The sequence below is a fragment of the Loxodonta africana genome, chromosome 5, assembly GCF_030014295.1.
Source record: "Loxodonta africana isolate mLoxAfr1 chromosome 5, mLoxAfr1.hap2, whole genome shotgun sequence".
In the NCBI taxonomy this organism is placed as follows: Eukaryota; Metazoa; Chordata; class Mammalia; order Proboscidea; family Elephantidae; genus Loxodonta; species Loxodonta africana.
In genome coordinates, this window is record NC_087346.1 from 134,511,856 (window position 1) to 134,656,034 (window position 144,179).

Consider the following 144,179-nt stretch of genomic DNA (forward strand, 5'->3'; position numbering starts at 1 on the left):
AGTGGGATGCAGAATGTTTTGTTAATAGATTTTATTATGCCAATTGACTTAGATGTCCCCTGAAACATGGTCCTCAGACCCCTGCCCCTTCTATGCTGGCCTTCGAAGCATTCAGTTTATTCAGGAAACTTCTTTGCTTTTGGTTTAGTCCAGTTGTGCTGACCTCCCCTGTACTGTGTGCTGTCTTTCCCTTCACCTAAAGTAGTTCTCATCTACTGTATAATTAGTGAATACCCCTCTCCCACCCTCCCTCCCTTGTCCCTCTCGTAACCACAAAAGAATGTTTTCTTCTTAGTTTAAACTATTTCTCAAGTTCTTATAATAGTGGTCTTATACAATATTTGTCCTTTTGCAACTGACCAATTTCACTCATGTTAGTGAAATTTCACTCAGCATAATGCCTTCCAGGTTCCTCCATGTTCCTCCAAGTTATGAAATGTTTCACAGATTCCTCACTGTTCTTTATCGATATGTAGTATTCCATTGTGTGAATATACCATAATTTATTTATCCATTCATCCATTGATGGGCACCTTGGTTGCTTCCATGTTTTTGCTATTGTAAAGAGTGCTGCAATAAACATGGGTGTCCATATGTCTGTTCATGTAAAGGCTCTTATTTCTCTAGGATATATGCCAAGGAGTGGGATTGCTGGATCGTATGGTAGTTCTATTTCTAACTTTTTAAGGAAGTGCCAAATCGATTTCCAAAGTGGTTGCACCATTTGACATTCCCACCAGCAGTGAAGAAGTGTTTCAATCTCTCCACAGCCCCTCCAACATTTATTCTTTTGTGTTTTTTGGATTAATGCCAGCCTTGCTGGAGTGAGATGAAATCTCATTGTGGTTTTGATCTGCATTTCTCTAATGGCTAATGATCATGAACATTTCCTCATATATCTGTTAGCTACCTGAATGTCTTCTTTAGTGAAGTGTCTATTCATATCTTTTGCCCATTTTTTAATTGGGTTATTTGTCTTTTTGCAGTTGAGTTTTTGCAGTATTATGTAGATTTTAAAGATCAGGTGCTGATCAGAAATGTCATAGCTTAAAAATTTTTCCCAGTCTGTAGGTAATTTTTTTACCCTTTTGGTGAAGTCTTTGGATGAGCATAAGCGTTTGCTTTTTAGGAGCTCCCAGTTATCTAGTTTTTCTTCTACATTCTTTATAATGTTTTCTATACGATTTATGCCATGTATTAGGGCTCCCAACGTTGTCCCTATTTTTTCTTCCATGATCTTTATCGTTTTAGATTTTATATTTAGGTCTTTGATCCATTTTAAGTTAGTTTTTGTGCACGGAGTGAGGTATGGTTCTTGTTTCATTTTTTTCCAGATGAATATCCAGTTCTGCCAGCACCATTTGTTAAAAGGACTGTCTTTTCCCCATTTCACTGTTTTGGGGCCTTTGTCAAATATCAGCTGCACATATGTGGATGGATTTATGTCTGGATTCTCAATTCTGTTCCATTGGTCCGTGTATCTGTTGTTGTACCAGTACCAGGCTGTTTTGACTACTGTGGTGGTATAATAGGTTCTAAAATCAGGTAAAGTAAGGCCTCTTACTTTGTTCTTCTTTTTCAGTAATGCCTTATTTATCCAGGGCCTCCATATGAAATTGGTGATTTGTTTCTCCATCTCATTAAAGAATGTCGTTGGGATTTGGATCGAAATTGCATTAAATGTATAGATCACTTTTGGTAAAATAGACATTTTTATAATGTTAAGTCTTCTTATCCATGAGCAAGTATGTTCTTCCACTTATGTAAGTCTCTTTTGGTTTCTTGCAGAAGTGTACTGTAGTTTTCTTTGTGTAAGTCTTTTACATCTCTGGTAAGATTTATTCCTAAGTATTTTATCTTCTTGGGGGCTACTGTAAATGGCATTGATTTGGTGATTTCCTCTTCAATGTTCTTTTTGTTGGTGTAGAGAAATTCAACTGATTTTTGTATGTTTATCTTGTATCCCAATATTCTGCTGAACTCTTCTATTAGTTTTAGTAGTTTTCTGGAGGATTGCTTAGGGTTTTCTGTATATAAGATCATGTCATCTGCAAATAGAGATACTTTTACTTCTTCATTGCCATTCTGGATGCCCTTTATTTCTTTCTCTAGCCTAATTGCTCTGGCTAGGACTTCCAGCACAACGTTGAATGACAGTGGCGATAAAGGGCATCCTTGTCTGGTTCCCGATCTTAGTGGGAATGTTTTCAGGCTCTCTCCATTTAGGGTGATGTTGGCTGTTGACTTTGTATAAACACCCTTTATTATGTTGAGAAATTTTCCTTCTATTCCTATTTTGCTGAGAGTTTTTATCATGAATGTGTGCGAACTTTGTCAAATGCCTTTTCTGCCTCAATTGATAAAATCATGTGATTCTTGCCTTTTGTTTTATTTATGTGGTGGATTACATTCATTGTTTTTCTAATGTTGAACCATCCCTGCATACCTGGTATGAATCCTACTTGGTCATGGTGAATTATTTTTTTGATATGTTGTTGAATTCTACTGGCTAGAATTTTGTGAGGATTTTTGCATCTACATTCATGAGGGATATAGGTCTATAATTTTCTTTTTTTGGTGGTGTCTTTACCTGGTTTTGGTATCAGGGATATGGTGGACAAGCCATATTTTTAATCACTTCGTATGCATGGGAAAACCGGACAGCGTATAAGGAAGAACTAAGAATTGATGCCTATGAATTATGGTGTTGGCGAAGAATATTGAATATACTATGGACTTCCAAAAGGGCAAACAAGTCTGTCTTGGAAGAAATATACACCCAGTGTGCTCCTTGGAAGCGAGGATAGCAAGACATCGTCTCATATACTTTGGACATGTTATCAAGAGGGGCTAGTCCCTGGAGAAGGACATTGTTTCAGTTAGCTAGTGCTGCTATAACAGAAATAACACAGTGGATGGTTTTAACAAAGAGAAATTTATTCTCTCAGAGTCTAGGAGGCTAGAAGTCTGAATTCAGGGTACCGGCTCAAGGGGAAGGCTTTCTGTCTCTGTCAGCTGTGGGATAAGGTCCTTGTCATCAATCTTCCCCAGTAGAGGAGCTTCTCAGAGCAGGGAACCCAGGTCCAAAGGATGTGCGCTATTCCGGTTCTATTTCTTGGTGATATGAGGTTTCTCTGTCTCTCTGTGTGCTTCTCTTTTTTATATCTCAAAAGAGATTGACTTAAAACACAACCTAATCTTGTAGATTGAGTCTTGCTCCATTAACATAACTACCTTTAATCCTGCCTTATTAACATCATAAAGGTAGGATTTACAACACACAGGAAAATCAGGTCCGATGACAAAATGGTAGATGATCACACAATACTGGGAATCATGGCCTAGCCAAGCTGACAGATGTTTTGGGGGACACAATTCAATCCATGACAGATATCATGCTTGGTAAAAGTAGAGGGTCAGCAAAAAAGAGGAAGGCCCTCAACTAGATGAATTGCCACAGTGGCTCCAACAATGGGTTCAAATACAGCAACAATTGTGAGGGTGGTGCAGGATTGGGCAGTGTTTCATTCTGTTGTACACAGGGTGACTATGAGATGGAACTGACTCGATGGCACCTAATAACAACAGCCTCCTAAACTGTGTGAGAGTAAATTTCTGTTTGCTCAAACCATCTGGATTCAGAAGATGGTGTGGAACAAGGGATATCACTGCCGATGTCAGGATGAATCCTGGCTGAAAGGAGAGAATACCAGAAGGATGTTCACCTGTGTTTTATTGACTATGCAAAGGCATTCAACTTTGTGGATCATAACAAATTATGGATAACATTTCAAAGAATGGGAATTCTAAAACAATTGTGCTCATGAGGAACCTGTACTTAGACCAAGAGGCATGTCGTTCCAATAGAACAAGTGGATACTGCATGGTTTAAAATCTGGAAAGGTGTGCATCAGGGTTGTATACTTTCACATACTTATTCAATCTGTATGCTGAGCAAATAATCCAAGAGCCTGGACTATATGGAGAAGAACGTGGCACCAAGATCAGTGGAAGACTCCTTAACAGCCTTCGATATGCAGATGACACAACCTTGCTTGCTGAAAGTGAAGAGGACTTGAAGCACTTACAGATGAAGATCAAAGACCACAGCCTTCAGTATGGATTACACCTCAACATAAACAAACAAAAATTCTCACAACTGGAGCAATAAGCAACATCATGATAAATGGAGAAAAGATTGAAGTTGTCAAGGATTTCATTTTAATTGGACCCACAATCAATACCTGTGGAAGCAGAGTCAAGAAATCAAATGACACATTGCATTGGGCAAATCTGCTGAAAAAAATCTCTTTAAAGCATTAAAAAGCGAAGATGTCACTTAAAGGGCTAAGGTGTGCCTCACCCAAATCATGGTGTTTTCAATCAGCTCATATGTGTGTGAAAGCTGGATAATGAATATAGAAGACCAAAGAAGAATTGATGCCTTTGATTATGGTGCTGGCGAAGAATATTGACTATATCATGGACTTTCTGTCTTTGAAGAAGTACAGCCAGGATGGTCATTAGAATCGAGGACGGTGAGACTTTGTCTCACGTATGTTGGATATGTTATCAGGAGGGACCAGTCTCTGGAGAGGGACGTCATGCTTGGTAAAGTAGAGGATCAGTGAAAAAGAGGTAGACCTTCAATGAGATGGATTGACACAGTGGCTGCAACAATGGGCTCGAGCGTAGCAACGATTGTGAGAATGGCATAAGACAGGGCATTGTTTTGTTCTGTTGTACATAGGGCCGCTATGAGTTGGAACCAGCTCGATAGTACCTAACAACAACAACAATAAAACCATCAGCTTGTGGTATTTCTGTTATAGCAGTGCTAGATAACTAAGACAGTACCCTGTTCTTGGCCCTCAAAGGTAGGACCTGCCTTGTAAGGCTCTGAGGATTCAATAAAACAATAAAGAACCTAACCATAGAGGTGCTTCGTAAGGAATGAATGGTATACTGCCTGGGAGACATGCACTCTCCATCATGAACTATGGCGAGACCAAGAAACAAGGAAAAAAACAATGTTACTTACCACTGGGGCTTTACAAATTAAACTGGATTGTTGCCCTTCAAAGAATCTAGGATCGTGATTTAATGACTTATATCCTGCCTCTGACTTTCCTTTTAACTGCCACTGACAACAATCTAAATGAGAATCACCATCCACTGGATTGTATACCATCTAACACAGGTTGAATCTCACACCATTCTGTGCAATAACTGTGATAAAATAAGAGTAATTAACATTTTCTGACTGTTTGCTATATGCTACGCATTGAGGAGGTGCAAATGGTTTACACTCTACTACTAACCTAAAGGTTGGTTGTTGGAACTCACCCACCAGTACCGTAGAAGAAAGGCGGAGCAATCTTCTTCTTTTATGATTACAGAAAACCCTATGGAGCAATTCTACTCTGTAGTGCATGGGGCCTCCATGAGTAGGAATTGACTTGATGGCAACGGGTTTGTTTCTTTTGGGGCTCTGCTTTATAGATATTCATTTAATCCTCATAATAACACATTGAGAATATTTACTATTCTCCCCATTTTACAAATGAGGAAACTAAGACATAAAGAGGTTAAGAAACTTGCCCAAGTTCACACAACTTGAAAGTGGCAGAGCTGAGATTCAAACATAAGCAGAGAAGGCCCAGGGTCTCAAATCTTAATCTCCACTAGGCTGCCAAATAACCTCTAAATAAAGTATTAAGTATCTTTAAGGTGCACAAGCACACACATATAACAGCAGAAAATACAACAGACTATTTCTCCATTCCTTCAAAGGAAAGTACTCTAAAAAGTTGAGGTAGAAGAAAAGAAAAAAAAAAATGACTTTATAAAAATTTGAAGTCTCTGATCAATAGAAAAATAACAGATTAAAATAAAAGGGAAGATACTAGAGGAATATTTGTATGAAATGTAATAACCTAAGTTTTGTTGTCTACAAGGCAAATGTATTAAAAAAAAAAACTATGTTTTAAATTTAAAAAATGTATCAAAACTCCAATAGAAAAATGGACAAAGAACAAGAACAGAAAATTCACATTAAAGAAAATACAAAAAATAAAATGTCATAAACAAGTAAAAGAGTGTCCAGCTTTACTAGTAATCAAATAAATGCAATTTAAAACAGTAAGTATCAAGTTACAGTTATTCAATTGACAATATTAAATCATGAAAACACCCAGTGCTAAGAAGATTTCAGCCATCCTTCTATACTTATCCACTGTTGTTGAGTTATAATTTGGAAAAGCCTATAAAAAAGCAAATTAGTAGCGTGTTATTATGTAGCCATAAAACTCTTTAGACTGTTTGACCTTATAACAATGTCCCTCAGATTATAAGAGTATTCTTCAAATGAAGAACGAAGATGAAAATATAAAGATGTTCATGATAGCATTATCTATAATCTCAACAAAATAGAAGACAACTTCCAAGTCTTGCTCGATAGACTATAAGCCCCATGAAGGTAAGAATATTGTCCATCTTTTTATCTTATGTCCCCATCACTAGTCAGTGTCTAAAACGTGGTTGCTGTTGTTAGGTTCCAACTCATAGCATTCTTATGTACAACAGAATGAAACACTGCTTGGTTCTTCATCATCCTCACAATCATTTTTATGTTTGAGCCCATTGTTACAACCACTGTGGCAATCCATCTATCTTCTTGAGGGTTTTCTTTTTCACAGATCCTCTACTTTTTTCTTTTTTTCTACTTTACCAAGCATGATGTCCTTCTTCAGGGACTGGTCCCTCCTGATAACAGGTCCAAAGTATGAGAGACAAAGTCTTGCCATCTTCTGTTCTAAGGAGCTTTCTGGCTGTACTTCTTCCAAGACAGATTTGTTCATTCTTCTGGCAGTCCATGGTATATTCAATATTCTTCACCAACACCATAATTCAAAGGTGTTAATTCTTCTTTGGTCTTCTAATTCATTGTCCAGCTTTCACATGCCTTTGAGGTGATTGAAAATACCGTGGTTTGGGTCAGGCACACCTTAGTCCTTAAAGTGACATCTTTGCTTTTTAACACTTTAAAGAAGTCTTTTGCAGCAGATTTGGCCAACGCAATATGTCCTTTGATTTCTTTTTTGTTGTTGTTGAGAAAATATGTCAAATATAATGTAACAAAACAAAACTAGTAATTCATCAAATACTAGACAACATTTTAATGAGAAATTTTATGGACAACAATGTCAAAATATTACTGATAGGTCTCAAAATAAGCTTGAATGAATAAACACAACAGCATATTCTTTAATAGAAAGATTAAACACGTATTTGAAAGTGCCAGTTGTCAAGTCAATTAACAAATTCAGAATATTTTTCAGAACCCGACAAAATGATTTTAAAGTTAATTTAGACTTTTAATACAAGTGATACATCCCCCTTCAAAAATTCGAAAAAGGTGAGAAATTGTGAACAGGAATATAATAGACTACCAAATGTTAAAATGGGAAGAAAAAAGAAAGGAAAAGCTATACTAATGGAATTAGAAGATAAGGCTACAGCAAGAGATTTATGGAATAGAATAGCATGAGAAAATGTATAAAGTACTGTAAAGGAGTATGTTCAAATAAACTATTATGTCCCTTGATTTCTTGACTCCTGTTTCCAAGGGTGTTGATTGTGGGTCCTAGTATAATGAAATCTTTGACAACTTCAATATTTTCTCCATTTATCTTCATATTGCTTATTGGTCAATTTGTGAGGATTTTTTTTGTTTTCTTTGTATTGAGGTGTATTTCCTACTAAAGGCTGTAGTTTTTGATCTTTATCAGTAAGTGCATCTTCACTTTCAGCAAGGAAGATTGTGTCATCTGCACAACTCAGGTTGTTAGTGAGTCTTCCTCCAATCCTGATGCCACGTCCTTCTTTATTTAGTTCAGCTTCTCGGATTATTTGCTCAGCATACAGGTTGAATAAGTGTGGTGAAAGGATACAACCCTAACGCACACCTTTCCTGATTTTAAACCACACTAAAATAAAATACAGGTAAACATCTTTCTCGTTTTCTTGGCTTTCAACCAAGATCCATCTGACATAAAAAATGATGTCCCTTATTTCATGTCCTCTTCTGAATCTGGTTTGAATTTATGGCAGTCTGTTGATGTACTGCTGCAACTGTTTTTGAATTATATCTAACATAATTTCATTTCTGTGTGATATTAATTATATTGTTTGATAATTTCTGCTTTCCATAGAATCACCTTTCTTTGGAATGGCCATGAATATGGATCTCTTTCAGCTGGCTGGCCAGGTAGCTGTCTTCCAAATTTCTTGGCATAGACCTGTGTGCACTTTCCGTGTTGCATCCATTTGTTGAAACATCCCCTCAGTTGATATCCTGTCAATTCCTGGCATCTTGTTTTTCACCAGTGCCTTCAGTGCAACTTGGACTTCTTCCTCAGTACCATCAGCTCTTGATTATATATAACCTCCTGAAATGGTTTAACACTGACCAATTCTTTTTGGTACAGTACTCTGTATATTCCTTCCATGTTCTTTTGATGCTTCCTGTGTCTCAATTTTTTGCCCATGGAATCCTTCCATATTGCAACTCGAGGCTTGAATTTTTTCTTCAGTTCTTTCAGCTTGAGAAATGCTGAGTGTGTTCTTCTCTTTTGATTTTCTAACTCCAGGTCTTTGCCCATTTCGTTGTAATACTTGACTTTGTCTTCTGGAGCTGCCCTTTGAAATCTTCTCTTGAAATCAGTTCTTTTACATGATTATTTCTTCCATTTGCTTTAGCTACTCTACATTTAAGAGCAAATTTCAGAGTCTCGTCTAACATTCTTTTTGGTCTTTCCTGTCTTTTTAATGACCTTTTGCTTTCTTCATGTATGATGTCCTTGATGTTGTCTCATAACTTGTTTGGTCTTCGGTCATTAGTGTTTAATGAGTCAAACCTACTCTTAAGATGGTCTCCAAATTTTGGTGGGATATACTCAAAGTCTTACTTTGACTCTCGTGAACTTGTTTTGATTTTCTTCATCTTCAACTCGAACTTGCATATGAACAATTGAAGGTCTGTTTCAGAGTCGGCCACTGGCCTTGTTCTGACTGATGATATTTAGCCTTTCCATTGTCTCTTTCCACAGATGTAGTTGATTTGATTCCTGCGTATTCCATTCTTTGAGGTCTACGTGTGTAGTCGCTGTTTAAGTTGTTGAAAAAAGGTACTTACAATGAGTAAGTTGTTGGTCTTGCAGAGCTCTATCATGTGATCCCTGGCAACGTTTCTATCACCAAGGCCATATTTTCCAACTATTTGTCCTTCTTTGTTTCCAACTTTCACATTTCAGTCTCTACTAATTATCAGTGCATCTTGATTACATGTTTGATCAATTTCAGACTGCAGAAGTTGGTAAAAATCTTCAATTTCTTCATCTTTTGCATTAGTAGTTGGTGTGTAAGTTTGAATAATAGTCATATTAACTGGTCTTCCTTGTAGGTGTATGAAAATTATCCTGTCACTGACAGCACTGTACTTCAGGATAGATCTTGAAATGTTCTTTTTTGATGGTGAATGCGATGCCATTCTTCTTCAAGTTGTCATTCTCAGCAAAGTAGGTCATATGATTATCCAATTCAAAATGGCCAATACCAGTCCATTTCAGCTCACAAATACCTATTTAATTTTTGATGATTTCCTATTTTCCTAGATTCATACTTCATAAATTCCATGTTCCAATTATTAATGGATGTATGCAGCTGCTTCTTCTCGTTTTGATTCAAGCCACATCAGCAGATGACGGTCCCAAAAGCTTTACTCCATCCACGTTATTAAGGTTGACTCTACTTTGAGGAGGCAGCTTTTCCTCAGTCATACTTTGAGTGACTTCTGACCTGAAGGGCTCATCTTCCGACACTATATCAGACAGTGTTCCACTGCTATTTATAACGTTTTTACTGGTCAAATTTTTTAGAAATTGATTGTCAGGTCCTTCTTCCTAGCCTGTCTTAGTCTGGAAGTTCTGCTGAAATTTGTCCGCCATGGGTGCCCATGCTGGTATTTGAAATGCCACTGGCAACACGCAATCCACCACGTTACAACAAACTGACAGATTAAGTGTTGGAACTAGATAGTAGATACATGATTATATTGGTGAAGGGAAAGACAATACACTATACAGGGAAGTCATTACAATGGGACTGAGACGAAAGAAGACACTGAGAGCGACACAGGACACAGGAATAAAGGGCAACCAGGGTAAATACTATAACATATACAAGTCTGCAACAACAGTAAGAACAAACAATAATTTTCAAGAGGATACATGTATGTTAAATAGGTAAGGGAAGTCGTATGGGAATACACCCACATTGCTTATATAGGTATGGCTGTGGTAATTTCTACATACATGTTTGTAAGTTCAGTACGTATATTCATATATATAATAAAGTACAAAAGGATTGTCTTAGGCTGGGTTCTCTAGAGAAACAAAACCAGTCAGATACATACATAAATACATATATATATATGTATATATATATATTTGCTGTTGTTGTCAGGTGCTGTCGAGTCAGTCCTGACTCATAGAGACCCTATGTACTACAGAACAAAACACTGCCGTGCTGGCAATCGTTGTTATACTTGAGCCCATTGTTGAGCCCACTGTGTCAGTCCCTCTAGCTGAACATCTTCCACTTTTCTGCTGACCCTCCACTTTACCAAGCAGGATGTCCTTCTCCAGGGACTGATCCCTTCTGACAACATGTCCAAAGTATGTAAGATACAATCTCACCATCCTTGCTTCTAAGGAGCATTCTGGTTGTACTTCCTCCAAGACAGCTTTGTTCGTTCTTTTGGCAGTCCGTGGTATAGTTAATATTCTTTGCCAACACCACAATTCAAAGGCTTCATTTCTTCTTCAGTCTTCCTTATTCGTTGCATATGATGCAATTGAAAATACCATGGCTCGGTACACGCATACCTTAGTCTTCGAGGTGACATCTTTGCTCTTCAACACTTTAAAGAGGTCCCTTGCCGCTGATTTGCCCAATGCAATGCGTCTTTTGATTTCTTGACTGATGCTTCCATGGCTGTTGATTGTGGATCCAAGTAAAACGAAGTCCTTGACAACTTCAATCTTTTCTCCGTTTATCATGATGTTGCTTATTGCTCCAGTTGTGAGGATTTTTGTTTTCTTTATGTTGAGGCATAATCCATACTGAAGACTGTGGCCTTTGATCTTCATCAGCAAGTGCTTCAAGTCCTCTTCACTTTCAACACCCATACACACACACACACACACACACACACACGTATATGTAGAGAGAGAGAGGGAGAAAGAGAGAGAGAGGGAGAAAGAGAGAGAGAGGGAGAAAGAGAGAGAGAGAGAGAGATTAATCTCAAGGAAGTGGCTCAGGCAGTGAAAGAAGCTGGCACGCCTGAAATTCGTGGGCCAGACATCAGGCTGGAGGCTTCTCCTGACTGAAGTAGCTGCAGGGGCTGATGAACCCAAGATTGGCAGGTCAGATGGCAGGCCACTGGCTCACACACTGTAGAGGCTGATGCATCCCAAGACTGTAAGTAAGCTGCTAGCTGAAGTCCCAAGAACCAGAGGTCAGGTACCTGATGACGAGCTCAATGTGGGATGCGCAGCGAAAGCCTTGCTGGAACATCTATTTACATACTTAAGGCAGGCCACATGCCCAAGGAATGTCCCTTTCAATTGACTGGCTGCTCATGGCAGATCTCATCATGGAATTGATCACATCATTAGATAACTGCCAAACTACATCATAACTGCCAAACCACTGAGAATCATGGCACAGCCAAATTGACACACAACTCTAACCATCACAGGGGCACAGTTATGGAGATTTCTTGGACATAACCAAACACCTTGTGGGACTGAGCTATTGGGCTTGAAGGCTAAGGACCATAGTCTCGGAAGTCATCTAGGTCAATTGGCATAACACAGCTCATAAAGATAATGTTTTGCATCCTAGTCTGGTGGGTAGTATCCAGGGTCTTAAAACCTCATGAACAGCCATCTTCAATGCAACTATTGGCCTCTTCCTGTCTGGAACAAAGGAGAATGAAGAAATTCAAAGACTCAAGAAAGCAATTAGTCCAAGGGACTAATGGCCCACATGAACCACAGCCTCATCTAATCTGAGACCAGAAGAGCTAGATGGTTCCTGGCTACCACTACCGACCACTCTGACCTGGATTGCAATAGAAGGTCCCAATTTGAACGGGCAACAAATGTACAACAAAACTCAAATTCATAAAAAAAAAAGACTGGACTTACTGGTTTGATAGAGACTTGAGGAACCCACAAGACTATTGCCCTAAGAAAACCTTCTAACTGGAAGCTGAAGACACTCACAGAGACCACCTCTCAGTCAAAGAATAGTCTGACCTATACAATAAATAATAACACCTGTGAGGAATGCGTTCCTTAGAATAATCAACTGCACAGAGACCAAAAGGACATTCGCCCAAAAGCAAAGATGAGAAGGCAGGGAGGGGTAGGGAAATGTGACAAATGAAAATGGGGAGCCCGGGGAGGAAATGGGGAGAGTACCGACACATTGTGGGGTTTGCAACTAATGTCACAGAACAATTTCTGTATGAAATATTGATGGGAAAATTAATTTACTGTGTAAACTTTCACCTAAAGCACAATAAAATGTTTAAGACATTTTATGGGACAATTCTGCTTGGTCATGTGGAGTGGCTGTGACAGCAGCTAACAACGACAATCTTTAGGCAAGCAGTTCACCAGGACTCTCTTCTGAGTAGCCACTGAATGGGCTCAAACTGCCAACCTTTGGGTTAGTAGCCAGTTGCAAGTTGCTTGCACCGCCCAGCCTCCTTGATTTAGGTCTACAGGCCGCCAGTTTTCATCCTCCCACTGAATACCTTCTCAGGTGTTCAGATCCTGGCCTAGTACTCTTTCTACCAGCACACATGGTCTGTCCTCTGGGCTCTCTGGTGCATCTAATCACTCACGTACAAAGAAGTGGCAGAAAAAGGCTGCAGAGAAGGGTAAGATGACTCCCTTCCCCGGGGCACGATTGTGCTGAAACAAGAAGGGTACCCAGGACCCCAGGCTCTCTTTTGTCTTCTTCCGTTCAGTGCCACACCCTTTGGGTCACCGGGCCTGGGAAATTCAAGGGATTCATTCTGATGGGGAAAGTCCTGGCCTTGCCCTGCTCATTCCAAATTCCCCAGCAGAAAAAGCTGCCAGTCACTGAAGCAAGAAAGGAGCCAGGGTGGCAAAGGCTGCCTGCTTGGCTCCCAGCTGCTAAGGCCAGACCTGGAGGGCAGGCAGCTGCATTCTGGGTCTACTCGCTCAGGTACCCTCCCCTGAGGGTCAGCGGGCCTGGAGCCTGGTGCCAAAAAAAGGGGGTATCAGATGGATTGCATCATAAAAGCCTGCACAAGTGGCTCCAAAAATAATACCTGACCAAAACCATCATGAACTTTTACAGTCATTGGAGCTTCTTCAAGACTCTATGCTGTGTTGATGATTGTAAAATTGTTCACTCAAACAAGGGAAAGATTAGCCCAAAGGACAAATGGATCACGTCTACCATGGCCTCCACCAGACTGAGTCCACTGAAGCTAGATGATGCCTGGCTACCACCACTGACTGCTCTGACAGAGGTCACAATAGAGGGTCCCAAACAGAGCTGGGGAAAAACGTAGAACAAAATTCTAATTCAAAAACAAAGACCAGACTTGCTGGCCTGACAGAGACTGGAGAAACCCTGAGAGTATGGCCCCCAGACACCCTTTCAGCTCAGTAATGAGGTCACTTCTGAGGTTCACCCTTCAGCCAAAGATTGAACAGGCGCATGGAACAAAACAAGACTAAAGGGCTGCACCAGCCTTGGGGCAGGGACTGGAAGGCAGGAGGGAACAGGAAAGCTGGTAATAGGGAACCCAGGGTTGAGAAGGGAGAGTGTTGACATGTTGTGATGTTGTTAACCGGCATCATAGAACAATGTGTGCACTGTTTGATGAGAAACTAGCTTGTTTTGTAAACCTTCATCTAAAGTACAATAAAAAAAAAAAATTGTTCAGTCAAGCCCAATGATGGTGATCTACCCCCTGATATTCAGTCAGAATTTAAGAAATTCAAATGATGTGTTGCATAGTCGTAGGAAAGCACTAGAGGTTGACTCAAAGAACCAGGTTCAAATGGAGAAACGCTAAAGGAACAGAACACAGACTGACATAACCATAGGCTGCTTCAACCTTGCTTAGCAATGTATATAAATATGCAGAGAAAAACATAAAAATGTTCATAGTAGTTATCTGTAGGAATGGGAAATAGGTGACTTTAATTTCTGTGTGTTACTCCACAAAAGACTGAAGGTAGTTTACAAATAGACAAAATGAGATGGATTAAGAAAAATAAGTAAAAAAGAAGCATCAAAGAGGAAATTAACGTTGTGAAGCAAGCTTGAGGCAGGAGAGGGGCAAGTGCTAAGGCTGAACCATATGAAATTACCACTTTCGTAGATCAGGAACAACTGAATAACAGCAATTTCATACATTTCAGTTTAATACAAAAGCTCTATGAAGCAGTTCTACCCTGTAACACAAGGGGTCGCCATGAGTTGAAATCAACTTGATGGCAACGGGTTTGGTTTAAGAGATGTGAATGCTTTGCCTGGGTCGTAACTAACAGATCCTGATAAAACTCTGTCCAGTTTATAAGCAATTCAGTAAGTTGATTACTGTGTTTTTACTCAAATAACACGGGCGTTATACTTTTTTGCCAACCTCACAACCCCCACGTGTTATTTTCATAAGTGCGTTATACCAATATTTTTTACATGTTGCTGACTTCAATTTCAATTTTTTTTTTTTCTTGGCCAACAGATTTAATGTTATCCGGATAAATCTGATCTCATGGAAACTTCATTTAAGGTAGGTATTAATCCTAAACCAAGTGCAACCAATGGTGAACTAAACGGGCTCGGCGATGGAAATGGGACGCCATGTTGAAACCAGAGAGTATGAGTGCACAAAGAGGTAGAAATTAGTAAGTAAGAAATTATCCTAGGCCTAAAATTACAAGAACAAGATGTTGTTTATATATTCAATTGCTTTCATAAGTCTTAAACTGAAACAATTTTTGATAATCAATATATTTGAAATCAAGAAATAAAAGTCACCAGAAGAAACTGTTTTCATCTTAAAATAGGTCACTTTTGTTTAATCATTCATTATCATCATCAGTGGTTCTCATTGTTACAGAAAGACCATTCCTTTTCATGAATTTAGAAATCCAGGTGAAACCCACCTTGAAATCTGGGATTCTTTTATTTGCTGAAAGCTTTGCTTTGATCTGAATTGTGACAATATAGACAGCTCGATTTTGTTCCCCTCGAGAAATAATCCACTTTTTAAAGTCATTGTCTAACTCAGGCCATTTTGCTTTGGGCCCATGATATGCGTGTTTTCATGGATTCATTTTCTCCACCTCCTTTTTCTCCTTTCTCCATTCGGGAAATGATGACTCTTCAACTTTGAACTCTCTCCATGCTGTTTTGTTGCTTGTTTCTTCCACCCTCGAAAAGACTTTCAGCTTGAAGTTGGTGGTGTAGGACTTGCGTTTAAGTCTTGCCATGATCCTAAAGGGTTCTGAGGCTTAAATTCATAAACTAAAAAATGTGCACAATATAATTGATAACTGTTTGGTTCCCCCCCAAAAAAAACAAACCCGTTGCAGTCAAATCGATTCCTGACTCACAGCGACCCTGTAGGACAGAGTAGAACTGCCCCATAAGGCTTCTAAGGAGTGGTTGGTAGATTCAAACTGCTGACCTTTTGGTTAACATCTGAGCTCTTAACCACTAAAGAGATCACAAAATTCAAACGTGAGGCGTGCAAGAAGCAAAGGTCTTTTTATATGCTCGCAAGCATTTGACTAAGGGGACTTATGATCAGCGATGGAAGACATTAGCGCTAATAAGACATAATTAGACTATAAAATAAGCAGACCGAAAATGGAGCCCTGGTGACGAAATGGTTAAGAGCTCAGGCTGCTAACCAAAAGGTTGGCAGTTTGGATCCACCAGCTGCTCCTTTGAAATCCTATGGGGCAATTTTACTCTGTCCTATAGGGTTGCTATGAGTCAGAATGGACTGGACAGTGATTTTTTTTTTTTTTTTTTTAACCTAGCTTAATGGTTTCACTTAAGATGATCTAATAAGGTTTTCTCATTCAGCTCTTGAACCAGGGGAAATCCTGTGATAGTTCTGCTTTGTTTACTCCTCCATTTAAAAGTCAGAGTCAGAAGACTTGTGATAATTACGTCAATGCAGATTGAATGGAGATTCCTGTTGATAGCTACTCTATGTCATTTATACCAGTTCAGGTTTCGCTTTGTTTACACTTCCAATGTAGCACGTGATTTATGGACAGGCTTCAGTAGGTTCAAGGCTCTGAATGATGACTTAAAAGTGATGCGGATATAATTTAAATTAATGCACAATTTCAAATGTTTATTTTCTGATTACCAGCATACTACTGAACTCAATCCAAGATTTCTTGACCATGGCTTATGCATTTATTATACAAATATGATCAAAAGTAACATTTTTGATGAATGAGTAACATTTTATTGAATGAGGGTGAAAGAGGCCAAAATTCACTTCTGGAACTGTCCCAAGACGTGCTTAGTACATGCATGGGCACACTATGACAGAACTTTTTTACATAATTTCATCATTTCCACTTATTATATGTGTGTACCCATTATTTATACGGACATGCTATATTTGTTAAAAAATGATGCTTATACTAAAATGTATTTGTACTTTATCTGAATTCAGATTTTACTGGGCAGTCTATATTTTGTATGGCAAACCTAATCCTTTTCCCCAGTGACCAGGCTTTCCAAAACAAGGGTATTTGAGGCAATGGTGTTTGGGCCCAGTGTGAAACATCTAGCACTGCCAGGTGAGGCTGTCAAATGGGGTTTGTTTTCAGGTTCCTTTGTAAAAACTGCCCCCAAATGGAAAGAGACAACACCCTCCTTGTCTTCTTGGCTGTGGAATTGGCTTTCCATGAATACATTTCACAAGAATGACGAAGCCAGTTTCCCCTCTTTCTGGCATCAGACAACGTACGCTCATGATGCAGCCCATCTAGAAGCGAAGAGCCCAAAATTTGAACATGGTATCTTAGACTGACTTCTCTAGAGAAGGAAAACCAATAAAATGTATAAATATATATGTTGTTGTTGTTGTTGTTAGGCGCCATCGAATTGGTTCTGACTTATAGCAACCCTATAATATGTATAGCAGAACCAAACAGTGCCCGGTCCTGTGCCATCCTCACAATTGTTGTTATGCTTGAGTCCATTGTTGCAGCCACTGTGTCAATCCATCTTATTGAGGGTGTTCCTCTTTTTTGCTGACCCTCTACTTTACCATGCATGATGCCCTTCTCCAGGGACTGATCCTTCCTGATAACATGTCTAAAGTATGCTTCTTGTTTCTTGCTTCTTGCTTCTAAGGAGCATTCTGGTTGTACTTCTTCCAAGACAGATCTGTTCGTTCTTTTGGCAGTCTGTGGTATATTCAATACTCTTCACCAACACCACAATTCAAAGGCGTCAGTTCTTCTTTGGACTTCATTATTTATCACCCAGCTTTCGCATGCATATGAGGAAATTGAAAACACTGTGGCTAGGGTCAGGTGCACTTTAGCTTTCAAGGTGACGCCTTTGCTTTTCAACCCTTTAAAAAGGTACTTTGCAGCAGATTTGCACAATGCAATGCACCTTTTGATTTCCTGACTGCTGCTTCCATGGCTATTGGTTGTGGATCCAAGTAAAATGAAATCTTTGACAACGTCAGTCTTCTCTCCGTTTATCAAGATGTTGCATATTGGTCAAGTTGTGAGAATTTTTGTTTATATAAGTATATATATATAGAGAGAGAGAGAGAAATATATTAAGGAAATGGCTCACATGGTTGTAGAGGCTGGGATGTTCCAAGTCCGTGGGTCAGGCTGGAGTCTTCTCTTGATTCATATAGCCACAGGGGCTGGTGAACCCACGATCAGCAGGTCAGACAGCAGGGCTCTTACTCGGAGGCTGTGAAGATAGACAGATCCTAAGATCAGTAGGCAAGACGGGAGGTAAACCCCTAGCTCAAGTCCCAAGAACTGGAGGTCAGACAAACAGAAACCAGCTGAGATTCCAGAGAGAGCAAAAGCCCATGAGCATTGCCAGAATGTCCATTTATATTGGATGCAGGCCACACCCCCAAGGGAATTCCGTTTCAGCTAATTGGTTACTCACAACAGATCCTATCATGGAGTTGATCATTTTATATCAAGTCTCATGAAGTGATCACATCATCATATGACTGCCAAACTACATCATAACTGCCAAACCACTGAGAATCATGGCCTAACCAAGTTCACATACAGCCTTAATGATCACACATGGAAAGATTCCCCCCACTCCGGAACCAGGTAACATGAGCCAAAAACGTATATACAAAGTTTGGTAGGAATCTCTTAGATAGAATGTTCTGAGAAGGCTGGGCATAGCTGATCTTTACTGAGATACACAGGTGGCACTTACACTGCAGGCACGCAACTAATGCTGCTTAATAAAACAATAATTGCAAATTAAAGTCAGTATGATAGCAATCTAAAGGAAGGCCATAAATTAGAATAAGTTGCCTACTCATTCATTAATTCATTCCAAAATTATTTCTTGTCTACCTACTATGTGTCAGGCAGTGGGTATGCAAAGATGCAGCCCAGCCCTCAAGTTGTGCCTGCTCTGTTGAGGAGACAGATGAATGAAGGCAATTATGATGCAATGCTTTCATGATGGTAAGTATAAGGTGCTATGGGGACCACTGGAGGAGACTTTCCCAGAGGTGGGGTCAGGAAAGAGTCTCCAAGGGAAGAAGTGAAGCCCAAATGGGAATTAATGGAGTGAAAGGGGGGAGGAAAAGAAAGCACTCCAAAACTGGGACAAGGAAGAGAACATGGTACCCTCAGGGGACTACAAGTTGTGGGACAGGAATGGAGGGTACAAATGGGGGCCAATGTGGGCCTTGGTAAGCCTCGAGTGGTATCATTAGAACAAAGGAAAGTCATGGAAGGGTATTTAAGCAGGAAGAGCATGTAGTTGGATTTTTCCCCACTATAGCGTGGAGCCACCACCCATCTGTCAGCTTGCCATATTGTGGTGACTTATGTGTTGCTGTGATGCTGGAAGCTATGCCACTGGAACTTCGAATACCAGCAGAGTCACCTATGGTAGGTTTCAGCAGAACTTCCAGACTAAGACAGACTAGGAAGAAAGGCCTGGTGATCTACTTCTGAAAACTAGCTAATGAAAACCTTATGGGTAATAGCAGAACATTGTCTGACTTGCTTGCTTTGGTCACATCATCAGAAGGGATCAATCAGTTGAGGAGGACAATATATTTGGGTGAAGTAGAAGGTCTGCAAGGGGACCGTCAGTGAGATGGACTGGTTCAATAGCTGAAATGGTGGACTCAAACATGCCAGCAGTCATGACGATGTTGTAGGACCAGGCAACACTTCTTTCTGTTGTACACAAGGTCACCACGAGTCAGAGTTAACTCAGCAGCAGCTTTCTCTATCTCTCTCTCTCACTCATCTATCTATCAATCTTTCTATCAGCCTTTCGGTCAGTCTATCCATCCATCCATCCATCTATCCATCCACCCACCCACTTACCTACCTACCTATCTACCTACATAGAACCTGTACATAGATCAAAAGACAGTTGTTTGGCCAGAACAAGGGGATACTGTGTGGTTTAAAGTCAGGAAAGGTGTGAGCCAGGTTGTATCCTTTCACCATACCTATTCAATCTGTATGCTGAGAAAATAATCTGAGAAGCTGGACTATCTGAAGATGAACAGGGAATCAGGATTGATGGAAAACTCATTAACAACCTTCGTTATGCAGATTACACAACCTTGCTTGCTGAAAGTGGAGAGAACTTGAAGCACTTACTGATGAAGATCAAAGACCACAGCCTTCAGTACGGACTACACCTGAAGATAAAACAAAAATCCTCACAACTGGACCAATAAGCAACATCATGATAAACGGAGGAAAGATTGACGTTGTCAAGGGTTTCATTTTACTTGGATCCAAAATCAACACCCATGGAAGCAGCAGTCAAGAAATCAAAAGATGCATTGCATTGGGCAAATCTGCTGCAAAGTACCTCTTTAAAATATTGAAAAGCAAAGACATCACCTTGAAGACTAAGGTGTGCCTTACCCAAGCCATGGTATTTTCAATCACATCATATACAGTCAAAAGCTGGACAATGCATAAAGAAGACTGAAGAAGAATTGACACCTTTGAATTGTGTTGATGAATATTGAATGGACTGCCAAAAGAATGAACAAATCTGTCTTGGACGAAGTACAGCCAGAATGCTTCTTAGAAGCAAGGATGGCGAGACTGGATCTTACATACTTTGGACATGTTGTCAGGAGGGTTCAGTCCCTGGAGAAGGACATCATGCTTGGTAGATGGTCAGTAGAAAAGAGGAAGGCTCTTAATGAGATGGATTGACACAGTGACAGCAACAATGGGCTCAAGCATAACAATGACTGTGAGCATGGCACAAGACCAAGCAGTGTTTTGTTCTGTGGTACCTAGGGTCACTATGAAACAGAACCAACTTAATGGGATCTAACAACAACATCTACCTACAGTGTGAAGGATGGATTAGAAGCAGCAAGACTGGAGTCACTAAGACCAAGTCGAAGGCTGTTATAGTATCCATGGGGGGGATGATGGTGGCTCTGCTTAGAGTGGTGGCAAAGGGGTGGAGAGAAGTGGTCTTGCCACAGAGGCATGTGGAGGTAGGATCTGTAGGACTTGGAGGTTTGGTAGGATGTGAGGGATGAAGGACGGGCAGTGTCTGGGATGGCTCCAGGATTGCTGGCAGTGTAGACACCCAGGGTAGGATATGCCGTAAGCCTGTATCTCCAGGCCCAAACTTGCACCTGATTTCCAGGCTTGAAGACTGAACTGCCTTCTTGACCATCCTCATGAATTGCTAATAGGCTTTTCTGTCTGAACATGACCAATACTGAAGTCTTGATCTCATCCTCCTCCCTCCCTCTGGGTCTCTCTCCCCTTTCCCCTTTTCTTTTTTCCTCTCTTCCCTTTACTTCCAGTTCTTCATCTGTCTATTTGACCTCAGATGGATCTTAGTTTCTGCATAATGGAGGCATGGGTGAATTTCCTAAGTCACTTTCTGTTCAAGTTTGAAGAGTTGGGAATTTAAGGTAGCAGAATGCAGCAGTTACTAGGGCGGACATTCAGGTTTGACTACCCAGGTTTTAGCATGGCTCTCCCGTTGCCAGCTTTTTACTGTAGGGCAAGTCATGTAATAACCTCTTCAAGCCCTAATTCCTCATCTATAAAAATGGAAACAATAATAATATCTTCCTCTTATGGTTGTTGTGAAGAAATAATCCATTTAGCACAGTGCATAGCACATCACTCAATAAATGTTAGCTATTAAAAATAATAAATAATTATATTAATTAAAAAAAACCCACCAAACCCATTATTATTAGCAAATATGGTGAGCAGATAAGTGAGCCTAAAAAAAACCCAAACCCATTGCCGTCAAATACATTCTGACTCACAGCGACACTATGGGACAGAGTAGAACTGCCCCATAGGGTTTCCAAGGCTATAATCTTTACAGAAGCAGACTGCTACATCTTTCTCCCAGGAAGTAACTGGTGGGTTCGAACCACTGACTTTCTGCTAGTGGCCAAGCGCTTAACCACTGTACCACCAGGGGTCCTTATGTGCTACATGGACCTATTAGAATACACACACTCAACATCGCTCTCTCTGTCTACCTCTCTCTCTGCTTATTCTTTTGCAACACCTCAAGCATCGACTCATTCAGGTAAAAAGACTTGACATCCATTCAGTTTAGGTTATTTTATCCACCAAGAACTCCAAATAACCTGAATCTGTGTTACTCAAGCTGTGTTCTATGGTCTAGTACTTTTGTAGTAAAAACATATTAATACACTTTATGCCCCCAACGTGTCCCATGGCCAAATGAGTTTGGGAAAAACTGGGCTAAGCAAAGTTTACTTACCTTCTTTGCTTCAGGACTTCTCAGAGACTTTAAAGTGCTAATGTATACTGTGACTCTCTGGGTGGGAAATATAAAAAGCAGGGTTCCTTACTTACAATAGGAACAGAGAGGTTAAGGGTTACAAAGTTTTAGACTCACAATAAAAAAGATGTTTCTCAAATATCTTTAACTATGAACCCTCCAACACTTTTTTTTTTAATTTCACAGAGCACCTCACAGGACTCATGTTCTGTAGAGCACAACTTTGGAGAATACTGACCGAGGTGCTAATGCTGAGACAGAATTATAGAGAGCCTGGGAGATTGATGAGGAACTTGGGGTATAGTCATAAAAGTCAGAAGTTTGAATACCAGTTTGGAGAAGAGCCCTATCCAGCTTAAAGTCACTAACAAGGCCAAACTGGAACATGAATTTTATTTGGCCATCATTGTTTTTTGTTGTTGTTGTTTTTAAATGATAATTTACATAAATATCCAGTATCGGAGCATTCAATAATACTGGGCTTGCATCCTCACCTGACCGTGATTGGCTGCTCTGTTTTGACTGGGCACACATTTCCTGTTACATTTAATTGGCCCACTTCCATCGTTTATTTTACATGGAGGTGTCTCAGTTTATGACCCTGGTCTAAACTTCACAGGAGTCACGATAGTTGTCCGTACTCTGTAACTACCACTTAGCCATTTATTTTTACAACTTTTTTTTTCCCCCTCTGATTATACAATTATGTAGAAAACTCTGAAATATAAAAAGTATTAAAAAAACAAAATGTGTAAAAACCATAATTATTGCCACATACGTCTTATTATTGTCACCGTTGGCCTTCTGGTATATTTCTTCCCATCTTTTTATGTACGTCTGCATATATTGGAAACCCTGGTGGCATAGTGGTTAAGTGCTACAGCTGCTAACCAAAGGGTTGGCAGTTCGAATCCGCCAGGTGCTCCTTGGAAACTCTATGGGGCAGTTCTACTCTGTCCTGTAGGGTCGCTATGAGTCAGAATCGACTTGACGGCACTGGGTTTTGGGGTTTACGTATATATATATTTTTCATCATATTTGTGATCACACCGTGTCTGCAGTTCTGTGTCTCACCTTGCTCAAAGATCACTTGTTGTTGCTGAATATCGTTCAGTTGATCCTGACTCATAGTGACCCCATGTGAGAGTAGGGCTGCCCCATAGGGTTTACTAGACTGTAATGTTTATAGAAGCAGGTCACCTTGTCTTTCTCTGGCAGAGCTTCTGGGAGTGTTTGAAGCACCAATGTTTTGTTTAGCAGCGGAGTGCTTAACCATTGCACCACCAAGGCTCCTTAGAGACCATTCTGTCAGCCATTAAATATTCTTTGTTCTGCTGTATTTTAATGGTTGAGATTCAAAGAACCCTCGCTTTATAAAAAAACTCACTTACAATAGGAACAGAGGGCTTAAGGGTTAGAGAGTTTTAGACTCACAATAAAAAAGGCATCTTCCCTGCTGGAATGTTTTGGACTAATATTTTATAGTCATAAAGGTACATCTCTAAAACTTAAACATTATTGAGTAAACCCTACATTATATGGCTTCCCAGAAAAAACCCAGTGCTGTTGAGTCGATTCCGACTCATAGCGACCCTGTAGGACAGGGTAGAACTGCCCCATAGAGTTTCCAAGGAGTGCCTGGCAGATTTGAACTGCCGACCCTTTGGTTAGCAGCCGTAGTACTTAACCACTACACCACCAGGGTTTCCTTATATGGCTTAAAAGTTATTTTAATGATGAAGAAACTAATGTCAAAGCGCATGTAGAATTTGGATAATGTTCTTTCACAAAATGGGAGAATGGGTGGAAAAAGCAACTTTAAAAGAGTAATATATAATCATTTTATGTAACATGAGGATGTAGATATTCGTGTAACTGATATAATAAAGTCCATTCTCAACATGAAGTTCCCCTGTGATGAGTAACTCCCTACCTCAAGTGTTGTCTTAGTTTCTAGTACTCCCGTAATGTCCTAGTCATCCAGTGCTGCTATAACAGAAGTACCAAGAGTGGATGGCTTTAACAGAGAGAAATTTATTTCCTCCCAGTGAAGTAGGCTAAACATCCAAATTAAGGGTATCAGCTCCAGGGAAAGGCTTTCTCTCTCTGTTGGCTCTGGAGGAAGGTCATTCTCGTCAATCTTCTCCTGGACTAGAATTTTCTCCGCACAGGAACCCTGGGTCAAAAGGATGCTCTCTGCTCCTGGTGCTCTTTCTTGGTGGTATGAGGTCCCCACTCTCTGCTTGCTTCACTTTCCTTTTACGTCTTGTAAGATAAAAGGTGGCACAAGCCACACCCCAGGGAAACTCCCTTTGCGTTAGATCAGGGATGTGACCTTAGTAAGCGTGTTACAGTCCCACCCTAATCCTCTTTAACATAAAATTACAATCACGAAATGGAGGACAACCACACAATACTGGGAATCATGGCCCGGCCAAATTGATACACACATTTTTGGGGAGACATGATTCAATCCATGACACATAACAACAACAACAATAACAAAACCACAAGTGGGTGACTTTAAAGAGCAGAAATTAATTTTCTCACAGGTCAAGAGGTTAGAAATCTGAATTCAGGGTGTGGCTTTAGGGGGAGGTCCTTCCTCCTCTATTTCAGCTTCTAGAGCTGTCGGCAATCCTTGGAGTTCCTTGACCTGTACACGTATCTGCTGGTGTATGTCTTCAAATGGTGTCTTTCCCCGTGTGTGTCTCTGTGTCTGTTCTGCTCTTGTTATAACTCGGAATTGATCAGGTTTAGGACCCACCCTACTCTCTAATATGGTCTCATTAATATAACAGAAGAAAAATCCTATTTCCAAACAAAACCACATCCACAGATTCAGGGGCCAGGACTTCAATGCACTTTTCAGGGAACACAATTTAATCCATAACAAGGGTGCAATGCGGAGCTTAAATGTCTTCTGCTGACTTCCACTCAGTAGCTCATTTCGGCTTCCTGGGTCTGAGTCTAATTCTTTCCGTGTGACAACCTTTTTTAAGTACTTCAAGAGAGAAATTATGCTGCCAAGTAGTCTTTTCTAAGGTAACCACCTCTTAAGTTTTTCATGTTTCTTATGTAACATGATTTTCAGATGTTTCTAAAAACTCAGAATGATTTTAGGATTATATAAAATAAAAAAGAAATTAAATGAAGATAGCTTTGGATCAGAACAAGAAGAACAAGGAAGGAAAGAAAATCTGGCCCACAGCAGCCATGTTAGACTCCTTGGCAAACATAACAATGATTGTGATAATGGTGCCGGACCAGGCAGTGTTTTGTTTTGTTGTACATAGGGTCGCTGAGTCGGAATGGACTCAATGGCCCCGAATAATAACAACAACCAGGCTGTAGTGCTGGAAGTGCTCACTTGTCTATGCCAAGAAATATGGAAGACAGCTTCCTAACCAACTGACTGCAAGAGATCCATATTTAAGCCTATTCCCAAGAAAGGTCATCCAACCAAATGCAGAAATTATCGAATATCATTAACATCACACGCAAGCAAAATTTTGCTGAAGATCATTCAAAAGTGGCTGCAGCATTACATCGACAGAGAACTGCAGGAAATTGAGGCCTGATTCGGAAGAGGACTTGGAACCAGAGATATCATTGCTGAGCTCAGATGGATTCTGGCTGAAAGCAGAGAATACCAGAATGATGTTTACCTGTGTTTTATTGACTATGCAAAGGCATTCAACTGTGTAGGTCATAATAAATTATGGATAATATTGCAAAGAATGGGAATTCCAGAACACTTAATAGTGCTCATGAGGAATCTGTACTTATGTCAGGGGCAGTAGTTTGGACAGAACAAGGGGGTACTGGTTGGTTTAAAGTCAGGAAAAGTGTGTGTCAGGGTTGTATCCTTTCACCATACCTATTCAATCTGTATGCTGAGAAAATAATCTGAGAAGCTGGACTATATGAAGAAGAATGGGGCATCAGGATTGGAGGAAGACTCATTAACAACCTGTGTTATGGCAGATGATGCAACCTTGCTTGTTGAAAGTGAAGAGGACTTGAAGCACTTACAGATGAAGATGAAAGACCACAGCCTTCAGTATGGATTGCACCTCAACATAAAGAAAACAAAAATCCTCACCACTGGACCAATGAGCAACATCATGATACATGGAGAAGAGATTGAAGTTGTCAAGGACTTCATTTTACTTGGATCCACAATCAACAGCCATGGAAGCAGCAGTCAAGAAATCAAAAGACACATTGCATTGGGTAAATCTGCTACAAAGGACCTCTTTAAAGTGTTGAAAAGCAAAGATGTCACCTGAAGACTAAGGTGCGCCTGACCCAAGCCATGGTATTTTCAATCACATCATACGCATGTGAAAGCTGAACAATGAATAAGGAAGACTGAAGAGTTGATGCCTTTGAATTGTGGTGTTGGTGAAGAATATACCACGGAGTGCCAAAAGAATGAACATATCCGTCTTGCAAGAAGTGCATCCAGAATGCTCCTTAGAAGCAAGGATGGCGAGACTACGTCTCACATACTTTGGATGTATTATCAGGAGGGATCAGTTCCTGGAGAAGGACATCACACTTGGTAAAGTACAGGGTCAGAGGAAAAGACGAAGATCCTCAGAGATGGATTGACACAGTGGCTGCAACAATGGGCTCAAGCATAACAATGATCGTAAGGATGGCACAGCACCAGGCAGTGTTTCGTTCTGTTGTGTGTAGGGTCTCTATGAGTTGGAACTGAGTCGACAGCACCTAACAACAACAGCAGGCTTTCATCTAGAATTCCTGGCAAAGGTGTTGGAATTTCTCCATGATTGGTCAGTGAGCTCATCAGCATCTTCCCAGGACTTGGGCATGTGGGTGGTGGGGGGAAGAGGCTGCTGGGGCCATGGAAACCAGTCACCCACTTCACCTTGATGGAGCCCTGGTGGTGCGGTGGTTAAGAGCTCAGCTGCTAACCAAAAGGTCAGCAGTTCAGATCCACCCTGGGAACCGTATGGGGCAGTTCTACTCAGTCCTATAGGGTCGCTATGAGTCGGAATCTACATGACGGCAACGGGTTTGGTTTTTGCCTTTGGATTATGCTGTTAGTGAAGAATATTGAATATACCACGGACTGCCAAAAAAACAAACAAATCTGTCTTGGAAGGAAAAAAAAAAAAGAGTTACTACCAAAATGTTCTTTAAAAGCAAATTGCGAGACTACATATCACATTCTTTGGACATGTTATCGGAGGGATCAGTCCCTAGAAAAGGACATGATGCTTGGTAAAGCATATGGTTAGCAAATAAGAGGAAGACCCTCAATGAGATGGATTGTCACAGTGGTTGCAACAGTGGACTCAAGCATAACAACAATTGTGAGGATGGCACAGGGCCCAGCAGTGTTTTGTTCTGTTGTACATGGGGTGGCTATGAGTTGGAACCAACTCGATGGCACCTAACAACAACAACCAGGTAGTGGGTCTGGTATTGTCTGTGACGGTCATTTTCTCAGGCAGCCTCCACAGGGTATGTATAGTCCAGGGGAACCAGAGTGGAACCCTGCAACGATCCTGCAATTGTCCTGTTCCCTGAGATTTGCCTGACCAATGCACTGTTTTTAAAATGTGAATTTGATGCTGAAACCACTATTGGCACCAGTGCTTATTGTCTTTCTGTAGAGTGTTCCACACATTTTTCTTACCTGTCTGCTCTGAAAACATTTGAAATTGCCGCCCTGAAAGACCAGTCATTTAAGTGGTACCAGAGGAAGGCAGCAATGTTTAGCAGTTAAAGAGCTTGGCCGTGGACTCAGACCATTTTTGTTGGTGTCACTGCTTATCATAGGGTGACCTTGGGTAGATTTTTTAAGCTCTCTGAACCTCAGTTTTCTTATCTGCTACAGAGTGGTGATAATGACGATAATATAAACCTCCCTCACCTGGCTGTTGTGAGGATTAAAAGAGACAGAAACAACGATAAGAGCAAGCACAAATACAGTATTTTTATGCAAATAATGAGTGTATTCTACATTTTTTTGTCTTTTGTTGTTTTGACCTTACAGATGAGGAACCTGAGGTTCAAAGCCAACAGTCTGGCTTCAGGGTCTACACTTATGATTGCTACATGATAATCCTTTCAGGATACATAAAGAATTCAGGCACGCCGGGTATCTGGAGAGCAAGGAGGGTAGAGAACTGATACCAATATCACTTTTGGTCAAACAGCAAACATGTACTTCACGTGGGCCCTGGGCTAAGGGTGTAGCTGGGCTAAGGGTGTAGCTAGGCTAAGTGCCCCTGAGGCAGATGTGTTATCTATCACTGTGTGTCCCCACCTACAATGTAGAGGGCAGGAGCAAGTGAAAGGAAAAAGAAGGGCCTACTGGGATCAGTTCTGGTCAGTTGCCATCATGTTGACCCTGATTCGAATTGGATTCATGGTGACCTTGTGTGTGTCGGAGTAGAATTGTGCTCCATAGGGTTTTCAATGGCTGATTTTTCAGAAGTAGATCACCAGGCTCTGCTGGGCTGACTCGAACCTCTAACTTTTCCATTAGCAGTTGCATGCATTAACTGTTTCTATCACCCATGGGATGCCTCCCTGTTTCAAGTAGCAGCAACCCAACCAAGCTACCTCAAGTAAGAAGGGAATCTATTGGACGTCTGGTGGGTACCTAAGGGTAAAAAAAAAAGGGTGCAGGTTGCGAAAACAGGCAGGAGCTATGGGAGGCATACTGGAGACGAGGCCCTGGGACAGCATGGCTGGGACCCCTTTGCCACTCCTGTGAGAGCTGCTGTCATGGCAGTCCCATGAGAGCTTCTCATCACCCTGTCATTTCTGTGCTACTTCCTTGAGACTCAAAGTCCTGGGCAGGAGCGTCCAAGTGGCTGAACCTAGGTGTGCCTGAGCTCTTGGCTCCCAGGGGGTGGGAAGTACAAATGGGTCTTCAGTTCTGGCCAAATATTTCTGCTTGGGGGTGATTCTTAACCCGAAGCCCCCCTTCTAGTGTTTACAAAGGGAGCTTAGCAAAGTGTTGTTTTTGCTGTTGTTAGCTGCCTTTGAGTCAGCCCTCCTCCTGGCAACCACGTGCACAACAGGATTGGACCATTGTGATCCATAAGGCTTTCACTGGTAGATTTTTAGAAGTAGATTGCCAAGCCTTTCCTCCTGGTCCACTTTTGTCTGGGAGCTCTGCTGTTTAGCATCACAGCTACTTGCAAGCCTCCGCTGACAGACAGGCTTAGCAATGGTAGAAAAATGTTAAAGACATGTTATTGTTTGTACCATCAAATCGATTCAGACTCATAGGGTTTCCAAGGCTGTAACAGAAACAGACTGCACATCCCTCTCCTGTGGAGCAGCTGGTAGGTTTGAATTGCTGACTTCACGGTTAGCAGCCAAGCACTTAACCATTGCACCACCAGGACTCCTTATGAAGCCATGTAGGGAGACCTTATAAGTGTGGGCACAGGTTCCTTGTCCATGAAGCCAGCCTTGCCTCCAGGGACACTCCCGCAATAAGAAAGTCGTTTAGATGCTGGACAATGTCCATTCTACTGGAAACCCCTTTCTGTCTTTCTAAGAAGCTAGCTGAGTTGGATAATACACGTGGCGCTCTCACCATACATCACCCACAATGAGGTCTCCGTGGCCCCTCTCCCCACAAGCATTTATTGAGCATCTTAATGTGAGGGAGACTGGGCAAGACATGGTTTCAGTATTTACAATGCTTAGGCTCTAGTGAGAGAGGTAACTTTGCAAAGAAAATACAGTGTGATCCCTAGTATAAATAAAGTCTCTGAAAGGTGCATTTGGGGTAGGCCCCCCCAAGTTGGCATGGAGTGGGCGATATAGGATCATCAAGGGGTCAACCCAAAGAGCATGTTTATTTACTTATTTCTTCTAATACAGAGCTTTGGCATTAGCAATTTTATGAAAAAAATAAAATGTACTAAAAATAAAAGCTTGTGTGGCATGATTGCACCAAAACGATGCCCAAAAATAGATTCTTTTTTTCCTTCAAGGCTGTCATTCAGAAAGCAGTTTTTTTCTTCAAAACCATTCTACCTCATTAGCATTCAAGCTGGCTGTGGTTCTGATGATCATGTAGCAGAGTGTGAGAGTATTGAGGGCATTGAGGAGGTCAAAACTGGCAATAGAAAAGCATTCTTTTGTTACCGCAATGTTGACTTCTCCTGTTCTGGGAGTAAGTTCTCTATCCTGAGGAAGAGGCGATATCCTGAAAGTCCAAAGTGGCTCAAAGCCTAGGGAGTTGTCTTGGCAAGGTCCTAAAGAGTGTCTGTAGAACACAATGTCAGGCTTGCCCGGCCAGAGCATGGGGTCAATAAGGAGCCACAGTTCAGATTTGTTTTAAGTAGTCACGGAAGCAGGGTAGGGGCAGGATTTGTGTAACGTAAGAAAAAATCGAAGCTGCCGATTTCATTCTACTTGAATCAACAGTCACTGTCCATAGAAGCAGCAGTCAAGAAATCAACATATTGCATTGGGCAAATCTGAGGCAAAAAGACCTCTTTAAAGTGTTAAAAAAACAAAGATGTCACTGTATGACTGTGCGCCTGACTCAAGCCATGATATTTTCAATCACCTCACATGCATGCAAAAGCTGGACAATGACTAAGGAAGACCCCAGAAGAACTGACAGATTTGAATTGGGGTGTTGGTGAAGAATACTGAAATACCATGGGCTACCAGAAGAATGAATGAATCAGTCTTAAAAGAAATACAAGCAGTTTGCTCCTTAGAAATGAGCATGGGGAGACTTTGGCTCACTTAGTTTGGACACACCATCAAGAAAGACCAATTGCTAGAAAAAAGACATATTTGGTAAAGTAGAGGGTCAGTGAAAATGAGGGAAACCCTCAAAGAGATGGATTGACATAATATCACAACGGTGGACTCAAATACACCAAGAATCATGACGGCATAGGACTGACTGGGCAGTGATTCATTCTGTTATACATAAGGTCGCCAGGAATCAGAGCCTACTCAACGGCAACACCACCAATGACAGCAAGGTTGGTACCAGGAAGCTTAGTTATGGGACTGCTCAAAAAAAAAAATTTTTTTTTTTTCATTACCCTGAACCACAGCACTGGTACCTGGGATGGAGAAGAGGGGTGGATTTTAGAGTTAGTTCTGAGATGGAATCAACTCAGGTTGGTGGCTGATTGGATCTGGTGGGAATGGGTGGGTGATACAGTTTAATTGGCTCTGGGCAGAGGAAGGAAGCAAGTTGGGAGGGAACAATTATGCCTATTATTTAGTAACTTTGTAAATCATTAAAGATATTGGGAAAGCAACATATCACTATATATTTTCCCATCTCCCCCATTACACCTCTCATCCCTTTCATCCCCAGCCTACTCCCAAACTATAACGCACTAATATAAAACATTACAGAATCACCAGCATTGTTGGAAAACTAGGATGTGGTTAGAAGTAAATAAATTGAATAGTCCACCTCTGAAACAATCACAACAGCACAACTAGTAAAAGGAAATTAAGGGTTTACAATTGATTCTATTTTTGTAATCAAGGAAAACCATTCTAACAAATAGGGCACCTAACATCAACAACATATGTATAAATAGAAATAATTTCCCTACCTTTTATCACCAGACTGTTTAGTAACTTATTCACTCACTTCTTTAACAGACTGTGATAGATGGACTTAGGTACTTAAGTTAAAAGACGTGGGGGTGGGATAGGGAAGGAGGATCCTTCTAAAGTTCAACTAAGTCTTTAAAACACATGCTTAATGGTTTAACTGCTTAATAGTCACCTTGTGTACACATCATGAATCCTTGAAATGATTAACAAGAGGAAAAGAATGGTGATGGCCCATTATATCCCCCTTATTTAGAAAAATTGGGGGGCAGATTTTATAAGGCCATCTTAAAATAGTCGCCAATCAGATTTTGATTTTGGAAGTTATAAGAATAGATTGGATGCATTGAACGATAATGATCAAAGATGAGAGGAATTGTGGAATGACATCAGGACATTGTACGTGAAGAAAGCAAGAGGTCACTAAAAAGACAGGAAAGAAAGAAAAGACCAAAATGGATGTCAGAAGAAACTCTGAAACTTGCTCTTGAACATAAAGTAGCTAAAGCAAAAGAAATGATGAAGCAAAAGAGCTGAACAGATTATTTCAAAGATCAACTCGAGAAGACAAAGTATTATAATGAAATGTGCAAAGACCTGGAGATAGAAAACCAAAAGGAAAGAACATGCTCCACATTTTTCAAGCTGAAGGATCTGAAGAAAAAATTTAGCCTGGAGCTGCAATGCTGAAGGATTCTCCAGGTGAAATACTAAACGATGTAGGAAGCATCAAAAGAAGATGGAAGGAATACACAGAATCACTGTACCAAAAAAAATTGATCGACATTCATCCATTTCAGGAGGTAGCATATGATCAGGAATCAGGAATCAATGGTACTGAAGGAAGAGGTCCAAGCTGCACTGAAGGCATTGGTGAAAAACAAGACTCCAGGAACTGAGAGAATACTAATTGAAATGTTTTGACAAACTGATGCAGCCCTGGAAGTGCTCACTCATCTATCCCAAGAAATTTGGAAGACAGCTACTTGGCCCACTGACTGGAACAGATCCATATTTAAGCCTATTTCAAAGAAAGGTGATCCAACTGAATGTGGAAATTATCAAACAATATCATTAATATCACATGCAAGTAAAATTTTGCTCAAGATTATTCAAAAGCAGCTGCAGCAGTACATCAACAGGGAACTGGCGGAAATTCAAGCCAAATTCAGAAGATGGTATGGAACAAGCTATATCGTTGCTGATGTCAGAAGGATCCTGGATGAAAGTAGAGAGTACCAGAAAGAAGTTTACCTATATTTTATTGACTGTGCAAATGCGTTCGACCATGTGGATCACAACAAATTATGGATAACATTGGGAAGAATGGGAAATCCAGAATATTTAATTGCTTTCATGAGGAACCTGTAGTCAGTCCAAGAGGCAGTCGTTCCAACAGAACGACAGGATACTTCATGGCCTAAAGTCAGGAAAGGTGTGTGTCAGGGTTGTATCCTTTCATCATACTTAATTCAGTCTGTATGCCGAACCAACGATACAAGAAAGTGGACTATAGGAAGAACAAGTCACTAGGATTAGAGGAAGACTCATTAACAACCTTTGATATGCAGGACACAACCTTGATTGCTGAAAGTGAAGAATACTTAAAGCACTTACTGATGAAGATCAGAGACCACAGCCTTCAGTATGGATTATACCTCAACATATAGAAAACAAAAATCCTCACAACTGGACCAAAAAGTAACATCATAATAAACAAAGACTGGGGTTGTCAAGGGTTTCATTTTATTTGGATCCACGATCAATGCCCACGGAAGCAGCAGTCAAGAAATCAAACGATGCATTGCATTGGGCAAATCTGCTGCAAAAGATCTGTTTAAAGTGTTAAAAGCAAAGATGTTGCTTTAAGGACTTAGGTGCACCTGACCCAAGCCATGGTGTTTTCAATCACCTCATATGCATGAGAAAGCCGGACAATGAATAAGGAAGACCAAAGAAGAATTGATGCCTTTGAGTCATGGTGTTGGCGAAGAATACTGAATGTACCACGGACTGCCAGAAGAATGAACAAATCTGTCTTGGAAGACGTACAGCCAGAATGGTCATTAGAAGCAAGGATGGCTAGACTTCATCTCACATACTTTGGACTTTTTATTGGGAGGGACCAGTTCCTGGAGAAGGACATCATGCTTGATAGATTAGAGGTTCCAAAGTACGTGAGAAGAAGTCTTGTCATCCTCACTTCTAAGGAGCATTCTGCTGTACTTCTAAGACAGATTTGTTCATTCTTCTTCTGGTAGTCAGTGGTATATTCAATATTCTTCACCAACACCATAATTCAAGTTACCTAGGGTGGGCCTGGAAACCCTGGTGGCATAGTTGTTAAGTGGTATGGCTGCTAACCAAAAGGTGGGCAGTTCGAATCTGCCAGGTGCTCCTTGGAAACCCTGTGGGGCAGTTCTATCCCGTCCTATAGGGTAGCTATGAGTCAGAATTGACTCAGTGGCAATGGGTTAGTTTTGGTTAGTTTAGGTTGGGTCTTATAGCAAGTCATTTTCTTTTCTTCCATGTTGTGAGGAGGACTCCCTGGTCGTTACCTCAGAAATGCTGTGGTTTTCCTGGCCTGACTTTAGGAGATGCTTACAGGGAACAATGATGGAGACACCTCATTTTCAGAGCCAGCTCCTCAGCCTTCTTTGGTATCATTTATCATGTCAATAAGGTGCTGCTGCAGCAGGTGGTAGGGAGAAATGGCAACAGAGACAGAGTTTTTCTGCTGCCATGCTAAACGACTTGATAACACACTTACTATATAGGTAATTGTTCAGTGAATTTGGTCTTTGAGTACTTCCACCTGCAAGGTTAGGCAGCTGGTTGATTGCACAATAAGTCCTGATGATACCGTTGTCCACTTTCTCTCTGCCTCACAGATGTTGGCTTTTGTTAGAGACTAGGTATCCAGTGGATCATGCATTCCCTTAGTCCAAGAAGTCAAAGCCGGTCTGAGGGACTTTATGTGTGGGAAATTATTTTTTCTTACTTGAACTCATCTGTATGTGTATTAAAAAAAACAGTTTCTATTGACTCACTTCCAACTCATGGTGACTCCAGGTGTGGCAGAGTAGAACTGTGTTCCATAGACTTTTCAGTGGCTGATTTTTAAGAATTAGATTGCCAGAACTTTCTTCTGAGGTGCCCCTGGATGGCCTTGAACCTCAAGCTTTTGGTTAGCAGCGGAGCATTTAACCATTTGCACCACCCAGGGGCTTCCTGTATGTGTACAGAACCAGCCAAACCAGAGTCCTCTCTAGGGGAACATGTGATGGAGGAATGTTTCCGTCTCATGATGGACTCTCCTCTAGGGATTTGATTTGGGTTCTACAAACTTAATCAAGCATCTTCTTAAACGGGATTACTCACATTCCTGAGGCACGTCAAGCGAGACTGGAATCTGCTCCAACATTTTTTCGGAAGCAAGTGCAAGTTTCATAACCAGCCTTGGGGGGAAGATGCCAGTTGTCCAGATGGACAAAGATATAACCTTCTGGGAGGGCAGGCAGTCAGAGGGTGTGAGTGGAGTCACAGATTGTACTTTGGAGTTAAAAAAAAAAAAAAAAAAGGGTGAGACAATTCTGACCACTGAGGGGGCAGGGAGAGGCTGCTTTTTAGGCTGCTTTGTGGGAATCTATGTAAATTCTGGGCCATGAGGTGAATTCTAGATGATGGAGTCTACAGCACATCAGTATAAAACAGCTTCACACCTTCAGATGCATTGGTGGCAGTCATTGTTTGGTTATCCACTCTTGCGTGAGGGGGCAGTGCTCTTGACTGCTAAACCAAGGGGAGTAGAACCGCCTTCTCCACTGAGAGGCCTTGCCTCATCGCTGACAGGTTTTTTTCATGCAGCTTGGACAGTCTTCAGACTGGCTGCAGGATGTGTTAATCCAGTTACTACAAAAACATCTGCCCTGGATTGAACTGTGTCCCCCCGAAATATGAGTCAACTTGGTTAGGCCATGATTCCCCGTAGTATGTAATTGTCCTCCATTTTGTGATTGTGATTTTATGTTAAAGAGGATTAGGGTGGGATTATAAAACCCTTACTAAGGTCACATCCCTGATCCAATGTAAAGGAAGTTTCCCTGGGGTGTGGCCTGCACCAACTTTTATCTTACAAGAGATAAAAGGGAAGAAAGCAGAGTTGGGACATCATACCACCAAGAAAGAAGCACTGGGAGCAGAATGTATCCTTTGGACCTGGAATTCCTGCACGGAGAAGCTTCTAGTCCAGGGGAAGACTGATGAGAAGGACCTTCCTCCAGAGCTGACAGAGAGAAAGCCTTGCCCTGGAGCTAATGCCCTGAATTTGGACTTCTAGCCTGCTAGACTGTGAGCAAATAAATTTCTCTTTGTTAAAGCCATCCACTTGTGGTATTGCTGTTATAACAGCACTGGATAACTAAGACAATGTCCTTCTAGAATCTAGAACTCTAGAGTTTGCTCAAACGCCATGTCAGCGAAGGAATATGGTTGTTTTGCTTTCTTCTCTGTACCTCAGGGAAGCTGGTCAGTGGTCCTCTGAGACAAGGAATCTTCCAGCTGGGAAGGAAAACATCCGGGGGCCAGAAGGGTGGGATGCAAAGGCAGGAGGGGGAGGCGTATGAACTAAAACGTCCCCTCCTCAGTGAGGTCCTTCATGACCACTCAATATAATTTGTCCTCTACCCTAGGCACTGTCTACTGAATCATTCTGATATATTTCCATATATGTTATAGCACTCATAGTTACCTAAATTATCTTGTTCATTCAGGTATTGTGTATGATCTGTTCCCACTCTCGCATATAAATTCTAGGGGAACCGGGATCTTATTTGTCTTGTTCCTCTTCAGCATCTGGGACAGTGCCTGGCCTACGGTAGGTGCTCCATAACTATTTGTTGAATGAATGCATGGATGCACTGGGAGTGAACATTCTACAGAGCTCAAACTTTAGACATTTGGTTTAGAAATTTTACTAAAATGAATTATTTAGTATCATGTCTTCTATAAATAGAAATGCCAGAAAATTGAACCTACTCTGAATGACTCAGGGGCATCATCACCAATGTTGGCCATTATCCTTGGCTGTAATTCAGTCGTATTGATGTGCATGAGGTTTTTTTTTTGCCCCGACACAAACCATTATGATTGTTGGATGACTAGCTCAGCTTTTTATAGCTTTTCTCTCTTCCTTTGGCTGGGCCCTCAGTTCTTTCTATCATTGGCAAGCCTAAAACAGCCATTCTCCTACTGCTTATTTATGGCTTTGGTGGATTTGGGAACTGGATAATCAAGCTTGTGAGAGACAAATCTAAAATACAAACAGGTCGTGGCTGAGAAGTAAAGGAATCTCTTGGCAAAGTATATGAGTATTAAAACATGTCCTTGGTGGCATTTATTTATTTAACATATTCCTTTTTTTTTTCTTGCCTCATTCACGTAGGATAAGTTAGGGTATTTTCATTGCAAGCAACAGAAGCTGATTCTGGTCTTCTCAAGCAAAAAGGGGACTTTTTTGTGGCCTATGTTAGAGCTCATAGAATTGAAGGGATTCTGTGTCACCAAGGAGCTTCCATCTACATGAGGAAATTAGATAAAAGCACTTTGAGGCCATAAAGACGATGATATTTGGTGCCGTTGAGTTGACTTCAACTCACAATAACCCCATGTGACAGAGTAGAACCACTCCCATAGGAGTGTAATCTTCATGGGAGCAGATCGCCAGGTCTTCCTCCCCCAGAGTCACTGAGTGTGTTCCAACTGTCAACTTTCTGGTTAGCAGTTGAGTGCTTAACTGTTTGTGCTACTAGGGCTTCTTTTAATAGAGGACAGTAATGTTTTTTTCCTGTTGAAACTCCAGATTATTTATGTAGATTCTAACTGAGCTAGGAATTCTGAGAAAGGAGAGACCCTTGTAGATTGATGAGTTGGAATTAGACTTCAAGAAAGAAGTGAGACATGTGTTGGAGCCTAAGGGCAATTGTCATATATCTAAGTGCAGAGGAGCAGGAGGATAGTATGGGCTCAGGGACCAGCACGAGCAAAAACATGGGAGCAGGACCCTGTGTGACATTTGTTAAAAATAATCAAAACTCAACAATTTGAACATAAGGTTTATTCTGAGCAGGTATTTTATACACATACAGGGAGATGGTTCTGGTTCTAGAAAAAGCAAATGGCTCAAAGAAGGTAGGTACAACGAGGCTTATAAAGAGAAGAGGAGGCAAAAACATAGATCAACCACTGGCTGATCTTAAATTGATTCATTGAACCCTGCCCTCTCCTTTTTACTGAGATCAACTGATATCAGGTTTCAAGATGGCTTCTGTCTCCCCCTCCCACCCCAGCCATATCTTCTGAAATTCAAATTTGTTAAGCCTGGCTTCGAACAAGAAAGAAAGGATTTGCAATTTTGGGTGAAAGAAAAGCCACTGGTGGATTAATTTTGGTCAGAAATTTCTTTAAAGTGAAGATTTGTTTCATGGGTAGGAAAACCCCAGAATCAAAGCAAGATGTCTGCTATCAATTTCTCTCTCTGACACATTTTTAGGGGCAAATAAGAAACCAAGGATGTCTATCTGGAGCAGAAGTTTCCAGAGGGGGAGTAGTGGGGAGCGAGGCTGGAAAGGTAGGCCAGGCGATTAGAGGGCCTTGCATGCCCAGTTAAGGACGTGGGATGACTTCCATAGTGGAGCAATTGACCTGGTTGGACAGCAGAAACCAATCAGCAAACTTTAAGCAGTTCTTATTTATAGTCTCCCATGTTGTTGGAAACCCTGGTGGCGTAGTGGTTAAGTGCTATGGCTGCTAACCAAGTGGTCAGCAGTTTGAATCCACCAGGTGCTCCTTGGAAACTCTATGGGGCAGCTCTACTCTGCCTGTAGGGTCGCTATGAGTCAGAATTGACTCGATGGCAGTGGGTTTTTTGGTTTATGTTGTTGTTGTTAGCTACCGCTGGGTCAGCCCCAGACTCATGACAAGCCCACGCACCGTGGGATGAAATGCTGCCTGGCCCTGCGCCATCCCCACTATGGGTTGCAGAGTGGACCCTTGTGATCCACAGATTTTTTTGTTTTTAATTTTTACTTATTTTGCTGTTGTTATTGAGACTATACACACCAAAACATAGCAATTCAACAGTTTCTACATGTACAACTCTGTTGATTATGTTCTTCAGGTTGTGCAACCAGTCTTATCCTCCTTCCCTGAATTGTTTCTCCTCCATTAATCCATAAGGTTTTCATCGGCTGATTTTCAGAAATAGATCACTAGGACTTTCTTCCTACTAAAACTTGTTCAGAATCATAACAACGTGCATGCCTCCACTGACAAGTGGGCGGTGGCCACACATGAGGTGCATGGGCTGGGAATGGAACCCAGATCTCCTGCATGGAAGGTGTGAATTCTACCACTAAACCACCACTGCAGCCCAGCCTTCTATAGGTACTACTACTACCAGTTACTGTCAAGTCGATTCCAACTCATAGCGACCCTATAGGGCAGAGTAGAGCTGCCACATAGGATTTTCAAGGAGTGATTGATGGATTCAAACTGCCGACCTTTTGATTAGCAGCTGAGCTCTTAACCAGGGCTCCCTTCTATACTCTTACATCGAAGATGTGACTTATTTACCTTTTTTTTTTTAATCTCTCAAATGGAAACTGACCATGGGCAGATCTGTTGTTATTTTCTCCCCAGAATTCCACAAACTTGTTTTGAAATCTCTTGCCCAATTTAGAATGTGACTAAATTCTAAATTCCAGACAAAGTGAGCTAGTCCTTGAAGAGTGGGATTTTTGGTGCTTTAACACAGACCAGTCATTCCAGATAATAACAGGTAAAATTTGTTGAACCCTGACTATATGCCAGGCACTCATCTAATAGTTTGTATATATTTATTTAATCCTCTGTTATATTATTATATTTCCCAGTTTACAGGTGAGGAAACTGAGATACAAGAGGCTACATAACTAGTCATTGGTAGAGTTGGGCATCCAGCCTCAGATTGTATAACAAATCCCAAATTCTTAATTACCAGAGGGCCCCACAGTTGCTTAGGTAATCTGCACTAGGCATTTGACCAGTTACTGGCCAGTGCTAACCAAGTCTTCTCAAGAGAAAGATGTTGGTTTCCTGCTTTTTTCCCTTTCTTTATTAGATGGATGGATGGATGGATGGGAAGAAGGGCCCATTGTAGGTTACAGGTGAGCTCACTTAATGCCTCAGGAAAGCACCGTATCCTCATTGAATAACAATGGGCTACCCCAACAAACAAAAAAAAAATTTTTTTTAAAGATAATGTAGCCCAGGGAAGTAGGGAAGATTAATGACTCTTCCTCCATTCCTACTAATTCTTAGTGGCCAGCACTTTGGATTTGAAAATTCATCCTTTAAGGTATGAATCTTGACTCAAAAACTGTCATACATCGTTCAAGGGCAATACTTTGAGTGCTAGGTGCTGGGGATGCAGCAATGAATGGGACGGATGTGGTTCCTATCTTCTCATGTATGTCCACAATTAATAAGGTTTTTTATGAGAAGATGCTTAGCAAAATGGCCTGGGAGCTAGTATGTGCTCAGTGTCAGCTGAATGAATTAATGAATAGAATAAAAGTAACGCTTTCTACAATGGTTTAGTAGGGGAGCTCAGAAAGCAACCTAGTTCAGCCTAATTCAGTGTTTTACAGTCTTCTCTCAGTTACATACCACTATCATGGTTTTTGCCATATTCACAAACTACCTTGGTAGTGATATTTGTTATTCAAGTGTAAGCATTTGTTATTTCTGCTTAAAATTTTCTTTGAAATGAAATCTTCTGTTAGTACTACAAGTGGAAAATCATTATCCCTTGCTGCAACTAGAAAGTAACCCTGAAAATACATATAAGGGGGAAAAATGCAACAGTAATGTTGTTCAATTCTAGCCAGATATTTCTGCTTGGGAAATGTTCTGAGCCTGAAGCATTCTTCCTAGTGTTTACAAAAGGGAGCTTAGCAAGTGTTAGAGAAGTGTTAGACTTGCTAGCACCCAGCTGAGACTTTCTCTTGTACAAAATAAATGCTCCATATTTTTACTCAAATAACACGTACTTTCTATGTTTGTTTGCCAACGGTGCCCTCCCTCTGTGAGGTATTTTCATAATCACTACTACTACAATTTTTTTTTTTAATGTGCTGCTGTAAAAGAAAATTAGCATAGTGCGCTTATGAAAATACCTTGCTGATGGAGGGCTACAACTGGCAGACAAAAGTAGAAGGCTCACATTATTAGCATAAAAATACAGTAATGACAATATGCCACTTAGAATTAACAGACTCTTTTAAATGAAAAAAAAATTTTTTTAATTTATTTTAAATGAATGTATATTTTATTAAATTCAACGGTGACTACATGGCCTTGAAAAATAGCAATGGTACATACCCACAAATTATTTGTTCAGGCTTCGGGTAATGAATGCTTGGTGAATATATGCTGCAGAGACAGGGACTTTTTATTGTGCATAGCTGTATCCCTTCTAGCGCCTACAGCAATACTTTGCACATAGTAGGCACTCAGTAAATGTTTGTTGAATGAATGAATAGGGGTCTATGATTCTCCTGGTTTAATATTCTTTGAATCTTTTTAGGATTTTTTTTTTTCTCATCGTCGCCTGTCAGGTTTATAGTTTGCAAAGAAAGCTATTCTAGGCAACTTTAGAGAAATACAAGGGACCTGCTCTTGTCTGACTTCATTCCTTGGTTTCACCTCTGATTATGTCTTAAATGTCAATCTCCATCAAATACCAAGAGTTCCTGACAGATTATCTGCATATCTGTAGACCTAGATCTGGATGCCCCCAAAACACCAAACCCGTTGCCGTCAAGTCAATTCCGATAACTATAGGACAGAGTAGAACTGCCCCATAGAGTTTCCAAGAAACACCTGGTGGATTTGAACTGCCAACCTTCTGGTTAGCAGCCATAGCACTTAAGTACTATGGCACCAGGATTTCCTAGATCTGGACAAGACCTTTTAAATTCCAGGAGGCCCCAAACCTATTCTCAGCTCTGGCTGTGCAAAAGAATCACATGGGAAGATTTTCAAACTTTGCATTGCCCACACCTCAGCCCAGAAGATTGAACTGAAATCTCTTGAGGGAGGGGCCTGGCATCTGTATTTCGTCAAATTCCCTGGGGGGGCTCTAATGTTCAGCAAGTACTGAGAACCAAGGGGCCCCATGCTCCTCTGGAGAACAATCAGATGGTAAAATTGTAAATTCCAGGGGTCCCCACACATGTCTCAGCCTCCCAAGAAGCTGCCTTCATCTTTGAGCTTCCTTCCTCTCATTTTCCCACATGGAGACACATGTCCATCCAGTCAACTAAGGCTCACTGAAATCCCATGTGGTCATTATTGGGAGAAAATATGGTTCTTAAAAAGCTTCCAGTCTCTTGGGAAAATAAAATATGAATATTTGGGTATAATTCGTACATTAAATATGTAATGTCTATTATGCAGCAGGCTTGGTGCTTACTGCTGGGGACAGAGGTGAGCAAGAGAGCTGGTGCCTCTCCACATGGGGTTGACAGTCTGGCTGGAAAGAGAGACGCTAAGCAGTAGTGAGGTGAGATGTGTGTTACAGTAGAGAAGAACAGGGTACTCTCAGGACACAGACCAAGGGACTTAACCTGGTTTAGAGAAAAGGGAGCATTTCCTTGATATTTAAGCTGAGATCTTGAAGATGAAAAGGAGTCAGCCAGACCAGTGTAAGCCTCTTAGGAGCAGAAATCATGTTTATCTTCGTCATTGTACTCAGTGCCTGGCTCATGATAAACAAACATCAAACCAGTTGCCAGCAAGTCCATTCCTATTCATGGCAACTGCATGTGTTTCAGAGTAGAACTGTGCACCATAGGGGTTTCAGTGGCTGTGACCTTTCGGAAGGAGATCGTCAGGCCTTTCTTCTGAGATGCCTCCGAGTGGATTCGAACCACCAACGTTTTGGTTAGTAGCTGAGCATGGTTTGTGCCAACCAGGCACTCCTTGGCTTGTGGTAGAGGCTCAGTAAATTTTTGTTGAATGATGAATAAATAAATAAATGAGCAAATAAACAGGTAGGGTTGAGGAGCCTGGGCACTGGAAAAAACAAGGGAAAAGTGTCATGTCTGAAGCAGGGGGTGTCAGAGGGAAAATCCTGAGATTTGTTATTACAGGGATAAGCAGGGGTTAGATCAAGGAGTCTCATGAACTATGAAGAGGAGTCTGGACTTTCTCTTGGGGTCAAGGGGAAGCCACTGAAGGTTTAGCAGAGCAGCAACTGACACATTTGTATTTTGGAAGAATCACTTTGGCTGGGGTCTGGGATTGCATTAGTGGGACAACTGGGAGATTGGAGACCAGCAGTGCAGTGATGATACAAGAACAACGGTGATCTGCTCTAGGGGATGGAGAGATGAGGATTACACGGGCAGAATAGATTGGATTTGATGATTGATTGGATTTGGGGTGAGGGAGAGGGCAAAGGCATTGAGCTGACCCTTATACAGCTGGCTCAAGGAATCTTAGAGGATGGTGATGCCATTTGTTAAAACAGGAAACACTGGAGGTAGAGCAGGTTTGGGGTGAAGATGCAGTGTTTATCTTTGGTCATGCTGATTTTGGGTTGTCCGGGGACCATTCAAATGGATATGCCCCAAAGGCAGTTGAATGGCCATGCTGGGAGTTTAGGAGAGAAACCTGAGCTGGAGGCAGAGTTTTGGGAGGGCTCAAAAAAAAAAAAAAATTTTTTTTTTTTTTCTAGGCAGTTAAGGCCAAAGGGAGTGGTGAGACTCCTGGGAAGATGGTGTGAAGGGAGGAGGAAGACTGAGCTCTTCCACATTTTGCAACTGCCTGGACCACAGTTAGCTTATTGTTGTGGTGGAGGCCTGCACAGCCCCTCCCTCAAGCGGTTGTTTGGGAGGGGCACGCTAATAAAATGGCGCTGTGGACTGGGTGTTCAAGTAGTTGGTGGGATATCCAGATGACGATCTCAGCAGCCATTTGGACACCTGAGACTGGAGAAGAGACCTGCAAGTCACTCCCACCCCAGGGAGAAGTTCTTAAACCTCATCTTGTCAAGGACTCTTTGTGGATATAATAAAAGCATTGGACATGCTCCCCAGAAAAATGCATATACACACATACTCAGAATAAACTTGCATTAAAATTCGACCCAGTCATCAAATGGGTGTTTTATTGTGCCCTTGAAATTGGCTTTTGTGCCTAGAAAGGATTATACAGAAAAGATTTCAGTTTTTTAAATTTTCTTTTTTTAAACTAGGTTTAATTTTGTGGGCTTTTTCTTTTAGGAAATTTAAGTATCTTTTCTGTCTAACCCCAAAGACCTTGAACTTGATGGAATTTTTGCTTCTCTCATGTTGTTAGCATCTGGTCTGACCCCACAGCATACAGACCATACAGTAATGTTGGATTGTATCTCTCAAGGTTTTGTCCCAGTCTGTGGTCACGTAAATCTCAGGCCGTGCCAGTGACAGCAGCAAGTCTGTATGACACTTACGAGCCCCACATTATGACCTCCGAATTGTACTAACAAAGGCATTTAGAGAAAGCAGGGCAGCAGAGAGAACTTGTTCAAGGAGAATGAGGGTCTATAGGAGGAGGTCAAGCGGTCAGTGGCAGCCCAGATTGATCGAGAGCCAGGAAGGGAACCAGAACAATGCAGAGTTACAGAAGCCAGGGGTGGACAGAGTTTCAAAAAAAAGGCATTTATCAAAAATGTCAAAACTACAGAAAGATTGAAATGGAAAGATCAGAAAGAGCTTTGTGTCTGAATCTATTATTTATTTGCTAAGCTCCTCCAATATCAGGTGCAAAGACCAATATTGTTTAACAGAGCATTCTTTTTTCCTAAAATGTGTTAGAGTTTCTAGATCCCAAATCCTGTATTACAGTCAAAGAAAAAGCCAAACCAAACCCACTGCCGTCAAGTCCATTCTGATTCACAGCGACCCCATAGGACAGAGTAGAACTGCCCCATACGGTTTCCAAGGAGCGCCTGGTGGATTTGAACTGCCGACCTTTTATTTAGCAGCCAAAGCTCTTTACCACTACTCCACCAGGGTTTCTATAATCAAAGAGGCAGCTATGTCTTTTCACACGGGCTCCATTTTGTCTATTTTGAAATACCAGGTATTTCAAACTTCTGTCAAATGTCGTTGGTCTACTATTCTAGAGATTGAAAGAAGAAATGACCATTTGACTTTACTAAGGCGCCCTGGTGGAACAGTGGTTAGAGCTCGGCTGCTAATCAAAAGGTCAGCAGTTTGAATCCACCAGCTGCTCCTTGGAAACCCTATGGAGCAGTTCTACTGTGTCCTACAGGGTTGCTATGACTCAGAATCTACTCCACGGCAAAAGGTTTTTTTTTTGTTTTCTTTTAAAGTCACCTTCCTGTGTCTCTTGGCGAGAGGAATTGGAATTGCTCTTTATACTGTAAGCCTCCTAAGCAGGAGTGGAGAGCAGGGCCGCACAGTACCCCAAACACAGATTTAGGGCACAAGTTGCGAAGTGGCAGTTTCTACCAGTTAAGGTTGTTTGGAAGCAAACAGAAAGCACTCCAGCTCAGGGTTTCTCAACCTTGACCCTACTGGTATTTTGGGCTGAATAATTCTTCTTTTGGGGGGCTAATCTCTGGTTGTGCCCTGGTGGTGCAACAGTTAAGCACTTGGCCTTTAACTGAAAGATTGGCATTCCAACTCACCCAGCATCTCTGCAGCAGAAAAGACCTGGTGATCTATCCGCATAAAGATTACAGCCTAGAAAACTCTCTGAGGTGGTTTTACACAATAACATTCTCTGCATTGTAAGATATTTAGCAGCATCCCCGGCCTCTACCCACTACGTGCCAGTACGCCCTCCTCTCCCACTCTGACCACCAAAAATGCCTCCAGACATTCCCAAATGTCTCCGGGGGGGCAGAATTGTCCCTGGTAGAAAAATCACTGCTTTCTATAGGGTTTTCAATGGCTGATTTTTCCAAAGTAGATCGCCAGGCTTTTATTCCGAGTTGCCTGTGGGTGGACTTCCAACCTTTAGGGCAGCAGCCGAGCACCTTAACAGTTGCAAAATCCTGTGGAGGGAGCACAGTTCTACTCTAGCACACATGAGGTCTCCGTGAGTCGGAATTGACTGGATGGCAACTGGTTTTTTGTTTTTGTTTTTGGATAACTACCACTTAATCAGTTGTTGTTGTTAGTTGCTGTCGGGTGGAGCCAGCCTGGCCTTTTTCAGGCACTGCTGTCTTGGTCACATGCTGTCGGCTCTTTATCATTGCCTTGGCCTGTAAGGTGGGGCCCCCCTGTACACAGGCACATTTCTGTGGAGCCTCTGGAAGGCTTTGATTTTGTACCAGACCGTGTTAGACAGGTTCTGCCCCTTACTAGCTGGGTGCTCTTGGGCAAGTTATTTAATTTCTCTGAGCTCTGGTTTTCCCATATCTGAAATAATGATATGTAAATAATACCTCTTTGGAGCTATTAACTCTCTGTCTCCATTTTCTTATCTGTAAAATGGGATTACTAATGTACCTACTTCCTTGGGCTGTTGTAAAGATTAAATAATAAACACGGCTAAAGTGCTTGCAGCTCTTTTTCCCAGAATGGGCTCAAACAGTGCTATAATTTTTATTATTGTCCAAATTAAGTGATAGTTTGTGCAAAGGACTGAGTATGATGAGGCGTAAGCTTAGAATTTTCTCCACTGAAGATGAAGAAAGGGGTCATAAAAAATCTCAGTGTTTCCTGATTTTAGATTCAAATGGATATATTATTATGTCTAAAATTTAACAGCAATTGCCTCTTGTCCATTTTTTAAAATTTAGAGTGTTAACTTGTCTGTCAGCTTGTTGTACTTTGATGGCTTGCGTGTCGCTATGATGCTGTAAGCCATGCCTCTGGTATTTCAAATACCAGCAGGGTCACCCATGGTGGACAGGTTTCAGCAGAGCTTCCAGACTAAGACCAGGAAGAAAGGCCAGGTGATCTACTTCTGAAAATAAGCCAGTGAAAACCTTACAGATCACAACAGAACATTTTCTAATACAGTGCTGAAGATGGGGTAGGACTAGGCAACATTTTGTTCTGTTAAACATACGGTCGCCATGAGTCCAAGCCCACTCCGTGTTAACTAACGACTACATCCCTACCTTTTAATCTTCTTTCTTTGGTCTCACTTGCCTCTCAGTTCATCACGGTCAGATGCTTGCTCTGTGACTTGATCTTGCCCCCTCAGTAAGTCTTGGCACCTTTCTCTGCTTGCATTCCCTCCCCTCATCTTGTTTCTGTCTCGATTTCTCAATCCCTTTTCTCCCTCTTTTGTTTTCCTTGCCATCTTTTTTCCTACTCTGTCTCTTTCCTTTAACCGCTGAAGTCTATTGTTGTTTGTATTTATCTAATAAAAAGTGTGATGGTGTGTTCTTTAAAAACTATTAAATCACGAAACAAAAACTGACTCAGAAAATTTGGGAAAAAAAAACCCAAAACCAAACCCATTGCCATCAAGTCAATTCTGACTCATAGTGACTCTCTAGGACAGAGTAGAACTGTCCCATAGGGTTTCCAAGGTTATAAATCTTTACAGAAACAGACTGCTACATGTTTCTCCCGCTGAGCGCTGGTGAGTTCAAGCCACTGACCTTTCAACTGGAAAAATAGAGAACATTAAAATCCCCTTAATTCAATCATTGCATCCTAACTCAATCATTCTGAGAAATCTGAGTGCATCTTGCCTTTTTTGTCTTTGCTAGCTTTTTCTTTTTTTTTATCTTGGCATATTTCTATGAAGTCAGTCTTTCTTATTTTATGTCATAAACATCTTTATGTTGCAACATTGTTTCCTAGCTGACATTTTTTAAAAAGTGGCTACAAGTAGTCTAGTTTATCTAGTATCATAATTTACTTAGTCATTCTCCTATTTTGGGTGTGTAGTTTGCTTCCTTCTTGTCTTCTTTGTTTTTTCCAATTCTTTACCCTGTAATGAATAATATTTGTATGCATATGTTTTGGATCTTTTTTTGCCTTAATGTGGATTTCTCTAAGTATAATTACTAAGTCAAAGGGTAAAACATTTTTTACGTTTCTTAATACATATTTACAATTTTCCCCCAAAGGTTATATCAGCTTGAATTACCTATAACACAGAATATCTATTTCATTGTTTCATCACCATTACCTAAAAAAAAAAAAGTACTGACAAGGAGAATCATCCTTTTTACTGTTTTAATATTTAGATTAAAAAATTATTGACAGTTTTCCAGGTTTGATTAGCAGATACATATCTTTTGTAGTGGATTTTCTGCTTATTCCTTTTTATTTATTGAAATGTTAATGTTTTTGCTAATTCATTTGGTTAACCTTTAAAAATAGAAAGGTTTTCAATCCATTGTTTATTATATTGAGTGTAAATATTCCTTTTCTCACTGTATTTGCTTAATTTTACATATAGTCAAATCTATAGCTCTTTTTATCTATCTTATCTGTTCCGTATAAACTTCAAAAGTTACCTTTCCTCCAGGGTGTTATTAATATCGAATAATCTTTTCTACTAGTTTTTCTACAGTTTGAGTTTTTAAAGTCTTATATCTTTGCATTTGGTTTTCATATGTGAGATGAACAACAACAACAACAAAAAAACCCCGTTGCGGTCGAGTCGATTCTGACTCATAGTGACTCTATAGGGCATAGTAAACTGCCCCATAGGGTTTCCAAGGAGCGCCTGCTGGATTTGAACTGGCGACCTTTTGGTTAGCAGCCATAGCTCTTAACCACTATGCTACCTGTGAGAAGAGGTGTATCTAATTTTTTTCCTAAATTGCTAATTGATTTCTCTAGAAAATTAATTACTAATCCCTGAAATTAAAATTGGTTCGGGATACCTTCTTTATCAAATATAGCAGGAATCTGTTTTTGAGCCATTTTATTCAGTTTATCCATCATGTTGCTCTGAGACTGTTACTAGATTATTGTGATAGGTGTTACCTCTTAATGTGTTTTTTTTTTTTAATATATATATCTTATAGGGCTGTTTTCATCTCATGTCTTTACTTCCTTCTGAATTTTCTTCTATATTCTTGCCTTTTTTTTTTTTTTTTTTTCCAGATGAGTTTTAGAATTCTCTTGCCAATGTCCATACCTTCTGCCTTCATGGGATATCAGGATCAGCTGGCCCAAGTGGCCTCAGTCCAGTAGGGCTTGGTCAGGGGTATTTCTAATGTCCTCATAGGACATATGGGGAGCCAGACAAGCCTGCTCACACAGACCATCAGAGCAAGGGGCCTGATGTGAGTATTGAGCAGAACCATGTGACAAACCCAAAGGTCTTCAAACCAGAGAAGATTAAATCTCCACTAGGGAGGGAGCTGTTTTGAACAGATTTAGGGAGGGCTTCTGGCATGGGCGGGGCTAAGCTGTATATAAGTTTGTCCAGTGGGAAGCCTTTCTCTGTCTCAAGCAGCAGAGGGACTCTACCTCTTCCTACTGATTGCATCCTTCACAGGTATGAAGTTTGTCTTTCAGCCTGGGGGATCTAGAACCTTCACCACAGTGTACTTGGTTTCCCAAAGTCCTGGGTAGAGAGAGCTGGTTCTGGGCAGGCTGTGGAGGGTGTGATATCAGGGGGTGGTGTGTGTCCGGGTAGTGAAGGAAGTCCAAGGAACAGGCAAGGAGAGGAGAGGAGGGTTCAGGGGGTCTTCCATTTTCCAGCTCCAGCAGGTTCTTTGTGTTGGAAGTGGAGCCGGGAAGCAAGTCCTGCACCCAGCGTAATGTGGGTTTTAATGTATGTTAGTAAGCTCCCCAACAGGGGACTTCTGTTGGCAAGCTTGGGGTCCCTGGGTGGTACAAACCATTAATCATTGCTAACCGAAAGGTTGGAGGTTAGAGTATACCCAGAGGTGCCTCAGAGGAAAGGCCTGTTGTTGTTAGGTGCCATTAAGTCAGTTCCAACTAATAGTGACCCAGTAGGACAGAGTAGAACTGGTCCATAGGAAAGATCTGAAAAAACAAAAACAAACACGTTGCCATAAAGTCAATTTTGACTCATAGTGACCCCATGGGACAGAGTAGAACTGCCCCATACAGTTTCCAAGGAGCACCTGGTAGATTTGAACTGCTGACCTTTTGATTAGCAACCAAGCTCTTAACCACTATGCCACCAGGGTTTCCTATGAAAGGCCTAAAAAAGAACCAAAGGCCTAGTGACCTAAAAATCAACCATTAAAAATTCTGTGGAGTACAGTTCTGCTCTGAAACACATGGAGCCTCCATGAGTCAGATTCTACTCAATGGCAACTGGTTGGTTTGGTTGGCAAGTTAGGGTCAGGCTAGTAGAAGGTCCACAGATTCAATAGTTAGGTCTGTAAGAGGCTGTGTGGAGTTGTGGCTAATCTGGGTTTGAATCCTGACTCGTCCAGAAACTAAATTCGTGACTTTGGGGCAAGATAACGAATTTTCTGAGCCTGAACACACATCTACAAAATGGATATAAAAGTAGTTAAGGTTATTGTGAAAGCTGATAAAAATGGTCTTATGGTTTGTCTCCAGATTTAGAGATTAAAAGCAATAGATTTTGACATCTGGGCTTCATGCTGTTTTATCACTTACTGGCGGTGCAGTGGTTAAGCATTTGGCTGCTAACCAAAACGTCGGCAGTTCAAATCCACCACCTACTCCTTGGAAACCCTATGGAGGAGTTCTACTCTGTCCTATAGGGTCATCAAGAGTCAAAATGGACTCAATGGCAAAGAGTTTTTTTTTTTTTTTTTTTTTTGCTTGTAGTGTGTGACTTATGGCAAAATGTAGATAACTATTGGGAGCCCTCATGGTGCAGTGGTCAATAGCTACATCTGCTAACCAAAAGGTTGGCAGTTCGAATCTACCAACTATTCCTTGGAAACCCTCTGGGGCAGTTCTGCTCTGTCCTATAGGGTCTCTATGAGTCAGAATTGATAGCAAAGGTCTGTTTTTTGGTTTAAAAAAAAAAATTTTTTTTTTTTTTAAATTTCAAAGGAGCTCTGATGGCACAGTGATTAAGTACTCAGCTCCTGAGAAGCCTGGCAGTTTGAACCCACCAACCTCTCCAAGGGACAAATATGTAGTGGTCAGCTTCCATAAAGATTGCAGCTTTGGAAATCCTATAGGGCAGTTCTACTCTATCCTATAAGGTCGACATGAGTCAGAATTGACACTTTTTTTGGTGGTTGTGAGGATTAAATGAGAAGCCAATAAGAGTTTAACCCTGGATTAACCCAGAGTGGATAAACCATTCTCTTAGCAGAGGTCCCCTCCCTACCTGTCTAGGCATTTCCATCCCAGCTCAGGCAAAGGGGAATCCCTGGGTGGAGCTAATTGTTAAAGCACTTAGCTGCTAAAAAAAAGGTTGTAGGCACCTTAGAAGTAGCCTTGGTGCTTTAAGAACTCAGCTGCTACCCAAAAGGTTGGCAGTTCAGATCCACATTAGAAGAAAGGCTTGGTGACCTACTTCCAAAAAACCAACTACTGAAAACCCTATAGAGCACAGTTCTACTCTGACACACATGGGATCCCCATGAGTTGGAGTTGATGGGCTGAAAAAAGACGCAATTGGCCTTTTTTGGGGCAAGGGGGAGGGGGCTAGGGCTTTGGGATGACTCTGGCATGACCTCCAGGCAAAATTAGGCAGCCAGTTTTTCCCTCTTGTTTCTGGGAACTCAAGACATGAAGAAGGGCAGCCCCTCTCAGGGTGAATTGGACCACCTCACCCTTAGGGAGGTACCCAGAAGATCATATTAAGGCAGGAGGGAACCACCCAGTTCTTCCCCTCCCCAGCTCCTCCATGAATGCAAAGCTCTGGGTCTCGGTAAACAACTCTCACTGGTGCAAGGTGGAGGAGAACCTGGGGAGGTTGGGGTGAGGGGGCCTGCCCTTTTCTCTGGCTGCAAGATTGGGAAGAGGCATTTGCAAGTTGGGAAGGTCATAGCTTCAGTGACTAATGACAAGGAAAAATGCTTACAAACTCAAAGTTCTGTACAATGATCACGCTTCTATTAACATCTGCTCTAAGCATCTCATTTGCATGATAGTGGTGTACAAATCACTTTAGTTTGCAAGATGCCCCAGCCCAGCCCTGCAGGTTATTTATGGTCTCAGATACTCTTGTCTGCAGAGGGGGACTTAAGAATAGGAAGCCTCGTTAGATTTGGAGTTAAAGAGGTGACTTGAGTCTTCAAGTGTATAAATTTCAGCAAAGGCCAGCTTTGTTGATTCAAAGTGGAGAATTTAAGCAAATGCACCATTTGGTTGGGAGTGGGGTGAGTAAGTCAAGCGCCATAACCGCATCACTCTGGTGGAATTTTCCCACCACAGCAGCCCTTCTCTACAGTTACGTTAAGAGGTTCACATCCACAGGTATGTTGTTGTTGTTGTTAGGTGCCGCCGATTCGGTTCCGACTCATAGCGACCCTATGCACAACAGAGCGAAACACTGCCCAGGCCTGAGCCATCCTTACAATCACTGTTATGCTTGAGCTCGTTGTTGCAGCTACTGTGTCAATCCACCTTCTTGAGGGTCTTCATCTTTTCCACTGACCCTGTACTCTGCCAAACATGATGTCCTTCTCCAGGGACCAGGGACTGATCCCTCCTGACAACATGTCCAAAATATGTAAGACGCAGTCTCACCATCCTTGCTTCTAAGGAGCATTCTGGTTGTACTTCTTCCAAGACAGATTTATTCGTTCTTTTGGCAGGCCATGGTATATTCAATATTCTTCACCAACACCACAATTCAAAGGTGGCAATTCTTCTTCAGTCTTATTCATTGTCCAGCTTTCATATGCATATGATGAGATGGAAAATACCATGGCTTGGGTCCGGCGCACCTTAGTCTTCAAGGTGACGTCTTTGCTCTTCAACACTTTGAAGAGGACCTTTGCAGCAGATTTACCCCATGCAATGCGTTTTTTGATTTCTTGACTGCTGTTTCCATGGCTGTTGTTTGTGGATCCAAGTAAAACAAAATCCTTGACAACTTCGATCTTTTCTCCATTTATCATGATGTTGCTCATTGGTCCAGTGGTGAGGATTTTTGTTTTCTTTATGTTGAGGTGCAATCCACACTGAAGGCTGTGGTCTTCAAGTCCTCTTCATTTTAGCAAGCAAGGCTGTGTCATCTGCATAATGCAGGTTGTTAATGAGTCTTCCTCCAATCCTGATGCCCTGTTCTTCATATAGTCCAGCTTCTCGTATTATTTGCTCAGCATACAGATTGAATAGGTATGGTGAAAGAATACAACCCTGACACACACCTTTCCTGACTTTAAACCAATCAGTATCCCCTTGTTCTGTCCGAACAACTGCCTCTTGATCTGTGTAAAGGTTCCTCATGAACACAATTAAGTGTTCTGGAATTCCCATTCTTTGCAATGTTATCCATAATTTGTTATGACCCACACAGTCAAATGCCTTTGCATAGTCAATAAAACACAGGTAAACATCCTTCGGGATTAGGATTTCAACGCGTATTTTGAGGAAATGATTACGGAAATCTTCAGTAAAAGTCTTATTTCCTCTAAAAAAGAAAAAAAGTGAAGGAACCCTGGTGGTGCAGTGGTTATTTTTGTGCAGGTTTGGTGCTTGGGAACCATTCACATCACTTCCTTTTTCAACCCTTTCCCAGGCCTGGTGAACTCAGACTCAGCAGAGAATCAAAGGGAGAGTCAAGTCTCCTGAATGGCATTCAAAATTAGGTTCAGAACCGTGAGTCCCTCCTTAACTTTCAATTATTGTTTTATTTATTTATTATTATTATTATTCCTGGGTGGTGCAAATGGTTTGCCCTTAGCTGCTAAGCAAAAGATTGGTGGTTCGAACCCACTCAACAGTACCATGGAAGAAAGGCCTGGTGATCTGCTTCCATAAAGATTACAGCCAAGAAAATTCATTGGAGCAATTCTATTCTGTAGCATTTGGGGTTGCCATGAGTCGAAATTGGCTTGACAGCAATGGATTTGGTTTTTATTAACTTTAAGGAAGGTGACCAAACATTATATACACAGTCTAATGCCTGACCTCTTACTTTAAGTCTCCATAAAGAAAAACAAGCTATTTCAGCCATTAAGGTTGAACAAGAGTTCCTGAATGTGGTTTTCCTTTTAAAAAGGCCAGTTGCCAGGGTGGTAGCTGACAGGGGAGATGGCGCCCAGGGTCCCATTTTAGCCTTCTTCTGTTGGGTAGGGGTCTTCTGGAGCACCTGTACCTGGGCCAGTGCAACCTCCAGCCTCTAGTGCAGCCTTAACTGGCCCAAGTGCCTCCATACCTGCAGTGGCATTTGCTTGGGAAAGTCAGGGATCCACTTATCACTGAAACATTCAGGAAGCTATTTGGGCCCCATTTTCCAACCCTCAACCCAGAAGGGAGCCATTTCTTTGGAGGTTTATTGTTAATTGGAAAAAAGTGGTCATACAACAATCTTAGAAGCAATTGTTAGTTGCCATCGACTCGATTCTGACTCAGGGTGACCCTACATGTGCAGAGTAGAACTGCTCCGTTGCGTTTTCAGAAGCCGATCTCCAAGTCTGTCTTCCAGGGTGCCTCTGGGTGGGTTCGAACTGCCAATTTTTCAGCTAGTAGTTGAGTGCTAATTTATTCCTTCATATCTTCAGTTAACCAATTTTTGGAGCCCCAACTGTGTGCCATGCATGCAATGTTCTGTGTTGGGGTAGAGCAGTAGAGAAGACTGCCCTCAGGACCTCTTACAGGTTTAAAGAAAAAAAAAAAAAAAAAAACTTAGATCATTTCAGAGTGGCTGAAGTGCTATGAAGGAAATAAAACAGGGTGACAATAGCTGGGGCAGAGAGATGCTCTTGAGACCTGAACAATAAGGAGGAGTGCCTTGTGTAAATCTGGGAGTGGGGAGCAATTGACCCAGGTAGCGGGGAAGGCAGAGCAAAGGTCCTGAGGTGGGAGTGAGTGTTGGAAGCAGAAAGAAGGTCAGTGTGGCCAGAGTATGTGAGCCAGGGGAGGGAGGGACAGGAGGCGACATTAGGGGGCTAGGCAGAATTTGAGGGCTCGGGAAGTGTCTGGAGTTTGTTCCAGAAGCAGGGGTGGGGGAAGTCATTGGTGGGTTTTCAGCAGGTGAATAAGAATGGACTGCGGGGGGCAAAGGTGAAAGCAGGTAGGAGGGAACTGAGGCAGGCCACCCTGTCTGCCCTGAGGAGGCAGGGAATGGGGGTCCCCACTGATCCTGTGTAGGTCAGGAGCCTCGTTCACTTCTGATACCTGCAGGTGAGCCACATCTTTCCCCATGCTGGAGGGATGTTGATGAGGCCTGGGGCCACAATTCCGGTCCCTGCTGGTTACCCCAAGGCCCTCTGTGGCAATAGCTTTTAGTCTTGTTTGTATTATCGTATGTCCTTGTAAAGCCTCGGGCTTGGTGCTGATGACCTCAACTGCTTAGAACCTATGCAGTAAGAAAAAGTTTTCTGATCCCCCAAGGCAGACGTTATTAAGTCTAGGAAGAAGTCATGCACGTAAGTAGCTCCGTCAGGCCCTTTTCAGGTTTGCTTACTCTTGCTTTACATGTGGTTTTAACTCTGTGTTAGTTGAAGGGATAAATGAATGAGGTGATCTAATATCCAAAAACAGATGAGAAATAGCAAAACGATGAAGATGATGACAGTGATGATGATAAAGATAATGATAAAGCAGGAGTGGTTACTGCTAGACAGAGTTAGTGATAACATGAAAATGGCTGATGAATGGCCTCACAGCTAGGAAACCCAAATTCTCAGATGGTGATATTGTAGAGAGACAGCATAGCTTTGAGGTAAAAGCACAGTTGCTGGAGCCCACGGTTTAAGTGCCTGATTTTAAATCCTGGCTCTGCCACTTACTGTGTGACCTTCGGTAAGATCCTTAACCTCTCTGTGCCTCAGTTTGCTCCTCAATAAAATGAGGATAATCAACTTACCTCATCGGGTTGCTTGAGGATTAAATGAGTCGATTTGTGGAAAGCACTTACAACAGTGTCTGGCACAGAGCAAGCAACATATGTGTTAGCCCTGTGGATGATGATTATGTGACATGAGACAGAGCCAGTTAGTGGTAGAGCCAGCATTCAAATTCAGCAGTCTAACCCAGAGTCCACCCTCTTCACCGTACCCCCCACCTCCCGTCTTAGTTAACTAGCGCTGCTACAACAGAAATACCACAAATGAGTGGCTTTAAAGAGCAGACATTTATTTTTTGGAGTTTAGGAGGCTTCTTGTTATTAGGTGCTTAACTGTTTTCATCACTAAAGGACTCCTAAAAAAGGATTAGCAAAACAATTAGGGTCAACTAATTACGTAGAGAAACCCTGGTGGTGTAGTGGTTAAGTGCTACAGATGCTAACCAAAAGGTCCACAGTTGGAATCCACCAGGCGCTCCTTGGAACCTCTACGGAGCAGTTCTACCCTGTCCCTTAGGGCCGCTGTGAGTTGGAATCGACTCGACGGCAGTGGGTTTGGTTTCTGGTTTTTAATTATGTACAGTTGAGGCTGATCGGACCTACTGGAAGAAGTGGTCTGATGTGGTGGCACTCTAGACAAGTGGCTGGACGAGGGTTACGGATGAGTAAAATGTGGCTCAGTAGATTCCAAACTTAGAAGGTATAGCATGAGCGTGACACCCACACTTCCTCTACTCCCCACAAAGAGAAGCATTCCTACCAGGGGTTCTCCCCATCATGGCAGTACCCGCATCACGCCAACTGGACTTTACCTGACCTTCTTCTAGGCATGTGCCTTCTTTTGGGGGTGGCTTCTTTAAGCTCTCCTTTTCCATCCACAGACAATGGCTTCTTGGCCTGAGTTGGAAAATGTCCATGCAGACCCCAATAAATGCATTGAAGGGGCCACTAGTCAGCAGTCCGCCACGCCTGCAAAAGGTGAAGAGGCCGCTAAAAGTGAGTAGTGCTCCTTCAGCCGAGGACTGGCCTCCTGTGAGGACCCAAGGGACTCAGGTCTGACTCCTGTCTTTCGTTTGTTTGGGCAGATGCCTCCGTGAGTCCTGTAACTGAGATGGATCTGTCTTCTTTCAACACCGTGCCAGTCAACGATGCATCCACAGAGGTGGAAGACCCCTGGGACCTGCCTGTACTTCAGGACACGGGGATCAAGTGGTCAGGTAAAAATGAAGCCAACTCATTACAGCTGGGGCGAGGTGGGGAGGGGTACTGTCCATTGCAGGTACTGGCACCACTTGTTCACTCTTGTGTGTCACCTTCCCCCTTTTCATTGTTCTCATGTCTTAGATCAAGGGTCCCGACAAGGGATGCCACCTGGCTGTCATTGCAGTTTAGAATTAAAGCACAATATGTTGTTAGGGCTATTTGTTCCTACAGCAGAATTGTCATGCAACAAATGTGCCAGGCACTGGGGTTGTAATCAAGGCAGACACTGTCTTGCTCTTTGTTGCATGCCAGCCATGTACTGGGTACTGTCGTTGGTGCTGTGAGCACAGCTGTGAACAGACAAGGCCCCCGGCTGGTCTCAGAGAGCTCTTTGTACGGCCCCTCACCTGAACGTGGACATCAGGGGAGGCTCCTGGAAGAATGGTTGATGTGTCCTGCTTCCATCATGGACACAGGCCTCAGGGACACCTCATTCACCTGCTTATGCCTTACAAGGCACATGAACTTGCAGTAGCTCCCGGCTCCTATATGAGGATATTGGCACCTATGGAGGCATCGTGGAAAGGCACAATTAGACAGGCGAATGTGCAGCCAGAATAGCTGGGGTGCAGGTAATTCTGCATTTCTTTTCCAGGTGCAGGGTGTAAGGTTTGTGGAGCTGGGAGGGAAGGGAGGCTGGAGTTAGGATGGATGGCAGCTGAGAAGGAGGGGAACTGGGCTGGGAAGGAGGAGAGCTGGGAGGCAGGGCAGCTGTGATAGGAGGGATCTCACCTCTCCTACTCTCACTTCCTAATCAGGAAGAGGAGATACTGAGGCAAGGCCTAGAGAGAGAATATGGGGGGATGCTGAAGGAGGGAGAAGGAGGTGAGGACCATGGAGGGCTTTAAAAGTGACTGGAGAAAATAGCAGTCAAGGAAGGAGCATCACAGGGAGGGACCAGGGCCTAAAGGCCCTCCACAATTTCTGTCATGAAGCCACATTCTAGAAAATACTCTGCCATTATCCCTAATCCAGCATTTAGCAGGTGGCCTCTTACCTGCCTCACTCAGCAACAGTGTGGCTCAGCTGGGCCTGGAGCCTGGTTTGCCTGTCTGTGTCCTGGATTGAACGCCTCCTCCCAAATGCAAATCCTTTAGAGTCACTTCACCAGGGGGCTAGCTAAATGGACTACAGTGGTGGCTGCTTTGAAAACTGCGTCCATGGACACTTTGGATCTGTTGGCCTTCCTACACCCAAGAGCTCACTGCTCCACCTGACTGCCTCTGTCCACAGGAGGAGTGTTCTGAGCTCATTGCTAAAGGTCTCAGTATTTCAGACACTAAAATTTACCTTCATGCTTTTTTTTTTTTTTTACCCCTAGAGAGAGACATCAAAGGGAAGATTCTATGTATATTCCAAGGGATTGGGAAATTCATTTTACTTCTGGGATTTCTCTACTTGTTCGTGTGCTCCTTGGATGTCCTCAGCAGTGCCTTTCAGCTGGCTGGAGGTATGGATGGACGTGGGAGGTGTCTAATTGAATTGGGTTCAGATGGAACAACTTAGCAAGCCCTCAAGCTGCAGGATCCTGGAATGTTTTTGGAATAGAAGCTACTTCAGAGTTAATCTTGCCCTCCATTTTACAGAAGAGGAAACTGAGGCCCCTAAATAGGCTATGATTTGCCAGGGTGGCTTAGGCAGGAGCCAAGGCTTGAGTCAATGCCAAGCTGATGACTCATCGGCTCTGACAGCCCCATGTCTGTCCACAAGCCCCAGGGAGGAAGCAGTTTGATATGAGGACTTTTCTTCTGAGGGGTCCATGATGTCTTTGGACCTCCCCATCTGTGGGATTATAGGATAATGGTTGCCCTCTTAGGCCGCAGCTGGGTCTTTGCTGGGAGGAGGACAGGGTTTTTCAGGCTGGGGGAATCTGCACCCATGGCAGTTGTCCAAACATCTTCTAGTACTGATATGGCCAGGCAATGCGAGGGGATCTGGAGGTGAAGTTGCCCTATGCGTGGTAACCTTTGTGCCCCCAGTGGCACTTTGACAGCCAACTGCTTGCAGGCATTTTCAAGGGCATAGTTTATTCCACCCCAAAGCCCTTCCCATTTACAAAGTACAAGCCCGAGATGAGAGAGCAGTAATTATTCCCAAGGTTCACAGTGGAATTAAAACTCAGTTCCAAGAGATACCAAAGGCCAAGATGTTTGCACTTCTTGGTGCCACTCTTCTTTATGGCCTAGAAGAATTGGGGGAGAGGGTGCTTGTAGGGGAAGATGAGAGGGGCAGCCTCTACTACTGTTCCCCCGGTCCCTTGCAGCATCAAGGATGGTCTTCACTCTGCCCTGGAGTAACTGTGTAATCTTAGGAAAGTCACACTGTCTCTCTGCACCTCAGTTAATAGCCTTGTTCTTGTTAGGTGTTATCCAGTTGCTCCTCATAGCAACCCTGTGCACAACAGAAAGATGATCTTGCACCATCCTCACAATCGGTGCTATGTTTGAGCCCATTGTTGTAGCCACTGTGTCAATCCATGTTGTAGAGGGTCTTTCTCCTTTTAGCTGACCCTCTACTTTACCAAACATGATGTCCTTCTCCAGGGACTGATCCCTCCTGATAACATGTCCAAAGTATGTGAGAAGAAGTCTCACCATCCTTGCATCTAAGGAGAATTTTATCTAAACTTCTTCTAACACAGATCTGTTCCTTCTGACAGTCCTTGGTGTCTTTAATATTCTCCTCCAGCACCACAATTCAAGTGCATCAATTCTTCTTCCATCTTCCTTATTGTCCAGTTTTTGCATGTATATGATGCTATTTAAAGTAATACCATGGCTTGGGTCAGGCACACCTTAGTCCTCAATGTGACACCTTTGTTTTTTTTAAAACACTTTTAAAGAGGTCTTCTGCAGCAGATTTGTCCAATGCAATGCATTGTTTGGTTTCTTGACTGCTGCTTCCCTGGGCATTGATGGTGGATCCAATTAACGTGAAATCCTTGACAACTTTTCCATTTATCATGATGTTGCTTATTTGCCCAGTCACGAGGGTTTTTATATTCTTTATGTTGAGGTGTAACTCCTACTGAAGGCTGTGGTCTTTGATCTTCATCAATAAGTGCTTCATGTCCTCTTCACTTTCAGCAATCAAGGTTGTGTCATCTGCATAATGCAGGTTGTTAATGAGTGTTCCTCCAATCCTGATCCCATGTTCTTCATATAATCCTCCTTCTTGGATCATTTGCTTAGCATACAGATTGAATAAGTATCGTGAAAGGATACAACCCTGATGCACACCTTTTCTGATTTTAAACTACACAGTGGTTTAAAGTGGTTATTCTCTTAGAATACGTAGTATCCCCTTGTTCTGTTCTGCTTTTGTTCTCCTTCTGTTCGAACAACTGCCTCATGATCTGTGCGCAGGTTCTGCATGAGCACAATTAAGTGTTATGGAATTCCCATTCTTCGCAATGTTAACCATGATTTGTTATGGTCCACACCGTCAAATGTCTTTGCATAGTCAATAAAACACAGCAAACATCTTTCTGGTATTCTTGGCTTTTACCCAAGAACCATTTAACATCAACAGTGATATCCCTGGTTCCACGTCCTGTTCTGAATCCAGCTTGAATTTCTGGCAGTTCTCTGTCAGTGCACTGCTGTGAACATTTTTGAATGATCTTCAGCAAAATTTTACTTGCATGTGATATTAATGAAATTGTTCGATAATTTACATATTCTGTTAGAGCACCTTTCTTTGGAATGGGCGCAAATATGGATCTCTTACAGCTGGTTGGCCAGGTAGCTGTCTTCCAGTTTTCTTGGCATAGACAAGTGAACATCTCCAGTGCTGCATCCATTTGTTACAATATCTCAATTGGTATTCTGTCAGTTTCTGGAGCCTTGTTTTTCACTAGTGCCTTCAGTGCAGCTTGGATTTCTTCTTTCAGTACCATAGGTTCTTGATCATATTCTACCCCCTTCAACGGTTTCATATCAAATTTTTGGTACAGTGACTGTGTAGTCCTTGCATCTTCTTTTGATGCTCCTTGCATCATTCAGTATTTTCCCCATAGAATACTTCAGTATTACAACTGGAGGTCTGAATTTTTTCTTCAATTATTTCAGCTTGAGTAATGCAGAGCGTGTTCTTCCCTTTTGGTTTTCCATCTCCAGGTCTTTGCACCTGTCATTATAATACTTTACTTTGTCTTCTTGAGCTGCCCTTCAAAATCTTCTATCCAGCTCCTTTACTTCATCATTTCTTCATTTGCTTTAGCTACTCTTCATTCAAAACGAGTGTCAGAGTCATTTCTAATATCCATTTTGTTTTTTTCTTTCTTTTCTGTCTTTTAATAACCTTTTACTTCCTTCATGTATGATGTCCTTGATGTCATCCCATAAACTGGTCTGGTTTTCAGTCGTTTGTGTTCAATGCATCAAATCTATTCTTGAGATGGTCTCTAAATTCAGGTGGTATGTTTTGGCTCTCATGGACTTATTCTAAGTTTCTTCAGTTTTAACTTGAACTCGCATTTGAGTAATTGATGGTCTGTTCCACAGCTGTTCCCTTGCTTTGTTCTGACTGATATGGAGCTTCTCCATCGTCTCTTTTACAGATAGAGTCAATTTGATTTCTGTGTATTTCATCTGGCTGGGTTGAAAAAAGATGTTTCCAATGAATAAATGGGTCATTGGTCTTGCAAAATTCTATCATGTAATCTCCAGCGTCTTTTCTACCATCAAGGCCATATTTTTCCACTACTGATCCTTCTTCTTTGTTTCCAACCACCAGTAATCATCAATGTATTTTGATTGCATGTTTGGTGGTCTTAGAGGTACTGTAAACCTTTCAAAAAATAGGTTTCTGTTATGAACTTAGGCTGGCTGGGGCTGAGGGGTCGTTGGAAAAGATGAGAAGAATGAGAAGATTCACTCAGATTTGCTTTTGGAAGATGAATCTTCTTTTAAGTTAGGACTTCACTGCAGAGTCCTAGAAGAAGAATTAGGGGTCAGGTGCCTAACTGGCATCCCCTGAACCAAGTACAGAATTGATGCCAGGTCTGTGGTCAGAAAAGCCCAGAGAAGAGCTTTCTGGGGTTGCTCAAACTGTCTAGTTGAAAGGTGGAGGATGTAGGGTGAAGGAACAAGACAAGTGGTGGGGCGGGCCACTGTTGGGTGGGGAGCTAGGCCAGATAAGTGGAGATGGGAGGGCATGTGAGGGGAAGCCAGCAGGCTGGGTCTCTTGTGGCAGCTGGGCAGCATTGGGAAAAAGCATGGAAAGAAAATTATATAGGGTTGGAGACTGGACTCACAAGCCCCATGGCCAGCTGGCCTTGAATGGAGACTTCTGTTGACCTAGTGCCTAACGAACCAACTGTCGCATGGTTGTGATTTTGTTTTCCAGGAAAGGTGGCTGGCAAGTTCCTCAGTGACAACGTCATGCTCTCTAACCCTGTGGTGGGGCTGGTGATTGGAGTCCTGGTGACCGCCATGGTGCAAAGCTCTAGCACCTCCTCATCCATCATCGTCAGCATGGTTGCTGCCTCACGTGAGTTCGGGACCCATGATCCCGTCTTTCAAAGAGCTGTGGACCATGTTTCTAAAAGCTGGGAATGTGTGTTTCCAACATTTACCTGTCCACCTGGAAAGGCTGGCATTTACTCTTAATATATGTTCATGCCTTGTCACCATTATCCTCCTATTTTGTCCAACTATGATGAGCTCCACCCTTGATTCCAGACAGCCTCCTGTTTGGGTTTTAATGATTGAGCCTGACCCAATGCTTGAGGACTTAGCTCTGAATTCCCTAGAATTGCAAGTCCAGTCCAGTGGCCACTAGTCACATGTCTATTTATTTTTTAACTTTAATTAATTTATATTTTAAACATAAAATGTTGCTCAGCTACATTTCAAGTACTTAATAGCTACGTAGAACATTTCCATCATCACAGAAAGTTCCACTGGACACAGCTGCTCAGTGCTAAGAATAGAGACATCTAATCACTTTGTACATTTGCTTTGGGACGACTGAGCTCAGGGAGATGGCATTCCAAACTGGTGTTTGCTTCAACTGAGTTGATATAGGTTCTTTTAAGGCAGACCAGTTTGCACTGGTTAATCTTCAGCCACTTTGAATTATTTAGCGTTTTTAAACTCTCCCCAGCTGGGCCTTCTCAGACTGGAGACATACCTGGCTGATCCCTCTTCCTGTGGCCTGAAGGAATGGATTGCTCCCATGGGGAAGAGTCCCAAACTCCTCCTTGTCAATTTCCTGCTCTTCTTTGAAAATCTTTGGCCAGGCCGCTAATGAAAAGCTACTTCCTCAATAACCTAAGCAAAACCAACATATTGCCCAGAATTAACTAGTGTGTCCAAATTTTTGCCTTGGGGGTAGTAGCATTTGTCTATGAAACAAAAATTGCAAGGTGCCTGTTACATAGGAATATAATAGCCCCAAACTTCTTCTCCTTCTCAATTTCCTATTCTTTTCTGAAAATTTTTGGCCAGATCGCTAATGAAAAGCTATTTCCCCAGTAATGTAAGCAAAACCAGCATTTTGGTCAAAATTAACTAGCGCACTAATACACTAGGAAATTAACTAGTGGACCAGATGAGAAAAAAGGCATTACTTCTTCAAAATATAATACGTCTTAAGTCAGAAAATTTTGGTAATAGACTGATTCTGTCCTTAAACATTGGCTGTTTCCTGGTCTTTTTAATCTAGCCTTGTACCTGTACTGTGGAGGAGAGAGAACTTTGGAGAGACATTTTTAAACTGGGGTCTAAAGAAAGATTCAGGGTGTCTGTGAGTTCTCCGAAATTGTGTGCCAGATTTTTTTTGTGTGTGTGTTGCACATGCACATCTCTACAGCGAGCTGCCCTAGCTTTCCATAAGACTCACAACAAGGTATATAACCCCAAATAGTCTAAGAATGGCCAGTTTCAGGAATTACCAGCTTGAATGAGCTCAGGCTTGCTTTGTGCCCACAGTTACCTGGAACACAGCCACGCTGCTTTCCTGAACTTTTTATTGTTCTTAGCCCCAATTCTATGCACAACAGGATCAGACTGTTGTAATGCATAAGGTTTCATTTGGAAGTAGATTGCCAGGCCTTTCTTTGTGGTCTGCCTTAGTTTGGAAGCTTTGTGGAAGCCCATTCAAGCATCATAGCAACACACAAACCTTTACCGACAGACGGATGGTGGCTGTGTATGAGGTATATTGGCCAGGACTCAAACTCAGGTCATCCACATGGAAGGTGAGAATTCTACCACTGAGCCACCACTGCCTTCCTTCCTGAACTTGCTCATCTTCTTTTCCACCGACCAGTGTTGACGGTGCGGGCTGCCATCCCCATCATCATGGGGGCCAACATCGGAACCACTATTACCAACACCATCGTGGCGCTCATGCAGGCAGGAGACCGGAACGAGTTCCGAAGGTAGGAAGCTCCGAATCAGCCTTTGCCACTGTCAGGCTTATTGTTTGGGGCTGTATTAGCCAATGAAAACATGTATTTTCATTGCTGGGGCTCCTAGAAGTATCTTCGGTGGAGTACAGTTGGGGATTGGGATCACATAGAGTTAATTACACTCCCTGGGCCTCCGCTTCTTTATCTGCATAGCAGGCTTAATAATAGTATCCATCACCACAGTATTGTCCTGAGGATTAAACCCAATCATTACGGATGTATTTAGCAAGGTGCTCAATAGATGGAAGCTCTGGCTCTAAGCGTGCTTGCCCTGTGATGTGGTTAAAACCAGGCCAGTTAGGGTAGGATTTACGGTTCCACTTAGTGAATAATTATACCTACTGCTATTTATTATAAATAATTATACCTACTACTCACTTATCGACTATCTCACAATCCAACCTTTCGAATTACGACAGTAGTAAAAAAATCTACTAATGACCTGCGTCTGGCCATAACAAATGAGGAAAGATTAACACTATGTGTCAACCTGAGTGGGCCATGATTTTCAGTGGTTTGGCAGTTATCTAATGATGTAATTTAGCAGCTCTGAAATGATAGGTAGCCTCTGCCATTTTGTGATCTGATGCAGTCATCCTCCATTTTCCCATTAATAATAATTTTTATGCCTATTTTGTGAATGTGGAACCCGAGATTCAAATACGCTAAGTGACTTCACTGCAGGGCATAGCTGGAACTCTAACCAAGTCTTCTTACTTCTGATCATGGATTCTTTCCACTGTTACACCAGTTTTTGCCTCAGGATAGCACTGACTTACAAAGTAAGAAATAGTAAAACATTAGACCTACCAATATGCCTGACATATAGGAATATATGGCTTAACTGGCTCTTGTTGGGTGATCTTTAAATACATAGATTGTTTTCCATAACATTTGGGGGGATTTTTTTCTTTCTCTCCTGGACTCTTTCCTATATCAAATTGCTGTATCAAACATCTGTATGGCTCTTAAAACATTTTGCAAAGTATTTGTATCCCTTTACACACACTGGCAGTGTATGAATGTGTCTCCCTTAAATCACCCTCTCCAGCAACAAAAAGTTAATTAAAAAAAATCTTTGCTAATGTGATTAAAAAAAAAAAAAATGTGATAGGTGAACATTTGCCCTTTTAATTTCTTTCATTACTAGTGAAGCTTAGCATTTATTCCCTCTTCATGGTTATTAGCTTCTGCTTCTACTGTTTATATCCATTGTCAAGTTTATACCCTTGGTTTGGGGAGTTTTTTCGACATGTAGATATTTTTTAAAGCAAATTTTTTCATCGAGGGAAAAATCCAGATCAGAGTTTCTTAACCTGGGCATGGATGGGGTAGAATTTGGGGAGGTCTGTGATCCTGCTCAGATAGACAGAGTGGTACACATGAGTCTTATATCCTATGGAGACTGTTCGTGTGTTTTATGAGGTTCTCCAAAGGAGCCATGATCTTCAATTCTTTCTTTAAAGCTAAGAATTCTCTTGTGTAGAGGATTTCTGTGGTTATCTTTGTACCAGCTCCCACATTTTCAAAGGAAAGTTGTCTCCATTCAATGTGTGTGATTCACAAATGGTCTTGATGTAATTCTTCAAAACAGCTATAAAAGAACATTTATAGGATATGTGTCCCCCTAGCATGGGAGATGCCCAGTTGTGTGTTGTCTGATCTAGTGAGAGAAGATGTGCCTAGGAGTGGAGACAGAGGTCCTGGACCCAGAGCCCATGCAGTGGCCTTTATGTCCTCTGTGCTTGCCAGCCCTCAGTTCCCTCATCTGTTGAGTGGAGATATTCATACCACTCACTTTGGGATTATTGTAAGAATGAAAAAGACTTTATGCGCGTGTACAGATGAGAGTAATCTGAGTAATCTGTTTGCTTGGGGTGGGGTTCCCGTCATATAGGGCTTTTGCAGGGGCCACCGTCCATGACTTCTTCAACTGGCTCTCGGTGTTTGTGCTCTTGCCCCTGGAGTCTGCCACCCATTACCTGGAGGTCCTGACCAACTTTGTGGTGGAGACCTTCCACTTCAAGAATGGTGAAGACACCCCAGATCTTCTGAAAGTCATCACAGATCCCTTTACAAAGCTCATTATCCAGGTAAGCTGGCTTCCTTCAGATAGGGGAAAGAACCTAACTGCCCCATCCCAACCAGTTGGACAGACATGGTAAAGGGTGGGTGGGTCTGTAAACACAGCTCTTGACTACCTCTAGAAGAAGCCAAGGCAGGTGGGGCTTTAGGGACATCTGAGAGAGTAACTGGAAGTGGTTCTCAGTTTTGTTAATCTCCTCAGAAGCTTTCTAACAGCAATTCCACAAAGCAGTTCTGAGAAAGTGCTGATTCTTTTCTTTCTATTGCCTTCCTTAGCTGGATAAAAAAGTTATCAAACACATTGCGATGAAGGATGAAACAGCCCAAAACAAGAGTATGGTCAAGATTTGGTGTCACACTTTCACCAATATGGTAAGTTTCTAAGAATAGTGCCTGAACTTCAAACATTCATTCAAGGAAGGCAACTAGAAGGCAAGGGGAAAGAAAAAAATTCAGCCCCTGAAAATCAAAACTGACCAGCGAGATTCCACATCGAGGAATTGTCTGCTGGGTTGCCTTAACCAGTAGGACAGATGGGAGAGACGGGTGCCCCCTTGCCCTATCCCACCACTCGATTCCATATTCCTGGCTTTCCTACAGTCGCACCTCTGATCCCATTTATGGAGGGACCCATGGAAACAGTGCATCGTCATGATCTTCAGGTGCTGACAGATGGTGGCAGCCCTCACCTGCCTTTCTGGAAGGTTCTGCGAGGGAACCTCTGTGTTCTTCCTCTGAAGGACCACAGCATCCTTTCCCTGAAGTCAGGGAAACTTCAACCTGCTTTGCAGCAGGGTTATAACTTATCCTTGTTTATAGGGTGTATATGTGTATTCCTGAGAGGTGCTAAAGCTGGAGATGAAAAGAAATACAGGAAGTAGGTATGAAGGCTGCTTTTGTCTGTCCCCAGTTGTCCCAGGAGCTTTTCCAATAAAGATAGAGCAGCAACGTCAGCAGGCAGAGACCAACAAGCTTCAACGAGAATATTTTATAAAGGCTCAAAAGTCACACCTTGTATTTATAATAAATGGCACCTTAAAAAAGTTAAAATAATAAGTCCTTAAAAAAAATAAACAATACAATCGAGCCATTGTTTATGGCGACATGTAGAATGTCTCCCTCTTGGTCCCCCCATTGCCTGCCACTCTCCACCAAAAGTGAATGTTGGGGACCATACAGTTTCTTATGTTTGCTGTCCAGACTGAGATGAATGTCACCGTCCCTTCACCCGAGAACTGCACTTCCCCTTCCCTCTGTTTCACGGATGGTTTCCAATTCTGGACCATGAAGAACGTGACCTACAAGGAAAACATCGCCAAATGTGAGTGGAACTCAGCAGGACTTCGGCCCCTGAGATAGGCTGTCCAGGAGGCTGATAGGTTTTTCTTATCTGTATGGTACCCCAGTAAATGAAGGGAAGAAGGGCAGGGCAGTAAGCTTCACTGAGGACCTACCCTATATTGGGCTTTCACAGCAGAGGAAACTAAGGCTTAGGGACTGAGGTGAGTTAGGTCCCACGGTAAGGGGCTAAACTGGGACTTGAAGCCCGGTGTTTTCTGTCAGTTCCAAAGCTCATGCTGTCTCTATCATATAACCCACATAACCTCTGAAGAACTTAGCAAACGATCTGTTCCATCTTGATTTTATACTCATTTGTATATCCCGCTTCTCTAAATAAGATATACCCATCGTCATCGAGTCGATTCTGACTCATAGTGACCCTACAAGACAGAGTAGATCTGTCCCACAGGGTTTTGAAGGAGCAGCTGCCGGATTCGAATTGTTGATGTTTTGGTTAGCAGCTCTAGCTCTCAGCCACAGCACCACTAGGGCTCCAATACATAGTGCCCAGAATTAAACATAATTCTTCAGGTGTAATTTACCCCCAGAGAATCAAGTGAGTTTATCACCCCCCTCCCCTCATGTTCTCAGTGCTGTATATCTATTGATATAACCATGGTTTTCTGGAAATACCGTAGGGACTCAGAGACTTTGGTAAACAGGGGGTTTTACAAACAGCAATATCCCGTGCTCTGACTTTCTCATCCAACCCCACGTTGCTCCTCAAATGCTTAGCTGAAAAGTGTTCTTCATATTATGAGTAAAAAAACAGCATGAGATTCATTGGTAGAACTGGGCTGAAGCGTGGAGTTGTCCCTGACTAGCTTTGTGACTTTAAAGACTCACTTCATTGTCCAGCCTCAAGAGAAAACATCTCTATAAACTGTGAAACATGATGCCAAGGAAACAGATAACACACTGGGTTTGAATCCTTGCTTCTCCACCTTCTGGAAGTGTAACCTTGGATTTAACCTCACCAAGCCCATGTTTCTTCATCTGTAAAATGGCAATAATTAAAATGCTACCTTGTTACGTTTTGTGAAGCATAGAGTATGTGAGTGCTTGGCACATAGTACATGCTCAATAGATGTTAGATGCTATTAGCGTTACTAGCGATAATAACTGGTCTTCCTCGCAGGCGTATAGGTACTCTCCTATCACTGACAGCATTGTTCTTCAGGATAGATGTTGAAATGCTCTTTCTGACAATAGGTTGTTCCTCCCCTATTAGCATAAATTCACTGCCCCCTAAGTTTTTGAGTTGCTGTTGTCAATTTGATCCCATATAGTTGTTAAAAGAGTGCAGTGCTCAAGGTAGATATTCTTTACTAGTTAAACAAACCTGTTGTTTGGATTTAAGAAAACTTCAGGGAATATTTTTGGCTTAAGACTCCATGGCTCTAGAAAGTCTGAATTCCATGAGAATTTGGAATTCTGTTATACATTTTACCCCTTTTGATCAGGATTCTTCTATAGCAAACATCTATCTTGATGCTCTGTATTCCTCGGGAGTTATCCATGATATATCTGTATTTCTGCTATTGAGAAGGGGAAAATAAAAAGGGCAGCTCACCCCTTCTGTCTAGGAGCACTGCCCAGATGTGTGTATGTTACATCCCCTGAGCATCCATTTACCAGAATATAGCTTTGGAACCAGATATAGCTGCAAGGGAGGGTGGGAAATGGGGTCTTTATCCTGGACTGCCATGTGCCAAACCAACAACTTCTGTTATTATGAGAGAGAAGGATATTGGTGAATAAACAGCAACATGTGGCCATGGGTGGTTGTGTCTTGACAAAGTTTTTCTGTTGTCTCTGCAGGTCAGCACATCTTTGTGAATTTCAACCTCCCGGATATTGCCATTGGTGCTATCTTGCTGATAATCTCCCTGCTGCTCCTCTGCACCTGCCTGGTCATGATTGTAAAACTCCTCAACTCCGTGCTCAAGGGACAGGTTGCTATTGTCATCAAGAAAACCCTCAACACTGGTAGGCACTCTGACCTCCTCCCCCAACCCTGCCCATGTTGGGCCTTCCAGGAGTTACTGTCACAGGCCGCTCCCACAGGGATTCTTTGGGTTCACATCAAGCTATGGCCTCTGCATGGAGCTTCTTTCTTGGATCTTAGAAGCTGCAGAACTTAAGATGTCATTCCCCCTTGACATTTTCCTTTGTGTTTTGCATGTGGACCTGGGAAACAGGCACAAAGTTCTATCCCATGTTGGCAAGGCCCTGAGAAGGAGCCAGCTAAAATTTGGAGAATTATAGGTTAGCCTTCTTGACTGGCTGGTTTTCTATGTGCTCAGGCCTTTCCTGGGTCTACTGGGGCCCTTAGGAAAAGGGTAACATGCCCACCTGGTCCCCACTTTCCTTCTACTTTTGAGGAGAAAATGTTGCTCTGGATAAATACATCGACATCTGGATGAAGCCAATGAGACACCACTGGCCAAGAAGAGTTCTTGCTGAGTACAGTGTCCCGGCCAATGACATCACCATTCTGTGAAATCTCCATAAAATGAGGCCAAGAGACTCTGCCTCACAGGGCTGTCATGAGGGTGAATTAGGCAAATTTCCAGGCTTCCTGGATATACGGGGACCTGATTCTTTGCCAGTGGTGTGGAAGGCTGGGTTGGTAGGCTTGTCCGAAGTTGTTGTATGATCTTGATAGTCCTTTAGATGAAAACAAATGTAGGGATTATGTAGTAACGGGAGAACAGTCTTGGGAGAAGGTATCGAGGTCTGGGGGCTTGGAGTGCTTTGTGGGAAAGTATATGTATGGGTCCAGCATTTCTAACCTCTGACCTCCAACAAATCTGTTTTTGTCTTCATCCACATAACACCGCACCCACATCATGAAAATGTAGGATGAAAGGCAGCAGGAAATGAAGCTTTGCACTCTCAGACCATGGTGTGGGGTGGGGAGGCATCTTTATAACCTAACCTGCTAGCCCAGCCCCTGGCCTGGGCTCCTCTGGAGTTGTCAGCCCACCCTCCATCCTGTGCCTTCTGTCTTACAGATTTCCCCTTTCCCTTTGCCTGGTTGACTGGCTACCTAGCCATCATTGTGGGAGCAGGAATGACCTTCCTCATGCAGAGCAGCTCCGTATTCACATCGGCCATGACCCCACTGATTGGTGAGTTTCCCACTTTTTTTCTCCCTAGCTTCTCCCTCTGGCCACCATTACCATCTCCCATCATCCTCTGGGGCTGATGCTATGGTCTTTGTGTTTTTTTTTTTTCCCCCAGGCGTTGGTGTGATAACCATTGAGAGGGCATACCCACTCACACTGGGCTCCAACATTGGCACCACCACCACTGCCATCCTGGCTGCCTTAGCCAGCCCAGGCAATACCTTGAAGAGTTCACTTCAGGTAAGGATATGCTGCATGGGGCAAGGGCTTTGTAAGGGGTTGGGAAGATATAACCATATAGCGACATCCCTTGGTCCGACAAAAGTCAGGCTTTTATCTGCTAGGTAGAACTAAGATGTGGAGGAGAAGCTACAGGGAGTACAGTCCAGGAGCTCAAACTAAGAACAGTCAAAACTATTCTCTTTGGGGAGGTAGCAACAAGACCCCCATCATTGGCAGTGGCTTAAACAAAGGTTGAGTGACCACTTGATAGAGAGATTGGAAAGAGCATTTAGGCAGCACAGATACCGCCTCCCATCTCCTCGTTCCCTCTTGAGTAGATTCTATCTTGTCAGTCACCGCGGAGTCAGCCTAGGACCTGGACCTGGCATTAGAAGATGAAATGTTGGGGAAAAAATGAACTTTCTTGATTCTTATGCCCTGAATCAAGTTTTGTTCCTACTTGGAGAAAAGTCACCTCTGTCCATTTGTGGATGGACTGTTGTGTAACTGGCCCATAGCTGGTCTGAGCCAACACTGATTCCCAGCTGAGCCTTTGTTCCCTTGCTGAGGTGTTGTTGTTGATAGGATGACCTTCTCCCCTCCCCCACCCCAGCCATACAACAGACACACCTGTTCACCTACCCAACCTCTTGTGCTTCAGATTGCCTTGTGCCACTTCTTCTTCAACGTCTCTGGCATCTTGCTGTGGTACCCGATCCCGATCATCCGCCTGCCTATCCACCTGGCCAAGGGGCTGGGCAACATTTGTGCTGAGTACCGTTGGTTCGCCATCTTCTACGTGGTCTTCTTATTCTTCCTCGTCCCGCTGACAGTGTTTGGCCTCTCACTGGCTGGCTGGCAAGTGCTGGTGGGTGTGGGTGTGCCCATCATCCTCCTGCTGATCCTGGTGGTGTTCATCCGGCTCCTGCAGTCCCACTGCCCACGTGTCCTACCCCACAAACTCCAGAACTGGAACTTCCTGCCCCTGTGGATGCACTCGCTGAAGCCCTGGGACCACCTCATCTCCCTGCTCACCAGGTGCTGCCAGAGGCACTGCTGCTGCTGTCGTGTGTGTTGCCTGCTGTGTGGCTGCCCCAAGAGCTGTGAGGACCTGGAGGAGGGGCAGGAGCACTCTAAAGACATCCCCATCAAGGCCTCCTATGCCTTCGATAACGTGGCCATGAGTAAAAAGGCCCAGGATAAGGTCAAGTTCCAAGTTAATATCCTGGGTACGAAGACCATCTCCAGCAGCACAGTCTTTTAGGGGCCTGCCAAGAGATGGGAGGAGGGACCCCAAGTCCTACATGCTTCTGCACACCTTTCACTAAGAAGTGGAGCTGACATCAGTCCGGACTCTCGCTTCCCTTAGCCCAGTACATAACCTGCAGGGTTGTTTTATCTCAGCCCCTGCTCGCTTGGTCTTCCTCTCTCAGGAAGGAACAGGACAACACTCAATGAGATTTGACATTGAAACTTGGGCAGATAAATGATCACACTCTCTGTACACCGAGGGGTTGATCACTAGGGACAATTTTCAGATTCAAACCATCCTATTCAGAAGGAAAAAGCTCAAGGGAGGAATTTATGGAAGGTTCTCAAAGCTGCCTATGTAACTATATGTATTTATGTATACAAACACATGCATACACATGGTTTTCTTTATTGTGATAAAGCTCCACCATATCTCCTGTTAAAGACTGGCTTCAGCCAAGAGGTGTTCAAGCTCAGCTGCTCCCAGGTACCCATGCCCTCATCAGGTAGGTTTAGGTGAAAGAGCTTAATAGTTGTAGCTCATGAAAACTTGGAGATCACCATGGGTGTGAATCTTTCCCACTTCCTAAACAAACCTAAAACCAAACCTATTGCTGTCGAGTCGAATTCCGACTTGTAATGACATTACAGGACAGAGTAGAACTTCCTCCTGGGGTTTCCGAGATGGTAAATCTTTATGGAAGTGGACTGCCACATTTCTCCCCCAGAATGGCTGGTGGGTTCGAACCACCCAATTTTTGTTTTGCAGCAGAGTGCTTAACCACTAAGCCGGTAGGGCTAAAAGGGCAGGTGAAGCTCGTCCAACCAGTTTAACTGCCGTGTCCTCTCTCAAACACTGATTGTTGTTCATTTTTACCTTGAGACAGTGAGGTAGCTTAGGCTCTGTGGCTAGGAAGTTTCCAGGATGGGAGCCACATTAGAGCTGCCAAGGTTCACAAGGTGCTTTGTCTTGCCTGCTGCTCCAGTCTTCCTGAGAGAGAGAGGCCCTGTTCCCAAGCTAGGCTCATTTGGGGAGACGCATTATCTGCGTAAAACACCTCAGGTTCCTAATTTGCCTAATTGAGAAGCCAGATTGACAAATTGTGTCAAAAGCCTAATGGGGCAGGTAAAAATCACCACCACCCCTTTTCTTTTTTTTGTCCACCACTTGGTGTTGGATCATTTGGAATAAGACATGCAAGTGCCCCAAGTCCCTCCCTCTACTGCTGCCACCTTGAATTGCAGGAATTATCTGAGTATAGAATAGTTCTCTCTGTTTACCTTTCACTCTTTTGAGCAACTAAGTTTCTGGATCAGCTCTTAGTGGTCAGCTTCCAACCATCATCCATCCACTCATCCACCCATATACTGAAACCTAAGCCAGAACCTCTTTCCAAACTTTATCCCACTTCTCCATAGATGAGCTTCTATGTCCTGCCTACTTTCCTTGCCCACTAAGCTCTGAACTTTTCTCAGAGAAGAAAGCAGGGGATAGCCGGGCTGCCCACAGAACCATAGTCATCAAGTAGCTGTAGGGCTCATGTGTGTCTACAGGACCAAGGCCTGTGCTCATTCTTGTCCTGGGTATGCTTTCTGGAACCCCAAGTTGTATTTGCACCTTTTCCTCCACTGTTCCTCGCCCTCAACAACCCACTTCTCACCACTTCTCGTGAGCTGCAGGGGTGTCTGGGAAAGGGAAATGAGGCAGCTGAGCTCCCGCATTCCAGCTTCCCCATCTTAACAGGTTGTGATACCAAACTGAGCCCTCACCTGACCCTCCTCCTTCTCGATAGCAATTCCCAAATGTGTCATTTATGCTCTATTTATAGCCACACGCCTGTACAGCATTTTTCATAACTTATAAAGTGTGATTTGTGTTTTATAGTGTTCTCATTTGGAAAAGGGGCACGGTTCTCTTTTGAAATGTAAAGAAAAAACACCGTCTTTGTGTGTTTGTAGTATCGTGTTTTCACTAAGCCTCCGTCACCACACCTGTGCCACACGCTCTATAAATATGTAAGTGAAACCCAGGTGGGAGCTATGGCCATCTTTGCACTCTGGTGATTTTTTTTTTTTTAATTGAATTTTTGTATTTATAGTTGCTTTTTGTTTTTTACTTGTGGGAAGGCAGAAATCAAAAAAAAAAAAAAAAAGATCAAACCCAAAGTGAGTGTTGCTTTTCAATTACCAGGAAATAGGGGCCTGGATTTTTCCTAAGATTATGAGGTCTCTTCCTTCACTTTCACTACCCACGACCCACACCATGGCCACTGACATGTATTGTTGGGACCCTTGTTTAAAAAGCAGGGGGTAAAGTGTTATAAGAATTAAAAATGCATAATTTCCTTTTCACAGTCTCTTTCTGGACTTGTCAATGATTTTTTGGGTTTTTTTTTTGTTGTTGTTTTTAATTTCCATTTATATGACATTCCAAGTGAAGAAAGAAAATTAAAACTTTATTGCAAGTATTATTAGCATGAATTTCATGGCTCATCTTTATATTGTGCAATGCCAGTTTTAAATGCAACATAGAACTTTAATTCATATGCAGAATCATTTTATAGTTCATTCCAACCAGAACAGCAGAAACACTGCACAAAACAGAACTGTTTTTGCTTTACTTGTTGATATGCACACATTGTACACTTTCTCCCTTCATCTTACTCACGGATAAGGAAGGCCTGAAAAAAAAGGAACTATAATTAGCCTATGTCTTCATTTTCACTGTAAGTGGCTGGCTAATACAGGGAAGTAACGTGTCTGAGAAAGGTTGTCGTAGATGTCCGTCGTCACGTGGCAGCCCTGGATGGTGCAAATGGTTTGCTGCTACTTAGTCTTGTCCTTCCACTGACCTTAGGTCCATTTTGAGTCATATGACATTTGTCCCACTCATGCTAATAATGAATCCAGGGTCAGTTCTGGCCTCTCCGCTTGGGTGATACCAGTTTCTTGACTTGCATTTCACTTTAGAAATACTGCCAAACCAAACTCACTGCTGACCAGTCAATTCCAACTTATTTCAACCCTAGAGTAGAACTGTCCCATAGTGTTTCCAATGCAGTAATTTTTACAGAAGCAAACTGCCACACCTTTCTCTCCCAGAGCAGCTGGTGGGTTCCAACCATCAACATTTTGGTTAGCAGCTGAGGACTTTAACTGCTGTGCCACTAGGGCTCATTTTTGGAAATACTTAGAGGAAGAAAAATGCAAGCAAGCAAGAGGAGTGTATCTTATACAACTGCCATGCATTTTAGTCCTCTGTATTTTTTGAGGTCTATATGTTCCACCACTTGTCTGTCATTTTGTCTTCCTGTGGTGGCTTAGGTGTTGGCTGTGATGCTAGAAGCTATGCCACTGCTATTGCAAATACCAGTAGGGTCACCCACGGGGACAAGTTTCAGCTGAGCTTCACACATACCAGGAAGAAGGACCTGGTGATCTACTTCTGAAAAGTATTGGCCATAAAAGTAGAAATCAAAAACAGAAAAACCAGGGAAAAGGAATCAAAAACTTGGAAACTAAACAGCACCTTGTTCAAAAACTACTGGGTTATAGAAGAAATTAAGGATGGAATAAACAAATTCATAGAAACCAATGAGAATGAAAACACTTCCTATCAGAACCTTTGGGACACAGCTAAAGCAGTGCTCAGAGGTCAATTTATAGCAATAAATGCACATGTTCAAAAAGAAGAAAGGGACGAAATCAAAACATTAACCCTACAACTCAAACAAATAGCAGCAAAAGAAGCCCTTGGGCACCAGAAGAAAGGAAATAAGTAAAATTAGGGCAGAATTACATGAAATAGAGAATAGAAAAACAATTGAAAGAGTTAACAAGACCAAAAGCTGTTTTCTTTGAAAAAATGAACAAAATCGATAAGCCAGTGGGCAAACTGACAAAAGAAAAACTGGAGAGGAAGCTAATAACCTGAATAAGAAATGAGATGGGAGATACCACAACAGACCCAACTGAAATTAAAAGAATCATAACAATACTATGAAAAATTGTACTGCAACAAATTTGAAAACCTAAAAGAAATGGACAAATTTCCAGAAACACACTACCTACCTAAACTAACACAAACAGAGGTAGAAGAACTAAATAAACCCATAACAAAAGAAGAGATTAAAAAGGTAATTAAAAAACTCTCAACAACAACAACAAAAAAGCCCAGGCCCTGACTGCTTCACTGGAGAATTCCACCAAACTTTCAGAGAAGAGTTAACACCACTACTACTAAAGGTATTTCAGAGCACAGAAGAGGATGGAATACTCCCAAATTCATTCTATGAAGCCAGCATATCCCTGATACCAAAACCAGGTAAAGACATCACCAAAAAAAGAAAATTACAGGCTTATATCCCTCATGAGCTTAGATGCAAAAATCCTCAACAAAATTCTAGCCAGTAGAATTCAACAACATATCAAAAAAATAACTCACCATGACCAAGTGGGATTCATACCAGCTATGCAGGGATGGTTCAACATTAGAAAAACAATCAATGTAATCCATCATATAAATAAAACAAAAGGCAAGAATCACATGATCTTATCGATTGATGCAGAAAAGTCATTTGACAAAGTACAACATTCATTTGTGATAAAAACTCTCTGCCAAATAGGGATAGAAAGAAAATTCCTCAACATAAAGGGCATTTATACAAAGCCAACAGCCAACATCATCCTAAATGGAGAGAGTCTGAAAGCATTCCCTTTGAGAACAGAACCAGACAAGGATGCCCTTTATCACCTCTCTTACTCAACATTGTGCTGGAGGTCCTAGCCAGAGCAAATAGGCTACAAAAAGAAATAAAGGGCATCCACATTGGTGAGGAAGAAGTAAAAGTATCTCTGTTTGCAGATGATGTGATCTTACACACAGAAAACCCTAAAGAATCCTCAAGAAGACTGCTGAAACTAATAGAAGAGTTCATCAGAGTATCAGGATACAAGATAAACATACAAAAATCAGTGGGATTCCTCTACACTAACAAAGAGAATGTCGAAGAGGAAATCACCAAATGAATGCTATTTACAATAGTCCAGAAGAAAATAAAATACTTATGAACACATCTAACCAGAGACGTAAAAGACCTATACAAAGAAAACTACAAGACACTACTGCAAGAAACCAAGAGACCTACATAAGTGGGAAAACATACCTTGCTCATGCATAGGAAGACTCAGCATTGTAAAAATGTCTGTTCTACCCAAAGCAATCTATAGATACAATGCAATTCTGATCCAAATTCCAATGACATTTTTAATGAGATGGCAGAGCAAATCAACTTCATATGGAAGAGAAAGAGGCCTTGAATAAGTAAAGCATTACTGAATAAGAAGAACAAAGTGGGAGGCCTCACACTACCTGGTTTTAGAAACTGTTATACCACCACAGTAGTCAAAATAGCCTGGTACTAGTACAAAAGATACATAGACCAATGGAACAGAATTGAGAATCCAGACATAAATCCATCCACATACAAGCAGCTGATATTTGTCAAAGGCCCCAAGTCAGTTAAATGGGGGATAAGACAGTATCTTTAACAAACGGTGCTGGCATAACTGGATATCCATCTGCAAAACAATGAAACAAGACCCATACCTCACACCATGCACAAAAACTAACTCAAAAGGGATCAAAGACCTAAATATAAAATCTAAAACAATAAAGATCATAGAGGAAAAAATAAGGACAACACCAGGAGCCCTAATACATGGCATAAACAGTATACAAAACAATACTAACAGTGCACAAACACCAGAAGAGAAACTAGATAACTGGAAGCTCCTGAAAATTAAACACTTACACTCATCCAAAGCCTTCACCAAAAGAGTAAAAAGATTACCTGCAGACTGGGAAAAAGATTTTGGCTACAACAGATCCAACCAGCATCTGATCTCTAAAATCTACGTGATACTGCAAAAACTCAACAACAAAAAGACAAATAACCCAATTAAAAAATGGGCAAAGGATATGAACAGGCACTTCACCAAAGAAGACATTCAGGCAGCTAACAGATAACATGAGGAAATGCTCATGATCATTAGCCATTAGAGAAATGAAAATCAAAATTACAATGAGATACCATCTCACTCCAACAAGGCTGGCATTAATCTAAAAAACACAAAATAATAAATGTTGGGGAAGTTGTGGAGAGACTGGAACACTTATACACTGCTGGTGGGAAATGTAAAATGGTACAACCATTTTGGAAGTCAATTTGGTACTTCCTTAGTAAGCTAGAAGTAGAACTACCATACGATCCAGCAACCCCACTCTTTGGAATATATCCTAGAGAAATAAGAGCCTTCAGACAAACAGACATATGCATACCCATGTTCATTGCAGCACTATTTACAGTAGCAAAAAGATGGAAGCAAGCAAGGTGCCCATCAACCGATAAATGAATAAATTAATTATGGTATATTCACTACTCAATGATTAAGAACAATGATGAATCCATGAAACTTCTCATAACATGCAGGAATCTGGAAGGCATTATGCTGAGTGAAATTAGTGACGTGAAAAAGGACAAATATTGTACGAGGCCATTATTATAAAAACTCAAGAAATAGTTTAAACATAGAAGAAAATATTCTTTGATGGTTATGAGGGTGGGGAGGGAGGGAGAGGGGTATTCACTAATTAGATGATAGTAGACAAGAACTATTTTAGGTGAAGGGCAAGACAACACGCAATACAGGAGAGGTCAGCACAACTGGACTAAACCAAAAGCAAAGAAGTTTACTGAATACAACCGAGTGTTTCAAAGGCCAGTAGCAAAGATGGGGTTTTGGGGACCATGGTTTCAGGGGACATCTAGGTCAATTGGCATAACAAAAGGTATTAGGAAAACATTCTGCATCTCACTTTGGTGAGTGGCATCTGGGGTCTTAAAAGCTAGCAAGTGGCCATCTAAGATGCATCAACTGGTCTCAACCTACCCGGAGCAAAGGAGAATGAAGAACACCAAAGGCACAACGTCAATATGAGCCCAAGAGACAGAAAGGGCCACATAAACCTGAGACTACATCAGCCTGAGACCAGAAGGGCTAGATGGTGCCTGGCTACCACCAATGAGTGCCCTGACAAAAATACAACAGAGAATCCCTGATAGAGCAGGAGAACAGTGGGATGCAGACCTCGAATTCTCATAAAAAAAGACTAGACTTAATGACCTGACTGAGACTAGAGGGATCCTGGAGGTCATGGTCCCTGGATCTTCTGTTAACCCAAGACTGGAACCATTCTGAAAGCCAACTCTTCAGACAGGGATTAGACTGCAGTATAAGACAGAAAATAATACTGGTGAGAAGTGAGCTTCTTGGCTCAAGTAGACACATAAGACTATGTGGCAGCTCCGGACTAGAGGCTAGATGAGAAGGCAGAGGGGAACTGGACCTGGTTGAATGGACATAGGAATACAGGGTGGAGGGGAGGAGTGTGCTGTCTCATTAGGGGGAAAGCATCCAGGAGTACATAGCAAGGTGTATATAAGTTTTTGTATGAGAGACTGACTTGATTTGTTAACTTTCACTTAAAGCACAATAATAAAAATTAAAAAAAGAAATGATGCCAGATATTGCATGATAGAATTTTACAAGACCAATGACCGATTCATTGGAAATACCTTTTTCCAACAATATAAACAGTGACTATACACATGGACCTTGCCAGATGGCATATAAAGGAATGAAATCAACTACATCTTTGGAAAGAGACGATGGAGAAGCTCAATATCATCAGTCAGAACAAGGTCAGCAGCTAACTTTGGAACAGGCCATCAATTGCTCATATACAAGTTCAAGTGAAGCTAAAGACAATTGAGACAAATCCACGAGAGTCAAAGTACAACCTTGAATATATCCTACCTGAATTTGGAAACCCTTTCAAGGATAGATTTCATACATTGAACACTAATGGCCTAAGACCATAGGAGTTGTGGGATGATATCAAGGACATCATACATGAAGAAAGCAAAAAGTCATTAAAAAGACAGGTAAGAAAGAAACACTGGAAGAAATCCATATATGTGCCCATTCCAAAGAAAGTGATCTAGCAGAATGTGGAAATTATCAAACAATATCATTATTAGCACATACAAGTAACATTTTGCTGAAAATAATTAAAAAACAGTTGCAACAGTACATCGACAGGGAAATGCCAGAAATTCAAGCTGGATTCAGAAGAGGGTATGGAATGGGGGATATCATTGATGATGTCTGATGGATTTTGAGTTAAAGCAGATAAGACCAGAAAGAAGTTTAACTGTGTTTCATTGACTATGCAAAGGCATTGGACTGTGTGGACATTAAGAAGTTATGGATAACATTGCAAAAAATGGGAATTCCAGAATACTTAATTGTGCTCATGCAAAACCTGTACATGGACCAAGGGGCAGACATTCGAACAAAACTAAGGGATGCTGCATGGTTTAAAATCAGGAAAGGTGTGATTCAGGGTTGTATCCTTTCACCATACTTCCTTAATCTGTATGCTGAGTTAATAATCCAAGAAGGTGGACTATATGAAGAAGACCAGGGCATCACAGTTGGAGGAAGACTCATGAACAACCTGTGATATACAGATAACGTAACCTTGCTTGCAGAAAGTGAAGAGGGCTTGATTCACTTACCGATGAAGATCAAATACTACAGCCTTCCATATGAATTACACGTCAACATAAAGAGTCCAAAAATCCTCACAAGTGGACCAATAAGGAACATCATGATAAACAGAGAAAAGGTTGAGGTTGCCAAGGATTTCCTTTTACTTGGTTCTATATCAATGCCCATGAAAACTACAGTCCAGAAATCAAACAACGTATTGCACTGGGCAAATTTGCTGCCAAAGACCCTTTTAAAGTGTTAAAAAGCAAAGATGTCACTTCGAGGGCTAAGGCCTGACCCAAGCCATGGTGTTTTCAGTGGTCTCATATGCACGTGAAAGCTGGACAATGAATAAGGAAGACCGAAGAAAAATTGATGCCTTTGAATCATGCTGCTGGTGAAGAATACTGAACATACCACGAACTGCCAGAACACATCTGTCTTAGAAGAAGTACAGCCAGAATGCTCTTTAGAAGGCGGGATTGCGAGAATTGTCTTAGGTGCTTTGGACACGCTTTCAGGAGGGATGAGTCCCTGGAGAAGGATATCATGCTTGGTAAAGTTGAGGGTGAGTGAAAAAGAAGATTCTCAAGGAGATGGCTTGACACTGTGGCTGCAATAATGGGCTCAAACATAGCAACGATTGTGAGGATGGTGCAGGACTGGGCAGCATTTCGTTCTGTCGCTCACAGAGTTGCTATGAGTGGGAACCCACTCAACAGCACCTAACAACAACTATATGCCAAACCGCTTAGAGTAAACCAAACCTGGGCTAAGTATTTATTCACATTATCTTTTTTTTAAGAATCATAGGAAGGCAGTGTTACTGTCCCTATTCCAGATGAAACTGACAATGAGGAAGGCTAAAAGGTTTGGTAATAAATGGCAGTACCAGTACTGTAACCCAGCTCACCAAGCGGTTACCAGTTGCTGTCGAGTTCATTCTAATTCATGGTGACCCAATGTGGGTCAGAGTAAAGCTGTACTTCACAGGGCTTCCAATGACTGATTTGTCAAGAGCAGATCGCCAGGCATTTCTTCTGAGGTGTCTTTGGGTGGATTCCAACCTCCAACCTTTTGGATAGCCACTTAATGCATTAACAGTTCACACCACCCAGGGACTCCCTCCAAGTGATTACGAAGTCCAAATTCAGCCTCGCTGACTCGGCCCTAAGTGTGTGCTTTGTTTGGCCTAGAGAGAGGTGTTACTGGTTTATAGTCCTCCTGCACACAATTCTTCATTTAGATGAACTCTTCCTTAATGTTTTATTATTATTTTGACTTGCATGGGGTGGTGGGCAGGGCAGACTTTGGGGGATGTGACTTGGGAAGTCACATTGGGCCCCACACTCAGATGGCTCTTATTCCTGGCTTCATGCTCTGCCATCGGTGTTCTGAAATTCTTCACGATTTTTATCTTTCAACTTCTGTTTTATAAGGTTGAAAATGAAATCTACAAAGTATATAACAAACAACTTGTCCTCTGCCCCAGCAATCCCCATATTCAGCCTCGCTTCCCAAATCCAACCCTTTCCAAGTCTTTTAGTGCTTTCTTCTGGCATTTTTAAAGAACGCTGGTGGTACAGTTTTAGGTGCTCGACTGCTAACCGAAAGGTTGGCAGTTCAAACCCACCCACAGCTCCGCAGGATAAGGATGTGGCAGTCTGCTTCCATAAAGATTTACAGCTTTGGAAACCCTGTGGGGGTAGTTCTACTCTGTCCTATAGGGTTTCTATGAGTCAGAATCGATGCAACGAGTTTGGTCTTGGGTTCTGGTATTTATATCCATAGTTATCGTATGGTTATAATGGCTTCTTTTTAAATGTGTCCACTGACTTGTTTTTTGGTAAATGGGATTTAGCTCTCAAACCATGACCCCCATGAAAGCCCATTCTTCAAACCAGTTGTCATTATCTCCATTATTATGATTATATGAATGTTATACACTGCATAACTAGTATAGTAACATTGTTTCTTTTCATCAGTGCTGCCATATACCTATCAATGTTTTTATCCCAATTACTGAAAACTGTCTGATAACATTTTGATTTTTTTTCTTTAAACCCTTATCCTCTTGATCCAAAGGTGAACTGTTGGGTCTGTAGGCCTTTCAAGCTACTGTCATCTTGGGCTTTGCCACTGTCATGGCATGCAGTTCCTGTTTCCATATTTTTCATTATTTCTTTACTTTCTAGTTCCTCGGCAGTACTCAAGAAGGAGTCCCCACAAATCTAAGAAGAAATGTGGGGAAAGAAAGAATGAAAATTATATATGCAATATAAACCCAAACCAATTCCAGCTCATGGTGACCTGACATGTTGCAGAGTAGAACTACACTCCATAGGGCTTTCAAGACTGTGACCTTTTGGAAGCAAGTTACCAGGCCTTTCTTCAGAGATGCCTACTAAATGGGCTGTACCTCTAACCTTTCAGTTAGTAGCCCAGTGCCTGTATATAGAAAATCCTTGGGTTGAGAACATCTGACTTTCAGATAACTCGTACTTAAGAATGACTGCCATAAAGCCTATTGTATTAGAAATTAAACTTAAATACAACGGTTCATAACAACAAACTATGATTCCTAGTAAAGAGAGCATGCAATAATTTTTGATGCTCATGAAGTGTTTAAGTGTTTTATATGCATAAAAAGTGAAATATATACTTTATACTAAAACAAACATTTGACTAACTGACATAAAATAACAAACTTATGTATCTTTTCTGATTTACCTACAAATTTGACTTAAAGGCTGATTTGGGAACAGATCTTGTTTGTAACTTATGGGCTGCCTGTATGCAACATAATCTTTGCTATATTTTAGGAAGTGCCTAGACAATGGACAACTTTTGTAAGCCTTTTATAAACTATCAATTTAGCATGAGCAAACATTTTATGGAGCCCTGGTGACATAGTAGTTAGAAACTCAGCTGCTAACCAAAAGGTTAGCAGTTCAAAATTCACCACCTCCTTGGAAACCCTATGGGGCGGTTCTATTCTGTCCTGTAGGGTCGCTATGAGTTGAAACCAACTTGACAGCACATAATAACAACAAGAAGATACATTTTGTGATCAGAAAAACAGCAACAACAGAGGAAAAAAATACCTAGAGAGAGTTAGAATAGAAAATATGATGAGTTTTCAGTGTCGAGAGAAAGAGATTGAGTCAGAGAGAGAGATGGGGAAGTTGGGAAAGGGGAAGTCATTGGATTAGGATGACAGTGCTCACCTTTCCCTCCCAATGACTTTTTAAGAAATCTCATTTCCTGAAAGGTGAACCTGGAATTCTTCACTATTCATCCAGAGCTGAGATGATGTGTCTGCTCAGATTTGTTGTTATAGTTAGGTGTTATTGAGTCAGTTCCAATTTATAGTGACCCTATGTACAACAGAAAGAAACATTGGTCCTGCATCATCCTCTCAATCATTGCTATGCTCGAGTCCATAATACTTAGCTTAAATTCCTTAAATTAGAAAGGTTTTGCTTTTAAGATTGACATATTACAAAACATGAAATTCTTTATTAAAATAAATTCACCTTTATTAATTCTTGAAAATATTTGGCCTATTAAACTTATCTAAGTGCTTATTTATGATTAAACCAATTAGAGCAAGTTCTTTGAAATAATATTATGATTAATTTAATAATACTATCTGGAGGTAAGAAATTATTTTATTTTCATAATTTGATTATGAATCCTTTAGAGAAAACAATTTAGAATAATTTGTTTCTTTTTAAGGCTTTGCTACATCAATCAAAATAATTGATCTTTTTTAGTGCACTTTTTTTAAATAGGCTAATTTATATTAAAATTTTTTTTAGAGCAGCTACTGAAAGCCTAATTCATAAGACAGACACAAGAAGCAGTTTTATTTGGAGCTGAAGCTTAGAGCGACCTCAAGGAGGCACAAGGAAGGGAAAAAAAAAAAAAAAGGAAACCCAGATTGAATGCTCTCTCTAGATTAGAACTGAAATTCTCAAGGCAGAGTCTTATCCACTTTTCTAGGTGATTTACCACAGATTTTGTCCAAGTGGATGCCATCTTGGGTGAGAACCACACACTCATTGGGTCTCTGGAGCCAGTTCAGGTAACAGGCTTATAAGGTCTCTGCCTGTGTTTTTCTTTATGATTTTCTACTTTACAATGATCAACAACAGCATAACTCTCTTAAAACAGCACAATACAAAACAAGGCAACACACACATACACACAAGTAGTTACACAATTTCAAGTATTTCAGTCAGGATGATCTATCCTAAAATTACTGGAGATTTCCCTCGGATCTAGTTCAAGAACTCTTGTCCCAAACTTGGACAAGTAACTTTTGCCCCAAACCTGATATAAGTAACCTGGGACTAGAAAATTTGCAAGAGAGCAGATAGAAAAAAAAGCCAAAAATGTTTGCTAGAGAGCAAACATAAACAAAATTCTACTTAAACTTTACTTGCCTTTTTCCTTGGCAAAGAGAAATTATATAGTTGGTAGGTTCGAAGGATTCTTTACGTTGTCAGTATTTTCCTAATAGGGAATTATCTGTTTCTAAATGCAAGTTGTTATTGTTAGGTGCTGTTGAGTCAGTTCGGACTCATAGTGACCCTGTGTACCACAGAACGAAACACTGCCCAGTCCTATGCCATGTTCACTATTGTTGTTATGCTTGAACCCATTGTTGCAGCCATGTGTCAATTCATCTCTTCAAGGGTCTTCCTCTTTTCAGATGGCCCTCTACTTTACCAAGCATGATGTCCTTCTCCAGGGCCTGATCACTCCTGACAACATGTCCAAACTATGTAAGACGCAGTCTTTTCACCCTTGTTTCTGAGGAGCATTCTGGTTGTACTTCTTGCAAGACAGATTTGTTCATTCTTTTGGCAGTCCATGATATATTCAACATTCTTGGCCAACACCACAGTTCAAAGGCATCAGTTGTTCCATCTTCCTTATTCACTGTCCAGCTTTTGCATGCATATGATGTGATAGAAAATACCATGGCTTGGATCAGGCTCACCATAGTCTTCAAGGTGACATCTTTGCTTTTCAACACCTTAAAGAGGTCCTTTGCAGCAGATTTGCCCAATGTAATGTGTCTTTTTATTTCTTGACTGCTGCTTCCATGGCTGTTGATTGTGGATCCAAGTAAAATGAAATCCTTGACAACTTCAATCTTTTCTCTGTTTATCATGATGTTGCTTATTGGTCCAGCTGTGAGGATTTTTGTTTTCTTTTTATTGAGGTGTAATCCATACTGAAGGCTGTGGTCTTTGATCTCTGTTAGTAAGTGCTTCAAGTCCTCTTCACTTTCAACAAGCAAGGTTGTGTCATCTGCATAGCACAGGTTGATAATGAGTCTTCCTCCAATCCTGATACCCCGTTCTTCTTTATATAGTCCATCTTTGCTCAGCATACAGTTTGAATAGGTATGCTGAAAGGATACAACCCTGACTCACACCTTTCCTGACTTTAAACCATCAGTACCCCCTTGTTCTGTCTGAACAACTGCCTCTTAATCTATGTACAGGTTCCTCATGAGCACTCTTAAGTGTTCTGCAATTCGCATTCTTCAAAATGTTGTCCATAATTTGTTATGACACACACAGTCGAATGTCTTTGCATAGTCAATAAAACACAGGTAAACATCCTTCTGGTATTCTCTGCGTTCAGCCAGGATCCATTTGACATCAGCAATGATATCACCACTTCCACATCCTCTTCTGAATCTGGCCTAAATTTCTGGCAATTCCCTGTTTACATGCTGCTGCAGCCACTTTTAAATGATCTGCAGCAAAATTTTGCTTTCACCTGATACTAATTATATTGTTCTATAATTTCCACATTCCCTTGGATCACCTTGATTAGGAATAGGCATAAATATGGATCTCTTCCAGTCGGTTGGCCAGGTAGCTGTCTTTCAAATTTCTTGGCATAAACAAGTGAATAGTTCCAGTGTAGCATCCATTTGTGAAAACATCTCAGTTGATATTCTGTATATTCCTGGAGCCTTGTTTTTTTGCCAATGCCTTCAGTGCAGCTTGGACTTCTTCCTTCAGCACCAGTGGTTCCTGATCATATGCTACCTCTTAAAATGGTTGAATGTCGACCCATTCCTGTTGGCATAATGGCTCTGTGTATTCCTTCCATCTTTTGATGTTTCCCGTGTTATTTAATATTTTCCCCATAGAATCCTTCAGTATTGCAACTCGAGGCTTGAATTTTTTCCTCAGTTCTTTCAGCTTGAGAAATGCAGGGCATGTTTTTCCCTATTGGTTTTCTACCTCCAGGTCTTTGTACATGTCATTATAATAATTTGTTTTCTGGAGGCACCCTTTGAAACCTTCTGTTCTGGTCTTTTTCTTCATCATTTCTTCCTTTTGTCTTAGCTGCTTGACTTTCAAGAGCAAATTTCAGAGTCTCTTTTGACATCCATTCTGGTCTTTTCTTTCTTTTCTGCCTTTTTAATGACCTCTTGCTTTATTTGTGTGTGATATCCTTGATGTCATTCCACAACTCTTGGTCATTAGTGTTTGATGCGTCAAGTCTATTCTTCAGATGGTCTCTAAATTCAGGTGTGATATACTCAAGGCCATACTTCGGCTCCGGTGGACTTGTTCTAATTTTCTTCAGTTTCGACTTGAACTTACATATGAGCAATTGATGGTCTGTTCCATAGTCGGCCCCTGGCCTTGTTCCGACTGATGATATTGAGCTTTTCCTTAGTCTCTTTCCATGGATGTAGTCAATCTGATTCTTGTCTATTCCGTCTGACAAGGTCCGTATGTACAGCCCCCGTTTATGTTGGTGAGAAAAGGTATTTGCAATGAAGAAGTCCTTGGTCTTGCAAAATTCAGTCATGCAATCTCTGGCATTGTTTCTATCACCAAGGCCATTTTTTCTAACTACCGATCCTTCTTTGTTTCTAACTTTCGCTTTCCAATCACCAGAAATTATTAATGAACCCTTATTACATGTTCAATCAATTTCAGACTGCATAAAATGAACTGGAATGCATAAACACGGATATCCTAGGTATTAGTGAGCTAAAATGGACTGGTATTGGCCATTTTGAATCAGATAATCATGTAATCTACTATGCTGGGAATGACAACTTGAAGAGGAATGGTATTGCATTCATCATCAAAAAAAACATTTCAAGATCTAGCCTGAACTATGCTGTCAGTGATAAGATAATATCCATATGGGTATAAGGATGACCTGTTAATATGACTATTAAATGCAAGGGTAAGTATAAATTTTGAATTATGGTAAGATGTAAATAATTTGGTAAACAATTTTGCTATTAGTTCTTCACTAAAGTTTAGTTGTTGGGCACTGGTAGTGTCCAACTTCCTTCTAACTTATAAGTTTTCTCTTTAGGGACTGTTTGTTGATAGTTAAAAGGGTTCAGCGTTTAAAGACTAAATTAGTTATTGTTTATTGATAGTCTATAACACTTGAATTAAACTAGAGTATTCAGTAAACAGTTCGGATAAACAATAAACAGTTTTCTTTTTCTCTCTTGTGTCTTAGTCATCTAGTGCTGATATAACAGAAATACCACAAATGGATAGCTTTAACAAAGAGAAATTTATTTTCTCACAGTAAAGTAGGATAAAAGTCCAAATTCAAGGTGTCGGCGCTGGTGGAAAGCTTTCTCTCTCTGTTGGCTCTGGAGGAAAGTCTTTGTCCTCAATCTTACCCTAGTTGAGGAGGTTTTCAGGTGCAGGGACCCCAGATCCAAAGGACATGCCCTGCTCCTGGTGTTGCTTTCTTGGTGGTGTGAGGCCCCCAACTCTTTGCTTGCTTCTCTTTCCTTTTACCTCTTGAGAGATAAAGGGTGGTGCAGGTCACACCCCGGGAAAACTCCCTTTACATTGGATCAGGGATACGACCTGGTAAGGCTGTTACAATCTCACCCTAATCCTCTTAACATAAAATTACAATCACAAAATGGAGGACAACCACATATGGCCTAACCAAGTTAATACACACATATTTTGGGTAACATAATATAATTCAATCCATGACATCTTTTTTGCAGTATTAAACTTTCGCCCAATTAATTTTTCTTCAAAAAATCTTAGGGACAATGTTTTCAAAACTTAGCTACTGCTTTTGTTTGATACAATAATTCAATACCTGGAGCATTGGGTTTGATCATTAATGACTTTTCAGGGTTTTTTCTTTTTCCAGTGTGCTTTTTTTCTTTAGCTTACTGTTGGGCTTCTCTAGGTCCTACTAAGATATTAATTTATTAATACAAATCTGATAAGCTAGCTTTACAAGTTTTTATACTGGTATCATATCTACAGGTGTCATAACTGTAACTATTCCTCCTTTTTTTCATGATTGTGAGTGGAATTATGTGGTCATGAATGAGGGTGGCATCCTTAAAGGATGATTGGGAAATTTTGACAATTGCAGGGAGCTTTGCTTCAATGAAGGAGTAAAACTGATTGTCAGAGCATTGTCTTTTTCTTCCAGGTATTTAATTTCAAAATGAGGTTTTCTCCCTTTCTTAACAGGGTGGTCCTGTTTAGAGTCTTAAATAGAACTCATTGTTATTTCTAGGGCTTCTTTAAATTTTTCTCAGCCGTTTTGTTTTAAATTAAGATTGGCCTGGGCATCCTTCCAGCCAGTGTGTAATTTCTCACACGCCTGTAAGTCATTAATTTACTTGTCAAGGAGTTTCCTTGGTTAGAGCTAGTTTATGAGTCAAACCTGTTAGTCTTGGCTGTAGACAGAGGGAAAAAATGATTGGTAAAGAAGTAAAAGAGAAGTTTTGCTAGGCACCTGAACACTTAACTTTGCTGGTTATTTTAGAGCCTGTTTTTTACAATCCACTGCACAGAAAAGTTAATTTTTACTGAGCTAAAATTTTCCCAGACTTGCCACTCGGTCTGAAATTCTATCTGGTAAGCGTATGCCATTTTAATGTGACCCAGAAGAGGCATTCCCCCATCTTACCAGAATTTCAACATGTGTACAACTCAAAATTCAAAAATCAGTAAAAACAACCATGTGTCACTAAATGGAGTGCAAATTTCACCTTTGAGCGTTCTCAGAAACAAATCATTTGTACAGATAATTACCTACGACTTCACACAAACCACAAAGAAATATTCTTTGAAAGTGGATGTACCTCTGTATTAACTAGGATGCTCAAATTTAGACAACACAAACAAGTGAAAGTTTACCAAATATCTGAGGGAATCCAAACAGAAAAACAAGTGAAAGCTTACCAAATACCCAAAAAAATCTGGACAGGAAAACAACTGAAAACTTGCTGGGGTGTTCAAAATATTCCAAACAGGAAAACACAAGTGAAAGCTCAGTGAAATGTCTGAGAAAAGCTGGGCAGAAAAACACAAGACTTCATAAAAACCTCAGAGCTGCTCTGTAACTCATGGGGCTCAAATCCAAGAGTGCTTACCCTCTGCAGGTTGTCTCCCGTCCACGGAAATGGTAGGGCACAAGAGGCCCTGTTGTTGGTGCTTGTTCCGGTCCTTGGACTCTCAAGGATTCTGTTGGAGGAAGACAGTTTTGGATCCCATCCTCGTCACCAAAATGTGGTAAAGGAAAGACCTCAGACTCAATTTTATTTAAAAGAGATTTTTATTAATCCAAGACAAAGACAATCATTGCAATGAGGAGTTCTGCCAGTGTGCACCAGGCACAAGACACTAGCATAGTCCACTGAATCATAATCAGGGAGTTTCTAATATAGTGTTACAGAAGAAAGTAAAGAAACATCATTTCCAAAGGTGGGTTAACAAAGTGAGACCTTAATAATGATTTGTTTACAGAGCTTTGTTGACTAGTTACCTACTTAGTGACATTATATTGATTGGTGGCTTACAAGTTTTGTTTTAAGATTCCTTGGGAACAAACTGTAGAAATGAGATGTTTGGGTTAAGGCTTTGGAAACAAGCTAACAAATGTCTGATTGGTGTTTAGTGAGGTAACATACCTTCTACTTAGTGATATGGATGCTTTGTACATTAGTTGCCACTTAGTTACCACAAAGATTTCACAGAGGTGTCACAGTTACATACAGCTCTTTGGTTTTGTTACAAGGAAAATCCACATTCTTTTAGATATCAAATAATAGACAGAACTGCTGTAACCAGTTTAATTTTCTGCTTCTACAGATTTTCTTACACAGAGTGAATTTCAAGCCAGGACCCCATTTTAGCTTTTCTTACTCAGATCAGATACCTCAAAATAATTTTTAGGAACTCTATATTACAACAAATTATCCAACTCAGCAGAGAAGTAGAGAGCACTGTGGGAGGGACAGATAGTGTCAGAATTGGTAAAAAGGACTGATGAGAGGAGGTATGTCTGACCTCTGCCTCATAGGAATCAGCCTTGGGCTACTGATCTTGATTTTCCTTTCCCCTTGTGAAGTTGGAAGGCAGATGGCTCCATCACCGCATTTTTACAGTTGATGGCAGAAGCGGGGATTGTTGCAAAGGCTCCAGACTCATGGAAACATGGAACTTAGGAAGAGAAGGAATGAAGGGACTTGGGAAGGAAAACTTTTGATTCTTGGGTGGTTACTTTGGTTATTATTACCTGTAATGGCTGAAATGAAAATAAGAGATGTTATGCTGCAACTGAGTGGAGAAAAGCTGTATCTGGAGTAGCTCAGGGCAAGAGCCGGTCTGGTTAAATGGGATAATTGTTAGCGGGCCAGGGTCTACTTGTTCCACTCATCCAGAGGCCTGAGGCCATATGCATATGAATGGAAAGATAGTCAAGGGGTGGAGAAGATGAAATTGGAATGTTTTTAAAGAGGGTTATGTGCTTATTTGAATGTACTATGGATATTGAATGTTTCTCCTACCTAGTGTTATTTGATAGAAATGAATATTGGGTATTATAGATTATAGAGAGCATGCAACTCCACCTTCAGCCAATACTTAATTGGATATGCTAAAAGGGGAACTAGGATTTGCCCAAATAAACACAGGCTTTTTGTTTCCAGCCAGTAACTCTGTGTATAGGAAAACCTAACAGCAACCCAGAATTTGCATTTGAAAAGACATGCAGATTCACCCAGAACTGCTGGGAGAGGAGGAAAGACCAAAATGGATGTCAGAAGAGACTCTGAAACTTGCTCTTGAATGTAGAGTAGCTAAAGCATATGGAAGAAACTATGAAGTAAAAGAGCTGAAAAGAAGATTTCAAAGCGAGACTTGAGAAGACAAAGTATTATAATGAAATGTGCAAAGACCTGGAGATAGGAAATCAAAAATAAGAACACACTCAGCATTCCTCAGGCTGAAAGAACTGAAGAAAAAACCCAAGCCTCGTGTTGCAATAGTGAAGGATTCTTTGGGGAAAATATTAAACAACGCAGGAAGCATCAAAAGATGGAAGGAATACACAGAGTCACTATACCAAAAAGAATTGGTCAACATTCAACCATTTCAGGAGGTAGCATATGATCAGGAACTGATGGTGTCTTAGGCTGGGTTCTCTAGAGAAGCAAAACCAGTAAAACATATAAGTATATATAGAGAGAGATTTGTATCAAAGAAATGGCTCACATGGTTGTAGAGGCTGGAATGTCCAAAGTTCATGGGTTAGGATAGAGGCTTCTCCTGATTCATGTAGCCACAGGGGCTCAAGAACCTAAGATTGGTGGGTCAGAAAGCAGGGCTTTTGATCACAGTGTGTGAATATTGATGAGTCCCAAGATTGGCAGGTGAGACCACAAGGCTTCTCCTGATTCAAGTAGCTACAGGAACTAGTGAACCCAAGATAGGCAGGTCAGAGAGCTGGACCCCACTCACAGGCTGTGAACATGGAGGAAACTCAAGTCCCAAGAACAGGAGGACAGGTGAACAGGAGGTAGTCACAGGATCCAGAGTGAGCAAAAAGCCAGAATGTCTGCTTATATTTGGATGCAAGCCACACCCCCAAGGGAACTCCCTTTCAGCTGATTGGCTACTCACAGCAGATTCCATCCTGGGAGTGATTATTTAAACGCCGAGAACCTTGGCCCAGCCAAGTGACACACAATCTTAACCATCATAGTACTGAAGGAAAAAGTCCAAGCTGCACTGAAGGCATGGGTGAAAAACAAGACTCCAGGAATTTATGGAATACTGATTGAGATGTTTCAGCAAATGATGCAGCACTGGAGGTGTTCGCTTGCCTATGCCAAGAAGTTTCGAAGACAGCTTCTCAGAATACTGGAGTTTAAATTTCTCAGTGAGTCAGGTAGAAATTGGAAGGTGATTAGATGGCTGTAAAAAACACCAGAGGGCAAGCATGCTGTGTGATAAAGCTCTTCCAACCAGTTAAAATCCTCAATCCCAGACAACCTGTGGGTTTGGGGACCTCGGCCTTCTAGCTCTTCTTAATGAGTATAGGGCTCGCTCTTAATGAGTACAGAACAAGAGTGAATCTTCTCTGGCCAACCTCATTTTTCACTTTAACTTTTCTAGGCACAGCTCATGATCTAATAATACATAACATCAATTTGGAGAGGAAAAGAAAGAGTTAAAGTGTTTGTGTGTGAGTATGTGTGTGTGTGTGTTTACACAGGGGTCCCTCTATATTCCCGTTGTTTCCTTTAGCATTCACCCTTTGTCTAAGATAACAGGAATTCTGGCTCCTTCCTGTTACCTTCTGAGGATTTCTAGGAGTGCTTGTACCTCTTGGCTGTGGCTGGCTAGCTTTCACTGAAAAGTGCTGCTTCTGCTTCCTGCCCATAGAGCCTGGTTATCACATCACACTGTAGTGGGTTGAATAGTGTCTCCTCAGAATTCATGTCTACTCAGAACCTCAGAATGTGGCTTCATTTGGAAATAGGATCTTTGTTCAGTTAATTAGTTCAGTTTAGATGACATCACACTAGGGTAGGTTGGCCCCTAAATTCAGTGACTGGTGTTCTTAGGAGAGGAGAGGACACAGACACACAGAGGGAAGAAGGCCATGTGAAGATGGAGGCAGAGTGATGTATCTACAAGCCAATAATGCCAAGGATTGGCTGCAACCTTTAACCACCAGAAGCCAGGAGAGAGGCATGGAATGAATTCTCCATTAGGAGATCTGGAAGGAACCAACCTTGCCAACACCTGATTTCAGAATTTCAGCTTCCAGAAGTGAGAGAATAAATTCTTGTTTGAAGTCACTCAGTTTGTAGTGATTTATAGCAGGAGCCTTATGAGACTAATACAACTACTTAGTCATTTGAGGCCACTTTGGCATTTCCTTTATGCCCCAAATCACCAAGAGTGAACTGTTTGGAGTCACAGGCTTTCCCAAAGATTTGAAAATGCCAAAGGGTGGACCATACGGGCGGAAAAAAAAAAAGCTTAAATCACAACTCAGACACCAGCACTTGGGTCCAATGTCCGGTGACCACATGCTGTTACAGGGAGTCCCTTCCTTTCCAGCTTTCTCCTTTGCGGTATCTATGGTGCTCCACCAGTGCTCTCCTCTCAGAGCTTAGCCTTGTTTCTATTTCCTCTATTCCAGCCTCAAGGGTCTCTAAACTCCCTGCGTCACAAGTGTCCATAGTTAGGTTTGTTAGCTGCTATCAAGTCAGCTCTGACTCAGAGTGACCCCATATATAACAGAACAAAACTTTGCCCCATCCTGCACCACACTCACAATAGTGGATATGTGTGAGCCCTTGCTGCAGCCACTGTGTCAATCCATTTCACTGAGAGTCTTCCTCTTTTCTGCTAACCCTCTATTTTACTGAGCATGATATCCTTCTCCAGAGATTCATCCTTCTTGATAACATGTCCAAGATAAATGAGACAGTCTTGCCATCCTTGCTTCTAAGAAGCATTCTGACTGTACTTCCTCCAAGACCACAGAGGAAGACAGTTTACATCGTAGCAAGCTAAAATGGGCTTCCCTCTTTCCTTCCTCTCTCCCTTCCCCCTTCTTTCCTTTCTGTCTCCCTCCCTTCTTTTTACCTTCATCTTTCTCTCCCTCCCTTCCTCCCTCCGTCTCTCCTTTCCTTCCCTATTCAGAGTGGCTGAGTTCTTGCTTCAAAACTGCAGGTGTTCAGGCCAAGAATTGGCATGACCATTAAAGAGATTCTCCCCCATAAAAAGCAGTCCCCCCCTTTCTACCCCCAGGATGACTTCTTCAAACCACCTGTTCCACTAATGTTCTCAGCTTTGCAGAGCCTATTAAAATGCAGAACTCCAGGTCCTAACCCAGAGACTGCGCAGTAGGTCAAGGGCCAAGAATCTGCAATTTTAGAAAGTGCCCCAGGTGATTCTGGTGCAGGTGTCCTAGGTGATTCTGATGCAGGTGATCCTCAAACCACAGAACTCTCTCCCCAGCAAAAGGCAAAATTTAAAACCCTTTTTAACACAGCTTGTCAGGCCATCCTGTCACTCCCTCCCTCCCTGTCTTCCTCCATCCATTCGTTTCCCCTCTTCTTCCTCCTCTTTCTTCCACTTCTCCTCTTCCTCTTCCTCCTTCTCTGACTCCTTTTTCTTCTTCATCTTCTTCATTCCTTCTCCTCTTTTCTTCATTCTCTTTCTTTTTGCAACCAACCAAAGCAAACCCATTGCCATTGAGTTAATTCCAACTCATGGTATGCAGAGTAGAACTGCTTCATAGGTTTTTCTTTATGGAAGCAGGTTTCCAGGCCTTTCTTCCACAATGCCATTGATTGGGTATGAGCACCCAGCCTTTAAGTTAGCAGCCGAGCGCAAATGGTTTGTGCCACCGAGGGACTTCCTTTTTGCTACAGGTACACTAAATGATAACAAATGTCTCTGGGTGGTGAGGGTACAGGTCATTTTTATTTTTCATTTGTATTTGCCTTTGCTGTTGCTGTTAGCTGCTCCTAAGTCAGCCCCTGACTCATGGAGGCCTCAGATATAACAGGATTGAATTGTTGTGATCCATAGGGTTTTCAGTGGCTGATTTTCAGAAGTAGATTGCCAGGCCTTTCTTCCTAGTCCACATGAGTCTGGACGCTCTGCCAAAACCTGTTCAGCATTATAGCAAAACAAAAAGCCTTCACTGACAGATGGGTGGTAGCTGTGCATGAGGTATATTGGCCAGGAATCGAACCCAGGTCTCCAGCATAGAAGGGGAGAGTTCTACCAATGAACCACCACTGACTCCTGGTGTTTGTCTGCCCTCTCCCAGTGTTTTGTCCATGAACTCCTATTATTTTGTCACTAGTGAGAAAATAAAGAAAAGAAAACCTCGATTGACTCTCAGGAGTGTGTCAGTTATGAAACTGGATTTTACCCAGGAGTCTCTTCTTGCTCAGAAGTAATGCTTCATCTCTTTATCTGATCTAAGTATTCACCTAACAACCACAACAAGTAATCAGCGGGGTTGTTACTATGATGCCAAAGAAACATCCTGAGTGACTGTCGGTGTGTGCCAAGACCAGTATGTTCCCGCTGAGATCAGAACCTGGAAAGGGAAAAGGTGCTGGGGTTAAAGTTCACCTGTCTCCCAAGCAGAACATGATCCGCTCATCCCCCTTCCTTCCCTCTCTTCCACCCTCCCTTCCCTCTCTTCCACCCTCCTGCCCTCTCTGTGATGTTTTCGAGAGTTTCTCCCAACTCTCACCCCCTCTGAGCGTGAGAACAAGACTCTGAGCATCACTGCTTGCACCTCAAAAACAGAGACAGGGAAATAGCAATGTTTTGTTGTTAAGTGCTGTCAAGTCAGTTCTGACTCATAGTGGCCCTATGTGCAACAGAAACACTACCCAGTCCTGTGCCATCCTCACAATTGTTGCTTTGTTTGAGCCCACTGTTGCAGCTACTGTGCCAATCCATCTCTTTGAGGATTTTCCTCTTTTTTGCTGACCTTCTACCTTACCAAGTATGATATCCTCCTCCAGGAGCTGATCCCTTCTGATAACATCTCCAAAGCACATGATACAAAATCTCCCCATCTTTGCTCCCAAGAAGCACTCTGTCTTTATCTCGTCCAAGACAGGCTTGTTCCTTCTTCCGGTAGTCCATGGTGTATTCAATACTCTTTGCCAACACCATAATTCAAAGGCATCAATTCTTTGGTCTTCCTTATTCATTTTCCTGCTTCCACATGCATATTAGGTGATGAAAATATCATGGCTTGGGTCAGGTACACCTTATTCCTCAAAGTGACATCTTTGCTTTTCAACACTTTAAAGAAGTGTTCTGCAGCAGAGTTGCCCAATGCAATGCATCTTTTGATTTCTTGACGGCTGCATCCATGGCTGTTGATTATGGATCCAAGTAAAATGAAATCCTTGACAGCTTCAATCTTTTCTCTGTTTATCATGGTGTTGCTTATTCATTCAGTTGGGAGAATAAGATGAAAATGCCAGTTAAAGTGCTTTGTAAACTGTGTACAGACTGTCCATTATTCATTCACCCCTGCAGTCATTCTTCTTTCCACAGAAGCTTAGTAAATTCTACTGTGTATCAGGAAGTGCCCTAGGCATAGGGATAGGCAGACAATTAATGCATGTTACTGCTTTCAAAGACTTTCTGTTGTCCAGTGAGAGATAAAGACGTTTAAACAAAGCCCAGTGCATGAACTTTTCTAGAGGGCTGGGCAGAAGGGGTCAATCTATCCTGAGAGCAAACCCTGAGCTCTTCACATGTTTGCATGACCTTGGCAAGTTACTTAACCTCTGTGATCTTCAGGTTCTTATCTTGAAAAATATGACCAAAATATGTATTTCTCAGGGTTGTTGTATGCATTAAATGAGATTTCCCAGATCTCAGGGAGGCATTACCCTTTCCCCTTCAGAATGTTTGCTTGATCTCCTTAGAACCTCTATAATTAACTCACTATTGTTGCCACCTACTTTTGCTTCATCTTTTAAAGAAAAACAAACAAATCTATTGCCATCTAGTCAATTCTGACTCATGGTAACACCATGTATTACAGATTAGAACTGCTCCATAGGGTTTTCTTGGCTGTAACCTTTATGGAAGCAGATCACAAGACCTTTTTTCCATGGCACTACCAGGTGGGTTCGAACCATCAATCTTCAGGTTAGTAGTCGAGCGCAAACTGTGCCACCTAGAGATCATTATTTCATCCTAAGGAGCAATATTTGTGAAAACATGGGTTTGAGGAGTGAGTCCTATTTTTCCCCCTAAGAAACATTAAAGCAAATGCATAGCTATAAAAATTTTACAAGCTCATTTGGGTCCCAACTAGAAAAATGTCATATGCCCCAGGTATATAAAGACCACATTCTAGGAAACACTGAGATCCACAGCAAAGTGACCTTGAACAGTGCTTGAAGACCCTGGGTGATGCATAAGTTTAACACGTTCACTGCTAACCAAAAGGTTGGATGTTCAAGTTCACCCAGAGGTACCTTGAAAGAAAGGCTGGGCAGTCTACTGAAAATCAGTAATTGAGAACCCTGTGGAGCACAGTTATATTCTGTCACACAGGGGGTGGCCATGAGTCAGAATGGACTTGATAGCAACTCGTAGCACAGTGCTTTGAGCATGGTAAGCCATAAGTGCACACGATTCTGTTGGTTCTGAGAAGCAAGCACAGGGTAGGTAGGAGGACTCAATCCCAGGGAGAGGGGACCAGGAGGGAGGGCAGAAAGGCTTCCCAGGAGGGGTGGTATCTGAGCACAGCACTGAAGCCTGGGTTGTTACCTGGTAGGGGAAAGGACTTGGAGGAGAGGGAAAGGGAGAGAGATGTATTTTCCAATAAAAGGGAACAAAGTCCAGGAGGTGACGGAGAGCAAGAGCTGGGAACAGTGGAGGAACTACCTGCAAGGCAGCCAGGCTGGGCTGTGGGGACAGGGTGTGAGAGATGAGCCTGGAGGGGTAGATAAGCCACCCAGGTCCATAGGGCAGGCTGCTCTGTGAGGAGTTTGGACTGGATCTGATGGATAAGGTGAAACTGCTGAGGAATTTCAGGCCTGGGAATCACATTTCCAATGGAAAACCCAAAAAGGTCACAGGATAATTATTGAGAGCAGCTCAGGACTGGAGGTACACAAGGCTATATCAACATAGATATCTTGATAAATTTGTAAAAGCATGTCTTGCTCCTCCCCTTCTTCTCATACCTTTGTGCCTTTTACCCTTTTTTGTCACCTGGGGCTTCCAAATAAGTCAATTCGTATGGAGTTATTAGGTCCCTGGATGGCACAAATGGTTTTCTCACAGCCCAGGTGGTGCACTGCTTAAGCACTTGGTTGCTAATGAAAATGTTGGCAGTTCGAACCCACGCAGTGGCTCCATGGGAGAAAGACCTGGCTATTTGATCCCACAAAGATTACAGCCTAGAAACCCCCATGGGGCGGTTTTACTCTGTCACATGGGATTGTTGAGTCGAAATTAACTCCATGGCACCCAACAACACAAGTGACCGAAACATTGGGCCTGGCATCTGCCTGCATAAGATTGTTGGTGATGTTCTTATTAGGTGCCATCAAGTCAATGGTGCCATCAAACCAAGACAGAGTGGAATGCCTCATAGGGTTTTCTCCTGCAAAGTGGCTGGAAGGGTTCCAACGCCAACCTTTCCGTTAGTAGCCAAGCACTTAAAGATTGCGCCACCAGGGCTCCTGCTGTAGATTGTTGTTGTTAGGTGTCATCAAGTCTATTTTGACTCATAGGGACCCCATGGGACAGAGTAAAACTGCCCCATAAGGTTTTCTAGGCTATAATCTTTATGACAACAGAGCAACAGGTCTTTTCTCCTGAGAAAAACAGCAGGTGGAGGAGGTCTGCTTACTGAGGGTTCTAATGCGTCAGGCCAGTATGGGTGAGCCAGCTGCTGAGCACTAGAATGTAGCTTCAACCCCGAAGGCCACAGTGGTGGGGAGTGTTGATGAGATTCCAAGCATCTTAAGCTCAGTGGTCATGCCTGCCCCAACCTGAGGTCCCACAGAGCCAGCACTATAGCAAGTCTTCAAATTGTGCATTCTCATTGAACCAGAAATCCTGCTTGTATGAATTTATTGGAAGGCAATTACTATGGATGCTACAAAGATTTCATTACAAGGATTTTTTTTTTCTTTCTCAGCATCGATTGTAATAATCATTGATCAGAGATAGCCTAAATATCCCTCATGCGGGGACCGGATAAACCAAATGGTATGCATTCACATAATGAAATCCAATCTAATTCAACCATTGAGAGGCTGGCAAAGAAAAATAATTTTTAACATAAAAAGTTGTTCTGTTAATTGAAAACACTGTTGTTTTCAGGTACGGTAGAGGTGGTTCTGACTCATAGCGACCCTATGTACAACAGAATGAAACACTGCCCGGTCTTGTGCCATCCTCACCATCATTGTTATGCTTGAGCCCATCGTTGCAGCCACTATGTCAATCCATTTCATCTAGGGCCTTCCTCTTTATTGCTTATCCTCTAATTTACTAAGCATGATGTCCTTCTCCAGGGACTGATCACTCCCAATAACATGTCCAAAGTACATGAGACAAAGTTTCACCATCCCCGCTTCCTAGGAGCATTCCAGCTGTACTTCTTCCAAGACAGATTTGTTCTTTCTTCTGGCAGTCCATGATGTATTCAGTATTCTTTGTCAACACCGTAATTTAAAGGCATCAATTCTTCTTCGGTCTTCCTTATTCATTGTCCAGCTTTCACATGAATATGAGACAATGGAAATACCATGGTTTGGGCCATTGCACCTTAGTCCTCAAGGTGACACCTTTACCTTTCAACACTTTAAAGAGGTATTTTGCCCATGCAATATGTAGTTTGATTTCTTGACTGCTGCTTCCATGGGAATTGATTGTAAATCCAAGTAAAATGAAACCCTTGAAAACTTCAATAGTTTTTCTGTTTATCATGATGTTGTTTATTGGTCCAGTTGTGAGGATTTTTGTTTTCTTTATGTTGAAGTGCCATCTATACCGAAGGCAGTAGTCTTTGATTTTCTCAGTAAATGCTTCAAGTCCTCTTCACTTTCAGTGAGCAAGGTTGTGAATTCTGTATATCGTAGGTTGTTAATGAGTCTTCCTCCAATCCTGATGCCCCGTTCTTCATATAGTGAAGCCTTCTTGAATTATTCACTCAGCATACGGATAGAATGAGTATAGTGAAAGTGTATGACTTTCGGAGCTTTGTTTTCGCCAGTGCCTTCAGTGCGGCCTGGACTTCTTCCTTCAATACCATCGGTTCTTGATCATATGCTACCTCCTGAAATGGCTGAATGTCAACCAATTCTTTTTGATACAGTGACTTTGTGTATTCCTTCCATCTTCTTTCAATGCTTCCTGTGTCATTCAGTATTTTGCTTGTAGAATCCTTCAATATTGCAACTAGAGGACTGAATTTTTTATTAAGTTCTTTCAGCTTGAGAAATCTCAAACATGTTGTTCCCTTTTGGTTTTCTAACTCCAGGTCTTTGTATATGTCATTATAATGCTTTACTTTGTTCCACAAGATGGCAAAGGGTTTTTTTTTTTTTTTGTCTTCTCAGGCTGCCCTTTTAAATCTTCTATTCAGCTGATTTTACATCATCATTTCTTCTTTTCACTTTAGCTACTCTGTGTTCAAGACCAAATCTCAGAATCTCTTCTAACATCCATTTTGGTCTCTTCTTCCTTTCCTGTCTTTTTAATGACCTCTTGCTTCCTTATGTATAATGTCCTTGATATCATTCCACGACTCGTCTGGCCTTTGGTCACTAGTGTTCAATGTGTCAAATCTATTCTTGAAATGGTCTTTAAATTCAGGTGGGATATAATCAAGGTCATACTTTGGCTCCCGTGGACTTGTTCTGGAAACACTGGTGGTGTAGTGGTTAAGAGCTGTGGCTGCTAACCAAAAGGTCGGAAGTTCAAATTCATCAGGGACCCCTTGGAAGCCCTATGGGGCAGTTCTGCTTTGTCCTGTAAAATCACTGTGAGGTGGAATCGACTAGACGGCAAGGGGTTTTGGCTTGGCTTGGACTTGTTCTGATTTTCTTCAACTCGAACTTGCATATGAGCAATCGACGGTCTGTTCCACAGTTGGCTCCTGGCCTTGTTCAAAATTACAAGTATCTTCTCTGGAAAGCAAACTTTATGGAAGCTCTGAGATCTTAAGTTTTCCAATTATGAGACTCTGGCTGCATTTTAATTTTTGTTAAAAACTAAACTGTTGACAACACTAAGTAAATCAAAATGTTTACAAAGCAATATTATCTATTTGTCTCTCTACCTCTCTATCTATCTATCATCTATCTTCAAACCTGAAAATATAAGCCTAGATCTTAAAAACGGGAGACCCTAGCTATAGGAATTATGAAGATTTTTATGCCTTGCTGTGTTCTCCAGACTTTCTTTAATTTACATGTTCCTTTTGTAGTTGGAAAAAAATAGTTTAGTTTTAAACCAAACGTAAAGTTGAGCCAGAGTCTCATAACTCTGTTTGGAGAATGTGAGATATCGGAGCTTCAATAAAATTTGCTATCCAGAGAAGAGACTTGTAATTTTGAACATATATTTAAGCCATCTCTCTGGTCAACCTTGATAGCTGAGGGCAGACTGTGTCATGGCTGTGATACTCTGGGGAGTGTCTTTGCTCCATACCCAGGACCACTACCTCCAGTGGGATCAGGCCCCTGTGACTCGCATGTTCCCCAGCAGCTACAGAGCAGGCACCGGGCAGTAAAAGTATGGAAGGGACCTATGCCTTGCACATGATTCCCATTTGTTACACGTTTGTTAATTGACTGATGGAACTTTTCAACTCCCTTCAGAGGTCCTTCAAAAGCCAGCCAGTCAATAGATAACCTTTCCATTCCTCGCTTTTTCAGAGAGCGAAGGTTTGACAATATTTTAAAAATATTCATAAAGAATAGGCACTTCCTTTTATATGCTTCATTTATACTCATGCTTGGCATCAGAGGGTTGGCATTGGGCTGGAGTTACTAAGTCTCCTACCCTGAAAACACGGGGAAGAGACTGACTTTGCTGGCTGTAATTTATTTGTGAACAACAACCAAACAACACGGGACTTGTGGGGATAGACACACACTCAAGGCTCTCCAGTGGCACAAATAGTTAAGCTGTCTGCTGCTAACCAAAAGGTTGGAAGTTCAAACTCTGTGAGAGGAAGACCAGGCAATCTGTTCTTGTAAAGATTACAGCCTAGAAAACCCTATGGGGCAGTTCTACCCTGTCATATGGAGTTGCTATGAGTAAAAAATCAACTTGACAACACCCAACAACAACAACAGACATACACTCACATCAGCCTCAACATCCAGCCTGCAAGATAAACTTGTCGTTGTTGTTGTTAGGTGCCGTTGAGTCGGTTCTGACTCATAGTGACTCTGTGTACGACAGAACGAAACAATGCCTGGTCCTGCACCATGCCCACAATTGTTATGCTTGAGCCCGTTGTTGCAGCCACTATGTCAATCCATCTTGTTGAGGGTCCTCCTCTTCCTCATTGATCCTGTACTTTGCCAAGTATTATGTCCTTCTCCAAGGACTGATCCTTCCTAATAACATGTCCAAAGTGTGTGTGTGAAACTTAGTCTCACCATCCTTGCTTCTAAGGAGCATTCTGGTTATACTTCCTCCAAGACAGATTTGTTCATTCTTTTGGCAGTCCATGGTGTATTCAATATTCTTTGCCAACACCACAATTCAAAGGTATCAGTTCTTCTTCCGTCTTCCTTATTCATTGTCCAGCTTTTGCACGCATATGAGCTGATTGAAAACACCATGGCTTGGGTTAGGCACACCTTAGTCCTCAAGGTGACATCATTGCATTTTAACACTTTAAACAGATCCCTTGCAGCAATTAGCCCAATGCAATGCGTCTTTTGATTTCTTGACTGCTGCTTCCGTGGGTGTAGATTGTGGATCCAAGTAAAATGAAATCCTTGACAACCTCAATCTTATCTCCGTTTATCATGATGCTGCTTATTGGTCCATTTGTGAGGATTTTTTTTTTTTTTTTTTTTTTTATGTTCAGGTGTAAACCCTGGTGGCATAGTGGTTAAGAACTATGGCTGCTAATCAACAGGTTGGCAGTTCAAATCCACCAGGCGCTCCTTGGAAACTCTATGGGGGCAGTTTGACTCTGTCCTATAGGGTTGCTATGAGTCAAAATTGACTCAACGGCAACGGGTTTGGTTTTTTTGGTTTATGTTGAGGTGCAATCCATACTGAAGGCTGTGGTCCTTAATCTTCATCAGTAAGTGCTTCAAGTCTTCTTCACTTTCAGCAAGGAAGGTTGTGTCATTTGCATAATGCAGGTTGTTAATGAGTCTTCCTCCAATCCTGATGCCCCGTTCTTCTTCATTTAGTCCAGCTTCTCGGATTATTTGCTCAGCATACAGATCGAATAGGTATGGTGAAAGGATACAACCCTGATGCACACCTTTCCTGACTTCAAACCACTCAGTATCCCCTTGTTCTGTTCAAACGACTGCCCCTTGATCTATGTACAAGTTCCTCATGAGTACAATTATGTGTTCTGGAATTCCCATTCTTTGCAATGTTACCCGTAATTTGTTATGATCCACACATTTGAATGCCTTTGCATAGTCAATAAAACACAGGTAAACATCTTTCTAGTATTCTCTGCTTTCAGCCATGATCCATGTTATGGATGATGGATGATATCCCTGATTCCGTGTCCTCTTCTGAATCCGGCTTGAATTTCTGGCAGTTCCCTGTTGATATACTGCGGCAGCCACTTTTGAACGATCTTCAGCAAAATTTCACTTGTGTGTGATATTAATGATATTGTTCAATAATTTCCACATTTGGTTGGATCACCTTTCCTGGGAATAGGCATAAATATAGATCTCTTCCAGTTGGTTGGCCAGGTAGCTGTCTTCCAAGTTTCTTGGCGTAGATCAGTGAGTACTGTTAGCGTAGCATCCATTTGTGGAAACATCTCAGTTGGTGTTCCCTGAATTCCTGGACCCTTGTTTTTTGCCAATGCCTTCAGTGCAGCTTGGGCTTCTTCCTTCAGTACCATTCATTCCTGCTTATAGGGTATCTCTTGAAATGGTTGAGTGACTCTGTGTATTCCTCCCATCTTCTCTTGATGCTTCCTGATTCTTTTAATATTTTCCCCATAGAACCCTTCAATATTGCAACTCAAGGCTTGAATTTTTCCTTCAGTTCTTTTAGCTTGATAAATTCAGAGCTTGCTCTTCCCTTTTGGTTTTCCATCTCCAGGTCTTTGCACATGTAATTATATACTTTGTCTTCTGGAGCCACCTTTTGAAATCTTCTGTTCAACTCTTTTACTTCATTATTTCTTCCTTTCACTTTAGCTACTTGATATTCAAGAGCAAGTTTCAGAGTTTCTTCTGACATCTGTTTTGGTCTTTTCTTTCTCTCCTGTCATTTTAATGACTTCTTGCTTTCTTCATGGATGAAGTCCTTGATGTCAATCCACAACTTGTCCGGTTTTTGGTCATTAGTGTTCAAATCATCAAATCCATTCTTGAGATGGTCTCTAAATTCAGGTGGAATATACTCAAGGTCATACTTTGGATCTTGTGGACTTGTGTTAATTTTCTTCATCTTCAACTCAAACTTGCATATAAGCAATAGAAGGTCTGTTTTGAAGTCAGCCGCTGACCTTGTTCTGACTGATGATATTGAGCTTTTCCATCGTCTCTTCCCACAGATGTAGTCACTTTGATTCCTATGTATTGGATCTCATGAAGTCCACGTGTATAGTCACTGTTTATGCTAGTGAAAAAATCTATTTGCAGTCGAGAAGCTGTTGGTCTTGCAAAATTCATTCGTGGGTTCTGCAGCATAGTTTCTATCACCAAGGCCATATTTTCCAACTGCCAGTCCTTCTTCTTTGTTTCCAACTTTCACATTTCAATCTCCAGTAATTATCAATGCATCCTGATTGCATGCTTGATCAATTTCAGACTGCAGAAGTTGGTAAAAATCTTCAATTTCTTCATCTTTTGCCTTAGTGGTTGGTGCACATTGGTATTATTGCAACAATAGTTTCTTTTTGTTAGGTGCAATTGAATTGGTTTAGACTCATAGCGAGCTTATGAATAACAACAAAATGTTTCCCAGTCCTGCACCATCTTCATGATTGTTTCTGTGTTTGAGTCCAGTGTTGCGGCTATTGTGTTAATCCACCTCAGTGAATGTTTCGTTGACACTCTACTACCAACCACGATGTTCTTTTGCAGTGATTGGTCTTAGTTTGACATTTCCAAACTAAATGAGCTGAAGTCTCACCATCGTCACTTCTAAGGAGCATTCTGTTTGTATTTCTTCTAAGAGTGATTTGTTTGTTCTTCTGGCAGTCCACAATATATTCAATACTCTTCACCAACACCAGAGTTCATATGCATCAGTTCTTTTTCTGTCTTCCTTTTTTGTTATCCAGCTTTCACATGCTTATAAGGTGATTGAAAAGACCATGCCTTGGGTCAGGCGTGCCTCAGTCATCAAAACAACAGTTTTCTCATCTTTAACACAGGATTGTGAAAAGCCCTTAATTCCTTTAATGCCCCTCCCAGATATTGGAACACGGTTTTTTTCAGAAAATTTAATAGCATGTCTACAAGAAAATAGGGCTTTTTGTGTCCAAATGTGGAATTAACTAAGGTTAGGATGACTGTCTATTTGCAACAGCTCCTTGAGAGATAATTGGCTTGAATAGGCAAATTAAACCATCCTTCTCCCAGGTAAAGAAGCCAGGATAGGCATAATATATGCCCCATATAGATGTGTATTTTTATGTGGAGAATCAAGATACACTACCTTTGCCAATTCGAATCCAAATAATGAGTCCCATACCTGGCCTTTATCCTGTTCGGATGGTTGGAATATGACCAGGCCAATGTACGTTAGGCCATTTGGAAATCTCTTTACACATCCATTCTTACAATGACAGTTTATATTTGAATGACCACCTGAAACTATTGGAAATGAGGAGAAACAGATAAGAGATGAGCAAGGGAGAGATGGAGGGAGCCTCTAAAAGGAGTTTCCTGATTTAGGTTATAGTTTTTTGAGGATATTCTTCCCTTGCAATGGAGTAGGAGATTTAGAACACGCCATCTGTAACATCTCCAGAAGCATGGAAGCAATAGCAGATGATATTGCCAGTGCTATGAATAAGAGAAATCACTGAATTCACTTACCGAAGTAGTTTTGGATGATCAAATTTCTCTAGATTTCCTGTTAGCCCAGCAAGGAGGGGCCTGCGCTAACACCTCTTGGTACACCTGGAATAACACTTCAGGAGAGGTAGAACAAGATATTAAACTAATTTGCCAGAAGGCTTCTTGGCTCCATATACCTCCACCTTCATACTCCCCTTTTCTGGATATTTTCAGCTGGCTACCTTTAGGCATTGGATCATGGATCAAATCTATACCGTCAACCAGATTAATAATACTCATCATCAGTGTAATAATTGTGGGGACTATTAAATGTTGTATGAAACTGTTGAAAAATGCCGCTATCCAAAAAACCCATTTAATGTCTATGAAAAGAATAATGTACATTGATGGTACTTATATTTCAGACAGACTTGAGCCCTGTCCTGCACTAACCTTCAAATAGTAAAACCCCAGAAGCAAGAGGCTAAAGCTATGGCATGGTGAAGACATCAAATAGTGCTCAGCTACTTTTTCACAATGTTCTGCTGGTTTTCACAGTTCGATTTCATTTTTTTTTAACTCCACAGTTGATGTCCCTGGAAGCAACAGTCAAGAGATCTAACAATGTCTTATATTTGGACAAATCTGCTGCAAAAGACCTTTATAGAATGTTAAAAACCAAAAATGTCACGTTTAGGACTAAGGTGCACCTGACCCAGACTATAATATTTTCAGCTGCCTCACATGCATTTGCTAGTTGAACTGTGAATAGGAAAGACCAAAGAATTGACACCTTTGTTTAGGGTGCCAGCAAAGAATACTAAATGTGCCATGCACCAACAAAAGAACGAACAAATCTGTCTTGAAAGAAGTACAGCCAGAATGCTCCTTAGGAGAGAGGAAGGTGCAGGACTGCGCAGGGGTTCTTTCTGTTGAGAATGGAGTCACCATGAGTAGGAGATTACCTGATGGCACCTAACAGTAATAACAATCTTTCACATGCATAGCATTCAAGGTTTTATTACATAAGCAGCCATCTAGAATAAATATATGCTCAAAGTCCATGCTGAAGAAAGACTTCTTTCAGAATAGTGGTCAGAGAACTGATAAAAGAATTTCTCCTGAAATCCTTGATTAAAAGGAGGGAACGTGTAAGGTAATTAAAAAAAAAAAAAAAAAATTGAGGCACCTGATAAGATCTGAAATGGCTGGCTTGAGGTTTAGGTGTGATTCCTTGATTGCTGGTTCTGTTTTACCCTAGCAGCAGCTATCTTCTGTGCCACCTCTAAGAAAAAAATATCCGGTAATGATGGCATAACTACACTCCACACCCCCATCACATGTCTTTATAATTACCACACTGTAAACAATCTAAGGAAAACATACATATATCCTTTAAGCCAATTGCCTGACAAGCTTCCCTTACAGGAAGTACTGCCTTACAAGTTCCTGCCACAGGAAGTCCTATCTTATATGATCTACTACCAATCATGTAACGTCTTTTGATGATCTAAGCCTGTAATTACCAATCAAGTAATGTCTTTTGATGATTTAAGTTTGTAAATACCAATCAAGTAATGTGCTTCATCTGCTTTGACCCCCCCTTATAAAACGTGACTGCTGAGTCACCATATTGGATTACTGGATTTCAAGACATGGAATTCAGTCTATCCTCTACACAAGCTGATTCTGTATTTTCAATAAATCTCTCAATTTTACATAAATCGGAATACAAATAGATACTGCATGACAAGTAGAAACTTTGATGTGAAAAAATTTGAAAGAGTTCACTACGGATGATCTGGTAATCAAGGTAAGCACCATGCTTACCTTGCCTATTGGCTAATTTGTCCCTGTCTGAGCTTACTCAGACAGGGGTCATTCTTACCAGTTGGGGCACCAGGGGGGAATTCTTGTCAATATGAGTCATCTGCTCCACTCTCTTAAACACTCTACCCTATTATTCCCTGAGATACTATGTGCAAATCCTCACTTTCACGCACTTGTTGCTCTTGTTAGGTACCATCGAGTTGACTGACTCACAGTGGCTTATGTATAACAGAACAAAACATTGCCTGTGTCCTGTACCATCCTCACAATAGTAGATACGTTTGAGCTCATAGTTGCAGTCACTGTGTCAATTAATCTCACTGAGGATCTTCCTCCTTTTTGCTGACACTTGCTCAGGTATATTTCCTCATCTGACATGCCCCCTCCTATTCTCTGGACTAAATCCTCTCCTTCAAGGCTCAGCTACCACCTCCATGATTATCTCACACTTACTGGCTACCATTCTTCCTCTTGATCATTGAATGCCTTTAAACGTCTCATGTATTATTATAATACTAGGGTTGCCAATTTATTTACACTATACTCAGCTTCAGAGTCTTAAGATGTTATTCAATTTCTATGCCCAGTGTTATAAATCGCAGAGGTATTTATCTTTCTAATCCAATAGATCAGCAAAAAGCTAAAGGGTAGCTTTTGCATTGTTGCACATTCCCAATAGAAGCCCTGGTGGTGCAGTGGTTAAGAGCATGGCTGCTAACCAAAAGGTCGGTAGTTTGAATCCACTAGAAGCTCCTTTGAAATCCTTTGGAGAAGTTCTACTCTGTCCTATAGGGCACTATGAGTCGGAACTGACTCGATAGCACATAACAACAACACTTAGGTATGCGTCAGAAATGTATTTGCTTTCTTTTGTCTATAATCTAGTCTTCCTTTTAAGTGTGTACCCTCTAGGTATTAGTGGGGGTATTTATGGGTTGCACTATGCCCTGTGATGGTTAAGATTGTGTCAACTTGGCTGGACCATGATTCTCAGCGTTTGGGTGGTCATATAATGTTGCGATCACTTCCCTGTTGAGATTTGATATGTAATCACACCCATGATGGGATCTGCTGTGAGTGGTACCGGCGGAGGCAGGCCCTGTGGCAGCTCACTGCCCCCTCAGCCTTCATCTATCCACCCTCTGCCACCTAGAGGGCCTGCTCTCCTTGCCAGGGCTTTTGCTTGTTCCAGATTCTGCACCTGGCTCCTGTTTGTCTGACCTCTGGTTCTTGGCACCTGAGCTAGCAGCTTATCTGTGGTTTTGCCTACTGATCTTGAGATCTGTTGATCTTTACAACCTGTGAGCAACAGCCCTGCTCTCCAGCCTACCCCTGTGACTACACGAATCCGAAGAAGCCTCTTTCTTGACCCACGGACTTGGGATGTTATAGCCTCTAAAAACTGCATGAGCCATTTCCTTGATATTAATCTCTCTCTCTATATATATATACTTTTATATGTGTTACTGGTTTTGCATCTCTAGAGAACCCAGCCTAAGACATTTGGTACCGAGAGTGGTTCTAGAAAAATAAAATTGTGAGGACGAATTTTCTAAATTGGTTCTCAGGTCTGGTTAGTCTTAAAGATGTTGATGACTCTCCTTCCAGTAGTAAAGAGGACACTGTTAATCCATGGCATGAGATGGCAATTCAAATATGGAAAATAGACCAGGTATTGGTGAAAGAAGATGCTCTGGATTATTGCATGTATGACATGTTTCTCAATTTTGTCATAATGAGAAGTATAAGGAAGCTGGTTAGATGGTCCTAGTTTTGCTAGACAAACTGGTGAAAGAAAGAGTTGAGCTCAGGGTTTCAGAGTCAAAGTTCAATCACCCCATAAACGACCTCAAAGTTTCCACTTGTGCCTTGAAAGAAAGCCTTATTTCTTGTAGTAACAGACCTGATATTGCTGAAAACCAAACCCAGAGTCTTAACGTAAGAGTGCCTGAATTACAACACCAACTCAACTGCCAATCTTGAGGGGTCTGAAGGTAAAGTGTGGGCATTGATTGGGAAGAATTATGATCCTGAAACCTGGGATGGGGACATATGGGCAGATAATCAGGAAGCTGGAGACACTGGGCCCCTAAATTCTGTTGAATCACTCTTACCGAGAGAACAATTAGCCACTCCACTCTCATCTAATAAGATTAACCCAGCTGCATCTAAAGTGCCTTGTCTGAGTCATTGCCTGAGGAGGATGTTTTACAAGACAATACTGAATGTTCTCAAAACATTTCCCCACTGATTGTGGATTCTAGCTAGACCTACAACTAGACTTAAGCCCCAGTGAGCCCCAAAAGGTGAAATACAAAATGTAACCCAAGAGGAGGTACACTACACTCTAAAAGAACTGCTTGAATTTTCTAATATGTACAAACAGAAATCTGGGAAATATGTGTGGGAAAGGCTATTAAGGGTGTGGGATAATAGTGCAAGGAACAAAAGATGGGTCATTTTGGGTTTATTGATATGGGGTCACTAAGTACATATTCTTCATTCAATGTTTCAGCTCACGAAATTAGGAAAAGATTTAAGTTGATTTGGTTGGGTTGCGGAAGCATGGATTACATGGTGGCCTACACTAAGTCAAGTTGAAGTATTACACCTGTCTTGGTATACTGTAGAAGAAGGTATCCAAATGCTTAGGGAAATTGGCATGCTAGAGTGGATTTATCAGGTTAGACTCACAGACCCAAATATAGAATGCCCAGAGGACACACCTTTTACCACAAAGGTTAGTAACAAATTTGTGAAGGGAGCCATGGCAGCCTTTAAAATTGCTGTCATTGCTATTTTATGTCAGTCAGATTTGACAGTGGGAACAGCCCTAACTGAATTAAGATGCCTACCTACAATAGCGCCAATTGGAGCCCATGGTGGTAGGGATCAAGTGGCTGCACTCAATTGACAAAGACAAGGTAGGCATGATTACCATAATGGACAGCAGAGTCAAAGCAGTAATCAGATAATCTGACTCATATGCACTTACAGTGTTGGCTACTTAGTCTTGGTGTCCATAAGAGTGAAATAGATAGGAAACCTGCTAAATATTTACTTGATTTGCACAAGCAGATGAATCCTACGTCAAGAGAACAGCAGTCTAACTTGAATCACCAGAATAGAAAGTCACAGCCCCTCAATCAATTCCCAGACTTGAACGAGTTTACAGATCCACAACCCATTGATTGAAGGGAAGGCTGGGTCCCCTTGAGGAAGGACTCCAATACACTGCCAAAAACTTATACTGTTAATCTTTCTCCCAGCCTTCCCCAAAGGATCTACAGCCTTTTACCAGAGTGCATGTTCATTGGGGAAAATGAAATAATCAGACTTTTTGGGGATTACTGGATACTGGCCCTGAACTGACAGTAATTCCAGGAGACCCAAAACGTTACTGGCCCACCAGTCAGAGTGGGGGCATATGGAGTTCAGGTTATTAATGGAGTCTTAGCTCATGTCAATCTTGTCTTAGGTCCAGTGTATTCCCAAACCCATCCTGTAGCGATTTCCCCACTTCCAGAATGCATAATTGGAATAGATACATTCACCAACTGGCAGAAACCCCACGTTAGATCCCTGACAAATGGAGTAACAGCTATTGTCATGGATTGAATTGTGTCCCCCCAAAATATGTCAACTTGGTAAGGCCATGATCACCAGTATCCTTTGGATGTCCTCTATCTTGTGATTGTAATTTTATGTTAAAGAGGACTAGGGTGGGATTGTAGCACCCTTACCAGGTCACATCCCTGATCCAAAGTAAAGGGGTTTCCCTGGGGTGTGGTCTGCACCATCTTTTATCTCTCAAGAGATAAAAAGGAAAGGGAGCCAAGCAGAGAGGCAGACCTGAGGCCCCTGCACCTGAGAAGCTCCTCTACAAGGGGAAGATTGAGGACAAGGACCTTCCTCCAGAGCCAACAGAGAGAGAAAGCCTTCCCCTGGAGCTGACGCCTTGAATTTGGACTTTTAGCCTACTTTATTGGGAGGAAAGAAATTTCTCTTTGTTAAAGCCATCCATTTGTGTTTTATTTGTTATAGTAGCTGTAGATGACTAAAGTGACTAAGCTGTAGGAAAAGCCAAATGGAAGCCATTAGAACTGCTCCTACGTAGGAAAATAGGAAACCAAAAGCATTACCACATTTCTGGAGGGATTACTGCCACCACCAAAGACTTGAAGGATGTAAGGGTGGTGATTCCCAACACATTCTCATTCAACTCACCTGTCTGGCCTATGGAAAGAACAAATGGATCTTGGAGAATGACAGTAGATTATTGAAAACTTAACCAGGTGGTAACTCCAATTGCAGCTGCTGTTACAGATGTAGTCTCATTGCTTGAGCAAATTAATATATTTCCTGGTACCGGTATGCAGCTATTGATCTGACTAATGCCTTTTTCTCCATACGTGTTTTGAAGGACCATCAGAAGCGGTTTGTCTTTAGCTGGAAAGACCAGCAATGCATCTTCACTTGCCTACCTCAGGGCTACATCAACTCTCCAGCACTATGTCATAATTTAATCCTCAGGGAACTTGATTGCCTTTCCCTTCCACAAGATGTCACACTGGACCATTACATTGATGATATTATGCTGACTGGACCTAGTAAAGAAGAAGTGTCAAGGACTCTGTAGTTAATTGGTAAAATATTTGCATGCTAGAGGGTGGGAAATTAATCCCACAAAAATTCAGGCACCTTCCACCTCAGTGAAATTTCTAGGGGTCCACTGCTGTGGGGCACACTGAGATATTCCTTCTAAAGTGAAGGAAAAGTTATTGCACCTGGCCCCTCCCACAACTCAAAAGGAGGAACAATGCCTAGTGGATCTCTTTGGATTTTGAGGGCAGCATATTCCTCATTTGGATGTGCTACTCCAGCCTATTTATCAAGTGACTCAAAAAGCTGCCAGTTTTGAGTGGGGCCCAGAACAAGAGAAGGCTCCGCAACAAGTTCAGGCTGCTGTGCAAGCTGCTCTGCCACTTGGGCCATATGGTCCGGCTGATACAATGGTGCTTGAAGTGTCAGGTCCCTGTTTGGGGAATCACAGAGCAGACCCTTAGGATTTTGGAGCAAATCCTGCCATCCTCTGCAGATAACTACTTTCCTTTTGAGAAACAAATTTTCGCTTGTTACTAGGCCTTAGCAGAGACTGAATGCTTAACCATGGGCCACCAAGTCACCATGCAGCCTGAGCTACCCAGTATGAACTGGGTGTTGTCTGACCCGCAGAGTCACAAAGTTGGACCTGCACAGCAGCACTTCATCAGTAAATGGAAGCGGCATACACAAGATCAGGCCTGAGCAGGACCTGAAGGCACAAGTAAGTTACATGAAGAAGTGGCCCAAATGCCCATAGTCCCTACTCTTGTCACATTATCTTCCATCTCCTAGAGTGAACTTATCACCTTATGGAGAGTCCCTTATGATCAGTTGCCTGAGGAGAAAACTGTGCCTGGCACTACTTGAAAGTGGGCAGTGGCAGCACTACAACCCCTTTCTGGAAGCTTCCTGAAGGAGAGTGGTGAAAGGAAATTCTCCCAATGGGCAGAACTTCAAGCAGTGCACCTGCTTGTTCACTTTGCTTGGAAGGAGAAATGGCCAGATGTGCGATTATATACTGATTCATGGGCTGTGGCCAATGCTTTGGCTGGATGGTCAAGGACTTGGAAGGAACATGATTGGAAAATTGGAGACAAGGACTTATGGGGAAGAGGTATGTGGATCCTCTCTAAATGGGCCAAAGAAGTGAAGATATTTGTGTTTCATGTGAATGCTCACCAAAGGTTGACCTTAGCAGAGAAGGATTTTAACAATCAAGTGGATAGGTTGATGCGTTCTGTGGAAACCACTCATCCTCTTTCCCCAGTTACTTCCATCATTGCTAAATGGGCTCATGAACAAAGTGACCACGGTGGCAAGAATGGAGGTTATGCATGGGCCCAGCAACATGGGTTTCCATTCACCAAGGCTGACTTGGCTACAGCCACTGCTGAGAGCCCAATCTGTCATCAGCAGAGACCAACACTGTCCCTGATATGGCATCATCCCTCGAGGTGATCAGCCAGCAACCCGGTGGCAAGTTGATTGCATTAGACCACTTTCATCATGGAAAGGCCAGTGTTCTGTTCTTACTGGAATAGACACTTACTCTGGCTATGGATTTGCCTTCCCTGCACACAATGCTTCTGCTAAAACTATCCTCTGTAGAATTATAGAATGTCTTATCCACCATCGTGGTATTCCACAGCATTGCCTCTGATCAAGGGACTCACTTCAGAGCAAATGAAGTGCTGCAGTGGGCCCATGCTCATGGAATTCACTGGTCTTACCATGTTCCCCATCACCCTGAAGCAGCTGTCTTACTAAAACGATGGAATGTCCTCCTAAAGACACAATTATGGCCCCAGCTGGGTGACAATACCTTTCAGAGCTGTGGCAATGTTCTCTAGGAGGCAGTATATGCTCTAAACCAGGATCCAATATATGGTGCTCTATCTCCCATAGCCAGGATTCATAGGTCCAAGAATCAAGGGGTAAAAATGGGAGTGGCACCACTCACGATTACCCCTAGTGACTCACTTGCAAAATTTTTGCTTCCTGTTGCTGCCACCTTATACTCTACAGATCTAGAGGTCTTAGTTCCAAATGGAGGAATTCTCCCACCTGGAGACACAACACTGATTTCATTGAACTGGAAGCTAAGAATGTCACGTGGCTACTTTGGGCTCCTTACGTCTCTGGGTCAACAGGCAAAGAAGGGAATTACCATACTGGCTGGTGTGACTGATCCTGATTACCAAGAGGAAATTGGATTGATAGTACATAATGGAGATAAAAAAGAGTATGTCTGAAATGCAGGAGATCCCTTAGGGCGTCTCTTAGCACTGCCATGCCCTGTGATTAAAATCAAAGGAAAACTACAGCAATCCAATTCGGCAGGACTACTAAATGGCCAAGACCCTTCAGGAATGAAGGTTTGGGTCACTGCACTAGGCAAAGAACCATGAGCAGCTGAGGTGTTTGCTGCAGGCAAAGGGAATGCAGAATGGGTGGTGGAAGAATGTAGTTCTAAATACCAGTTATGGCCACATGGCCAGTTGCAGAAACCAGGACAATAGTTGTTATGAGTATTTCTGCTTTGTATGTGTGCATCAAATATTTTTGTCTTCTTCACTTTTTTTATCACTTATAAAATATAAGATATAAACAGGGCTATTGTATGTGTGCATGTTGTATCATGTTTGGCCCAAGTATAAATTTGTAATTGTCTTTATTCAGCGAGTATGTATGGTTTGTGGAGATGTCTACAAGGGACAAGTTGACAAGGGGTGGACTGTAATGGTTAAGATTGTGCATCCATTTGGCTTGGCCATGATTCTCAGTGTTTTGGCAGTTGTATAATGTTGTGATCATGTCCCTTTTGAGATTTGATACATGATCACCCCCATGATGGGATCTGCTGTGAGTGGTACCAGCAAGGGCAGGGCCTGTAGTGGCTAAGCATCCTCTCAACCTTCATCTCTCCATCCTTTGCCACCCAGTCCTTCCTGCTCTCCTTGCCAGGGCTTTTGCTTATTCCAGATCATGAAGCTGGCTCCTGTTCATCTGACCTCTGGTTCTTGGGACTTGAACTAGCAGATTACCTGCAGTCTTGCCTGCTGATCTTGAAATATGTCAACCGTCACAACTTGTGAGCAACAACCCTGCTCCCCGGTCTGCTGATCTTGGGTTCGCCAGCCTCTACAGCTACATAAATCGAGAGAAGCTTGCTACAGCCCTGCTTTCTGGTCTGCCAAGCTTGGGTTGACCAGCCCCTGTGGCTACGTGAATTTGGAGAAGAATCTTTCCTGCTCCATAGACTTGTGACATAACAACCTCTAAAAACCACAAGAGTCATTTCCTTAATATAAATATCTCTCTCTCTCTATATATATACATATATATTTATACACTTTACTGTTTTTGCTTCTCTAGAGAACCCAGCCTAGGACATCCTCTAAAAAGCTATGTTCAAGGTCTAAGTCCTGGTACCTGTGAATGTGACCTTATTTGGAAAAAGGGTCTTTGCAGGTATAATCAGTTAAATCAACATGAGGTCATACTGGAGCAGGGTGGGCTCTAATCTAATATGGCTGGTGTCTTTATAAAAAGGGAAGTGACAAAAATGCACAGGGAAAACACCAACCAAAAAAAAAAAACAACAAAAACCCACTGCTGTTGAGTCGATTCCGACTCATAGTGACCCTATAGGACAGAGTAGAACTGCCCCACAGAGTTTCCAAGGAGCACCTGGCAGATTCGCACTGCTGACCTCTTGGTTAGCAGCTGTAGACACTTAACCACTGAGCCACCAGGGAAAACACCATGGGAGTGGAATTTTCTCTTTCTTTTCTCTTGTAATGCTTCTTCAACCTTAGAAGCTCGTTTTCACAAGTGGAAAGGGTACTATCTCTACTGGTAGAAAAATTTGTGAGCTGATCCTCCAAATCTATCCCTTGCCATACCAAAAACATTTAAGAAAATTCAGTATTTCTCCACTGGTAGGCTTAAGTTTTGTTTTGTTTTGTTTTTAGTTTTTATTGTGCTTTAAGTGAAAGCTTACAAATCAAGTCATTCTCTCATATAAAAATTTATATACACCTTGCTATATACTCCTAGTTGCTCTCCCTCTGATGAAACAGCACACTCCTTCTCTCCACTCTCTACTTTCGTGTCCATTAGGCCAGCCTCTGACACCCTCTGCCTTCTCATCTACCCTCCAGACAGGAGCTGCCCACATAGTCTCATGCATCTACTTGGTCCAAGAAGCTCACTCTTTACCAGTATCATTTTCTATCCCATGGTCCAGTCCAATCCCTGTCTGAAGAGTTGGCTTTGGGAATGGTTCCTATCTTAGGCTAACAGAAGGTCTGGGGACCATGACCTCGGGGTCCTTCTAGTCTCAGTCAGACCATTAAGTCTGGTCTTTTTATGAGAATTTGGGGTCTGCATCCCACTGCTCTCTTGCTCCCTCAGGGGTTCTCTGTTGTGTTACCTGCCAGGGCAATCATCCATTGTAGCGGGGCACCATCTAGTTCTTTTGGTCTTGGGCCGATGTAGTCTCTGGTTGATGTGGCCCTTTTTGTCTCTCAAGCTCATAATTACCTTGTGTCTTTGCTGTTCATTCTCCTTTGTTCCAGGTGGGTTGAAACCAACTTATGCATCTTAGATGGCCACTTTCTAGCTTTTAAGATCCCAGACACCACTCTTCAAAGTGGGAAGGAGAATGATTCCTTCATAGATTTTATTATGCCAATTGACCTAGATGTCCCCTGAAACCATGGTCACCCAAACCTCTGCCCCTGCTACACTGGCCTTTGAAGCATTCGGTTTATTCAGGAAACTTCTTAGCTTTTGGTTTAGTCCAGTTGTGCTAACCTTTCCTGTGTAGTGTGTTGTCTTGTCCTTCACCTAAAATAGTTCTTTTCTACTATCTAATTAGTGAATACCTCTTTCCCTCCCTCCTCCCCGCTCTCCATTTTGAGTTAGTTTTTGTGCATGGTGTGAGGTATGGGCCTTGTTTAATTTTTTTGTGGATGGGTATCCAGTTATACCAGCACCATTTGTTAAACAGACTCTCTTTTCCACGTTTAACAGACCTTGGGCCTTTGTCAATTACCAGCTGCTCATATGTGGGTGGATTTATGTCCGAATTCTCAATTCTGTTCCATTGTTCTATGTATCTGTTGTTGTACCAGTACCAGGCTGTTTTGACTACGGTGGCTGTGTAATATGTTCTAAAATCAGGTAGAGTGAGGTGTCCCACTTTGTCCTTCCTTTTCAGTAATGCTTTACTTATCCGGGGCCTCTTTCCCTTCCATATGAAGTTGGTGATTTGTTTCTCCATCTCATTAAAAAATGTCGTTGGAATTTGGATCAGAATTGCATTGTATGTATAGATGGCTTTTGGCAGAATAGACATTTTTACAATGTTAAGTCTTCCTATCCATGAGCAAGGTGTGTTTTTCCACTTATGTAGGTCTCTTTTGGTTTCTTGCAGTACTGTCTTGTAGTTTTCTTTGTATAGGTCTTTTACATCTCTGGTAAGATTTATTCCTAAGGATTTTATCTTCTTGGGAGCTACTGTAAATGGTATTGATTTGGTGACTTTCTCCTCGATGTTGTTTTTGTTGGTGCAGAGGAATCCAACTGATTTTTGTATGTTTATCTTGTGTCCTGATACTCTGCTGGACTCTTCTATTAGTTTCAGTCATTTTCTTGAGGGTTCTTTAGGGTTTTTTGTGTATAAGATCATGTCATCTGCAAATAAAGATATTTTTCTTCTTCCTTACCAATCTGGATGCCTTTTATTTCTTTACCTAGCCTAATTTCTCTGGCTAGGACCTCTAGCACGATGTTGAATAAGAGTGGTGATAAAGGGCTTCCTTGTCTGGTTCTCGCTCTCAGGGGGAATGCTTTCAGACTCTCTCCATTTAGGATGATGTTGGCTGTTGGCTTTGTATAAACGCCCTTTATTATGTTGAGGAATTTTCCTTCAATTCCTATTTTGCTGAGAGTTTTTATCATGAATGTGTGTTGAACTTTGTCAAATGCCTTTTCTGCATTGATTGATAATATCATGTGGTTCTTGTCTTTTGTTTTATTTATATGATGGATTACACTAATTGTTTTTCTAATGTTGAACCATCCCTGCATGCCTGGTATGAATCCCACTTGGTCAGGGTGAATTATTTTTTTGATTTGTGGTTGAATTCTATTGGCTAGAATTTTGTTGAGGATTTTTACATCTAAGTTCATGAAGGATATAGGTCTGTAATTTTCTTTTTTTGTGGTGTCTTTACCTGATTTTGGTATCAGGGATATACTGGCTTCATAGAATGAGTTTGGGAGTATTGTATCCTTTTCCATGATCTGAACTACCTTTAGGAGTAGTGGTGTTAATTCTTCTCTTAATGTTTGCCAGAACTCTGCAGTGAAGGGTAGGCTTCATTTTTAAACACGTTATTCTGTTAATGAAGTCAAATACCTGCTCTCTTCAACTCCGGGTTATAATCTTCAAGGCTCTCCAATATTTGCTATTTTCTGTTTCTTCGATTAGTGCCAGTAATATCTGAATGAGATGGTATCTCATTGCAGTTTTGATTTGCACTTCTCTAGAGCATTTCCTCAGTTGTCTGTTAGCTGTCTGAGTGTCTTCTTCAGTGATATGTCTGTTCATATCCTTTGCCCATTTTTTGATTTGATTATTTGCCTTTTTGTTGTTGAGGTGTTGATGTATTCTACAGATTTTAGAGATTAGACCCTTGTCATATACGTTGTAACTGAATTTTTTTTCCAAATCTGTAGGTTCTCTTTTTACTCTTTTGTGAAGTCTTTTGATGATCATCAGTGTTTAACTTTTAGGAACTCCATTATCTAGTTTATCTTCTGGTGTTTGTGCACTGTTAGTTATGGTTTGTATTGTATTTATGCCATGTAGTAGAGCCCTTAGCATTGTGCCTATTTTTTCTTCCATGATCTTTATCATTTTAGGTTTTATATTTAGGTCTTTGATCCATTTGGATCCATTAGACCACATGTTGAACCACAAAACAACCTATAAAACAAGACTCAATAGATTTCAAAATATAGAGATCTGACAGAATATAGTCTTAAACATAAATGAAAATAAATTAGAAATCAACAAAAATAAAACAACTAGAATAGGCAGAAATAAATAACTCACTGCTAAATAATCCATTGGCCAGAGAAGATATCACAAAAGAAATCAGAAAATATTTGAATTGAATGAATAAAAATTAACGTATCAAAATTTTTGGGATACAGCTAAAGCAAAGCTTAGAGAAAACTTTATAATATTAAGTATTTATAAGAGCAAGATAGATCTCACATCAATGATCTAAACTTCTACCTTAAGAAATTAGAGGGAAAAATAAGAACAAACTAAACTCAAAGTAAGCAGAAGGAAAGAAATAATAAAGGATCAGAAAACAATTAAATTAAAACCATAAAAACAATAAAGAAAATCAATGAAATAAAAATCTCAGTCTTTGGGAAAAAAAATATTGATAAAGTACTATAGAAAAGACAAAAAATTACTAATATCAGGAATAAAGAAGGGGGCATCAGTACAGATTCCACACAAAAGTATAAGTGACTGTTAAAATAAAGTTCATGTCAATAAATTTGGCAATTTAAATAAAAAATTTAAATTCTCTTCAAAGACATAAATTACCAAAGGTAACTTATTAAGCCTACAGTTTTTAAAGAAATTGCATTTATAGTTAAAAACCTTCCCACAAAGAAAATTTCAGGCCTCAATGGTATGAGTAGTGAATTCCAATTAAGAAAAATATAATATCAGCTATACACAAACTCTTCCAGAAAAGAGGAAACACTTCTGAACTTATTTTATGAAGCCAGTATTACCTTGATACTAAAATCAGACAAAGAAATCACAGAAAAAAGAAAACTATGATCAATATCCCTCATAAACATAAAAATAAAAATCCTTAACTGGTAAAATTAGGGCATTTCCAGATAAACAAAGTTTAGAGAATTTGCAAAAACCAAACCAAAATTACAAGAAATACTAAACGGGGTTCTGTGGTTAGAAAAACAATAACATCAGGTAAAAACCCAAGACTAGAACACAGGACAGAACAACCAGATATCAACCCAGATAGGGAAGTCACAAAAATAAATCAAAGCTAAAACACTGAAAATGGGGAAATAGGGATGTCAATATGTAAAAGATGACAACATTGAAACAAGAAAGAGGGTCTAACTAATGTAGTCGTAAATCTTTCATATGGAAAGGAGGTCAAGGAGATATAAAGAAATAAAAGGTTGGTTTAAACTTAGAAAAATAGAGGTAAATATTAAGGCAACCACAAAGGAAACTAACAATCTTACACATCAAAATAAAAAACAAGAAAAACACAAAGACTCAGCAAATACAAAATCAACAACAATGAAAAAGGTGAAAAGAAAATATATAAAGAAAATCAACTCAGCGTAGAAAATAAAGTGGAACAAAGAAATTGTCAACAACACATAAAAAAAAAATCAAAATGACAGCACTAAACTCATATCTATCAAAAATTATGCTGAATGTAAATGGACTAAATGCACCAATAAAGAGACAGAATGGCAGAATGGATTAAAAAAAAAAAATCTATCTACATGCTGCCTACAAGAGACACACCTTTGAGTTAAAGACACAAAACAAACTAAAACTCATAGGATGGAATAAAATATATCAAGCAAACAACAGTCCAAAAAAAGCAGGAGTGGCAATAATAACCCCAGATAAAATTGACTTTAAAACAAAATCCATTATAAAAGACAAAGAAGGACACTATATAACGATTGAAGGGTCAATACACCAGGAGGACATAACCATAAAAATATTTACTCACCCAATGACAGGGCTCCAAAATACATAAAACAAACTCTAACAGCATTTAAAAGAGAAATACACAGCTCCACTATAATAGTGGGAGACTTCAATGCACCACTTTCAATGAAAGACACAACATCCAGGAAGCTCAATGAAGACACAGAAGATCTAAATGCCACAATCAACCAACCTGATCTCATAGACTTATACAGAACGCTCCACCCAACAGCAGCCGAGTATACTTTCTTTCCCAAAGCAAGTGGAACTTTCTCCAGAATAGGCCATTCTTAGGCCACAAAGAAGCCTTAACAGAATCCAAAGCTTTGAAATACTATAAAGCATTTTTTCTGACCATAAAGCCATAAAAGTAGAAATCAGTAACAGAAAAAGCAAGGGAAATCAATCAAATACGTGGAAACCGAACATCTTGCTCAGAAACTGCTGAGTTATAGAAGAAATTAAGGACAGAATAAAGAAATTCACGGAATCAAATGAGAATGAAAACACATCCTATCAGAACCTTTGGGACATAGCAAAAGCAGTGCTCAGAGGTCAATTTATGGTAATAAACACAGAGCAGCAAAAGAGGCCCTCAGGCACCAGAAGAAAGGAAGTAATTTTTTAAAAAGTAATAAAAAATAGAAAAACAATTGAAAGAGTTAACAAGACCAAAAGCTTGTTCTTTGACAAGATCATCAAAATAGATAAACCACTGGCCAAACTGACAAAAGAAAAACAGAAGAGAAAGCAAATAACTCAAATAAGAAATGAGATGGGTGATATCACAACAGACTCAGATGAAATTAAAATAATCATAACAGAATACTATGAAAAAATGTGCTCAAACAAATTTGAAAACTTAGAAGAAACGGACAAATTTCTAGAAATACACTACCTGCCTAAACTAACACAAACAGAAGTAGAACAACTAAATAAACCCATAACCAAAGAAGAAATTGAAAAGGTAATTAAACTCCCAACAAAAAAAAAGCCCTGGCCCTCATGCTTCACTGGAGAATTCTACCAAACTTTCAGAGAAGAGTTAACACTATTACTACTAAAGGCATTTCAGAGCATAGAAAAGTGACAGCACTAAACTCATAAAAACAAACAAACTCATACCTATCAATAATTGTGCTGAATGTAAATGGATTAAATGCACCAATAAAAAGACAGTGGTAGAATGGATAAAAAACACGATGAGTCGGAAATGACTTGACAGCACCTAACAACAACAACAACAACATAACCTGACCAACTTAACCATCACAGGAGTCCTGTGCTTTACTGGCTACTTAATCTGATGAAAAACTAATGTCATTGCAGGAGGGAATATACCTTGTTCAAGGTCACATAACTGGGAAGTGGTAAAGCCAAATTTAAAAGTAGGTCTGCCAGGTTTCACAGTCTCTGCTGTCCCCACAAGGATAAGCTGCATCCTTTCATAGAATGAACAAACTCCTGTAACATCTGTGTTGAGTTCGACTGCATAAAAGATTACTTGTCTTTCATAAAAAAAAAAGAGAGAGAGATGCAGTATTTTTCATGGTAGAAAAGAAATTAAATGGGCTATTCCATGGAAAAGAATGTTATCTATAACACAAATAAAAAATATATTGTTAAAATAGTTGTCATAGGTTTATTATAAAATTATTTCTTTAGTAAGAAAGGTATTTTAAAAAGTTACTTAAATATTTTCCATCTTTTTGTTAAATCTATCCTATATATTTGCATAATGTGAAAAATATTGTCTCAATTGGGAAAAACAGAATGAAAATTTATAAAGGCAGATTATCTTCCCTTAAAACTTAATTATTTCAAAAAAGTAAAAAAAAAAAAAAAAACCCTTAATGAAATATTAGCAAATTGGACTATCAATTAATAAAAAAGATAATACATCATGACTAAGTATAGTTTACCCCAGGAATGGAAGATTGATTTAACATTTGAAAACTAATCAATGTCATTCACTATTTTAACAAACTAAAGAAGATAAAACATATGGCCTTCTCAATGGCTGCAGGAAAAAAAAAAAAATTGACAAAATCCAACACTCCTTAATGATAAAACTATACTGAAAACTAGGAAGAGAATGGATATTTCACAAACTGATAAAGGTCATCTACAAAAGACTTACAGTTGACATTCTGCTTGATGATGAAAGATTAAATGCTTTCCCCGTAAGATTGGGAAAAAGCAAGAATGTTTGCTCTTACCACTTCTAGTCAACATTTTACTGGAAGTACTTTGTAAAAAATTCTAAGGAATATTCAAAAAAGATACTAGAATAACTCAGTGAGCTTAGCAAGCTTACAGGATACAAAATCAATATACAAAAAATAAATTATATTTTAATATATTAGTAACAAGCAATTGAAATATGAAAAAATTTTAAATAATTATATTTATAAGTGCATCAAAAAATGAGATACTTCGGGATAAATTTAAAGAAAGATTTGCAAGACCTATGAACTAAAAACTGAAAACATTGCTGAGAGAAATTAAAGAAACCCTAATTTAATGGAAAGGAGCCCTGGTTGCTCAGTGGTTAAGCACCCAGCTGCTAACCAAAAAGTTGGTGGTTTGAACCCATCAGCTGCTCTGAGGGAGAAAGATGTGGCAGTCTGCTTCCATAAAGATTACAGCCTAGGAAACCCTGTGGGGGCAGTTCTACTCTGTCCTATTGGATTGGTGAATAGGAATCAACTCTATGGCAACAGGTTTGATTTTTGTTTAATTTTAATTTAATGGAGATATATACCATGTTCATGGACCAAAAACCTTAATAGTTTCAAGATGTCAATCCTCTCCAAACTGAGTTACAGATTCAATGCTTCCCAATCAAAATCCCCGCAGGAATATTTGTAGAAATTGCCAAGCTGTTGTTAAAATTTATCTGGAATTTTATTTAAATGTCGTATACAAAGGCACAGGACCTGGGGTAACTAAAATGATATTGGAAAAAAAGAAAAAAGCTAGAAGACTTTTACTACCTGATATAAAGAAGACTTACTATAAAGCTATAGTTATTAAAATAGTGTGATATTGGTGTAAAGATAGAAAAAAATTATTAAAATAATGTGATATTGGTGTAAAGATAGACATGTAAATAAATGAAACAGAATAGAAATTCCAGATGAGTGCCAGGGAAAATACAAGCTGCACAGGTAAATTTGAATTTCAGATAAACAACAAAAAAACTTTTTTAATATAAATATATCTCAAATTTTCCACATGGGACATACTTATAATAAACAATTTCTAGTTGTTTATCTGAAATTCAGATTTAATCAAGTGTCCTGTATTTTTATTTACTAAATTTGGCAACTCTGCTTACCATATAGCCCAGCCATTCCGCTCCTAGCTATATACCCAAGAGAAATGAAGACATATGTCCACGTGTATACTAATGTTCACAGAAGCTTTCTTTGTAAGGGTCCCAAACTAGAAACAACGCAAATGTCCCTGAATAAAAGAATGAATAAACAAATAGTGATATATCTGTATAATGGAACGTTATTCAGCAATAAAAAGGAATGAGCTATTGATACGCACAAAGCGTAGACAAATATCGAAATAATCAAACTGAATAGGAGTGGCAAACAAAACAGAGTGCATAGCAAATGATTACATTTATATTAAATTCTAGAAAGTGCAAACTAATATATAATGACAGAAAGCCAATAGATCATTGCCTAGGGCAGGGAGAGTTGGTGCTTGGAAGGAGAGGAAGGAAAGATATTTTTAAAGGGGCATGAGGAAACTTCTGGAAGTGATGGATATATTCACTATCTTGATTGTGGTGATGGTTTCACAGGTGTGTACATATGTCAAAAGTCATCAGATTGTATTCTTCAAATATGTGTGGTTCAATGTATATCCGTAACACTATAAAAATTTATTCTAAATTTTCTTGTGTGATTTTACTCTGTGGGGTATAAAATAAGTATTTTACTTATTTGGAGAAACAAGGCTAACAAATATAAAAAGATAAAAGCAGTGTTAAACAAGATGAAACGGGGATAATATTTGCAAATATTAAACCAATGTATTTTAATTTTCTTTATACTTCTTGTTTCTTTGCAGCTTTCCCCCTCAGGGATAGAGCCTTGTAGCTTATCACCCCAGAGTTGAAGAAAGCAGATATTTGCCTTGATTAACAGAATAATGGCCTTCAAAATTAAGCCTACCTGCAGAGAAAGAGTGATTTCCTAAATGTTTTTAGTATAGCAAGGGGTAGGTCTGGAGGACCAGATCACAAATTTTTCTACCAGTAGAGATAGTACCCCTTCCGCTTGTGAAAACTAGGCTGTATGGTTGAAGGAGTATAACAAGGGAAGGAAGAGGAAGTCTCACTCCCATGGTGTTTTCCCTGCGTGTCTCTGTCTCTTCTCTTTTTGTAAGGACACCAGCCATATTAGATTAGGGCCTACCCTGCTCCAGTATGACTGCACGTTAACTAATTATATTGACAAAGGCTATTTTTCCAAATAAGGTCATATTCACAGGTACTGGGACTTAGGACTTGGACATATCTTTTTGGGGGACAATGCAACCCATAAATACCCCCACCAAAACCCAGAAGATGCACACTCAAAGGAAGACTAGATTGTAGGCAAAATAAAGTAAATACATTTCTGATGCATATCTGAGTGTTGTCATTATGTGCCATTGAGTCAATTCTGACTCATAGCGATCCTGCAGGACAGCGTAGAACTGTCCCATAGGGTTTCCAAGGAGCAGCTGGTGGATTCAAACTGCCAACCTTCTGGTTAGCAGCCAAGCTCGTAGCCACTATGCCGCTAGGGCTCCTATTGGGAATGTGCAATAATACAAAAGCTACTCTTTAGCTTTTTGCTGATCTATTGGAACGGAATGATAAATATCTCTGTGATTTATAACACTGGGCACGGAAATTGAATAAAATCTCAAGACACTGAAACTGAGTGTAGTGTAAATAAATTTGCAACCCTAGTACCAAAATAATACTAGATGTTACAAAGCATTCAATGATTGGGAGCAATAATGGTAGCCAGTTAAGTGTGAGATAATCATGGAGGTGGGGGCTGAGCCTTGAAGGACAGGATTTACTCAGGAGAATAGGAGGCGGCACATCAGATGAGAAGACATACCTAAGCATGGGTCAGGGAAAAAGAGGAAGCTCCTCGGTGAGATGGATTGACACAGTGGCTGCAACGATGAGCTCAAACGCACCTACTATTGTGAGGATGGTGCAGGACTTGGGCAACATTTTGTTCTATTATACACACGGTCACTACGAGTTGGAGTCATTTCAACAGTCCCTAACAAGTGCGTGGAAGTGAGGATGTACACATAATATCTCAGGCAATAGTAAGGAAGAATGTTTAGGAGAGAGTAGAGCAGATGGCCCATAGTGACAAGTGCCCCAACTGGTAAGCATGACCTTGGGAACTCAGCAGTGAGTGAGCTCAGACAGGAGCAGAGTAGCCAATAGGCAAGGTAAGCACAGTGCTTACTTTGCTTACCAGATCATCGGTAGTGGACAATTTTTCACCACCTCAAAGATTCTGCCTCTAGGTATGGCTGGCATCTGTCTCTTGCCCAACCACACAGCACCTTCCTACAGAACCGAAGCCTCTTTTCAAATTTACAGCCCCTGAGAGGGATGGAGTACCCAGTAAGGAAGGTCATCTGTAATGATCAATTTTACATGGTTTTCACCACATCTTTGATTAGTAAATATGCACAAGTAATCCCAGGTTACCTTGCTTACTGGGTAATCTGCCCAAGCTCAGAGAAGGCAGGCTGTGAAGAGGCCTGGGCTTGCTTTCTGGAAACTTTGCAAGGAAGAAAACAAACTGTGGCCACCAGACTGTTGCCCCCTCAATGGGTCAAGAAGCTGAAGCTAGCCCTCTGATAGCTCCCGGAGCTTGCAGAATAGCAAGCAACTTCCACAAGTCACTTAGAGAAATGAAGATTATTATCTAGAGTCAAGTCTGAGGCATTAGAAATACCAAGGGTCATTCCTGTAATGAGTTAACGTAAGGACCAGGGATTAGGAACAAAAGCTGGCTGCCACCTTGAAAGGAGAACTCTTATTTTCTTGTTTCTATTCAGTCCATGAAGAATATGTACAGGGTTGATCTTCCAGAACTAGACTGGCTCACATTTCATGTCACCCTCTGTGGCCAAGCTGCTCAGCCAGGTAGAACTCCTTGCTAAAGAGGCCGTAGACTAAGAAAGGGTGTTGTTGGTTAGCGAGGCTCTGAGGCCTGGCTCCAGTCTGCCCCCTCCTTCCTAGGGCTGTTTTTGACTAAGTGTCTCTTTCAGGCACACTCTCTCTGAATTCAGCCTCCCCCAGCAGCATGGTTAAGAGTCAGCATGTCTCAGAGGTGAATGTAGGTTTGAGAAGTCCAGTCATACTGCTTGCCTCCACATCGCTCAGACAAAGACTGTGTCTCAAGGTCTCACAGCTTTGAAGAACAAGAACAGAGCTATACGGGTAGAACCACAGGCCAGGGCAGCTGGGGCCAGCCCAGAAGACTACAAAGTGGTTCCCACATTGAGTATATGTGGGGGTCCCATTCAAACCTCCAAATACAAATACAGTGACAAAAAAGCTTCTAAAGGATCGATAGCAGTAATTATTTTTTACAGCTTTAGGAAATGTTTATGTGCATCATACTTCCTGGGGCTGCCGTAACAAAATACCACAAACTGGGTTGCTTTAAACAGGTATTTATTTTCTCACAGTCTGGAGGATAGTAGTCTAAATTCAGGGTGTTGGCAGGGTCATACTCCTTCTGAGGGCTCAAGGGGAAGATCCTTTCTTGCCTCTCTCAGTGGAGCCCTGGTGGTGCAGTGGTTAAGTTCTCAGCTGTCAGTCGAAAGGCTGGTAGTCTGAACCCACCAGCTGCTCTGTGGGAGAAAGACGTGGCAGTCTGCTTCCATAAAGCTTATAGCGTTGGAAACCCTGTGAGATAGTTCTACTCTGTCCTATAGGGTCACTATGAGTCAGAATCGATTAAACAGTAATGGGTTTTGGTTTTTCTCAGTGTCTGGTTCAGCTGCTAAACAGAAGGTCAGCGGTGTGAATCTACCAGGTACTCCTTGGAAGCCCTATGGGGTAGTTCTATTTTGTCCTATAGGGTCGCTATAAGCCCAAATAATCTCAGCGACAATGGGTTTGGTAGCCAAGGAGTTCCTTGGCTTGCAGCTGTAGTATAACTCCATAGTCACATGGCAGTACTTCCTGCATCTGTTCGTTCTCCTCTTTTATAGGACACCAGTCAGATTGGGTTTAGACTCACCCTACTCTGGTATGGTCTTCCATCAACTAATAACATCATCAAAGACCCTATTTCCAAACAAAGTCACGTTCATAGGTACCAGTAGTTAGGACTTCAACATACATTTTTGAAGGACATAATCCTATCCATGATAAAGGCCTTACAATAATTTCATCACCCAAAGGATTTCTGGGGCCCACAGTTATGAAATCACCCAAGGTAGGGAAACCTCTTTCATACCACCCACTGTGTAACATTGAGCAACCGAATACCCACCCAGGGTTTACTTCACTCGTCTAACCCTGTCATATCTGAGTTGTCTTTAATGTCTAAAATATAATGATTGAACTTTTTACACAATGGATGTAAAGACTTATGGCCCTTCTCTTTTCATTCCATGTGCTCCAAACCAAGTTCAATTTTCCTTTCCTCCATTATTTCTATAGCAGGGACCTTAACAAAACCCGATCTATCCGTGGAGTGTACTTAGAGGATGCCTCACCTCTCAAGAATCTATTTGCAGACCAATTTCCATGGAGTATGGAAAATGTCTTGATTCCTGTTTGTGGTTGGGGATCAGACATGCACAGGAGTGTGACAGACTTGAGGTCCATGAATGGGAAAGGACTGACTGAGTCTGGGAGGAACTTGACTTTAGGCAGACTGTGAACCACAAGGGCTGTAGGAGAGAACTATTTTGGCTTTACTATTGTAGCTGTCAGAGAATCTTTTCTTAACTCTGCCATTCCAGAAATATTTTTTTTTGTCATTTTTTTTTTAATAACTTTTATTAAGCTTCAAGTGAACGTTTACAAATCCAGTCTGTCACATATAAGTTTATATACATCTCACTCCCTACTCCCACTTGCTCTCCCCCTCTTGAGTCAGCCCTTTCAGTCTCTCCTTTCTTGACAATTTCGCCGGCTTCCCTCTCTCTCTACCCTCCCATCCCCCCTCCAGACAAGAGTTGCCAACACAATCTCAAGTGTCCACCTGATATAAATAGCTCACTCTTCATCAGCGTCTCTCTCCCACCCGCTGACCAGTCCCTTTCATGTCTGATGAGTTGTCTTCGGGGATGGTTCCTGTCCTATGTCAACTGAAGGTCTGGGGAGCATGGCCGCTGGGATTCCTCCAGTCTCAGTCAGACCATTAAGTTTGGTCTTTTTATGAGAATTTGGGGTCTGTATCCCACTGATCTCCTGCTGCCTCAGGGGTCCTCTGCTGTGCTCCCTGTCAGGGCAGTCATCGACTGTGGCCGGGCACCAACTAGTTCTTCTGGTCTCAGGATGATGTAGGTCTCTGGTTCATGTGGCCCTTTCTGTCTCTTGGGCTCTTAGTTGTCGTGTGGCCTTGGTGTTCTTCATTTTCCTTTGCTCCAGGTGGGTTGAGACCAATTGCTGCATCTTAGATGGCCGCTTGTTAGCATTTAAGACCCCAGACGCCACATTTCAAAGTGGGATGCAGAATGATTTCATAATAGAATTATTTTGCCAATTGACATAGAAGTCCCCGCAAACCATGTTCCCCAGACCCCCGCACTTGCTCCCCTGACCTTTGAAGCATTCATTTTATCCCGGAAACTTCTTTGCTTTTGGTCCAGTCCAATTGAGCTGACCTTCCATGTATTGAGTGTTGTCTTTCCCTTCACCTAAAGCAGTTCTTATCTACTGATTAATCAGCAAAAAACCCTCTCCCACCCTCCCTCCCTCCCCCCCTCGTAATTTTAATTTAATTTTAATTTTAAAATTAAAAGAGCAATTTCACTAATCTCTGACTGTCTGGAGCCCTACCAGTCTGTAAGTCTCCCTAATTGAGTATAAACGATGAAGAGAATATCATCTACCCTTGTTCCCTGTATCAAAACAATTACTTTAAGTCCTGACTCTAGCTTAGTGTACCACTATAATTCACTTCTTGAAACATAGTAGGCACTTGATAGATACTTACTAAGTAAATAAAGGAGCCAAGCTGTCACACTTCATGATAATCAAGTCCTGTGCTATTTTGGTGAGTCTTCACTGTATTCCTACAAAATGACCAGCCTGAACAAATCAGTAGGCACTGAGTCCAAACTTAGAGCAGTACCCTGGTAGGGGAGGACCACAGCACTGAGCAATATGAGGACTGTTTATAGAACCCCTTACAGGCAGAGAATTTCCTAACTGGTAGAGGAGCCATCACCAACCAGCGATCAATATTAACGTGACTGCTGTTGTGCTCTCAGGGTGTTGAAATCCGAGACATTCAGTTTATATATTTCACTTAATCCTCACAATACCACTGCAAGCTATGTACAATTTGTTTCCATATTAAAGAGGAGTAAACTTGTTCTGATAACTAAAACACACCTGACCCAAGCCATGGTCTTTTCAATCACCTCATATGCATTGGAAAACTGGACAATAAAAAAGAAAGACAGGAAAAGAATTGATGCATATGAACTTTGGTGTTGGCGAAGAATATTAAATATACTGTAGGCTGCCAGAAGAACTAACAAATCAGTCTTAGAAGAACGACAATCAGAACGGTCCTTAAAAGCAAGGATGCTGAGACTTCAGCTCACTTAGTTTGGAGATGTCATCAGGAAAGACCAATCGCTACAAAAGAACATCATGGTTGGTAAAGTAGAGGGTCAACAAAACCCTCACTGAGATGGATTGACACACAGCCACAACAATGGACTCAAACATAGCAACAATCATGAAGATGGTGCAGGATGAGCAACATTTTGTTCTGTTTTTCATAAGATCGCTATGAGTCTGAGCCAACTCAATTGCACCTAACAACAACAAACTGTTATTGCAGTAATACCAGCTAACCACAAAAACCTCAATAGTCCATAGCCATTAGCATTTATCTCTCACTCAGGCACCATCCTTGCTTCTATGGAGCACTTCCAAGACAGATCTGTTCATTCTCCTGGCAGTCCATGGTATATTCAATGTTCTTCGGAACTCTGTAATTCAAAGGCATCAATTCCTCCTCAGTCTGACTATTACACATGTAATATGCAAAAACAGCACACACAGTTATTTTGAACATTCTCAAACTTTATTTAAATAATATTCCCCCAAACTTACTTTTTCTTTCCACCGTATGTTTTTCAGATTTTTCCATGTTGATACATACAAGAAATGCAAATGCTGTATGCCATTTTGTGATTATACCACAATTTATCCAATTCCCTGTTGATTTTTTGCTAGTATAAACAATATTTCAATGACTATATTCTTTTTTTTTTTTACCTTGCCTTGTACAAGTTGTACTGGCTTTGCCAGTATTCTGCACTGTCCTGCACTTCACCGAAGTCACCACTCACCTATTGTCTATTTAGTTTTTTTCCCTCCCGACCCTCCCCTCTCTCAAAACCATCAAAGATTGTTTCTTTTTGTGTGTAAACCTTTTCATGAGTTTTTATAGTAGTGGTGACATACAATATTTGTCCTTTTGTGATTGACTTATTTCACTCAGCATAATGCCCTCCAGATTCATCCATGTTGTGAGATGCTTCACAGATTCATCAGTTCTTTATCGTTGAGTAGTACTCCATTGTGTGTAGGTACCATAGTGTGTCTATCCATTCATCTGCTGATGGGCATCTAGGTTGTTTCCAACTTTTCTCTATTGTGAATAATGCTGTGATGAACATGGGTGTGCATATGTCTATTCGTGTGACGGCTCTTATTTCTCTAGGATATATTCCTAGGTGTGGGATTGCTGGATCATATGGTATTTCTATTTCTAGCTTTCTAAGGAAACGCCATGTTGTTTTCCAAAACAGTTGTACCATTTTGCATTCCCACCAGCAGAGCATAAGAGTTCCAATCTCCCTGCAGCCTCCAACATTTGTTATTTTCTGTTTTTTTTGGTTTATGCCAGTAGTGCCGTGGTAAGATGGTATCTCATTGTCGGTTTGATTTGCATTTCTCTAATGGCTAGTGATCTCCAGCATTTCCTCATGTGTCTGTTAGCCACTTGAATGTCTTCTTTGGTGAAGTGTCTGTTCATTTCCTTTGCCCATTTTTAGATGGATTATTTGTCTTTTTGTTGTACAGGTGTTGGATTTTCCTGTAGATTTTAGAGATTAGACCTTTGTCAGATTTCTCATAGCCTGAATTTTTTTCCCAGTCTGTAGGTTCTGTTTTTACTTTTTTGGTGAAGTCTTTTGATGAGCACACGTGTTTAATTTTTAGAAGATCCCAGTTATCTAGCTTATCTTCTGGAGTTTGTGTGTTGTTAGTTATGGCTTTTATCCTGTTAATGTTGCATATCAGGACCTCTAGCATTGACCTTATTTTAAGTTTTATGATCTTTATAGTTTTTGGTTTTATATTTAGGTCTTTAATAATTTTGAATTAGCTTTTGTGCATGGTGTGAGGTATGGGTTCCTTTTCATTTCTTTTTTGCAGAAGGGCATCCAGTTTTGCTAGCACCATTTGTTAAAAAGGCTACTGTTTCCCAATTTGATGGGTTTTGGGCCCTTGTCAAAGATCAGATAACCATAGGTGGATGGATTTACATCTGGGTTCTCAATTCTGTTCTATTGGTCAATGTATCTGTCATTGTACCAGTACAAGGCAGTTTTGACTACTGTAGCTTTGTAGGTTCTGAGGTCAGGTAGTGCAAGTCCTCCTACTTTTTTCTTCTTCTTCAATAGTGCTTTACTTATTTAGGCCTGCTTCCCTTTCCACATAAAGTTAATGATTTGCTTTTTATCTCTTTAAAGAACGTTTTTGATATTTGGATAGGGATTGCATTGTTTTTGTAGATTGCTCTGGATAAAATTGTCATTTCTACAATGTTGAGTCTACCTATCCATGAGCATGGCATGTTTTTCCACTTATGTAGATCTCTTTTGTTTTCTTGCAGTAGTATTTTATAGTTTTCTTTGTATGGGTCTCTTACATCCCTGGTTAGATTTTTTCCTAAGTTTTTTTTTTTTTTTTAGGGTCTATTAGAAATGGTATTGTTTCCCTGACTTCCATTTCATCATTCTCTTTATTGGTGTATAGTAATTCAACTGATTTTTGTATGTGTATCTTATATCCTGCCGCTCTGCTGAAACTTCCTTTTAGTTCCAGTAGTTTTCTTGTGGAGTCCTTTGAGTTGTCTGTGTATAGTGTATTATCATTCACAAATAGGGACAGTTTTACTTCTTCATTTCCTATTTGTATGCCCTTTATTTGTTTTTCTTGCCTTATTGCTCTAGCTAGGACTTCTAGCACAATGTTAAATAGGAATAATGATAAAGGGCATCCTTGTCTTGTTCCTGTTCTCAAGGGGAATGTTTTCAGCCTTTCTCCATTAAGAATGATGTTGGCTGTTGCTTTTGTATTGTTATTGTTGTTAGGTGCTGTCGAGTCAGTTCCGACTCATAGAGACCCTATGCACAATAGAATGAAACACTGCTTGGTCCTGAGCCATTCCTCGCAATCGCTGCTATGCTCGAGCTCATTGTTGCAGCCACTGCGTCAGTTCACCTCGTTGAGTGTCTTCCTCTTTTCCACTGACCCTGTACTCTGCCAAGCATGATGCCCTTCTCTGGGGACTGATCCCTCCTGACAACATGTCCAAAGTATGTAAGATGCAGTCTCGCCATTCTTGCTTCTAAGGAGCATTCTGGTTGTACTTCTTCTAAGACAGGTTTGTTCGTTCTTTTGGCAGTCCATGGTATATTCAATATTTTTTGCCAAGACCACAATTCAAAGGCCGCAATTCTTCTTCAGTCTTATTCATTGTCCAGCTTTCACATGCATATGATGCGATTGAAAATACCATGGCTTGGATCATGCACACCCTAGTCTTCAAGGTGACATCTTTGCTTTTTGCTGCTTTAAAGAGGTCCTTTGCAGCAGATTTACTCAATGCAATGTGTCTTTTGATTTCTTGACTGCTGCTTCCATGACTATTGATTGTGGACCCAAGTAAAAAGGAAATCCTTGATGACTTCAATCTTTTCTCCATTTATCATGATCTTGCTCATTAGTCCAGTTGTGAGGATTTTTGTTTTCTTTATGTTGAGGTGCAATCCATACTGAAGGCTGTGGTCTTTGATCTTCATTAGTAAGTGCTTCAAGTCTTCTTTACTTTCAGCAAGCAAGGTTGTTTCATCTGCATAACGCAGGTTCTTAATGAGTCTTCCTCCAATCCTGATGCCCCATTCTTCTTCGTATAGTCCAGCTTCTCGGATTATTTGCTCAGCATACAGATTGAATAGGTATGGTGAAAGAATACAACCCTGACACACACCTTTCCTGACTTTAAACCAATCAGTATGCCCTTGTTCTATCCGAACAACTGCCTCTTGATCTATGGAAAGGTTCCTCAGGAGCACAATTAAGAGTTCTGGAATTCCCATTCTTCACAATGTTATCTATAATTTGTTATGATCCACACAGTCAAATGCCTTTGCATAGTCAAGAAAACACAGGTAAACATCCTTCTGGTATTCTCTGCATTCAGCCAGGATCCATCAGACGTCAGCAATGATATCCCTGGTTCCACGTCCTCTTCTGAAACTGGCCTGAATTTCTGACAGTTCCCTGTCAATATACTGCTGCAGCCATTTTTGAATGATCTTCAGAAAAATTTTCTTGCGTATGATATTAATGATATTGTTCTAAAATTTCCACATTTGGTTGGATGTTCTTTCTTGGGAATAGGCATAAATATGGATCTTCCCCCCACGTGTCTGTCAGTTTGTCATACTGTGGGGGCTTGCATGTTCCTGTGATGCTGGAAGCTATGTCATCAGTATTCAGGTATCAGCAGGGTCACGCATGGAGGACAGGTTTCAGCTGAGCTTCCAGACTAAGACAGACTAGGAAGAAGGATCCGGCAGTCTACTTCTGAAAAGCATTAGCCAGTGAAAACCTTATGAATAGCAGTGTAACATTGTCTGATATAGTGCTGGAAGATGAGCCCCCCAGGTTGGAAGGCACTCAAAAGATGACTGAGGAGGAGCTGCCTCCTCAAAGTAGAGTCAACCTTAATGATGCGGATAGAGTCAAGCTTTCAGGGCCTTCATTTGCTGATGTGGCAAGACTCAAAATGAGAAGAAACTGCTGCAAATATCCATTAATAATCGGAACCTGGAATGTAAGAGGTATGAATCTGGGAAAATTGGAAATCATCAAAAATGAAATGGGGAGGTCTGGGGCGGGGTCAAGATGGCTGACTAGGTAGAAGCTACCTCGGATCCCTCTTGCAACAAAAACTCGGAAAAACAAGTGAATCGATCACATACATGACAATCTACGAACTCTGACCATCAAACACAGATCTAAAGAGTTGACCTGAGTGACAGAGATTGAGAACGAACAACCATGGGGAAGCAACGACTGCTTTCAGAGCCTGGAGCCAGTGTCCCAGTCAGAAAACCTTGGCGCCGGGCTTTGGACTGGGTGCAGGGGAGCTGAGCACGGCATCCTGAGATAGTGCAAACACGGGACACAGCCCTAGCCCCCAGAAGTGACCTCGGGGGAAGCCCAGCCAGTGCACGCAGGCAGCACAGTGACACGGCTGACAGGAGGAGAAGTCACTGGGAGGCAGAGACTGATTTTGGAGCCTGGAGTGCGGCGTCCCAGCCGGGGAAACTTGGCGCTGGGCTTTGGACTGGGAGTGGAGGAACTGACCAAGGCTTCTGAGACAGCACAAGCACAGGATGTGGGCCTGACCCTTGGGGGCAATCTCGACCCAGCCAACGCACACAGGCTACACAACTCTCGGGAATCTCAGATAAAACAGTCATCACCAAATAAAATAAGTAACTTTGTCTATATTCCGGGGTGCTACTCTCTCCTATTTATCTGATCCCTCCCCTCCCCTTCCCAAGCGGCTTCATTAACATTGGAAATTCATGAACCAGAGAGTGAAGTGCTCTGTGGTTTTTCTTTTCTTTTTTTTTTTTTTTTGGTCTTTTCCTAACCCATTCTCCTGGCCTGAGAGAAGCAGCTACAAAAAACCCAGGGACCAAAAATCCTTCCCTAATTGGCCTAAAAATACAGAACCGGCTCTAGCCAAGCATATGAGATCCACAGTCTTGGGCTTTCATCCCTACAGGGAACAAGGTGGCTATTATAATGCAAAGGCAATTCTGATAGGGATCTGACTGTAATTGTTTTACTGGAAAGACAAGTTTCCCAGGTCTGATATCTCTGCATATTCAACAGAGCCCTCACTGACCCACAGTGGGGGAACTGAGGGCTGAAGCTCCCCCCGACCACCTAGCCTCCTGCCTTAGGGGTCTAAGGATGGTGACACCTACCAATCTGTAGAGGCACTTGCATTGGGTGCCTAAGGTACAGCTGCAGAGCCCACCCACCAAAGTGCTTTAGGAATACAGACACACCTACCTCGCTGGCACTTGGGGGAAGCCTGTCAGCATCCTGCTCCCCCCGGAGTATGACCCCCTGCTGCTACTAGAATCTGGTGCACACAACTATCACCACTACTTCTCTAGGTGGATAGGTAACAGTCTGCACCACACACTTGATGACCCAAAATCAGATTCTACTCAAGAATAGTGAATGGACTCTTAGGCGTATATATCTTGTAACAGCCCAAACCAGCTGGTAATAGGACATAAGTGATTCAAGGGCTACGACAATCAAGACAGTGCAATCTAGTAACCCACCTATGCATATTGAAAGAAAACAAAACAAGATAAGACTCAGTGAGCAAATATAAAAGAAATCACTACAATATCTTATAAATAGCTCAGAGATAGCAGTCGATATCAAACCACATAAAGAAGTAGACCATGACTGCCTCTACAAATCCCCAAACTAAAGAATCAAAATCTTTCCCAAATGAAGATACAATCCTGGAATTGCCAGGTACAGAATATAAAAAACTAATTTACAGAATGCTTCAAGACATCAGGGATGACCTCATAAATGAAATAAGGCAATCTACAGAAAAAGCCAAGGAACACACTGATAAAGCAGTTGAAGAAATCAAAAAGATTATTCAAGAACATAGTGGAAAAATTAATAAGTTGCAAGAATCCATAGAGAGAGAGTATTCAGAAACCCAAAAGAGTAACAGTAAAATTACAGAATTAGACAACTCAACAGGAAGTCAGAGGAGCAGACTCGAGCAATTGGAATGCAGAGTGTGGGACCTGGAGGACAAGGGAATTGACACCAATATAGCTGGAAAAAAAAAAAATCACATAAAAGAATTAAAAAAAATGAAGAAACCCTAAGAATCATGTGGGACTCTATCAAGAGAATAACTTGCGTGTGATTGGAGTCCCAGAACAGAGAGGGATAACAGAAAATACAGAGAGAACAGCTGAAGATCTGTTGGCAGAAAACTTCCCTGACATCATGAAAGAAGAAAGGCTATCTATCCAAGATGCTCATCGAACCCCATATAAGATTGATCCCAAAAGAAAATCACCAAGACATATTGTCATCAAACTTACCAAAACCAAAGATAAAGAGAAAATTTTAAAAGCAGCCAGAGATAAAAGAAAGGTCTCCTATAAAGGAGAATCAATAAGTTCAGACTACTCAGCAGAAACCATGCAGTCATGAAGGCAATGGGATGACATACATAGAGCACTGAAGGAGCAAAACTGCCAGCCAAGGATCATATATCCAGCAAAAGTCTCTCTCAAATATGAAGGTGAAATTAAAACATTTATGGATAAACACAAGCTTAGAGAATTTGCAAAAACCAAACCAAAGCTACAAGAAATACTAAAGGAAATTGTTTGGTCAGAAAACCGATAATATCAGATACCAGCACAACACAAAGTCACAGAACAGAGCATCCCGATATCAACTCAAATAGGGAAATCACAAAAACAAATTAAGATTAATTTTAAAAAGAAAAAAATGCTCATAACAGAGAATCATTGAAGTCAATATGTAAAAGATCACAATAATCAAAAAGAGGGACTAAATATAGGAGGCATAGAACTGCCATATGGAGAGGGAAACAAGGCGATATAGGACAATACAAGTTAGGTTCTTACTTAGAAAAATAGGGGTAAATATTAAGGTAACCAGAAGGAGGTATAACAACTCCATAACTCAAAATAAAAACCAAGAAAAACATAACGACTCAGCAAACATAAATTCAACTACTATGAAAATGAGAACCACACAATTTACAAAGAAAAACGTCCCAGCACAAAAAAGTAAGTGGAAAAATGAAATTGTCAACAACACACACAGAAGGGTATCAAAATGACAGCACTAAACACATCCTAACTATAATTACGTTGAATGTAAATGGACTAAATGCACCAATAAAGAGACAGAGAGTCTCAGACTGGATAAAGAAACACGATCTGTCTATATGCTGCCTACAAGAGACACACCTTCGACTTAGAGACAGAAACAAACTAAAACTCAAAGGATGGAAAAAAATATATCAAGCAAACAACAAGCAAAAAAGAGCAGGAGTAGCAATATTAATTTCTGAAAAAATAGACTTTAAAGTTAAATCCACCACAAAGGGTAAAGAAGGACACTACATAATGATCAAAGGGACAATAGACCAGGAAGATATAACCATATTAAATATTTATGCACCCAATGACAGGGCTGCAAGATACATAAAACAAACTTTAACAAAACGGAAAAGTGAGATAGACACCTCCACAATTATAGTAGGAGACTTCAACACACCACTTTTGGAGGACAGGACTTCCAGTAAGAAGGTCAATAGAGACACAGAAGACCTAATTGCTACAATCAACCAACTTGACCTCATAGACTTATACAGAACACTTCACCCAACAGCTTCAAAGTAGACTTTTTTTTCTAGCGCGCATGGAACATTCTCTAGAATAGACCACATATTAGGTCATAAAACAAACCTTTGCAGAATCCAAAACATCGAAATATTACAAAGCATCTTCTCAGACCACAAGGCCATAAAAGTGGAAATCAATAACGGAAGAATTAGGGAAAAGAAATCAAATACTTGGAAACTGAACAATACCCTGCTGAAAAAAGACTGGGTCATAGAAGACATTAAGGAGGGAATAAAGAAATTCATAGAATGGAACGTGAATGAAAACACTTCCTATCAAAACCTCTGGGACACAGCAAAAGCAGTGCTCAGAGGTCAATTTATATCGATAAATGCACACATACGTAAAGAAGAAAGAGCCAAAATCAGAGAACTGTCCCTACAACTTGAACAAATAGAAAGCGAGCAATAAAAGAATCCATCAGGCACCAGAAGAAAACAAATAATAAAAATTAGAGCTGAACTAAATGAATTAGAGAACAGAAAAACAATTGAAAGAATTAACAAAGCCAAAAGCTTGCTCTTTGAAAAGATTAACAAAATTGATAAACCATTGGCCAGACTGACCAAAGAAATACAGGAAAGGAAACAACCCAAATAAGAAACGAGATGGGCCACATCACAACAGACCCAACTGAAATTAAAAGAATCATATCAGATTATTACGACAAATTGTACTCTAACAAATTTGCAAACCTAGAAGAAATGGATGAATTCCTAGAAAAACACTACCTACCTAAACTAACACAATCAGAAGTAGAACAACTAAATAGATCCATAACAAAAAAAGAGATTGAAAAGGTAATCAAAAAACTCCCAACAAAAAAACGCCCTGGCACGGACGGCTTCACCGCAGAGTTCTACCAAACTTTCAGAGAAGAGTTAACACTACTACTACTAAAGGTATTTCAAAGCATAGAAAATGATGGAATACTACCTAACTCATTCTATGAAGCCACCATATCCCTGATGCCAAAACCAGGTAGACACCACAAAAAAAGAAAATTACAGACCTCTATCCCTCATGAACATAGATGCAAAAATCCTCCACAAAATTCTAGCCAATAGAATTCAACAACATATCAAAAAAATAATCTACCACTACCAAGTGGGATTTATACCAGGTTTTTATGCAAGGCTGGTTTAGTATTAGAAAAACCATTAATGTAATCCACCGTATAAATAAAAGACAAAAACCACATGATCTTATCAATTGATGCAGAAAAGGCATTTGACAAAGTCCAACACCCATTCATGACAAAAACTCTCAGCAAAATAGGAATTGAAGGAAAATTCCTCAACATAATAAAGGACATCTATACAAAGCCAACAGCCAACAACACCCTAAATGGAGAGAACCTGAAAGCATTTCCCTTGAGAACGGGAACCAGACAAGGATGCCCTTTATCACCGCTCTTATTCAACATTGTGCTAGAGGTCCTAGCCAGAGCAATTAGGCTAGAGAAAGAAATAAAGGGCATCTGGATTGGCAAGGAGGAAGTAAAATTATCTCTATTTGCAGATGACATGATCTTATACACAGAAAACCCTAAGGAATCCTCCAGAAAACTACTGAAACTAATAGAAGAGTTTGGCAGAGTCTCAGGTTATAAGATAAACATACAAAAATCACTTGGATTCCTCTACATCAACAAAAAGAACATCGAAGAGGAAATCGCCAAATCAATACCATTCACAGTAGCCCCCAAGAAGATAAAATACTTAGGAATAAATCTTACCAAATATGTAAAAGACCTATACAAAGAAAACTACAAAGTACTAGTGCAAGAAACTAAAAAGGACCTACATAAGTGGAAAAACATACCTTGCTCATGGATAGGAAGACTTAACATAGTAAAAATGTCTATTCTACCAAAAGCCATCTATACACACAATGCACTTCTGATCCAAATTCCAATGGCATTTTTTAATGTAATGGGGAAACAAATCACCAACTTCATATGGAAGGGAAAGAAGCCTCGGATAAGTAAAGCATTACTGAAAAAGAAGAAGAAAATGGGAGGCCTCACTCTACCTGATTTTAGAACATATTATACAGCCACAGTAGTCAAAACAGCCTGGTACTGGTACAACAACAGACACATAGACCAATGGAACAGAATTGAGAACCCAGATGTAAATCCATCCACATGTGAGCAGCTGATATTTGACAAAGGCCCAGTGTCAGTTAATTGGGGAAAAGACAGTCTTTTTAACAAATGGTGCTGGCATAACTGGATATCCATTTGCAAAAAAATGAAACAGAACCCATACCTCACGCCAAGCACAAAAACTAACTCCAAGTGGATCAAAGACCTAACATAAAGACTAAAACAATAAAGATCATGGAAGAAAAACCAGGGACAACCTTAGGAGCCCTAATACAAGGCATAAACAGAATACAAAACATTACCAAAAATGACGAAGAGAAACCAGATAACTGGGAGCTCCTAAAAATCAAACACCTATGCTCATCTAAGACTTCACCAAAAGAGTAAAAAGTCCACCTGCAGATTGGGAAAAAATTTTCAACTGTGACATCTCCGACCAGCGCCTGATCTCTAAAATCTATATGATTCTATTAAATCTCAACCACAAAAAGACAAACAACCCAATCAAAAAGTGGGCAAAGGATATGAACACGCACTTCACTAAAGAAGATATTCAGGCAGCTAAACAGATACATGAGAAAATGCTCTCGATCATTAGCCGTTAGAGAAATGCAAATTAAAACTACAATGAGATTCCATCTCACTCCAACAAGGCTGGCATTAATCCAAAAAACACAAAATAATAAATGTTGGAGAGGCTGCAGAGAGATTGGAACTCTTATACACTGCTGGTGGGAATGTAAAATGGTACAACCACTTTGGAAATCTATCCAGCGTTTTCTTAAAAAGCTGGAAATAGAACTACCATACAACTCAGAAATCCCACTCCCCAGAATATACCCTAGAGAAATAAGAGCCTTCACACGAACAGATATATGCACACCCATGTTTATTGCAACTCTGTTTACAATAGCAAAAAGCTGGAAGCAACCAAGGTGTCCATCAATGGATGAATGGTTAAATAAATTGTGGTATATTCACACAATGGAATACTACGCATCAATAAAGAACAGTGACGAATCTGTGAAACATTTCATAACATGGAGGAACCTGGAAGGCATTATGCTGAGTGAAATTAGTCAGAGGCAAAAGGACAAATATTGTATAAGACCACTATTATAAGATCTTTAGAAATAGTATAAACTGAGAAGAACACATAATTTTGTGGTTACAAAGGGGGGAGGGAGGGAGGGTGGGAGAGGGTTATTTACTGATTAGTTAGTAGATAAGAACTACTTTAGGTGAAGGGAAGGACAATACTCAATACATGGAAGGTGAGCTCAACTGGACTAGACCAAAAGCAAAGAAGTTTCCGGGATAAACTGAATGCTTCAAAGGTCGGTGGAGCAAGGGTGGGGTTTTGGGGACTATGGCTTAAGGGGACTTCTAAGTCAATTGGCAAAATAATTCTATTATGAAAACATTCTGCATCCCACTTTGAAGTGTGGCATCTGGGGTCTTAAATGCTAACAAGCGGCCATCTAAGATGCATCAATTGGTCTCAACCCACCTGGATCAAAGGAGAATGAAGAACAACAAGGTCACAGGATAACTATGAGCCCAAGAGACAGAAAGGGCCACATGAACCAGAGACTTACATCATCCTGAGACCAGAAGAACTAGATGGTGCCCAGCCACAACCGACGACTGCCCTGACAGGGAGCACAACAGAGAACCCCTGAGGGAACAGGAGATCAGTGGGATGCAGACCCCAAATT

At 41.2% G+C, this 144,179-nt stretch overlaps 1 protein-coding gene across 1 annotated transcript; it reads left to right on the forward strand.

The window, feature by feature from the left end:
- The first annotated feature begins 262 nt into the window (after nucleotides 1-262).
- LOC100656404 (sodium-dependent phosphate transport protein 2B-like) lies at nucleotides 263-74,964 on the forward strand. The gene is made up of 14 exons (XM_064285999.1): nucleotides 263-14,905; nucleotides 53,431-53,510; nucleotides 56,583-56,697; nucleotides 56,787-56,918; nucleotides 58,286-58,414; nucleotides 62,314-62,457; nucleotides 64,240-64,351; nucleotides 66,279-66,474; nucleotides 66,743-66,838; nucleotides 67,667-67,787; nucleotides 69,629-69,796; nucleotides 70,825-70,941; nucleotides 71,054-71,178; nucleotides 71,822-74,964. The coding sequence occupies exons 2-14, from the start codon at nucleotides 53,484-53,486 to the stop codon at nucleotides 72,422-72,424; spliced, it is 2,085 nt and encodes a 694-aa protein (XP_064142069.1). The 5' UTR covers nucleotides 263-14,905; nucleotides 53,431-53,483; the 3' UTR covers nucleotides 72,425-74,964.
- The last annotated feature ends 69,215 nt before the right edge of the window (nucleotides 74,965-144,179 follow it).

Coding starts and splice junctions, on each gene's coding strand:
- LOC100656404 (XM_064285999.1), top strand. CDS start 53,484: ATGGCATTCAAAATTAGGTTCAGAACC. Junction 66,839..67,666: donor GTCACACTTTCACCAATATG/GTAAGTTTCTAA, acceptor TTTGCTGTCCAG/ACTGAGATGAATGTCACCGT. Junction 69,797..70,824: donor CAAGAAAACCCTCAACACTG/GTAGGCACTCTG, acceptor TCTGTCTTACAG/ATTTCCCCTTTCCCTTTGCC.